At 41.1% G+C, this 143,848-nt stretch overlaps 9 protein-coding genes and 1 non-coding gene across 14 annotated transcripts; 4 read left to right on the top strand and 6 right to left on the bottom strand.

The window, feature by feature from the left end:
* Nucleotides 1–1,058: 1,058 nt before the first annotated feature.
* LOC131679110 (gustatory and odorant receptor 22-like) lies at nt 1,059–32,666 on the top strand. The gene is made up of 8 exons (XM_058959671.1): nt 1,059–1,618; nt 7,966–8,121; nt 8,564–9,032; nt 31,401–31,546; nt 31,812–32,008; nt 32,088–32,249; nt 32,313–32,467; nt 32,528–32,666. The coding sequence occupies exons 1-7, from the start codon at nt 1,495–1,497 to the stop codon at nt 32,439–32,441; spliced, it is 1,383 nt and encodes a 460-aa protein (XP_058815654.1). The 5' UTR covers nt 1,059–1,494; the 3' UTR covers nt 32,442–32,467; nt 32,528–32,666.
* On the bottom strand, nt 32,518–34,562 carry LOC131679111 (small ribosomal subunit protein uS17). Its single transcript, XM_058959673.1, has 4 exons — nt 34,493–34,562; nt 33,955–34,071; nt 33,546–33,751; nt 32,518–32,720 (listed from the first exon to the last, which is right to left on the bottom strand). Exons 1-4 carry the CDS (start codon nt 34,502–34,504, stop codon nt 32,597–32,599), a joined length of 459 nt encoding a protein of 152 aa, XP_058815656.1. The 5' UTR covers nt 34,505–34,562; the 3' UTR covers nt 32,518–32,596.
* A 17,135-nt stretch (nt 34,563–51,697) lies between these two features.
* On the bottom strand, nt 51,698–52,635 carry LOC131679113 (proteasome subunit beta type-2-like). Its single transcript, XM_058959676.1, has 3 exons — nt 52,432–52,635; nt 52,146–52,371; nt 51,698–52,084 (listed from the first exon to the last, which is right to left on the bottom strand). The coding sequence occupies exons 1-3, from the start codon at nt 52,520–52,522 to the stop codon at nt 51,784–51,786; spliced, it is 618 nt and encodes a 205-aa protein (XP_058815659.1). The 5' UTR covers nt 52,523–52,635; the 3' UTR covers nt 51,698–51,783.
* Nucleotides 52,636–58,227: 5,592 nt separating this feature from the next.
* Nucleotides 58,228–87,664, top strand: LOC131679114 (myotubularin-related protein 14-like). Of its 2 annotated transcripts, XM_058959677.1 has the most exons (7): nt 58,228–58,514; nt 63,908–64,391; nt 64,453–65,176; nt 65,244–65,561; nt 65,638–65,742; nt 86,484–86,879; nt 86,957–87,664. In XM_058959677.1, exons 1-7 carry the CDS (start codon nt 58,431–58,433, stop codon nt 87,111–87,113), a joined length of 2,268 nt encoding a protein of 755 aa, XP_058815660.1. In that variant the 5' UTR covers nt 58,228–58,430; the 3' UTR covers nt 87,114–87,664. The 2 variants fall into 2 exon arrangements, with proteins under 2 accessions (XP_058815660.1, XP_058815661.1); XM_058959678.1 differs by lacking the exon at nt 65,638–65,742.
* A 48-nt stretch (nt 87,665–87,712) lies between these two features.
* LOC131679115 (CDK5RAP3-like protein) lies at nt 87,713–90,043 on the bottom strand. Its single transcript, XM_058959679.1, has 4 exons — nt 89,810–90,043; nt 89,569–89,743; nt 88,408–89,506; nt 87,713–87,994 (listed from the first exon to the last, which is right to left on the bottom strand). Exons 1-4 carry the CDS (start codon nt 89,813–89,815, stop codon nt 87,757–87,759), a joined length of 1,518 nt encoding a protein of 505 aa, XP_058815662.1. The 5' UTR covers nt 89,816–90,043; the 3' UTR covers nt 87,713–87,756.
* An 11,104-nt stretch (nt 90,044–101,147) lies between these two features.
* LOC131679116 (cyclin-dependent kinase 8-like) lies at nt 101,148–103,348 on the bottom strand. The gene is made up of 8 exons (XM_058959681.1): nt 102,928–103,348; nt 102,613–102,864; nt 102,365–102,554; nt 102,092–102,305; nt 101,762–102,035; nt 101,662–101,700; nt 101,556–101,600; nt 101,148–101,486 (listed from the first exon to the last, which is right to left on the bottom strand). The coding sequence occupies exons 1-8, from the start codon at nt 103,147–103,149 to the stop codon at nt 101,211–101,213; spliced, it is 1,512 nt and encodes a 503-aa protein (XP_058815664.1). The 5' UTR covers nt 103,150–103,348; the 3' UTR covers nt 101,148–101,210.
* A 5,606-nt stretch (nt 103,349–108,954) lies between these two features.
* LOC131679121 (uncharacterized) lies at nt 108,955–110,907 on the top strand. 2 transcript variants are annotated; one of them, XM_058959707.1, is made up of 3 exons: nt 108,955–108,995; nt 109,064–109,115; nt 109,173–110,907. In XM_058959707.1, the coding sequence occupies exon 3, from the start codon at nt 109,187–109,189 to the stop codon at nt 110,753–110,755; it is 1,569 nt and encodes a 522-aa protein (XP_058815690.1). In that variant the 5' UTR covers nt 108,955–108,995; nt 109,064–109,115; nt 109,173–109,186; the 3' UTR covers nt 110,756–110,907. The 2 variants fall into 2 exon arrangements, with proteins under 2 accessions (XP_058815690.1, XP_058815691.1); XM_058959708.1 differs by lacking the exon at nt 108,955–108,995 and having other exon boundaries at nt 109,002–109,115; nt 109,185–110,907.
* Nucleotides 110,908–113,676: 2,769 nt separating this feature from the next.
* Nucleotides 113,677–115,146, top strand: LOC131679127 (gamma-secretase subunit Aph-1-like). 3 transcript variants are annotated; one of them, XM_058959718.1, is made up of 4 exons: nt 113,773–113,981; nt 114,096–114,183; nt 114,238–114,509; nt 114,566–115,146. In XM_058959718.1, the coding sequence occupies exons 3-4, from the start codon at nt 114,288–114,290 to the stop codon at nt 115,061–115,063; spliced, it is 720 nt and encodes a 239-aa protein (XP_058815701.1). In that variant the 5' UTR covers nt 113,773–113,981; nt 114,096–114,183; nt 114,238–114,287; the 3' UTR covers nt 115,064–115,146. The 3 variants fall into 3 exon arrangements, with proteins under 3 accessions (XP_058815702.1, XP_058815701.1, XP_058815700.1); XM_058959719.1 differs by lacking the exons at nt 113,773–113,981; nt 114,096–114,183 and adding an exon at nt 113,677–113,742; XM_058959717.1 differs by lacking the exon at nt 113,773–113,981 and having other exon boundaries at nt 114,024–114,183.
* Nucleotides 115,147–115,781: 635 nt separating this feature from the next.
* On the bottom strand, nt 115,782–117,916 carry LOC131679126 (tRNA N(3)-methylcytidine methyltransferase METTL6-like). The gene is made up of 5 exons (XM_058959716.1): nt 116,878–117,916; nt 116,606–116,650; nt 116,359–116,409; nt 116,121–116,169; nt 115,782–115,912 (listed from the first exon to the last, which is right to left on the bottom strand). Exon 1 carries the CDS (start codon nt 117,755–117,757, stop codon nt 116,885–116,887), a length of 873 nt encoding a protein of 290 aa, XP_058815699.1. The 5' UTR covers nt 117,758–117,916; the 3' UTR covers nt 115,782–115,912; nt 116,121–116,169; nt 116,359–116,409; nt 116,606–116,650; nt 116,878–116,884.
* On the bottom strand, nt 116,224–116,324 carry LOC131686482 (small nucleolar RNA snR60/Z15/Z230/Z193/J17). Its single transcript, XR_009305135.1, has one exon. It is a non-coding gene; the product is annotated as a small nucleolar RNA snR60/Z15/Z230/Z193/J17 (small nucleolar RNA).
* Nucleotides 117,917–143,848: the final 25,932 nt, after the last annotated feature.

A 143,848-nucleotide genomic window follows, 5' to 3' on the forward strand; every position in this document is an offset into this window, starting at 1 on the left:
ATAGTGGAGTAAGACATTTTTAATGTCAAAAATTCCATTTTGACACATCGTCGGACTCTTCTGCGTATTTAAAATGTCCAAAATTATTGATTTTCAACTGCCAACAACTTTCCCTTCAGTATAATACACTTTCCCGAAAAGTTGAAAAAAAAATTCTCTTTGACGCATCGTCGGACTCCGCTGTGCATAGAAAATGTCCAAAACTATTGATTTTCAGCTGCCAACAACATGCTTTTCAATAGGTATTTATTTCTAAACAACTGAAAGTTAACCGCATCAACTTCAACTCCAATAAACGGGAAAGTAACGCAAAATGTATCGCGATAACCGATGAACCGACGATGACGATGAATACGACGATACAATTATCGACGATGACGATGAAGGCGACGATACATTATCGTTAACGGAGTTTTCGATAACGATACATTATCGTTAACGAGTAACGCTGATAAATTATCGCGAAAAATGTATCGTATTAACAACCCTGGTCTTGAGTAACAGGTTGATATCGTCGACGGACATAAAAAGCATCTAACTCATAGATACCATGCGACCGTACCTGAAGTGGCTAAAATCAAGTTTGAACAAACTCTAATTCGTATTATCATTGTGGACTTGGAATGTGCAAACATGACCCAAAACCTATATACGAAAATGACATAATTACAGCATTACATTAAGATAATCCATAACAAATCCAACAGCGTGCTGCTCCCAACCATTATCCACTCATGAATCATGATATGGCATCATTTTCCATTAATTCAATTTATGACACGACCAACTAACCTACTGACCATCAGCCTGAAGAGTATAATTTAGCGCCAGTAATGCCCCTAACGAACCGCAGCGCATATTTCACCCCTTAATCCACCATTTGTCATTCATCCATCAATAAAAGACAGAACGAGCGAATTAATTTTGAACCAAGAACAAACAAAAAACCAACTTCTCTCATAAATCTTTAATTACAGTTTCAATGGCCTTGTTCTCCTAGCAGCTCTAGTATAAAAGTATGCCCATGACGGTAGCGTTTTTGCTAAGTTTCCTATCCACGCTCTGTGTCGCATCAGAAATTATACTACAACCTACATAGCAAACATTACGACTACGATTGAACAAACGATAGTGGGTGCACTGAGTCTACTATATAGTTATGTTCTAACGAATGCGAACCTATTGCTAGTCCTACTGCACAATACTGTACCGGTTGCACCAGATCGAACAAATAAACAAACTCAGCGGCAAATTATATCAATATCCAATAAGCAACCCGATGCCAGTGCAGATACGGAGGAAGCGCGAAAAGTACATTAAAATCATAAATACTGGGTGCTGAAATCGAGAGATAAACTCTTCTGCATAGGAAAAGGGCAGCAAAGACCAACCGACGGACCAACCGACAAGAAATATTGGATATTGTCTAACCCGTGGATAGTGTAAATTAATCACAAACTCTCAACAAAATATCAGATCATATCGCACACCGAAATGATTCACAGCCAGATGGAAGCTTCCCCCTATCGGATGCGGGAGCAGATTTTCAACCCGAATCAGCGCCAACAGCTGGAAGATAATCGCCGAATTAAAGAACAGCTGGAACAGTTGCAGAAAGGTATATAAATTAATTACTTCTGGTCTGAGCTTGTTGGCGTATAATTTGCTAATTAGTAGAAATGCGTTTCGAAGTGAACGCATGGTGATTTATATAGCGATTGTATTATGAGAACTTCAGAGTTTTGCAACATTTACTGTAGCAGCAGGCAATCGCTCAATTAAAATCAAACAGCCACTAACATATTCTTTTTAGGTTTTCGTAAATAATTATTGTTCCAATAAAATTTGGAATATTCAAATATTCATTTTTAAGACTTCATTCCAAATATAATAGTAGGTTCTTACCAACAATGTTGGCTACAGGTATTGCATTTATCACTCATATGAATAAATGCATCCGGATAATTTGCTACTGCGACAATAACAACTCACATTTTCACACGAAAAGTTATTGGCAGTCGCACAACTTCTCCGGATAAATACAACGTGTTACTTTTCCGGATAAATAAAACCGCCGGAGAATGAGCGAATGACTTTATCACGGTATCCTTTTTGCGCTCGCTGCCTTGTTGTCGCTATTCCAAAACACGAAACAAAACAGGTCGATCGTACTTCTTTGCCGCCTTTCTTTGAAATAAAAAGTATATTTCGACGCTTTTATCGATTTCCACGAAATTAAAATATTTCCTTTTCCGGTGAGAAGGAAAAAATCAAAAAAAAATTTATCCGGAAAATTATTCTCACGCTATTTGTGGAATCGGAGAATTTCGCGAAAAGTTGGACATCGGATAAGCTTCTTCTCGCGTGAGTGAGAGAGAATTACAATGCCTGGTTGGCTATCAAAAAAACTTGTTTTAATCCAATTAGTGGTGCAATTATGTCTTTCTAATTGATACAAGATACAATTACCCCCCCCCCCCCCTTTGGACTGATTGGATTGATGGATTTACAAACAGCTTAATGTATCAATTAATAATAATTTAATTTCGTAAATCTCCATTTAATGTGTCAACTAGGAAAATAGCCGTCCAAATTATATTGTAGATAATTGTAACTTTTCATATCGATCTCTAACAAAAGGTTGCTTTAAGATCTTGATTGCAACACTTCTCGATAGTGGGGCATCGAGGAAGCCAGGAGGGCCTATTTGGCAATTTATATGTTACTTTTTCCTACTCTCACTCGCCCAATCCAAAGATCAGCCTTTAGTTTGTGTTTGTAGTATTTCTATGGTGTTTGTAGTACTAATATATATTTTTCATGTACTGTATGTTTTTGCCTTTCCCGTCTTTCATTTCAATTATTTTTTGCCGTTCTGTTCTTAATTGTCACAATACCTAGTGTCTTTCACTAATATATTTTAGTATACGCGTCGCACGTCTATGTAACTTTAACTGAATGTATGTCCAACTATTGTGTTGTTTCTTTCATTGCTGTTTCTTTCTCGGCGTCACTCAAAAGTCCCATGGGATTATGCAAACGAACAAACGGTTTTAGAAACGCATTAGTACACGCGAATTTACAAACGTGCTAGCAAACGAGACATACAAACGCCTACGCGACAGAAAGAACGCGTACAGTAACATACATGCGCTCGAACGTTTCGCGATAAAACAAATCCGGTCGTGAACGTGATCAATCACACACGAAACCCTCCCGACGGTTAAGTCAACGCGTTAGCACTTACGAATTTATAAACGCGGTCTCAAGCGCCAAAGTACAAACGCCCGCTCCCACGAAATCATGAATCGTACTCGCCCGGGAGCTCTCACTCTAAAATACGAAACTTATATACACTAGATAACAAGTTTTAGGGCGCCATAAATGGAATTTTCCAGTGAGAACGGGGACCTCACTTTCTCAGAACCCCAACCCGTGCGAATATTCAAAAGCGCACCCGAATATGCAAACAATTACACGATTTTATAAACGAAACATGCGAAGTTATTCGCACGCAAGCATCCGCGGCATAAAAACATTCATGCGATCGAGCACGTTAACCTTAAATCACTTGTATCCTTCGCGATAATACAAATATGGTCATGCATGTGAACATGCAATTGCGATCATCCGCACACACCTACACCCGCGATCTCGCATACATAAAACACTCCGGTGATCAAGTCAATATGTTAGTGCTCACGAATTCATCAACACTATCTCAAATGCGATTATATCATCACCCGTCCCCACGTGATAAAGAATAGTTCTCGTCTGGAAGATTTCAATCTTGTCTGAAAAAACTCATATACAGTAGAAATCTCAGAGTGCCATGGCCGGATAGTGATATGGGGAAACCAGAGGGGGAACAACTTGACAGCTCCTATACAAATCGTTGAATCGTTTTTTTGGGTCTGTGGGTCTAAAATGGCGGATTAATCTTTATTCAAGAGCAATATCTAAAAAAAGCGTAATGTAATCCTTAACTTGTTTGTATTTATATTAAATTATTAAGCTGTTTTGAAATGATCATCTTGATTACCTCTTCTGAATGTAAATAAAGAAAACAAGTTCGTGAAAGGCGTCACGAAATTATTAAGCCTTAGCTGAATTTCAAGGGCATAGGTTGTTGAGGAATAGGGCGTAGTGAGGGGGGGGGGGGGCACCATAAAGAAATTCGAACTCAAATAACTGAAATATTGTCGAGTTTGAATATTTAGATGAATTATTTTAAAACATTTGTACAATGTTCTATGCATAATAGTAACGAAGAAAGGAACTATGCTATATCCCTCTGCCTTGACTTAGAGCAATTAGGCAATCCACTACGACGTTTGTTTGACAATTCAGCGAGGGGTTTTGTCAACAAGCTTAATCCTGCGAACAGAAAAATTCCGCCCGACTACCATACTTCGTTAGCCCGATGTTGGATCGAATCGACGATTTTGTCGGACGTCGCATCCATCCGAGTTACGTCAGAAGAAATAATCAGCTGATCAGAAATGTCTCATGGATTGCCAAATAGAAGTAAAGTTAGAGACTGAATCAACTGATGTCGAGTTGATATGTCAGAGGTTTGCATTGACTATGTTTCAGTTTATTACGCACCATAATTTGATAGGATGCTCTTTTCGATGCTGTTCGATCGTCTGAAGCAAAAATTGCTGTTGAACTGGGACTCTGATAGATTGTACAAATGTTTTAAAATAATTCATCTAAACATTCAAACTCGACAATATTTCAGTTATTTGATTTCGAATTTATATATTCCCCCCCCCCCTCACTACGCCCTATTCCTCAACTACCTATGCCCTTGAAATTCAGCTAAGGCTTTTGAATAATTTATCCAAACATACCAATGTGGTAAATCTAAAATATATGATGTATACTTCTATCTAATTGTCGACGTACTGCAAGAAGAATCATAGTCTGCAGAATTGAAAATGCAAAAAAGTAGGGTTTTCCATACTAATTCCCATACAAATTTCAAACGCAATGCGCTACGCCGGGTCAAAACCAATCGATCCCAAATTTTGCACAGTTGTTTGGCTCCCCAAATGGAACCAAAAAAGTGCTGTGCCGAGAAAACGACCATTTGCCCCACCCTAATATGCAAGCACACAGTTATGCAAACGAATTTATACAAGCGAAGTTACATACATGCTACACAGATGCCCACTCAATCAAGCTCGTTAACATACAAACACTCGAACTCACAAATATAAAAACGCCCTGTGATAAGGTGAACTTTTTAACACCTAAAAATTTATAAACGTGAACTCAAGTATGACCATTCCAAAAAAATGGTCATTTACACGAGACAACAGGTTTCAGGGTGACATGTCCGGGAACTCGAGTGATATGAGAGAACTCACTCTCTTCTAGTATCTGAACCTCGATTTGAACAGTTCACTAAAAATTAAGTATGAGATTAACTGTCCGTGCGATTATTTAAGAACATACGCTAATGTGCGAATGGTAACCCAATTATAAAATCAAATTTATACACACAAAGTTACATACACACTAGCACACACGACAAACACGTTAACATACAAACGCTTGAGCCTTTCGCAATCATCCACTCACACCTACGCCCACGATCTCGCAAACATGAAAACCCTGGTGATTAAGTGAACGTTTTAGCACTTCAAACTTTTAAACGTATTCTCAAGAGAGGACCTACCAACGCCCATGTTCGTACGATCATGAATAGGTTATGTGAAGGTCCTTACCTTCGGTCCTAGCGACCTAGATGCCTTTAGTTGAGCCAAACAAAATGACGCTCATATCCACATGATAACATGATGCTATTTAAATCAATCATGATATCGCATTGGCGAAGCTGACAAACTCGGTATTCATGGACAACTTCTGCGCTGGTTTCGTTCCTACCTCGATGGAAGGCAGCTCTCGAAATCAACATTAAGGACTGTCTATCTGCACCATTCTTCGCTGCATCCGGCATCCCACAAGGTAGCCATCTCAGTGCAGTAATATTCCTGCTCTACTTTAATGACGTCAATACCACATTACAAGGACCACGCCTTTCTTTCGCAAACGACATGAAAATGTTGCGACAAATACGGGATAAAACTGATGCCGAGCTTCTTCAGAGAGAACTGGAGAGCTTTAGTACGTGGTGTGATCTAAACAGAATGGTTTTAAACCCGAGTAAATGCTCAGTTTAACTACCATTTCTTCGACTCGAGCAGTTCAAGACACTCTCACATCAAGGATCTCGGAGTCATTATGGATTCGGCACTAACGTTCAAACCACATACTTCAAACGTCGTAGATAACGCATCAAGACAGCTTGGGTTCATCTTCAGAATAGCGAAAAACTTCAGGGACGTATACTGTCTTAAATCGCTTTATTGTGCTCTAGTTCTGCTGTTTGGAATCCGTACTACCAGAACAGGATTGACAGAATCGAGGCTGTCCAACGCAGGTTCATACCCTTCGCCTTTCGACATCTCACATGGCGAAACAGATTCGAACTGCCGAGCTATGAAAACCGTTGCCAGTTAATACATCTCGATACACTCAGCATTCGGAGGGACTGCTCTCGAGCCCTGTTCGTCTCGGACTTACTCTCTGCCAGAGTGGATTGCCCTACAATCCTCCCACGTCTGGATCTTCAAGCCCGCGTCCGAGCTCTACGTAATAACTCTCTTCTGCGAGTTCCGTTCAGGAGAACCAACTATGGTTGCCAGAGCGCTGCTACCGGACTCCAGCGAATTTTTAACAGTGTGGCGACGGCCTTGGACTTCAACCGGACGCGGAATTCGATAAAAGCGGATAATCTTATATATTATTTTAGGGCGCATAATTTGCTTTAAAACACCAATTACTAAACTTTTTCGTTGCTGTCATATGAAATAGCATGCTTTGTAGTATAGATCACCAGAAAATGGCAAATACGATTTTTTTTAAATTTTGCTATATGTACTCAAAAAATAGTTTACTTTTAGAAAAAAGAATATATAACTTTCCAACGAGAGAAGCCAGAGGTTCGGTATACTAAGACAAATTGTTCTCCTTCAAAATATCTGAAAGTATTTCTCAAGTGATCTTAATGAAAAATCATAACTGCAAAAGTTATACAAAGAAAACCATTTTTTAAGAAACACCCTAATTTTGTTTGGTAAATTTATTGTAAAATGAAAAGTACACGACGTAGAGTTTTAGTGTCTTCGACAAAGTTTTTTAAAATTTTATTTTCTTCAATTTTTTGGAAGACAGCGAAACTCTATCTCGAACCATTAAAAGTAAATTTTTTGATTTAAAAAAATTGTGCTGCTCTGCCCATTATTTAAAATAATAGAAAAGTATTGTAAAGTGCAATATTTTATCATGAAAACGAAACTATTTTTTATATTGTCCACCGTGAAAGTAATTTAAACATATTACAAAGGCTCAATTTATGAAAAACCAATTTTTTAATATAACCTTTTCAGTTTTCATTTTTTCCAACCAATCCTTCTGATGGTTTTCGGAGCTTTTGAAGACTTCTATTATTCAAAAGATATAATCACATAATATATCAAAAATAGATTTTTAAAAAAATATCGTACTCGCCATTTTTTTTGCTCAATTATAACTCTAATCAATCTAATCTTATTTATAGTTGAAAAAGAATTATCTTTTGTTATTCCATAAAAACCCATTTTTGGCGAAAAAATGCTCATAACTTTTCAACGAAAATAGTTAGATATGTAGTGCCATGAAACAAATTATTCGCCATAAAACAATCTTAAAATTGTCGAAATTCTTAATAGAAGCTTCTCGGCCGCCCTGTCAATAAGGGTCTGCCGTACAGGTAAAACTTAGTACCCAAGTAGTGGAGAAATCATTACTTAGACCATATAGGCGGCATTACGGACCATTATGCCTCGATAGTTATTATTTTGATAAACTAGTAAAATGTGACACAAAATGAACACACATCGTTTCTTTTTTCAGATAATGTCTCACCGAGTCAATTGTACAGGCGCCAACAAAAGATTCAAATGGATGTTAACTTGCTCGATGAACATGACTCCTTCTATAAGACAACCAAGAGTCTTTTAGTGCTGTTCCAGATCATGGGCGTTATGCCGATTATGAGAAGCCCGGAAGGTAAGTTAGTTCCAGTAGAGGAATTACTCTAAACTTGGACTAAAATTAAGCCGTACCCCAATAATCCTAATCTAGTGAAACATATATCGTTTTCGCTTGAGGCAGAAACTAACTCAGTTTCGGGCTTAACTGCTGTCAAACCGTTTGTTTGAAGCCAGTTTCGAACCTAGGTTATGTGCCACTGAACTGAACACCTGGTTGTGTTCTAACCTGAAATATATTTCGGGTTCGCTAACACCCCCACTGTTTTGCGAGAACCCAACTCAGTTTCGTTAAAAACGTTTGTTTGAAGCAACTAACCTGGGTTAGTTTCTAGGTTCTCAATCGAAAACGACATTACTGCACTGTCCTGGTAGAAGTCGGATTCAAACCAAAGTTAGAGTATATTTATCGTTGGTTAGTTTAAATTGAATATAATAACGTAAAACGTGTTCCTTTGCAGGAGTCAACATGCCTCGCACTACTTTCACCTGGTGCTCGAAAGCCTTCATCTGGGCGTATATTATCTATGCCTGCGAAACGGTCATGGTTGTCCTGGTGGCACAAGAACGCGTGAAAAAGTTCATCTCGAACAGTGACAAACGCTTCGATGAGGTGATCTACAACGTCATATTCATGAGTATTATGGTTCCCCATTTTCTACTACCGGTGGCATCCTGGCGCAATGGATCCGAGGTGGCCAAGTTCAAAAACATGTGGACAGACTACCAGTACAAGTACCTGGTGGTGACCGGGAAGCCCATCGTTTTTCCGAAGCTGTATCCGATCACTTGGGCGCTGTGTGTGGTTTCATGGTCACTTAGTATTGGGATTATGTTGTCGCAGTATTACCTGCAGTCGGATTTTCAGTTTAGTCACACTTTCGCCTATTACCACATCCTTGCGATGCTGAATGGATTCTGTAGTCTGTGGTAAGTGCGAATTCGTTCTATTTTATATAATTATAAGTTATTATCCATTCGTTTTCGAGCGCTTAGTACAGACAGAAGCCTTTTATTGCCAGTCCGTGCAGTCTATAGCGAAAAAGAATAAAGTTAATCCGCGTTCAAGGTTATCTTGCGCACTTTCCGCCTCGTCGAGGTTTCAGTATTTTTTCCCTTCTTTTGTGTTTCTGTTTCTGAGTACCGTTAGCCGGTCAGTGACCAATGAAGCAGTGTTCTTCTAGTAAGCCGTCTGGAAACCGTTACATACACAAGTTAAGTATTAGTTTACCTTTCCCCTTCTTGGTTCTCTTACTAACGTGCACTGGGCAATTGGCCCATGCGAAAATGACTTCCCCTGACGGCGGTTCATCTCAAGGTGAGATGGACGTCGAAACGAAATCGGCTCCCCGGCTCAAAGTATATCCAAGCTCGGCCACCGGGCCCTTCGTGATCTTCTTCCGGACCAAAGACAAAAAGTGTTTGAATCTGTTGCAGATTTCTCGAGTTCTGACGGATCGGTATTCGGCCGAGACAGAATTATCGAAAATTCGCCCTGATAAGCTTCGGGTGGATGTTATCAGTTTAAATCAGGCAAATGATATTGCTGACTACAGGCCCTTTACGAAGGAGTACAGGATGTATATTTCAGCTAACAGGGTTGAAGTCAGTGGAGTCGTTTCCGAGTCAAGTCTGAGTGGCGAGGACCTGCTAAAATATAGGACTGGCTGTTTCAAAAACCCCACGCTTAAGCCAGTAAAGATACTGGAGTGCAAAGGTTTGCATTCAGCATCAGTCGAAGCTGACGGGAAGAAAATATACGTCACCTCAGACTCTTATCGGGCGACCTTCGCCGGTTCTGCTCCACCCAACTACCTCCTATTTGACAAGGTTCGTCTACCTGTTCGCCTCTCTGCGCCGCTGATCATGAACTGTACAAATTTCAAACAATTGGGACACACAGCCTCCCATTGTAGCAATCAGTGGCGTAGCAATCAGTGAGAACTAAGCCCAACCCCCCCCCCCTCGCCCCCCCAAATATTTTGAAGGAATTTGATAAAATTGAATATGTTCAACAAAAATATGCCTAATATTTTAAATGGAATTCACAAAGTTTCATTTGCAAAAGTTATCGTGTGAGAATATTTCCTTGTAGTGAAAATTGGCGACAGACCTCGACACCTACCGCTCGGCTCGTTGTGGGGGCTAGGTCTACCGCCGAGGACTACATTGAGTAGAACGCGGCGAAGCGAGGAGCTCAATGACTCCTGGTAACGTGACAAAACTAAACTGGGATCTTATTGGGACATCGGTACCGAGAGAAATTCCGCCACATTCTGTAGTCCTTTACTGGCGGCGAACATACACTGGAGAGTGTGCGAGAAATATCCCCGTAGCGACCACAGGGCGATTCGCTACCGCATCGGCCAATGGAACCCTGCTGTAGCACGGAGAAGGACGACTGGTAAGCTAAAGCGGAAGACGAAAGTCTTTAACAAAAACCTCTTTTTTGAGTCACTTCGGCGAATAGCGGAATCAAATAAGTTGATGCGGCTGATCTAACAAGAAGGATTGTGACGGCTTGTGACGTTACAATGCCACGAAAACTGGAGCAATGCAGTAGACAGCGTGCAGCTTACTGGTTAAATGAGTAGCTCAGTACGGTATACCCCAGTCAAACCATTCGGAATCCTGAATGGAGTCAGTATGGATTACAAATCAAATGCAACAACCGATTCTGAAACCGATTGAGTCGGAATCGGTTGTTGCATTTGATTTGGAATCCATAATGACTCCACTCAGAAATTCGAAACGGTTCCGGAATGAGTTTAACTGGGACGCTGCTTGTCTTAGAGCCAGAAGGCGGGCTCAGAGAGCAAGATCGGAGAGTGAGAGAGGAGAGCAAGCTCATTCGTAACCGAACGCTCTTTCGATACAGTCGAGTTTGTTGTTGTAACATTACCTTGAGTTAGGCGATATCGGTGAAGGTGTTTATCCCAGCAAGGGCTGGAGTATAAACATTATAAACGTTAAATTGTGTCAGGTAGTGCAGTGTAGTGCGTTTCTGAACAGTTTTCTTACCTGAAAGACGGCTTTGTTTAGACGAGATACACCAGTTCACTACTGTGTGAAGGTCACGCGGGTGACGGATAAAAGAAACGAAGGATCAATTCACCTACCAGCTCGTCAGGAACCAACTGGTGAAGTGTTTCGTTTTTTACATTTCTTATAAAAGAAATGTATAGAATTCGCTCAAACTTTCAAAATTTTTTCCGAGGCCCGGAGGGCCGAGTCTTATATACCAATCGACTCAACTTGACGATTTGGGACAATGTCTGTGTGTGTGTGTGTGTGTGTGTATGTAACGGACAAATTCTCATTCGTTTTTCTCAGCAATGGCTGAACCGATCTTATCCAAACCAATTTTAAATGAAAGAACTAAAAAACAGTATGAACGCTATTAATTTGTTTTTGATTCTGATGTTTAGTTTCCAAGATATGAATGTTTGAATGCGTAAAAATGGCGTTTTTTGCAGTTTTTTTAAATTATCTGCCGAAATTGATAATATAGATTAACAATTTATATGTTTTAGACAGCTAAAACGAATACCTTTCGAACAAGCTATAGATTGTTGAAATCGGACTATTATCAAAAGAGATATTTAACACTAAATGCGGACGACAGATTTTTATCATTTCCCATTGCCAGAAATATGACCAAAAACATGTAATCTATTATTAACGCCAAAACGGCTTATTTTAGGTCAATAGTATCTTCGGAGAATTTAATGGAGGTAATATGCCCTTTCTTTTGGTATGGTGCTGTTGCTGATTAATCCCCCTATGAGTGAGATATTTTCACAAATTTTTTTGGAAGTGATAATATCGAAATGATGCCTTCAGCAAATTTGTAGCTCTTACTTTTGCGAATAACTTTACTGAAGACTTCAAATACCTATTTTGAATACTTTAAAAGTTATGGCTTGTTGTTTGTTGATTACTCTTTGTCGCCTATTTATTGTTCAATATAGTAATAATCCATTGAAATAAGCCAAACATTATTTCGATAAAACGAATTTTGTATTTCATTTTTCTATCTACAACCGCTAGAAATAATCACCGAACACTTCTAAGTTGTCTGGAAGGAACTTGATAACTTATCAGTGTAAAAATGTTCATTTGTGCGACCCTTCTGACTGCAATTTTTCTAACTTATAACCATCGGATCGATCTGAAACATATCGAAAAAAGAAAAGCGAAATAAATAACCCCAAGCAACGGCATAGCCAAGAGAAGGTTTTGGAGTTTAACACCATACAACACCCCCCCCCCCCCCCACCCGATCAGAATGAAATAACAAGATTATAGCAGAACACATTGTAACATATTGTGTTATAAATTAGGTCTCGTTAGTAGTTAAAATAACAGAAATTTATAACAAGTTACAATGCGAGTTATAGTTTTGAAATATTTCTGTTATGTGTTTCTGATCGGGCACCACACCCAAAAAAAAATATTGGATTGAAGTTGAAAATTTATTGATGCAGACTGATTTAATTCAATAATACAATAACAATTATCTGATCCGTAGATTGAACATGATGAGGACTTTTGATAAATCATGAGGACTTTTGATAAATTGTCGGAATGGGGTCCTGATATGTAACTGATCTATTGGTCTTGATTTCACAGTTGTCTAATAGCATCAATATCAAATTCCTGCCTGAAAATATTCCAATCGAAAATTCCAGAGTTCTGTAATCAATCATAATCCTCAGATTTATTTTCAAATTGAGCTCGTTTTTGTAGAAATGTACTATAATAAGGGTCTTTATTTAATAGGAAGCGAAGTTAAAATTGATTTAAGGTTGCACAGAGAATGCGCAAAATTTGCAAACGAAAAAAGCAGTTTTTTCCACACCGTATGTCAGATCTTCATAAAAATCAATCAGCAGTACTGTAACAACATTCTACATACGCTGAGTGATTTTTATGAAGATCTGACATACGGTGTGGAAAAAAACTGCTTTTTTCGTTTGCGAATTTTGCGCATTCTCTGTGCAACCTTAATGTTTATGCAACATAGAACTGCTCACCAAAAAAATGCATAACTTTCAACATTTGCTAAAAATGTTTTTGCCTTTCTCATTCACTCTAAAATTCATCAATCTAATCCCGACCCGGAGAGCCGCGTGTCATATGCCAATCGACTGAGTTCGTCGAGATCGGAAAATGTCTGTGTGTATGTATGTGTGTGTATGTGTGCATGTGGAATAAAAAATGTTACCTCTGTTTCTCAGAGATGGCTGAACCGATTTGCACAAAGTTAGTCTCAAATGAAAGGTAAAACCTTCCCATCGGCTGCTATTGATTTTTTTATTGATTGGACTTCCAGTTCCGGAGTTACGAGTTGAAGAGTGCAATCACACAGCAAATTCCCATATAAACTGAAATGAAAAATTTTCAAAATCAAATTTGTATTTTTGATGCCAAATGACTTTAAGATGTTTGACAAAAATTGACTTCTTTGGACTTTGGTACATTTTTGCCTTTCTCGTATAGAAAGGTTATGCAATCACTCCAAAAATCGTCAATCATACCGGCCCGGAGGGAGTATGCAGTGAGGGGTTGTTACTGTAAAATTAAAACTAGTTTAAAATTTCTTAACAAGTTGAAAATTTTCGGCAGGACCTGGACCTCCCGGATCTTTCTCCATGATCCGCCGCTGGTTTCAAGCGATGTTTCAATATCACATAGTATCTCAAGATCGTGGCTGCCGATCCATTGTATGTATGTGCAAATCGTACTGAACATGTAATATTCATTTCCACCATTGCATTGAACATAACCAGCCATGGAATCGTAGCCTGGACAAATGAGACAAGCACAATTGCACCACTAGGTGGATTAAAACAGGTTTTTATTTTGGGAATGCGTCGAGTTGAGACGAAAACGTAATATGATTAATAACGAGGATTACACTTTCCGAATGTAGAGAGAAATTTATGAAAAATGACGATTTCCATTCGATTCTAGCATGTTCTGATCGATTTTGATGAGCATTTGATTTTTGTTGTATGACCAATTATATGTATAGGTCAAATGTTTAAGAACAGTAATTTAAGGTCAAGATAGCATCATTTTGAAACCGCAAATTTCGGAGGTTTAGTATCTTCGATGAGTTTTACAAACGTTAAACAGCGCATCATTTGATAAAATAATTTTGACGGTATATCGTTCAAGAAGTATTTATGGTGAATTTTCTCAGGTTAATATTCATGACTACAATAAAGTCTCAGCAAATTCGCTAACGACACGAACTCTGTTACTATTTTCTGAAAAATTAATTCTGTCTAATTTTAAAACTTCAAAAATTACGGTTTCGGAATTATGCCGTTTGGATAGTATTATCGATTTTCACCAAACCGAATTTCTGGCTACGCCGCTGATTTCAAGTAAGTAGAAACAAAGTCGTTCTACACTCGTTCAAAAGAAACTTCTTCGAATGATGAATATCTATTATAACACATTGAAACCCCGATTTTATCAGCCAAATATGGACATATGTTTTCCTTATCATGAAGATATGCGAAATATGCGAAAATAAAAAGTTCATCATAATCAGAAATAGTTATCAAACTACATCAAGGGACGAGAAGAATATTTTAACAGCTTCAGTTTATTATAAAGAGAAAAAAATTGCCCGATTTAGTCAATGTCCCCATTTTGTCAGCCTAAAATACATCAAGAGACTGATAAAAATGGGTCTTTTCTTTATTGCATGTTTTATTCGCTGTGTTTCACATTAATAGGTACATTTCTTTCTGGAGATTTTTTTATTGCATCGAACTACAACAATTTTTAGGTAGTTTTCAAGGGGTTATTTTTTAGACTTCTTCCAAAATTTGGCGAACCTATTCCAATTCGTATACAAATTAATTGGTATACTTAAGGGATTATATGTTGCAGATAGAGAAAATACTGAAATTTTCAGCTTTTTCCCTACACAATATTACGAAAGCTTATTAAACAATTTTTCCTAATAAGTTTGTGAAAATTATAAACTATTTGAAATTTTTTAATAGTTTTATTTTTTATTTAACCGTGATTTTTTAATAAATAGTGACCATCGCTTCACAACGTAGCTTATTTTTCATGGGTTGCGGTGAACACGATCTCTCGAATTGCTGAACTGAAAATTATGGAATAGAAATTAATTTTTAGTATTCTTTACAGACCCGCTAGTGCCCTAAGAAAATTTCGCTAGATTTTCAGAGCACGGTGCAACCAGAGCATTAACGCAAGTGACGGAAGGTTATCGAAAAGTTTCGTGAAAATGGAAATCCCAGTAATGATGATGATTTTCCCAAACGGTTCGTTTTCGTGAGGTTTTTATTTGTTCTTTGGCATTAGGATTAATAATTCATAATAATTCAAATCAAGGATACTACTGGGAAGTTACCTTTAGAAAAAGTCGATGTCGAAGTAAAATTTGAAACTATGCACGCATGCACTTCAGAGATAGCGTGATATCAGGAGCTGCGATTTCATTTCAACGCTTTTTTGTGAAAAGGGCGATACTTACAAATGTAACCATAGGGCTTTTTTCATACATGCGAATGAAGGCTTTGAAACGCAATAAATTAACCTAAAAAATTTGATTCTACGATATTGCTTTCTTAAACTACAGCAAAAAATACAACGGGCGAAACTGTATTTTTGTTTGTTTATTTAAAGTTTCGCCCTCCACGCTCCATGCAAACAAACAGAGCGATACTTTTTTTTGCTAGCAGTTTAGAGGCGAAACTGTGTTTTCGTATTTTTTAGGATTATCAGCTGTAAATAGTAACAATGATCGCTATTGAAAAAACTCGGACGAAATCGGTGGTGTAAAACGGTAGTTATTGTAAAAAAAAACTTCAATGCTGATAGGTGGGACCGAAAAAGTAAACAATCGCCAAAGGGGCGATACTATCATTTTGTCAATTTCAATAGCAAAAACAAATTTTAATTTAATGATTTCAAATACTTTATGAAGTTCTGGGTTTCGATCACTGAATCATGCAATCTAGGATGTAAAAAACACAATAGTTCTTAAATAGGAAATAAAACCAAGTCTGGAAATATTCACTGTTGATTTTCTTTGAATGGTATCACTGCTAGTATCGCCCTTTTCAAGAAAAAGCGTTGATTTCTTAGTTCTCAGTCGCGTTGGAAATTTGAGTAAAGTATAAACTTCAAATCGATTCAAAAAAAAAATTTTTTTGGCTCAGTACAATATATAACCCCTTTAGGAAAATTCAGTTTTCCTACCACAATATAGATATTTTATTAACAGAGCATTAACAATAATTCGTTGGTACGTCTATTTTATGGGCCATTTTTTCGCTTTTCAATTGATTTGGTTTGAGATTTCTAGCATTGATGTTGTCCTATGCTGATTTGAGCGATTCCTGCCACTATCCCATGTAGTATGTGTTATCAAAAACATCCCGAAGCCTCAAGTTCTAAATGTTCTCAAACGATATAATATCCGAAGAGTGATAAGAGTTATAAGAAATGTCTCATCACACTGTTAGGTGGATTAAAAACGTTTTTACTTTTCTTATCGATATATTTTTTTATTTTTTATTCTTTTTATCGTATTTTTTTAAATAAGTTAAATAGTGCGGTCGAGCGTGTTGCTCCCGCAACAAAATGGAACAAACAGAAGGATCATTCTCCGAAGACGAATCTTATGCGGAAGAAGAACGTGTATCTAATTCGGAGACAGATGATGTTATAGGCGATCCACTTCCCCCACTTTCCCCCAATGTCTCACAGCCACCCCCCGGGTCAAGGTTTACCAGGATGGATCCGCTGGTCCTTGGGTGGTATACTTTCGGCCCAAAAATAAACCGTTAAACAGCATAACTGTTGCACAGGAGCTGACAAAACGTTACTCGGCCGTAACCGAGATTAAAAAGGTTCAGTCAGATAAACTGCGCGTAGTCGTTACTGACTTGAAACAGACCAATGGTATCGTTAGCAATAGCCTCTTTACGCTGGAGTGTCGCGTCTACATTCCTTCTCGTGATGTGGAGATCGACGGTGTGGTAGGTTATGCAGGTCTAACTGTCGATGATCTGATGAATAATGGGGTTGGCTTCTTTAAGGACCCTAACCTTCAATCAGTTAAGATTTTGAAGTGCAAGCAATTACATTCAAAGTCCATCGAAGATGGGAATTACTATCCATCAGACTCGTTTCGCGTAACCTTCGCCGATTCTGCACTTCCGAGCTACGCTGAAGTGGGAGGAGCTCGTCTACCTGTGCATGAACTTTTGACATGACCAACGTACAAACTTCCCACGGATAAACTGAAGCGATCCGCCAAAGATTGCTCCAGACGCTCTTACGCAGAAATGCTTAAAAGAGCTGTTCCACTTGTCTCCGAAAACCCATTCGTTCTCTTGCCAACTGACGATAACGCCTCTAAGGGACCATCCACAAATGACATAGCATTATATGGGGGAGGGGGGAGTTTTGTATTTTGTGATGATGTGTGACGACAGGGGGGGTAGGGGGTCATGTCATGCCACGTAGCTTTTTTAAAGGGGAATAGGGGTTGACCTGATGTCACGACAATCTTACCCGTTTCATCTAACTAACATCGTTTTTGATTTTTTTTAAATTTTTTACGGGGACAACGAGGGGGGTGAGGGTTATCGTCAAGCTACGTAATTATCAGGGGGGGTATATGGCATTTTGTGACGAAATGCTACGATGGGGGAGGGGGTGTTAAAAATCACTCAAAATATGCTACGTCATTTATGGATCATCCCTAACGACCCTTGCGAGGGACATTTTAGATACAACCAGTAGTTCCCAGCACTCCCCGGGGCGCCAAAAATCCCAAGTGCTCCCATTTTACAGTCAGAAACTCAACCTAAAACGGGATTCCTTAAATTCTCTGACATTGTGGACTGGATATTCACAGCTTTTAACATTACCGATGCTCTGAAACGCTTACTGGTTGCTATTCTACCAACAGTAAGAACATTTTTAAAACCGTTGACTGAACAATGGCCCTTCCTTGCAGCGATCGTATCCTTCGATGGCTAACTTATTAAACGGAATCATGGATCTGATCACTGTTTTACAGTGGAACTGCAGAAGTATTATCCCCAAAATTGATTCACTAAAACACTTGCTAGATTACAATAATTGTGATGCCTTTTCCCTATGTGAAACATGGCTCACTTCTAATATAAACCTCAACTTTCACGATTTTAACATTGTCCACTTGGATCGAGAAGACTCATATGGAGGGGTACTTTTAGGGATCAAAAAGTACTACTCCGTCAATCGAATCAATTTCCCATTGAAGTTGTCGCTTGTCAAACAACAATACAAAGGCAAAGATCTTTGCATTGCTTCTATTTACATTCCTCCTAGGGCCATGATGGGATATCGAAGACTCTCCAACGTGATTGAACAGCTTCCCTCGCCCCGCCTGCTTCTTGGAGACTATAACTCTCACGGGGGGGGGGATGTCTGTACGACGATAATCGATCCTCAACAATTCAAGACCTTTGTGACAACTTCAATATGACAATTCTGAACACAGGGGAAATGACACGGATTCCTAGACCACCAGCGCAAGCAAGTGTACTGGACATATCTCTATGCTCGACATCACTATGGTTAGATTGCAAGTGGAAGGTAATATCTGATCCCCACGGTAGTGACCACCTGCTGATTGTAATTTCAATCACCACTCGTTCAAGACCTTCAAGACCTGTACGCGATATTAGAAAAGCGAATGAAAAATTTAATGAAAGCTAAGAAACACAGTTAGTAGCGCCGGTTTGTCGACGGGTTAACAAGAGAAACATCAATGAGCACTGTTTGGGGCACGGCCCGACGTATACGAAACCGAAACAGTACTAACGAGAGCGTGGAATATTCAAACCGTTGGATATTCGATTTCGCCAAGAAGGTTTGTCCGGATTCCGCCCCGGCACAGAAAATTTACCGCGCCGCGTCGCCTTACAATACCGCGAACGAAACACCGTTTTCGATGGTGGAGTTCTCACTTGCTCTCTTATCATGTAACAATAAAGCTCCAGGGCCAGACAGAATCAAATTCAACTTGTTGAAGAATCTACCAGACTCTGCCAAGAGACGCTTGTTGAATTTAATTAATAAGTTTCTTGAGGCTAACATTGTCATGGTAACACATGATTGGAGACAAGTGAGTATCATCGCCATCCAAAAACCAGGAATACCAGCCTCCGATCACAACTCGTATCGACCGATTGCAATGCTATCCTGTATCCGGAAGTTATTCGAGAAAATGATCTTGTTTCGCCTCGACAATTGGGTCGAAGCAAATGGCTTACTGTCAGATACACAATTTGGCTTCCGCAAAGGCAAAGGGACGAACGATTGCCTTGCGTTGCTCTCAACAGAAATTCGAATGGCATATGCTAACAAAGAGCAGATGGCATCAGTATTCTTGGATATTACGGAGGCTTTCGATTCAGTTTCTATCAACATTCTTTATGAGAAGTTGCACCAGCATGGTCTTTCACCAACTAGAGAGAATCCAGTATCGCTGTTTGCGTATTGCCTTGGGTTGCGTGCACTCGACCCATACGATGAGTTTAGAAGTGCTGGCGGGCGTCCTTCCACTAAAAAATCGATTTTGGGACCTCTTGTATTGATTGCTCATTCGATGCGATATTTTGAACCCATTGGTGGTTGCAAATTGCAAAAGGCTTGTCGAGCTTAATTCTCAAACCCGATTCATGTCCTTGTACTTCGATTACATGACACAGAACATCAATTCATCTTCGTATAATGTTAACCATGCTCATCTCTTAGATACATCTGCTTCAACTGTATTTTTCGACACATCCATGAAGGAAGAGATTTGTGGAATCCCGGATCACATTCGCCCACAAGTGGTCCCAAATATTTTCTATAATAAATACCATCAAGTCGACTGCGGCAAAATGTTCTACACTGACGGATCAATTCTCGACGGGTCCACAGAAGGTCAATTTTACAAAATTTTACAATATGTATCCCACTTCCTACCCTTTTCCTTTACTAACATAAGAGGGAAGAAAGCCGCCCCTAAATACGGCTTATCGGCCTCGTTAAGCTACCGCATTTGGGCCTAAATAAACTTAGTTACATAAAAAAGGAGCGCAAGCGACGTTTTGAGAAGCTAGGGACGCTTTAAAACGGGAGATCAAGCAACAAGCCAGTTTGCCATAAGTAGCTGTGCTGAGAAGTAGACGCCAATCCCTGAGGGACGCGTACTGAGTCGTCATGACGAAGATGAGGGCCCGTCGGCACTAAATGAAATATGCCCGTGTAAGCTAAAGATAACCGTTGAGTGTCTCTTCCCGAAGCACAATCCAACTACCTGGTCACCGACACCGTGCAGCGATGAAGAAGGAGCAAACACAGCCGAGTAGCAAGCGACTAACGAGCTCAAAGAAGCGTCGAGACGACTAGAATCAAAGAAAGTCCTCGGTCTGGATAGAATAACAAACGTGGCGCTGAAAGCTGCGTTCCTGGCATTTCCAGACATGTTCAGGTAGGTAGGAAGGTACAGATGCTGGTGTTGCTGCCAAAGTCAGGGAAGTCACCAAACGATCCAGCCTCAAATAGGCCAATGCCGCAGCGCTGGACAGAAGAATGAACCAGATCCTGAAGAGCTACTTCCAGAGTAGCGTACTGTTGTACGAGACGAACGAAGGGCAGAAGTCAATGCTAGTCGCAGCGGGTGTTCCTCAGGTCTCCTTTCTCGATCCAACTCTTTGGAACGGAATGTACGATGGGCTCTTAACACTGCGGCTGCCCAGGAAAGTGAAAATCGTGCGTTTCGCGGACGACGGCGGTGATTAGTGAGACACTTGGAGAAGTGGAGGTGTTGGTGACGGAGACAATAAACGCGATCAAGAGCTGAATGAACTACAAAGCGGTTCAGCGGATACAGATTACCGTCGAAAGGCACGTGATTGCATCGAAGCAATTGGGAGTGATAATCGAAGGCCAGTTGAGCTTTAACTACCATGTTCATTACACCTGCGAAAAGTTGGTCTGTTATCTAGTATTTCGTCATCGATACTGCGTTATGGGGTTCCAACCTGGGAGCCGTTTGAAGCGACCGAGGTTTGAAGCGACGTGCAGGGAGCTACTTAAAACGGGAGTACCGGACATCAACCCGATAATGTAGCCTACAGAATGACAAGCGATGTAAAGACGTGAAACGCATTCAATAGAGTTATGATGTAGATCATGACCGTCTTACAGCGGAAACGGCGCGATGAACATCGAGCAACGGTTTCGGGAGAGCAATCACCGCAAGGGAACATGCCGCAGGAATAAGCCAGATCCACCGCCGAGCGAGCACTAGTCAAGTAGACTGCAACTGAGCACCGAGCATGGGTCGTCGAAACGTCAACGAACCGGACGCCACGCTCCATCCGAAATCGCCAGACCAACCATGACACCCCACGGTTATTCCGATAGAAATATAGCGAAAACCAAAGAAGAATCGGTATTGTTCTTCTTGAAACGGCGATGGCATATGACTGTCCAATGGATTGACGGAAGGCGGACTTGATGTATGTTTTGTCAACAACTATGATGTAACACGATTTGGTGAGACTTTTCTTCTCATTCCGATTTTGGTGCTTTTTGATGTAGTCTGATTGTTATCGGGTAAGGCGCTCGTGTCATAAGTCACCCGTTGTATGTTCGAGTCTTAATCAAAAAGGATTTTAGAAATGCCCTTACTCATGTCTTGTACATTACGAATAGATTGCGATGTCTGTCGAAGCAGAAAGTTAAGCTTAACAACAGAATGTAGTATCAAGACTGTGTGTTGCTTTTAAAGCTGCAGTTCAGAAGCTCTGATGAAGATCACAAGCCGTTATCGAAATACGCGTATCTGCCGATACAAGTAAAGTGAAATAATGGAATTAAAAAATAAAAACCCTCTCAATGAGTAACTAATTATTCATCTTTAGTATTCCGAACTAATTGAAGTGGGAATTAATTTTAAGCCCCCTACAAAACAAAATTTTGGCAAAGGACATTATTATTATTATTATTTCCTGATTCTACATCATATTATCACATCTGTTCCACAATATTCCGCCACGTCACTCGGTCAGTAGCTGCTTATCTCCAACCTCTCAGGCAGGCATGCACAAGAACGGTGCTGCTCCGTGTTCTATTGCTGTGCACTGGCTCATAATGTGTCAGAGTTAAAGTCATTGAGCTAGTGCTTGTGCTGGTTTCCGATGAACTAGAGTTAGCAAACAGCACGAGCACCGGGGAACGAGAGCTCTCGCTAGCACGGTGATAGCTAGCACGTTGCACCGAGCTATAGCTCAGCTATACCAAAGTAGAATAAAAAACAACGCGTCTGTGTGAGTAATGATGCCTGCATCGTTTTTTCAGCAACCTGTCTCACATTCACCAACGCATATTTCTTGCTTTGTCCTATTCTTTCGTGCCATAGCTTACACTACTGAACCGTTCTAACTCATCCGACAAGCTTACCGTGCCAGCTCATTGAGTTAACTCGTGCTAGCTCACTGAGCTAGCTCACCAAGCTTGCTCGTGCCAGCTTACCGTGCTAGCTCATGGTGCTAGCTTATCGTGCTAACTCTTTGTGCTAGCTCTTCGAATCCTACAGCTCGAGCACGAAGGTTACCTAGCACGAGCGGCGTCAGTGCTTATTGCTTTTGGTTCGTTCAAAGCGGCCGCTCAACTCGTGCTAGGTCTTGTGCTGTGCTTCATGCATCCCTGCTCTCAGATGCCCGATACTCGCCAGGTTCTGCTCCATTTGGTCCAGTCACCGGGAACGCTGCGCTCCACTCCGTCTTGTACCTGCCGGGTTGGAGGTGAAAACTAACTTGGTGGGGTTGTTGTCCGGCATCCTCACAACATGCCCCGCTCACCGTACCCTTCCAGCTTGAGCTACTTGCCGGATACTTGACTCACCATAGAGTCGCGCAAGTTCGTGGCTCATCTTTCTTCTCCACACGCCATCCTCCTGCACACCACCGAAGATCGTTCTCAGCACCCTTCTTTCGAAGACCTCGAGTGCTTGCAGATCCTCCTCGAGCATTGTCCGCGTTTTGTGCCCGTAGATAACCACCGGTCTAATCAGTGTGTTGTACATGGCGCATTTCGTGCGGTGGTGAAGCTTCCTGGATCTCAAAGTGTTGTGGAGCCCATAGTAAGCACGACTTCAAGAGAAAATACGCCTTCTGATCTCCCGCCTGGTGTCCGCAGTCACCAATGAGCCTAGATAGACAAACTCGTCAACCACCTCGAACTCGTCGCCGTCGATCGTAATACTACTGCCCAAGCGTTCCCTATCGCGATCGGTTCCGCCAGCCAGCATGTACTTCATCTTAGACACATTTATCTTCAGTCCTACTCGTGCTGCTTCGCGCTTCAGTCGGGTATACAGATCTGCTACCATCTCCTTGTTTCTACCGATTATGTCCACGTCGTCGGCGAAGCACACGAACTGTCCGGACCTCGCGAAAATCGTGCCCGCATGTTGAACCCCGCTCTTCGCATTACACCTTCCAGCTCTATATTGAACAGCAGGCAGGACAACCCATCGCCTTGTCTTAGTCCCCTGTGTGTTTCAAACGGACCCGAGAGGCCGCCCGAAATTTTGACACAACATTTTACACCATCCATCGTAGCTTTAATCAGTCTTGTCAGCTTCCCAGGGAAGCCGTTCTCGTCCATCGTTTTCCATAGCTCAACACGGTTCACCGTGTCATATGCGGTTTTAAAGTCGATGAACAAGTTATGTGTCGGGACCTGGTATTCACAGCATTTTTGGAGGATTTGCCGTATAGTAAAGATTTGGTCGTTTGTTGATCTGCCGTTGATGAAACCGACCTGATAACTCCCGACAAATCCATTTACCAGCGGTGATAGGCGCCGGAACAAAATCTAGGATAGCACTTTGTAAGCGACATTTGTCACCGTGATCGCTCTGTAGTTTTCACAGTCCAATTTGTCGCCTTTCTTGTATATCGGGGTGATGACCCTTTCCTTCCACTCCTCTGGTAGCTGTTCCCTGTCCCAGATTCATTCGATTATTCAGTGCATGCATTCCGCCAGTTTCTCCGGACCCACCTTGAAGAGTTCCGCTCCTAGATTATCCTTACCAGTTGCCTTGTTGTTCTTGAGCTGTTGAATAGCCTCGTTAACCTCATTCATAGTGGGCGCCGGTACATCCCCGTCAGCTGCGACACTGACATAATCGTCCTCCTCGAACGCCCGATTGTCCGACTGCGCATCATTCAGATGTTCATTGTAGTACTGCCTCCACCTTTCGACCACCTCACGTTCGTCCTTCATGATGCCACCTTCCTTGTCTCTACATATTGCGGTCCGCGGCACAAAACCGTTGCGAGAGTCATTCAGCTTCTTGAAGAACGCCCGCGTTTCCCGAGAGCGATACAGCAGCTCCATCTCCTACCTCTCAGACTCTTCCAGGCGGCTCTTTTTGTCCTGAAAAAGACGAGTCTTCGCTTCCGTCGATATGACTCCACGTTCTGACGAATGGCTTGAAGCAACATCGCTGCGCGTGCTGCATTCTTCTCGTCCAACATCACTCGCCATCGAACCAATCGTTCCGTCGACTCCTCTTGTACTGACGCGTTCTCTTTGCTGTCCGACTATCAACTGCCCGTTCTAGCTCCGATCGTTCCCGTTCACAAACATATATACATCGCTGCATCTCATCACTATATGCAACCAGAGTATGTATACATTCGTATAGGTATCACCCCAGTGAACAAGATACCTAAACCTATTATAGGTGTCACTCCAGTACATCCCTCCTCAAATATGGAAATAATGTCTAGATCATCTTAGTGTTTTGATATCATTTATTGACAGATTACTTACGAATTAGTTTACGAATTGTCCTTTCAATGTTGAAAGCATTATTGATACAAGAGGAAGTCTTCGTACTTTTCCGGAGCATTCCTTTTCCTTTGAGGGCGATTCATGTCTTCCGGTGGCACCTCATTTAACCTTGCTTGTTCATGTTCAAGGTTATGCTCGTTGTCGTCAGGTGACAGTGTGTTATCATTGATTGACTCTTTTGGTGGCGACTGCGTATCAGCTTGGCTTGTCGTGTTGGATGAGAGTTGTTTAACATGAGCTCGATTTCTCGTATACTTCCCAGTTTCCTTAGATCTGACCCCAAGTTCGCTTCCGTGCACGCTGATAACTTCAAATTCTTCTGGTCGGAAGTTAGGTTGAGTTGAACCCAGTTTCAAGTTCCGGATCAAAACAGTGTCGCCAGCGAAGAGGTTATTATCTTTGGCTGTTTTCGTTTGCATATTGCTTCTTGCGTTGCTTACCGAAAGCGTCACGTTCTTCTAATCCTTCAAAAAATATTCTATTCGGTTCCTGGATCGTAGGAAGTAAACTTATTAGCTCGCGATTGAACATCATCTTAGCTGGAGACAGGCCCGTAGTTTTCTGAGGTGTCGAGTGATAGAATAACAAATACTCGTAAATATCTCTCTTCCAGTCGGTGTTTTGTGCCACGCTGATTTTGATCCTTTTCTTCAAGTTACGATTTTGTCTCTCGACAGCGCCATTGCGTTCAGGCCAATAAGGAGTAGTTAAGTTCAGATGTATGTTGTAGGAATCACAAAACCTTTTGAGCTCTATGGCTAGGAAGTTGGATGCTTCATTGGTTCTACCATGGTATATCTGGTTGTATAGCAGACTACTACGAGTAACGAGTATTCATTAGGTAGGCCTTCAATGAAATCCATTGCCAAGTCCTGCCATGGCAGAGTTGGTAGTCTTCGTGCCATAGGGCATGGTGGGTCAGGCTTCGCCATCATCGTGCATTCCTTACAGGCCTTCAAGCACTTTTCCACTGCGTTATCCAAACCTACAAAAATAGTACCTACCCTGAGTGAAAATGTGGAAACAACATTGTTAATCAGATTCTTACCACAATCTCGATCTTAGGTGTGCTTTCATCGCAGTTGCACCTTGATGACCTAAATGTGCTATCTCTGTAACTCTTTGTTGAAGAGCCGTGGGAATCACAATTCGGTCTCCACGTAGAATCAAGTTTCCATATTGTGTTAGTTGCTCTTTAATACCAAGAGTCTTGAATTGGATGGGAATGTTTGTCCAATCGTCTGTTGTCAAAGCGTCATGAATTTTCTGCAGATCAGAATCTTCTGTACTAGCACTTTCCAATTCTAGCTTGCTAATCCTACACGGTTGCATGTAGGGTGCTATTCAGCTAATAACATCTGTCTCATACCCTCTAGTAATCATCTCAATGAGCAGAGTCTTGAAAAAGCATCCGCAACGTTTTGATCACCTGGCTCGTAGCGCGTCTCAAAATCAAAATTGTGTAGTCTTAGCATCCACCTTTCCATTCTGGCAGACGGTCTCGATCGTACTCGGTCAAATAAGTAAACAAGTGGTTTACAGTCCGTGATGAGGGTAAAGCGTAATCCGTAAAGATAGATGTATAATTTTTCCATCGCCCATATAATTCCGAGGCACTCTTTCTCAGTTTGACAGTATTTGGTTTCACAGGGTGTTAAGCTTCGGGATATACACATGACAGGACGGATCTCGCCTTGCTCATCCTGGGCCAGAACAGCGCCCAATCCGTTAGGACCGGCGTCGGTTATCAAATACGTCTTATCTCGGGGGTCATAGTATTTGAGCGTCTTTTGGTTGGATACTACCATCTTTAAATCAGCAAATTCTTTTTGGTGGCTTTCTTTCCAATCAAATGGCGTCCCCTTATGTAGTAACTGTCTCATATTATACGTACGCTGGGATAGATTTTCGATGAATTTGCCAAAAAACTGCAGTACCCAAAAATGAACGAAGTTCACTAACTGTTTGTGGAGCACGCATGTCCATAAATGCTTTGATATTAGTTTCAGTGAGGCTGACTCCTTTTTTAGATATCATGAATCCCAAAAACTGAACGCTCGAAGCTCTTAAAACTAACTTTTTCACGTTGATTTTTAGGTTGTAAGTTCTGAGTCATTCCATGACTAATGCCAAAATACGGTCATGTTCTTCCACGGAATCAGCAAATATCAATATATCATCTAAATATATTATAATTCCCTTGATCTTTCCAATTAGAGTTGTGATAGTCTTTTGGAATAACTCAGGAGCGCTTTTTATTCCAAAAACGAGGCGCGTAAAGCGATATAGTCCGCTTCGTGAAACGAATGTTGTTATATCTCGGATTTCGTTTTCAAGCTCTAGGTGGTAGAAAGCGGATTCCAAATCAAGTGATGACAACATCTCGGCCTTGTGGATAGACGACAGAGCTTCTTCTATGTTCGGCATTGGATAATTCTCAGTCAATACTGCCTTATTGGCCGCTCGAAGATCGACACAAAGACGCAGTTTCGCATCGCTTTTCCGAACAGGAACCAACGGAGAGACCCAGCTTGTTGGATGTTCAACTTTTTCAATAATATTCTGTGATAACATCTCTTGTATCTGTTGCTCGACTTCTGTTTCCATAGCGATGGCTAGACGACGGATTGCTTGGCATACCGGTGTGAAAGCTGAATCGATGTGAATTCTTAACTGAATTCCCGGCACTTTCGGGAACGGCAATGTAGGTTTTTGTTCAGGCTTTGTAATTGCGTTAACTTCATAACCAATTCTTAAGACGCCAAGAGCAAATGCCGTCGATTTCGATAAGATATTGGTTTGTCCATCCGGTGAGACGAGGACGTAGCTCCAAACTCCATTTTCATCTCCCGGTATTTTTATTTCGGTTTCAAATGCCTTGCTGAAGTAAATACCCGACAAACAATTTAGCTGAATAATGGCTAGAACAGCTACTGTTCAACTTATTTCCCCCTAATAAAGGCTTGTTCAGCTTTCGTTGTTTGTTGGGTAGTATCTGATGATCCGTATTCTTGATATTTCTCGCTTTCCTCAATTGCTCTACGTTCATTGATAATTTTAGCACGTGCTTGTTTTAATTCTCCGTATGTCCTTTGTGTAATTATATTCGGCGGTGAGCCGGAATCGACCAACATTTGTATCTCCACGCCACCAACTTCGAATGCCAAAGTATCGCTTTTCTCTCCAGCATTCACGCAGTACAACCCTTTTCTACCTGTTACTTTTTGTTTCTTCTGAGGAAACAAATTGTTCTTTTCGTCCCATTTGCGCTTCTTTGGGCAGCATATTTTCAAATGATCGAGTTCGCCACAAGTATGGCATTTTACACCAGACGCTGGGCATTTGTTCTTATCGCGCGCAATATGGCCGACCCGATTATATTTGAAGCATCTTACACCTGACTTATTGGTCGGTTGCACACGTTGTATGACTTCTGATTGAGCCGGGTGGACAGTTTTCAAGTATGTCTTACACTGAGCTTGTAAGTCTTCCATTGCTTTTCCGAGTTGCAGAATTTCCTCAAAAGTCTTCTCCTCAGACAACAGTTTCTTACGGAAGTCGTGTGAGAGGCATCCTTCGACTATCTGGTCAATTGTAGCGTCATTTACGTCAGCGAACTCACATCTGTTAGCCTGCTCTCGTATGCGATTAACGAAATTATCAAAAGATTCGCTCTCCTCTTGTTTGATGTTGCGTAACAGATGGCGTTCGTATCGCTTGTTTGTTTTTGGCGCATAGTACATGTCAAGTGAAAGGATGATCGACGCATAGGTGTCAATGCGCTGTACTTCCACACCAGCATCATTTTGTTCTGTTACCATTACTTCATAGTGTACTATTTTCTCATATTGATCTTGCAGTTCGATTCCTCCTAGAACCAATAAAAGATCACATTTCTCTTCTTCATCGATAATCTTGCTCAATTTCAAATAACGTTCAAGAGCGCGCTTCCATTTGAGCCAATCGCTCCGAGGGTCACGACCCGGTTTAAACTGTGGAACTACCGTTGAATTTAAAAATAAAAAGAAAATCTTAGTTTCCGCACTACCAATTTATTTTTATCATTTAAATATAAAAAATAATGTTTCTTGCTTTCATATTCATCGACGTGTGCAACCCACACAAAACTTCACTTACATGTGCTTCCTACATGTACATGTGCTGCCCACACAATAGCCGACCAATATGTGCTACCCACATGCTTTGTGTGCTACCCACACATTCGCCAAAACGTTGTTTTCATATTAATGTACAATACATCAGAATGAGCTAGCCACATGAGTCACGTATCAACACAGAAACACCAGAACAAGAGAGACGACTCTTTCGATTATTCCCAGCATAGTAAAAATCGATCATCCAATTGACTGCTTCTTACTGCGGCAAACTTTATATGCATGACCGATGTCACCTTAGCGCTTAGTATGTTTACAGAACAGGTATGTAGTAGGAAAGTTGTTAGTCGTGATTATAAAGGCAAACCAGAATAACGAAAAACAAATCTATATCATCTCTTCTCCCTCCGAATGAAAACGTAACCTTGCAAATGGGAGACGAAAACGTGCAAAATCAAGTTGGTGCACTGCCCGCTGCATCTGTGCCTTCATTTCTTTCACATTCACACCGAATTCTTTTCCTCTGTAGCAGAGTTTTTAACCTAAAACGTGTGTTTCGTTGGGATAGTCCCCTGGCTTCCCCTTGCTTTATTTCCCTTACGTGAATTCGGTTTTTCTCGAGGTTTGGCACCGTTTTTTTCACTTTACTCACCAATTTTTATTCTCGTCGCCATTGTACTGACGCGTTCTCGTTGCTGTCCGACTATCAACTGCCCGTTCTAGCTCCGATCGTTCCCGTTCACACACACCTATACATCGCTGCGTCTCATCACTATATGCAACCAGAGTATGTATACCAAGGTGCTTAGAGTTATAAATAAAAATAAAAAAAAAATAAAAACTCCTTGATGTATACATTCGTATACTACCCATAAACACATAAGAGTCCCATGTGGATTTTTGTCGAAAATGAGTTATCCGTTGGATTGTATTCTGTATCACCACTGAATCACACTGCACAAATAAGATTACCGGGTTTGATCAGAAAATATCAAAAAAAAAAAATACCAAAACATGGTTGTCCCATCCATTTGGCTCAATGGATGGGACAATCTTGAACAGCGTTTTTCTCGGCTTGCTGTTTTTCAACATGGGACTCTTATGCTGTTATGGGCAGTATAGGTATCACCCCAGTGAACAAGATACCTAAACCTATTATAGGTGTCACTCCAGTACACCTCTGTACGTATCCCAGGACGCTCTCTACAGTGCTGCTGGCAAAGGACATGCGATCCGCATCAATCTAACAACTAATTGACACCGTGTGATCCTCATCACCGTCATATCTTTGAGCCACAATCTGCTAGGACCGGCGTAATATTCCCTCACCCACTGTTTGATTTGTTAATTTTTGGAGTCATTCTGAGAGCGCCGTTAGAGGAGCTCTAATAGCGCTTATATTAGAATTTATGAAGCAAAAAAATAATATACCATATCGCAAACAAACTTCCTATTCTAATAATCAATCGAAGCTATAGTTACCTACCAATTCTTAGGCGAAACGCTAATAATGTGTCCATCAACAACGCGTCAAACAACCTTTAAGCCGAATTTACACCTATCCGATCCGTTTCAGTACCGGTTCAGTTCCGTGCACGGACGCCAATATTCTTTCATACAAATCAAATGCAAGCGTTCACACTTGTCCGGCACGGCATCGTCCCGGACAAGTGTGAATGCTTGAATTTGGAACTGAACCGGCACTGAAACGGATCGGATAGGTGTAAATTCGGCTTTATTGACCCCCTTCGATACAAATTTGGTCTTACCACAGATAACAGACGTTTAGGCTAGAACAAAATTTCTTCAAAAACCTGTGTAAACTTTCAAATTGATAAACGTTGAAAATCCGTGTTTCACTATTGCCATCTGCGCAACTGTTTACTACACGTGTTTGACAGCTGCACTTTAACTGCATTGTATCGATCACTGCGCCATCTACAAACGTTTGCCAAACGTGTTTCAGACATCTGATTTATTGGGAATTTCAGTAGCGGGTATTTACACACGATTCAAATCGAGCCTAAACGTCTGTTATCTGTGGTCTTACCAAAACATAACGCGGATGACGTCATGAAGACTGTTGAATAGGTGTTGACAATAACTTAGCGCAACATCTGACGTTACTCCAAATGTGTTTATTCACGTCTAAGAATACCAAAATGTGAATAAGATTAATATTTTTATAATCCCATCCTTCGCTGAAAAAAAAACAACATTGTTGCATAGAACACCGCCAACGACTTTAACCAATTGCATTCTATTTCTGCAGGTTTGTCAACTGCACTGCATTCGGAACAGCAAGTAAAGCTTTCGCCAAAGCACTTTCCGAGCTTCTGTCCAGTGAACGGCCAGCTGCTAAATTAACTGAGTACAGGCACCTATGGGTGGACCTCAGCCACATGATGCAACAGCTAGGTAGGTGCCTGTTATTGTAATTGTATGTATTAACTAGATGTTTATTGGGTCACGTCATTCGTCATTATGCTTTATAGCGGTAAACCCTCATCATTGTTCATTCCATTTGACTGTCGATTTATTGTCGTCTGCTTACATCGAAATGAAAATGTCGCCGATCTTTTACTATCCGTAGGGCCTTGAATTAAATCTGCACGGTTTAATTTTTATATGATACCTTTTTCTACAATCCCGCCCTGCCGATAATATTCACGGAACTGTAAAGGGAAAGCATACTCAAACATGTACGGAATCTATTGTTTGGTGATTTTCTTCACCACAATTATCGCCACCTATGGAGCGTTGAGCGAAATCATCGAGCACGGAGCCACCTATAAGGAGTTCGGTTTATTCGTCATTGTTTTCTACTGCATGAGTCTGCTGTTCATCATCTGCAACGAGGCCCATCATGCCTCCAAAAGGGTAAGCAGCCTTCGTTGGTTTATGACTTTGCAGCTCATACGAATTTGTTACTTTTTATTACTGCACCGGTAACTCGAAGGTTGGCTTGCACTTCCAAGAACGTCTGCTGAATGTAAATCTCACGGCGGTGGACAAAGCAACGCAAAAGGAAGTGGAAATGTTCCTAGTTGCTATCGATAAGAATCCCCCGACGATGAATCTGGACGGATATGCCAACATAAATCGAGGATTAATTACTGCGGTAATGCTTGTACCGGTGATCAATAATTGTTTGATTAAATAAACTTTCAAATTTTATTTTCAGAACATTTCTTTTATGGCAACCTACTTGGTTGTACTGATGCAATTCAAATTGACTCTGCTGAGACAAAGCGCTAAGAAAGCACTTGTTTCGGCTCTAAAAGCCAACTTAACTCGGACCGAAACCAATTGAACGAGAACTTAGTTTACAGGAGAGCCGTAACTGATAATCCTCAATGGGTTTTCTTGTTAATAAAAAAAAACATTACTGCTTTCCAGATTTTAATGTATTTTCCATGGAAACTTGTTTCTCCCTTTCTCCTCATTTACACATTTTATTCTAAGCCTTTAGAACTTATTGAACTTCTTCTTGGCACCAGCCAGTTTGCTCACCTTTAGCACATTGAAGCGCACGGTCTTCGACAACGGCCTACACTCGCCAACGGTTACAATGTCTCCGGCCTCAACGTCCCTGTAGAAAGAAGAGGAAATTTCACGGGTTAGTATGATAGCGTAATGTACAATTATGATATGCTCTTAGCTTTTTTTGGTTACTAAAATGTTATTTCACATTTGCAATAAATTAATTAAATCCAATTAATCGCTGTACTCTCATTTCAAATCAAATCAATCTGGAATCAGAACAAAAAAATTTGAACTACAGAAGGGATTTATGGCATATTCGTTTTTGACAGTGCACTACACCGGTGTAGTCGGTGCTACACTCATTCAAACTTGGGTGTAATCAGTCTATCTCTTTCTTTGCACTACACCGGTGTAGCACCAAGAAAAACGAAAACGCCATTAAAAAACTTTATGCAGATAGACATCTTAATTTAAGGTTCGACCAAACTTCGTGGAACATATGGGATTTTCGATTGATTGACACCGATGTAGTGGAGTGCACTGGTTTTGCACTTTCTAGCAGAAGTGTCAATGGAGCATATCGAGTTTTCTGCACTTCTGCTAGAAAGTACAAAAACGGTGCAGTTTCAGCGCACTACACTACACCGGTGTCAATCAATCGAAAATCGTAATATTAATCATTCTCCTGATTTTCAAAATCATCCCCCGCTCTATTTTTTGCGTAAATAACAATGATTTGTGGCAGCTACTTGCATCGAAGCGCCAATTGGCTTCAAACGAAACCATGGAAACGTTTCGAGAATAGTTATGCTGTCTGAAAAATTTACTCTCGCAAGATTAAATAGCATCATTCTGTGGGTTTTCTGAATGACACAGAGTGTACACTTGCGTTTCTAGGGTTTGATGAAAACCAGCTGCAAAAATCACTCACCTAAAGCACGGCGACAGATGCACGCTAAGATTTCGGTGGCGTTTCTCGAACCGATCATACTTCCGAATAAAGTGCAGATAGTCACGCCGGATCACGATCGTTCGCTGCATTTTCATCTTGCGCACCACTCCGGTTAGAATACGGCCGCGGATCGAGATGTGACCGGTGAAGGGGCATTTCTTGTCAATGTAGGTTCCAGCGATAGCCTAAAACAATACGGACGCTATTAGAATTATTTACTCTGATCCAGCAATACTTCATTAAAACAATTTCCAAAATGGCTCAGAATAGAAATTGGGTTTAGCGAAGGGTATCCTCATGTGGTAATCGGAAGACCATCGTGAGAGGGTATCATCATTGAATAATCAAAATGAAAAACTGAACGCAGAAGATGCATGTTTTTGCTTACCTCTTTTGGAGTTTTAAATCCGAGACCAATGCTGCGATGCAAACGGAAACCCTTCTTTTTGTTAACCTGTTTACGGTTCAGGTTAACACCGATTTGCTTCTGGAACGCACGCTCGTTCTATCAATGGGAAAAAACGAAAAACAATTTTGATTATGACGGGCTTAGTTCAATTACAATAAACAAATCTTTCAGGAGTGAAACTTCCGGTTGCCTTCCTTGTGCGGATCAGTAGCGATATTTGGGTTAAAATCTGACATTCTTCACATTTGTTTCAGTAGACCGTCATGAAATTTTCATCATTCTAGGCAAGTTACGAAATTTCACTCCGCAGGTTTGTTTTGAGCCGACAATATTCGAATTTGTATACACGTGTGAAACGATCACTTTTTCCCGGGAACTAGTTACATTACGTAAAATCCTTCACTGAGCCAAACTGCTGGACACCTTTAGGTAAAGATTCATTATAAAAAGTAATCATTTCGACGCGAACATACAATAGAATCGATGATTTCCAGATACACGAACAACGAAACAGTACCTGATCAGCCATCTTGACGTTGGGAAAGAAAGCAGGAAACGAGAAAACGCGAACTTTGACAGTGAAGTGATGATGACAGAACGCCGGATTGGGTGAGGTGCGTTCGCTGAAGACATCAAACAAACGCAAACTTGCGAATAGTGTTGCCGATTTCCACGAAAAATAATTCAGCAACAAGTATTAGAAGATCATCCAATATCAGCAAAAACATAATGAAAATAAGCAATTTACCATATCTATCAAACACTAACGGCCAATTTCTTCACTTGGATGAAAACTGGTTTTCGTTGAAAATTGGTTTTTGGCTAAGGGACCATTCATAAATTACGTAACGCAAAAATTGCCCAAAATTGACTCCCCCCTCCCCCCATGTAACAAATTGTCACAAATTTCTTCATCCCCCCCCTCCCCTGTTACGTAACAAATTCCTAGAAAAAAATTTTTTTCTTCGGTGAAAGCATGTTACGTAACGATCTAGCCAACTCCCCCTCCCCCCTATGTCACAACATGTCACAACTTGTTGTACCCCCTCCCCCCCCTAAAAGCGTTACGTAATTTATGAATGGTCCCTAACTGCTCACCAGCAACCAGAAAACTGGTCAGCATTGCATACACAAAAATTGTTTAATAAAATTAAAAGATTACCTTATTATTTCAAATAACATATTTTCATTCCATTTTCCTATAATTATTTTTTGAAATTAAAATAAAATTTTTGAAATTTGAAATGTTTTTGTTGAAAAGTTTTTGTTTTTGTTTTAAAGTGTTACCCCACTCACTGAAAAAACTAAATACGTTAACCCCTTCATGATCATGTTGTTTGTGGACAACAACGTTTTTAAACAGCTATAACTTTTGAATGAGGCAAAATTTACGCACATAAACAAGTAAGGTTTATAAATGTGGCCCTTGCCTTTCATTTGAGTATTAACAGTTACAAGGATCAGCTCTAGAACTGAAGTTATTGCAATTAGGTTTTACACCAACCGACATAACCCCACAAAATGAGCCGGATGAACTTCGTTTGACAATTCTCGGTGGTTTGTTTACATAGAAGTTACGTGAATTTGAATGTGATAGATGAGCACCCGTTGCACTCGAACTCACGCAACTGACGAAGTAAACAAACCACCGAGAATTGTCAAACGTGAACTTCATTCACCATGAGTTCATTCGTGTCGTCATCTTGTAGAACTCAGTCTGATTGGATTCCGATGGAGCAGTGCTGCCAGGGACAGTTTACGTTGACGACGAAAAATGAATGTTTCATAATAACATTTATTCATCATTGCACTGTCGTGCCGTCTGGCGGTTGACATGCAGCGTTAGATCGCGAAATAAGTACGATTCACACCATACATCAGGCTTCCGTCATCGGCACGGAACGTCAAAATTAGTTACATGCAGTTAAATGGAAGCATTCACACACAACATCAACGGCACGGAACGTTTTGACGTACGACACGTGTGAACGGGCACAAGAGAAAAGCATTAAGGACGATTCAGACGATACATCAGCTTCCGTCAACGTCAACGGAACGTCACCGTGATAAGTGATCGTCCTTTAATCACTCGAGATTCACGTTTTGACAGTTTCAGTGCTCGATGAAATCAAAAGAAAAAGTTTCCTGCAGCCTAACTACATCAGGAACAGTTCAAAACAAAAACATAAATTTTGTTGCCAAAATTAAAATTCGAACATAGAGTACTTGACAATCTGTAACAGTATTATGCTGATTTCGTTTTTAAATCAGAGTTGCTCTAGGTTCGCTCGGAGCTGTCACTTTTGTATGGAAACTGTAAACATTAGAGCGAACCTAGGGCGACTCGATTCTAAAACCGAAAATAGCATTAGTGTGTTCAACGATTTGTTTTCCACCAACTGTCATAATTTCTGATAGGTGGAGGAAAACAAATCGAAAATAACTTTTCGCTCAGATTATTTACACGGTGGATCCAGACCAAGACGGATACAGGCGTGCACATTTTTTTCTGTGTGTGAGTGCGGTTGTCATTTTTCTTTGATGAAGCCGAAAAAAGAGGATATGAAGAAGAAAAACACTAACAAATGACGTAGTGGGCCTTTCGGTTGCCATAAGCTTTGTTTTGGTTCGGCCACAGTACATTTAATCGGTTTTTTTAAGGTAAAAAATGTCCCTAAGTGTTCTAATCGGTAGATCGGAGGTGAAGCCCGGCCTTTTCTCACTTTTCATTGTGCGCCAAAGAATCCGGATGCCCGTTCGGATGTTTATGTTTACTTCTAGGACAAGACAGGACAACTAGTCAGCGATTTCTGGAGCCAGCGTGGAGCCAAGATGACGTCTTCGAATTTGACTAATGGGATACTGTTTTCGCAGTGTTGCAATCATGATCAGTGCAAGTTGCCTAATAAAATAATTTGAATTCGTCAATTCTGTATACAGTATATACAGTGTATACTGTATACAATGAACATTCAATAGATAAATATGTCGTATTCACGTGGAATTTGTTTGAATTTTATTTGAAACACCATAAAATGAAACACCATAATATTATGAAATGCTTTTTATGTATTTTCATGTGAAATTCAAAGAGAAATCATTTCTTTTTCTTTTTAACATGAGAACGCATACGAAAGTGATGTTTAATTGCATATGGTTTTATTGTGTCGATTATTTTCAGTGTAAAATTTTAAAAGTATGCAGAGTAGCCAGTTACATCTAATTAATCGGAAATCGAGCAAAATTGGATTGAGATTGGAGATTAATTTTGTTGTCTTCGATTTTTTTAGCGATGCTCGATTTGTTAGAAAATCGTTTAAATTTTCTAAAATTGCCAGAAATATATGAATTCATGCAAAACTGAACGAAATATAACAATAATTATTATATTAGGAATTATTCTTCTGGGCCGCTTTAAACGTTCAATATTTTTGACAATACTAGAGAGTATTGACAAAAGTATTGTACGTGTAGTGGAAGTATTGACGATGTGAATTTCAAATGGGATTGACGTATTGAAGCAATATCGTCAATACTTTGTATTGACAAAAATATTGAACGTGTAAAGCGGCCCATATGTTGCATCTTCGATATGTGAAAAATATACTCAAGAAAGAATTTACTGGAATTAGACTTCGTTCGTCTCCTAAGGCCTATCAAACAGATTTTCATGTGATGCTGACAACATATCGACATAGATCTTTCATTAGGGCTTAAATCGAAAATGTAAACAAACTGCGTTTTCGCTATTATGACATTATGCAACAAAAATACAGCGCAAATTCGTTAGTTCGGTGTTCGCTAGTTGGGGCATGCCCCAACGAAAAGACACTCTTATGTCAAAACTGAAAGTCAAAAACTGATTGACGTTTGAATGTCATTGATTTCAAGGGGTTCATTGATTGATTTCTGTGGCGATCCAGAAAAACTAGGAGTGGGTAATGTCCGGGACATAACCGCGGTGTTGACGTAGGACTAAACTTGGGCATATCATATGACATTCATGGATAATTTGAGCCAATGCACTTTTTGAATGAATGTTTACTGGAAATTTTATGTCGAATGAGATTGCCACATTCACTGATTTTCTAGGACTTGCAAAAACCTTCGGGTTTGTAGATTAATTTGATAAACATTTGCTTATATGAATCACTGGTACATGTACAGAAGAATTGAACATGCCATAATAACTCAATCCAAGTTATTAGGGCATGTTCAGGAGCGTTATATTTTTTCAAAGTAGAACTGAAACATTCACATCCCCAGCAGAGCGTTTTGTTTTATTATTTCGAACAGTTGTGTTTCAAAATTTAAAACTGTTATACGACGCCGTTCTATTTGTTGCTGATTATAAAACACGTTTAGAACTGTGTTTTAAATACATGCAAAGTTTTCAGCACAGACACTTAGACCCGATAGACTGGGGGAAAATAAATTTGAATGCAGTAACGCTGAAGGCATGGCGAGACATGAATTTTAAACTGAATAGAACACCCGCTAAAACTGCTGCTGGGGACAGAAAGTTTCAGTTTTAGAATTTTCAGTTTTATGTTATAGAACTGTAAAAATTTTAAATCTAAAACTGAAACACTCCTGAACATGCTCTTAAATGGAACTTTTTAATTCAATTCTTTCTCCATTATGTTTTCATCCTAAAAGGAACGGTTTTCAGATAACTATTTTTGGTGATACCAGACGAGAATCCTTTCTAACGATTCGAACCTTGCCCGAATTCGTTTCTGCTGCGTACATACACGAACATTCCCCTTTCACAGCTCACATCGAATGAGCATTGTATATCGCAATGCGATCTCTTTTATAAACTTCTTAGTGCAGATGGAAGTCCATCCTTTTGTGCGACAAATGGAAATATTTTCATCATTCTTTTTGCGGCTTTCGCTTAGTAGCAGGGTTGCCACATTCACTAATGTTCTTGAAAGATTTGCAAAAACCACCAATCAAAGCAGGCTAATTAATGCTTTTACAAAATCTATCAAAATTTACGGTAAAGTCTACGGAATCTACTACACAATTGTTTTGATTATTTCCCAACGAATCGCGCAAAAATCTGTTTGTTCCGTACAGCACAGCGCAAATAATTGACGTTGGAAAACAAATCGGCAACTTCAGCTGCCAAACACTTAGAAACGATCGAAGCATTTTTCCGTCAATGTCACTTTTCTGGCTCAAATTTTTGTAGGTATTTTCTTGCTTCCGTCTAATTGGTCAGTTTATTAGTTTTATCGTACATTTTTCGGATATTATTATAGAAAATAACTAACCCGATAAGAGGGAAGTTATTTTCCAAAGCACGAAATGGAAATTTCAATTGTAATTCTTCTGAGAACGATTTTGTGGTCCTAATTAGAACCGTTTGTTGTGAATATTATTTCGCCGTTTCCCGCTCGGCATGATGATTATTCGCTTGGTATGGATAGCGCACAAATTGGTATCTTCCAACAAACTAACCAGGCAGGCCTCGCTGGCTTCTTAGAGGGCCATTACGGCTGAGCTCCGGAAGAGTAGATCGGTTTTGAAATGCTGTGCAATCTCACAGACCAGGCACTGGAAGAGCAGCTTGCGAATTAGTAACTCTGTCCACTTCTGAGAGCGATGAATTTCACGCAGGGCGACGACAGTTCTTGGTTGGCAGCGATAAGGCAGTAGCTATGATTTGGTTGGTGGTCAAAATGCAGCTTCTCGTTGAGCAGCACACGTACGTGTTTTCCGCTCTGTGGCTTAGACACGTCTGGCTTTAAGAAAAACTGTGACACCCATATTTATAGGTTCTAGCATTAATGTTGATTCGCATTAAAAGTAGTTTTTGAACTTTTTAAACAAGTTTTACATAGCAAACAAGGTATCAATAGCAAGCGTTGAACGTTTTCCTTTCGATTTATGAAACAATATTAGTAATTCCTTTAGTAGGAGAAAAGTTATTAAGGTTCAAAGTGTACGTAACGCATCCGTTTTGAAAATTTTGAAATGACACCCAGTATAGTAAAGAAAGACGTAAGTCCTACGTCAAAAATCATACTTCGAAATTCAATGACTTTAGTGAAATAAATGTGTTAAATATTTCGCTTCTTCCATTCAACATCAATTAGTTTGAAGGTCATCTCTGATGTATTCAATAACATTATCCAATCTTTTTTAGCTAGTAACAACGTAGTATGTTTGTGCTTTATCGGCTTTTTCCCGACGGTGTATTCATTTCCTGTTTTATGTGAAGGAATTTATCAAAAAATAATTGATGACAAAAAGAATACTAATGACAAACTTTGTCACAAAAAAAACAACTTTAAACTGGAAGGAAACAGCCAACTTTTGTGAATTGTAAAATATTTCTGTTTGTTTTTTATGAAACAAAACAAAAAATCAGCGTTTCCCTTGGGTAATTTTTGTCAGCTGTCAGTTGCCCCAATTAACGGATACGATTCGCTTGTTGGGGCGCAGTCGTGACCCAACTAACGAATTTGCGCTGTACTACAAGATTGAGGTGAAAATTAGTTAAAATGGTTTTTAATTCGATTTATAATTAAAGAAAACAAAACGGCGAAACATGTATTTTCTTCGAGTTTTCGACTTAGGCCCATCTTATGAAATGGAATATAAAAGCTAAACTTACATTTTTAGACAGACGGTTATTACGCAGAAAAAAAATGTTGGTAAAAATAAGAGTTTTACATTCAACCTAATAGTTGGCGTTAGTTGTTTTTTGCTAAGAGCGGAACACTCTTACTTTTACCAATATTTTTTTTCTGTGTGTATTCACAAAATTATTCTTTAAACGGCGGTTCTATTATATAAATGATAAGCAATATCTACTATGATCATGTCTACTCGATAGTTGTTGCACATAAACATTCAAATATTTCGATATTTCAATATTAATTCGTCAAAAGGGCGAAAGTGTTTTTTGTAAACAAACTTGTTTCGCTCATTAGCCTGCTGCAGAGAAGAATTTCATGAAAAATATGCGTTAATGTAAATTTTTACCCTTCGTAGAAGTAATTTCAATTATTTTCTGCTTTGAAATTATAGTAAATTAAGAGAAACCATCAAAATAAAAGTTTGTTTACAAATATTATTCGCCCTTTTGCAAATTTAATATGGATTTTCATAAAATTTGAAGAAAAGATGTACGCGCCCTTTCATTTACATTGGGTTTCTATACGCCCATTTGCTGAGCCCTATTGTTGGAAATTGCCAACGGGGGAAAAAGTGGGTTTTCCGAAATAATAACGCAGTAATAAAACGACCGAACTGTTGGGTTTTCTGTTGCAGCGCGTTATTATTTTCCTGCAATTAAATACATGTAGGACAATTTGAAATTTGTCACAATAGCTAGTTTCGTTCATCATTACGGCCAAAGTTGTTTGAACTACTTACGTTTAGTGCCCTGTTTGTGAATAATCTGAATCCGAAATCTGAAAACGTGTGAATAGGCTGACTGATCTGCAATGGCGTGTGTTCTCTGCGAAACACGATCTGGCTGTGTAATTTAGGTTAGAACTGCTTGTAATTGTGTGCACTGGCTTACAGGTTAGAACTGCTTGTAATTGTGTGCACTGGCTTACAATACTTAATTGCTACGGAAAATAATCGTATATAGGGTGATGAGCCTATTTTGGCACCATTAGGGAGAGGGTCGCACTATTTTTGAACAACTTAAAAAGAAGCCATATTATCTATAACCTTTCTCGGAATAAAGTATCAGTGTACTGTTTCTTAAACATCTATATAATGCTTATTTAGCAGAATTGCCTCAATTTTCAGCATAAATGAAAATAAATGTTCTATTCTGTGCATCTATTCCCACCTCAACGGTCCAATTATCGCCTCATGGGTGTGCCAATTTCCACCTCATCGAAAAACAATCCAGTTGAAACGCAATGCCTCATATTCCAATTGCGTCGATTCTAACTAAATATCCAGATCATGGACGCCAACGTGTGATTTGTAAAACGAATCATTCTGCTTTTTTCAGCCGATCAAAACAAACGTAAACATCACGCACATCAATGAAACTCATCAGCTGTTAGTAGAAGAGCGCCCAGAATTGCGCACGCAGAAAAAAACCATTCGAAGGTTAGCAACTAGAATGACAAGCTTCACATCACACATTGCTTTCTCCCGATTCGAATTGTATGTGCAGATGAAAATAAAATATCTGCAATCAACAATTTGTTGAATAACTTGAAGTAATTGATTACTTATACCTGAAATTGCATTACATTATATTAACAAGTTCATATTTTGGTTTGGCCGCACTGGTGATTCTTTTCTGTATGATGGATACAAAATGTTGGTTTTGATTGTGGTAGTGTATCAGCAAAACATGCCAATAATAGGAACCCCCGTATTTAGTTTTATCCTATTATAACACTAGGCCTATTCTAGTGTTTGACGAGTGATTTTAAAGTGAAATTATCGTAAAAAGGTTCTCCAGCTAAATTAAAGGTATGTATCAGTGCAATGTTTAGTATATTTGTGCTGGAATAACGAGATATGAGGCGGTAAATGCTGGCTCGTAAGTGTTTATTTTGCTAAGCGCCGTTGCATCCAGTTTCGGTTCACTAAGTGAGTGAGGCGGATTAGTAGATATTTGAATAAGGTGATTTTGTTTTAATTAAAAGTTGGATTTAGAGGATAGTTCTAAATACATATGTGCACATAAAATAAAGAATAAAACTTGAGCTTATTTTTTCTCACCTGTTTTAGCCAAATCGATAGTGTCATTATCTCATATGCTTGGTTCGAAACCAAGGGGTACGAAATAGGGTCACAATAGGCTCTACTGCCATAATAGGCACATCACCCTAATTCATTGTATCATTTCAGCTTAACGTTACCATATTTACCGTAATTAATTCCATATAATCTTATATTATCTTGCTTCACACCCTATCGTAATCTTACTCACGGATTTTTGTACCTCCTGACTCATCAGCTTTATGACAATGACAAACTGTCAACCTAGGCTACGCACGATCTGCAGGGTTGCGCAACAGTCGGGGCTTGCATACAGTAGAGGCGTGCTAACGTGGACAAGTAACAGTAAAGGCACGCTAATGTGACTCTGGACACGTAACAGTCCCCCCAGGTACGCTGCCTTCGGGTCGGCTTACACGTCTCCGCGCCGTACGTCTAGCACGGCCAACTTGGCCACCGGACGCTCATAAATGCCGGTTGGGGTCCTCACTGTTGCTGATCTGGGTTGACCATCTCTTCCCGGCTGAACGTTAATTACTCTACCTTTCGGCCAACAATTCCTTGGTGACTTCGGGTCCACGATAACTATCACATCGTCAATCTCGATCGGTTTCGTCTGAATGAACCACTTGGTGCGGCGGGTTATCTCTGGTAGATAGTCGGTAATCCACCGATTCCAAAATCTGTTGGCTTGAACCTGGGATAACAGCCAGCTTTGGCGGAGTACGGTCCCGGTATCGTCTATGGTGCAAAGAGGTTTTACTCCGTTGGACGAACCAAGCAAAAAGTGGTTGGGGGTTAGGGCGGGCGCTGAATCATCGTCTATGGGAACATGTGTCAAAGGTCGAGAATTGATTGTGCTTTCGACTTCTGCCAACAGGTTCCGAAGTACCTCGTCCGTTAACTTCCGATTCTGAAGGGTCATCATCAAATTTTTCTTGACACTGCCGATCAAGCGCTCCCAGCTCCCGCCCATGTGTGGTGAAGAGGGCGGCAAGAATACCCAACTAGTTTCCGCATCCGTGAATTCCTTCATCAGTTCACATTCGTCAACATCCTGCTCTGCTTCCTTGACTATACGCCTTGCACCAATGAAGTTGGTACCACGATCACTGTAGAAGGTTCTAGGTTGACCCCTGCGTGAGATGAAATTCCGCAGTGCCATAATGCACGAATCTGTATTGAGAGAGCTCACAACTTCGATGTGAATCGCACGGATTGTAAGGCAAGTGGCGAGCATCCCCCAACGCTTCTCCACTCTTCGCCCGACAACGATCTCGTACGGGCCGAAAAAGTCGACGCAAACATGCGTGAAGGGGCGTGTGAAGGCATTCAGCCGTGCTGGTGGCAGGTCAGCCATGATTGGCACTCGTGGAGCTGTTCGATCGTTCTTACAGCGCTGACAGTCTCCTCACTCTGGCATAGGTCATTCGAAGCCTAGGAACACTATATTTCTGGCGAACTTCGTTGATAACGGTCTCGTGATTGGTACTTTTGGTGGTAATGTGCAATAATCAATCTGGTGGTATGGTGGTCACGGGAAAGTATAATTGGGTGTTTTGCGTCTTCGGTTGCATATTCACAGGCGGCAATGCGGCCACGTATCCTCAGTATCGCGTGCTGGTCCAACCACGGTGATTTTTGGTGAATAGGACTTGTTTTAGGAATCGGCATTGAAAACTGGTCCGGTTTCAGCCGCGTTTCTCTAAGCAGAGCTATTTCATCAGGAAAGGATTCCTGCTGCGCTTGGCGAATTACAAAAGAAGTAGCGAACAATATTTCGGTATTAGAAAGGGGTCCAGTTGCGATTGACTTTTTCTGCATCTTTAGTTTGCAGTTGTTTGCAAACCGGTGAACTAGAGCGACAACCTTGACTAATCGGTTCCAGGTAGAGAAGTCTTTAATTTGTACCACTGGCACTGTTCCGACGAAGTGTGTCAGCACACTCGGGCGTAGTTCTAGGTCCGTAATTTTCGGACTTTTGACAATATTCGGCCAACATTTTTCCGTCAGATACAGAAACTTGGGACTGTTGAACCATCTTGCTTGAGCTGTCAGATCGGGAACACCTTTCCATTTTGTTCCGTCGTCTGCTACGTTCAAGTCCGTAGGGACGTATCTCCATTCACTCATCTGTTTCCAGGATCTCGCTGACTCGAAATGAAACAAACTGCGAATAACGGCGATGATCTGATTTGATCCAACAAAGCACATCCTGTGAATCTGACCAAAAGATTTTTCGTGAGATCCGGAGCGCAAGGGTTTCGAAAACTGAGCGAGCGAGTCGAGCTCGCGCTGCCTGGAGCTCTAGTTTAGGAGTTGAAAGATATTTTAATGGTGCTACCCTGGTCTTTGCAGCGACTAATTTGCATTCGACAACGCCGTCTTTGCCTTGGAAACGTAAGTAACAGGCTGCTGCGATTCCGTTATCTCCTGCGTCTACGAAGGTGTGGAGCTGGACATCATCATTTCTAGAAGGAATTCGGCTCAGATAGCACCTAGGAAGGCTGATTCGTTCAACTTGTGGAAGTACTCGTAGCCACGTGTGCCATTTCTTGAGAAGTACATCATCGATTTGGTCATCCCAGTCGATTCCGGAGCGCCAGACCTCTTGAAGCAGAACTTTCAGGTACATGAGAAAATGGGCGATCAATCCAAGCGGATCGTATATGGACATGAGAACGCGTAGCATTTGTCTTTTTGTTGGACGAAGTTCACCTTCCAACAGCGCTCGACCGTAGCGACTCCATCCAACTTTGTAGGTAAAAGTATCCGAATCAGTACACCACCACATACCAAGCACTTTTTCTGTAGATAGCTCTGGTGACAGATCTAGGTTCTTTTCTTCCGTTTGTTTCTCTTCTAAAGCATGCACGACCTGTTTAGAGTTACTAATCCAATTGCGGATCTCGAATCCTCCCTCAGCATGTACTCGATTCACTTGCTGTGCGAGCTGAATCGCCTCCTGTTCTGTGCAAACACTAACTAGCACATCGTCGACGTAGTGGCGCTTCTGGATCACCTCAACTGCAACTGGATACTCTGCCCTAAAACGCTCGGCGTTCAGGTTCTTTATGAACTGGGCACTGCTAGGAGAGCAACAAGCTCCAAACGTCATCACCTGAAGAACGTACACAACGATTTTCCCATCCTCGTGGTACCAAAGGAAACGCTGGCATTGTTGGTCGTCGTCTCGCATGCGTACTTGCAGGAACATTTCACGCACGTCTGCCGTGAGTGCGATCCTTCCTTTACGAAATTGGATCAATATGTTGAACAGATCACTAAGCTGATCGGGACCTTTCAACAAGAATGAATTGAGTGAGACGCCGTATGATGCTGCAGCCGCATCCCAAACCATTCGAATTTTTCCGGGTTTGTTTATATTTGTGACCGGGAATATAGGCAAATACCATACCCGAGGAAAAGATTTTTTCAGCTCTACATCTGAGAGTATCCTGGCATATCCTTTTGTAACGAGATCGATAATCTTCTGATTGAGAGCTTCGGCGAGTTGGGGATTCTTGTCCATTCGTCTTTTAAGGTATTGCAGCCGGCGCAGAGCCGTGGGATAGCTATCTGGTAGACGAGCATTCTCGTAGCGCCACAGCAGGCCCGTTTCGTATCGGTCTCCCTTGAAAACTGTGCGGGTTTCAAGCAGGAACTTAGCTCGCTCTTCTTCCATTGAGAGGAGAGTCTTCTTTGGCTGTGGAACTCCCAAACTTTCTAATGTAAAGTATTCCTTCATCGCTTTGTGTAGCTCCTCGTCTGTCGATGATTCACGGGCGCACACGTGGAAAACTGAATGCACCATGTTTGCGGTGTTTTCTTGGTTACCTCCTCCGCAGACTGTCCACCCCAGACGGGTTTTAACAGCTATTGGTTGGTGTAGTGCACCTTCACGACTCTTTTGTACCAAGCTCAGGTGTTGGTCCTTTATGCCAATCATGATCCTTGGTCGAATTTTATAATATGAAGTGATTGGCAGACCCTTAAGATGCGGATACAGTGAAACAAGTTCGTCTACGTTGAGTGTTTGTGGCGGGAGAAGTAGCCCCTTTACGGTACGTACACCTTGTAGACTGTACTTTTTTGAACGATTGTGTTTCGCTGAAACTTCCAGCCCGACGCTCCTTGAGCAATCTTCACTGCGTTTTTCTCCGCCCGTCCAATGTAAGCACAATGGCGTTATTTCTCCTTCGAGTTGCAATTCATCTGCCAGTTCATTGTCGAGTAGTGTGAGTTCCGATCCGTCATCCAAGAAGGCGAACGTTTGAATAGAACCATGCTTTCCATGAAGTACGATCGGTAAGTAGCGAAATAGAACCTGGCTAGATGTAACTTGATGACTGTGACATCCATGCTCCGATGAACTAGGTTTCTGTTCCGGTGAAACATGATGCGGAGTCGGCGGAGTTTTGTTCATGTTACTAGCAGAAGCATCTGAAGGGACGCTCTTCTGGTCCTTATGCAGTGTTTCGTGGTGTTTGAGCTCGCAACCATTTCTTCCGCATAACTTGGCTTGACATACTCCTTTGTGTTGGCGTAGACATCTGCGACATAACCCTAGATCTCGAACGGTCGCCCAACGCGAATCACGAGAGAACTCTAAGAAGCGATTGCATTTAGCGATTGATTTGCAACTCCCTTTGCATACCAGGCAGCTCTCGGATACCATCTTCGCGTTCGATGGCACTGCTGAACGATATTCTACAGAGTGTCCTTCGGAATGTGTGTTGAGGTACAGATTCCCTTTCTTGGTTGCGCGTGACTCATTTCGAACGTATTTGGGTTCAGAACCGAAGCTTGGAAAGGTGACAGCACTAGCAGCTTCTGCCAGCGAGTACAACCAACTGCTGAAGGATGATAGATTAACCATCGGAAGTGACTGTCTGTATTGTGCCCAGTTAAGCTTTATTGATGACGGCAGCTTGCTGACGAGTTGGTGAAGAAACGTTACATTGTAAAAGTATTCTTCGAGCCCACACGCATCCACTGTCGCACAAAAGTTCTCTACGCTAACGGCGAAATCTACAAGAGTTTCCAATTTGTCCTCTTTCAACGCAGGAAGGGAGTTAATCTTTGACATCATCGAATTCACGATCACCTCCGGTTGCCCGAACAACATCTTTAGCGTAGACATAATTCCGTTGACATTGGACGGATGCATTAGTCTACATCTAACCGCCTCATAGGCACGGTCTTTTAGACTTCGTTGCAGACGAACGATGTTTTCTTCGTTAGTAAATCCACACATGGCAGTCGTACTGTTAAAGGAGGAGAGAAAAAGTGGCCATTCTTCGGGATTTCCAGAGAACAGTGGCAGGTCTTTCGATATGGCTCGACGAGCGACTAATTGCTTCCGGGAAATTGAAAATGGATCAAGTTCGTCTTGTTCATGGTCGTAGACATCACTGAACTGCAGAGGGGTTGAATTCAATTGATTCCTTTGCGGCATCGATTGTGGATCCCTTTTACCTGAGTAAGCATGGTTTGGATTGAATCGTGGAAATTGACGATCTGGTATCGGTAAGGCAGTCTGTGTTACAAAAGCTGGTGATGGTTGAGAAGATCGAGGGAAGAAACTCTCCTGAGTTGGATTCACGCCTGGTACTGGTAATAGAGCTTTCGAGTTTACATGCGAACGTGGGTGTCGTGCAATCGAAACTTTGCGTGGGGGTCCTATGATCGGAACCGATGTCAAACCATTTGGGATCGAACCATGATCTAGCTTGAAAGTCAAATTCGATGCATCCTCCCGGTCAATAGAATACGATGACAATGATCTCGGTTCTGGAAATGGTTCCGGAGGATTCGGTTCTGACAACGACGAGTGGTGGCTGTCGATCCGCGAGTTCGGTAGACTTCTTTGTTGTATCTTGCTAGAATGCCTGTCCGGATTGAATTGTTCTTCAACTTCCGGATCTGACGGGTACTCATGCTCACTTGGAATTGCCAACCAGTTCTTTACCTTATCTTCCGAAACACTGCTAACTGAACTGTTGTCATTCATCGCTTTCTCTAGCAATTGATACTTCTGTTCCAAGAATGCCTTTTCCTTTCTTATTTCTTCCGCTGCAATTACTCGTTGCTGTTCTGCTTCACGTCGCTCGATATTTCGAAAATCTTCCAGTTTCTGTAGCTGCAATCTTGCCAAGGCTTGAGATGAACGACTAGATGCAACTGATGGAGCTTTCGATGCATTTTTCTCCGGGGGGTTGTTCTTGGATACCACCCATTGTAACGATGTTACGGATGCAAATGGGTTCTCCTTGCTCTGGTAGCTCGATTTAACTGTTCCGGATGATTGAACTGGTAATAGGGTGTCAACTGATTTGACGTTATATAAAAGATGCTGCTTTGGAGAAGTCGTTGAAAGACACGTTTTTATAGTCGGCTCGGACAATTGCTTTGTAGAATTACCATCTCTGTGAAGAGGGACGCTGTCAGTTGAATTTGTATCCTGGATTCCTTTTGCTGCTTCGCATTTGGCACAACTCCATGGGTAATTCTCGATCTCCTGCGTAACACCAACATATTCAAAATGATGCCATTTCAAGCAATCATCACACCTCACCATACTATCCGTATCTTCCCCACGGCACACTTGACACGTTCGACCTGGATTGGACTCTTCGGGATCTTCCGTGACCGCCGCTTGCACACCACCGATTGTATCTTTCGGACCGACCACTTTCACGGATTTGCCGGACCGTTTTGACCGTAAGGTTTTACTTGGCATGACCGATTATTCTGACTGATCGTATATAAACGAAAATAATAATATGTTGGAAATTGCCAACGGGGGAAAAAAGTGGGTTTTCCGAAATAATAACGCAGTAATAAAACGACCGAACTGTTGGGTTTTCTGTTGCAGCGCGTTATTATTTTCCTGCAATTAAATACATGTAGGACAATTTGAACTTTGTCACAATAGCTAGTTTCGTTCATCATTACGGCCAAAGTTGTTTGAACTACTTACGTTTAGTGCCCTGTTTGTGAATAATCTGAATCCGAAATCTGAAAACGTGTGAATAGGCTGACTGATCTGCAATGGCGTGTGTTCTCTGCGAAACACGATCTGGCTGTGTAATTTAGGTTAGAACTGCTTGTAATTGTGTGCACTGGCTTACAGGTTAGAACTGCTTGTAATTGTGTGCACTGGCTTACAATACTTAATTGCTACGGAAAATAATCGTATATAATTCATTGTATCATTTCAGCTTAACGTTACCATATTTACCGTAATTAATTCCATATAATCTTATATTATCTTGCTTCACACCCTATCGTAATCTTACTCACGGATTTTTGTACCTCCTGACTCATCAGCTTTATGACAATGACAAACTGTCAACCTAGGCTACGCACGATCTGCAGGGTTGCGCAACAGTCGGGGCTTGCATACAGTAGAGGCGTGCTAACGTGGACAAGTAACAGTAAAGGCACGCTAATGTGACTCTGGACACGTATCACCTATTGAAAAGTATACTGTCAAGCTCGCCCATTTACCCAGCCGTACCCAGCAAGACAGAGTCAGTTTAGCCCTTCTGAAAATATGTACACGGTTTAGCCCTTTCGCAAATGGTGGTTGCTGAAGGGCGAAATCACGACTGGGATGCAAATTGGGCGTAAGCATTATTTTAGTTTCTACCCACTAAAAGCACATAGGAATTAAATTCTTTGTTATATTGTCATAAGGTTTAACCAAAGATGCTTCCGGAAAAACATGGCCATAAAGTAATTTATACCTACAATAAAAACTACATTTAGAAAAGCATCGCCGAATATTGAAACTGATTTTTCTCCATTTGAGTACATTGCGACTTAGGCCCTAATGAAAGATCTGTGTCGATATGGTTAAAAACTTGCGTGTTTTTTGTAAACGGCCAATAAGCATACTGTCAAATTTCACTTTGAGAGAATATTCTGGACAAACCGTAACTCGCCAAGAGTGGACGTTGGAATTTTATAAACGAGAAGTTTTCTCTTTCGTTTACTGCTGTCACTAATAATCGGCGATTGATGGTTTGGCCAGAATTTCCTCTCAAAGTGAATTTTGACAGTATGCTTATAGGCCCTTTACAAAAAACACGCGTGAAAAGCTAACAAAATCGGGAGTAGAAAAAAATCTGGGGCTAATAAAATCGGGTCTTCACTGTATGTACTACACCCAGAAAACGATATGTATATTGAATTTAAAAATGATCCACGTTGAATTCAACCAAACATAATTGGAGTCAGGGATATAAGTACTGATCACTTGTGATGCATTTTTCAAAATCAACGAAATTGAACGCATTTTCTTTACATCAAAATGAAAATTTATAGAATATATTTCGCTCTGCGTGTCAAAGGTCAAAACCCTGGAAGAGACTAACTCTACAACCAACAAAACATCTAACGAAGTGGGTCAGCGTAAGAGGTTTGTTGAACAGACTATTTTATGAGAGTTGATGCAAAAATGAAAATATGCATTTTTCAAATTCGTTGTGCGTCCTTAGAATGATATGCCCCTAGACTCAGGGCCTAATAGCAATCAACTTTGACACAAACCTATTTGTTATTGGCTTCGAACATTTTAAATTAAGTTAGAATTTTTGTGTTTCGAAGGTGTCTAGTTGGACGATGTATCTAAACTATTACCCAAATTACCACTTGTAAGGCACATAAAAAATCCATGGCCGAGCACAAACGCCGGAAGACAATGTTGTTCCAGAGAACTCGGAAGAGGTCATCAGCTTTGAGATATATCACACATTCGTTAGCTGTAATAAAAGGTTCGCGAACGATACGCGATCGTTAGCCTAATATCGAGTAACCTGTAAATCTAAAATGCATTCGGTCATGATTCGGAACACCCCATTTTTTCGACCACTATGCTACGATGAGAATAAATCGATGAACTTTCCATAATTTTTCTCCTGCAAGAAGCTACTGCAATATCACAAACAGTAAGTTAACGGAGGTATAGCGTAAAAGAAACTTCTACCTCATTATTCAAATGATGCAGTGACTGTAGGTTTTTTTTAAACGAATCGTTTTTCATGTATTCAATGTTAGAGAAAATCAAATCACCTAAAGCTAACAACTTCAAGCCGCAATCGGTTGCTTCAAGCTGTCAGCTGAGATGTCCGCCAGCTCCTTGATTCCATCCTTATCAATTACGGAAACTTTGAAATTCGGAAGATTGATAATGAGCCGCTTCTGAATTTCAGTTACTCCCTTCTTTAGAATTTCATACGCCTCGTCCTGTGTTATCTTTGCGTGATGGTACCTATCTAGAATACTCGATACGAACAGACCTCCATAACCATGAGCCGCATATTTCACCGGTAGCGAGTTGGCCAAATAATCGATGTAGTGCAACTGGGCACCATCAGCTTCATCATATCTATAACAAATAATGAGCACGTAGATTTATAAAATACAACAAACCGTTTGCTCAGTCTTACCCGCCAACGAGCACATTGACCTGATACGGAGTGCGAGACCGCAGGTAATCGGCTAGATTCTTCCTGGTGAAATGAGCTGCCGATTTTGGTCCCAATTCGTAACCATTGCGCATCTTGTACAGCAATATATTTTTGCTAATGTATTCCGTGAATTGCACTCGGTCTCCCGCCTCGCCAATCGTGGCCATCATCAGGTTGTCGGAGATCTTGTATATTTTAGTTTCATCTGAAGAGAACCACAGAGTCATAAATTAAGGTTATGGCGAAATGGTCCGTCACTGTTTACCATCCTTCAGGACCATAATCGAATGGGCATGAGAACTATCGGCGGCTAGCATCACAAAGTCCGGACCACGAATTCCCATTAACGTTTCCATAGTGTATGACGAAAAAAAGAAGGTTTTCACTTGAGAACAACGAAATTAAACTACGCTCAGAAACCGCTGTTGGGCGATACGGCGATGACAAACAAAATTCTAGCTGTCGTCTTTTGTCTGTTTCGAATAGAGCTGTGCCGTCGTAAGGATTTGACGTTTTGAACTGTGTAGACATTTTTGTTTGATGATCTTCAGCAGCGATGATGGGGATTGGAACTTGCCAATCACTGATTTTGGTGTACAGTGGTGATTCGCTGGTTGGACACTTTTTAACTAGACCGCTAGTTGAACCATTGTCCAAATTAAAAGCATCTGAACGTCAAAATCTCGTGTCAAATTTACTTTGACAATCTGACAATATTTAGAGATGTGAACAGATGCATTTACACTGCCAACATCTGCATTGGAGAGTATTTGATATTTGTCCAGAGATGCCAGATACTTTTTCAAAATGTCTGCAATAATAATTTTAAAAATCTGGAAAGCACCAAAAATGTCAGAAAAAACTCTCGACAAACATATGATTACGGCTTAAAAGCCAACTGTAAAAATTCTCTTTGAAAGGAAATTCCGGACAAACCGTTACTGCTCGAGTACAGTACACAGCAGCAAACGATAAATAATACTTTTCTCTTTTATCTACTGCTAACACCTGTAATTTGCGAGTTGTGGTTTGTCTGGAATTTCCATTCAAAGCGAATTTTGACAGTTGGCTTTTAAACCGTAATCATAGGTTTGTCGAGAACTCTTTTTTACCAAAAATGACTTAATAATGATGCTTTATATTAAATGAAAATGGTGCATTTCTCGAGAAACATATGATTACGGCCTAAAAGCCAACTGTCAAAATACACTTTGAATGGAAATTCCGGACAAACCGTTACTAATCGAACACAGTTCACAACAGTTTATAAAAGAGAAAACTTTTCTCTTTTGTTTACTACTAACATCTGTGATTGGCGCGTAACGGTTTGTCCGGAATTTCCATTCAAAGTGAATTTTGACAGTTGGCTTTTAGGCCGTAATCATATGTTTGTCGAGATTTATAGCCCAAGATAATAGAGAGAAATAGTTTATGGAGGAAAACCTGAAGTAAATAAAGCTGTAATTTGAAACTAGTATAACCAAAAGCCTTCATTCTCAAAAATCTGTAAATATCTGCAACCAAACTAAAAAATCTGCAAATATCTGCGTCTTCAAAAAAATCTGCAGCTAAAATTAAAAGTCTGCGAATTTCCAGACATGTCTGCAAATCTGGCATCTCTGTATTTGTCAGTCGGTTCAACTAGCGAATCAAATTCATTAGTTGGACAAGGCTGTGGACCAACCAGCGAATCACGACTGTAGTAAACAAAAGAGAAAATTTTTGGGCCCTATTCTCACAGTCACGTCACCTAGTGACTAGAAGAAAATTTCCTTCTAGTCACCAAGTGACGTGACTGTGAGAATAGGGCCCTTTATCACATCATGAGCGTGGCCCGTCTGAAAGCGGGAGCTCGTAAACTGACCGGAGGACGGTCTCAAGGTTTTCCACGGGTCGTCTTCTCTGGACGCCACTCCACCACTAGTACTACTAGAACGGACTCACCTATTAAGCTACTGTTGAATGATGCTGATGTCGATGCACGCGGGGGCAACGAGACGATCAGATGAACTGCTCTCGCCTCGGCCGAATCTGACCAGCTGTTACTGGTTGACGGTTGCTTCGATTACCGGCCGAAAATGATGGTTCGGACCAGCATGCCCCAACCACACACACTTATGTCAAAACTGAAAGTCAAAATCTGATTGACGTTTGAAAGTCATCGATTTCAAGGGGCTTTTTGGTTAATTTCTGTGGCGATCTAGAAAAAAGCATACTTTGAAATTCAATGGAACTTAATTTTTTGAATTCATTTTTCGGAATGTTTTTAGTGAAATAAATGGATATTGCGCTTCTTCCATTCAGCATCAATTAGGTTGTGCCGCAGAGAAGTTAGTTTGTTAACTTTTGAAGATCATCCATCTCTGATGTATTCAATCACATTATCCAATGATTTTTTAGCTAGTGGCAACATAGTATCAAATACAAATAATTTGTATTTGGTAGTATGCTTGCGCTTTATCAGCTTTTTTTCTCCGACGGCGTACCCTAATAAACATCGTATGATTAGAGAGCCTAACGACCTGTTCAGGGTATCATCCAAACAATATGTGGAATCGTTGCAACTTTATGGGTTAAAGTTCGTGTATAATTTATTTTTATTAGGGTATCCATTTCCTGTTTTATGTGAAGGAACATATCAAAAAAAAAATTAATGGCAAAAAGAACACTTTGTAACAAAAATCAACTTTAAACTGGGAGGAAACAGCCTACTTTCGTGAACCGTGAAATAATTCAGTTTGTTTTTTGTTGAAAGAAAACAGCTCAGCTTTTCACTCGGGTAATTTTGGCCAGCTATCAGTTGCTCCAATTAACGGATACGATTCGCTAGTTGGGGCGCAGTCGTGACCCAACTAAAGAATTTGCGCTGTAGAAATTTATAACTTACTGAAATATCAGCCACGTCACGTGTTTTACCTAAACTGGTTTTCACGCGAGAAACAAATCACGGCACTTCCACTCTACTGAACGGTTTGGAACGAAGTTAATAGAGCCTAATTTCCTCAGATTAAGAAAGGGAATCTCAAAGTACCCGGAAGTACGTCATTTTCTGAGAATTCGTCGGGATTACTCGGGATCTCAGATCATTCAACCATCTAGTTCGTTCCGGTGTAAGCAAGCGGTCTAGCTTTCCCTTTTCCCTTAACTTTGCTGCAAGGATTCTTCTTGGAATTAGCATTCCTGCAATCTCACTCGGGCTTGAAAGAAACGAGTGTGATCAATGGATACTGAAACGGTTATCTTATCGAATACAGAACACATTGCCTAAATTTTTGCGGATGGAAGAATTAGCTTAGATTGAAGTATTTGAAAAGTGGATTATATGCATAGTATCATTCTATAGAGCATATTCAGGAGTGTTCCAGTTATAGATTCATAATTTTAACAGTTCTATGATATAAAACTGAGAATTTTAAAACTAGAACTTGCTGTCCCCAGCAGCAGTTTTAGCGGATGTTCTATTCAGTTTAGAATTCATGTCTCGTCATTCCTTCAGCGTTACTGCATTCAAATTTATTTTTCCCCAGTCTATCGGATCTAAGTGTCTCTGCTGAAAACTTTGCATGTATTTAAAATACAGTTCTTAGGGCACGTTCAGGAGTGTTTGCAGGGCGTTTTGTTTTATAATTTCGACAATTTTGCTTTAAATTTTACAACTGTTATACGACGTCGTTCTATTTGTTGCTGGTTTGAATACATGCAAAGTTTTCAGCACAGTCCCGATAGTCTGGGAAAAAATAAATTAGAATGCAGTAACGCTGAAGGCATGGCGAGGCATGAATTTTAAACTTAAGGGCATGTTCAGGAGCGTTTTATTTTGTATAGGAGTTTCAAAGTAGAACTGGAACTGAAACAGTCACATCCCCAGCGTTTTGTTTTATTATTTCGAACAGTTTTGTTTCACAATTTAAAACTGTTATACGACTCCGTTCTATTTGTTGCTGATTTTAAAACACGTTTAGAACTGTGTTTTAAATACATGCAAAGTTTTCAGCACAGACACTTACACCCGATAGGCTGGGGGGAAATATATTTGAATGCAGTAACGCTGAATGAATGGCGAGACATGAATTTTAAACTGAATAGAACATCCGGTAAAGCTGCTGCTGGGGTCAGCAAGTTCTAGTTTTAAAATTTGCAGTTCTATATTATAGAACTGTCAAAATTGTGAATCTAGAGCTGAAACAGTCCTGAACATGCTTTAAACGTGTTTTAAAATCAGCAACAAATAGCATGGCGTCGTATAACAGTTTTAAATTTTAAAGTAAAACTGTTCGAAATTTTAAAACCCGACGCACTGCTGGGTATGTGTATGTTTCAGTTCCAGTTCTACTTTGAACTCCTATATAAAATAAAACGCTACCCTTAGGAATGCACAACCACAGAGAACAGACGTCCATCTTCAGCATTCAATTTGTGTAAAATCTCTAACGGTTTCGAAGGTAGTTTGGATATCTAAACAAGGTGCGCTACTGTCGTCATGTTTTTTTGTGGCTGAGTGCGACAGAATTGACAGCGGTTATTCCTCTACCCAGTCAAACTAGTCCGGAACCGGTTCGGACTTCCAGCATGAATTCCAGCTCAAATGCGTCAACCGATAGAGTCGGAATCGGTTTGTTTTCTTTGAGCTAGATTCCATGCTGAATCCATCCAGGATTTCGAACCGGTTCCAGAATCGATTTGACGGATAGTTGGGATAGGTTGGTGTGGCGGCGCTAGTGTTTTTCGTATATTAATTCAAATGTTTACACACGTTTTTTGAATATTTTTGTTCGATCATGGATGTCTGTTCTCTGTGGCACAACTATTAGGGAATGTTCAGGCAACGAGGAAGGAGTGTTTCAAATCTAGATTTAAAGTTTTGACAGTTCTTTTATATAAAACTAAAAATTTTGCAATTAGATCTTGCTGTCCCCAGCAGCAGTTTTAGCTGGTGTTCCATTCAGTTTAAAATTCATGTCTCGCCATGCCTTCAGCGTTACTGGGTTCAAATTTATTTTTCTCCAGTCTATTGGGTCTACGTGTCTGTTCTGAGTACTCACTATGTATTTAAAACACAGTTCTGTTGTTCCACTGTGAAGAAAAAGCCCAATTTTTTTTTTCTTGCGACACGATATGGAGGACATCTTGGTAAATATTAGCTGATCATTGTACAGCCACCCCCGGTTTGTGCAATCGTATATGCTATGCTATACTGTATCATTATATTGGACAGAAAAAATTATTGTTACTTGATTTTATTGTAAATCTACAGCGAGAACTGTGATGAACAGTAATAACCGTAATACCACAGATAACAGACATCTATGATCGAACAAAAATATTTAAAAAAACGTGTGTAAACATTTGAATTATTATACGATAAACACTAGCGCCGCCACACCAACCTATTCCAACTATCCGTCAAATTCATTCCGGAACCGGTTCGAAATCCTGAATGGATTCAGTATTGAAACTTGCTCAAAGAAAACAACCGATTCCGACTCTATCGGTTGATGCATTTGAGCTGGAATTCATGCTGGAAGTCCGAATAGGTTCCGGACTAGTTTGACTGGGTAGAGAAATAACCGCTGTCAATTCTGTCGAACTCAGCCACAAAAAACATGATGACAGTAGCGCACCTGGTTTGGATATCCCAAACTACCTTCGAAACCGTAAGAGATTTTACACAAGTTGAATGCTGAAGATGGACGTCTGTTCTCTGTGGTAATACCTATTGTTTCAAGATTGTCCATTGAGTTCTTGTCGCCCGGTCTCACGAACACTTCTGCAGCTTCCTGGTTGAAAACAATCCCATTTGATTTTGCCGTCTTTGTTTATTATTTTCCACCAGCTAGTGATGTAATGTTTGTGTCATGTGCCGTGTACGTACATGAGCCGTAGAAAAGTCTATAGGGCAAATGCTATTGTAAATTTCTATCCGGGAAACTATTTTTGCGTTGAACAAATTTTTCGGTGTATTACGATTTAAATTAGTAGCTGTCAAAAAGTCTCCAAAATCAGGATGAATGATACATTAGTATTGGTAATAGCAAACTCCCGCAGTTACGCAGCAGATTATTGTACTGTAGTAGTAAGTTTACGTTTGTTTTCCTCGTACGGCTCGTGGATCATTGTGGCATTTTTGTGCGTCGTCAAGAAAAACGATTTTCATAGTCCTCTGGTGTAATAAATCCGGCCGTCAAGATTTTCCCCGAAAGGCATTTTGTTTCGCGCTCGCGACATGCGATAAGTGTCCGTCAATGTGGTACCACCGCGATCAAAATGAGCGAAATACTGCAGCAGGACATCCAGCAGCTGCTGGAGTACTTTGCCAAAAATCTATACCGTGCGAAAGAGTGTGAAGTGGTACGTATCGCCATCATTAGCGGCAATGACCCTGGTTTGATTTTGTGCCAAATTGGATCATACTGCATCGCGATTCTTGATGGAACCGGTCCGATAATGATTCCCGTTGAGCTAGTGAACCATGGGAAGCGAATGTTAGGACAGCCAGCGCGACCGAGGGTGCTGGAAGGCGATTTGTTGGCGTGGAAACTCAACAATATTGCATTGCAGCCCGTCAATGTCATGTGTTGTAACGTGGTTTTTTCAGTGCAAAAAGCAACCCTAACCTATTCACCTACTTTCGAGAGGGGTTTATTGCGTGGCCTCAGTAATGCTCGAAGCAGCATTGTTTCCCCGAAGTCCTGGTGACTGGTTGAATGCTTCTAAAGTGTAAAATAATACGAGCTCTTCTAGAGTCCGAAGGGACGAAAATGAAAAATCTGTATAGCGTTCTTTGTCGTATTTCTTGCCCTCTTTGTGTAGTGTTTACATCGACGATTCTTGCATGTTTTCGTTTCGATTAAGTTGATTTTTTTCTTGTCCGCGATTGTTGTTGATCCCAAACTGTAAGGTTATTTTTAGAATATTGTGTACACCCATCATTCTGTTTTCACTTTGCGCTGTTTTGTGGGTTTACAAAAAAGTTATTTATGAGGTTGAAATATGACAATATTTTAATCGTAATAGAAATACTTTAATATACAGTACTGGTCAATATTATAACAGTTTTCTCTTTTTTATATAAGTCACAAAATTATCAGCTTGCATACGATAGATTTTGCTAGTAGACTAATAGGCATATGAATTGTAGAAGCATGATTCACCCATTGCAGTTCCTGCTTTATGGCCATTTCATTACTGTCGTTTTTCATTGAAATTTCGAGGCACTGGGTTTCGTTTTCTAGCAGAAGATCAGAGCTTTTGAAGCGCATTACCAATATATTTTATCTAACTTTACCATTTTTCATATGGTCACATGAATATGAACAATTTTGTCAAGGAAATTGTTAATTTTTGCATTGTGGGCGCAGGTATAGTTTATTCGAGTTTGCTTCCCAAATTCACTTTGAAGATTGAGCAATTTCATGCCATACCGGGTGTTGATTCCTGGACAATTTGGAAATTTTATTTGACATGAGCAAACCTGGAATTTTCCCGACTGAAACGAGAAACAGCAAAAGTAGAATAGGTGGTGAACACGTCTAAAACAAAGTACATGCTGATAGGAGGGACCGAACAGGAAATATCCCGCCCTGGAAGCAGTGGTTTTATCGACAGGGATGTACTCGAAGTAGTGGAGGAATTAATATACCTCAGATCTTTGCTAACGGCTGATAATACTAACAGTTGAGTAATCTGAAGACGCATCATCAATGGAAGTCGTGCCTACTATGGGGTCCAAAAGAAACTGCGATCAAAAAAAATTCACCCGCGCACTAAATATACCATGTACAGAACGCTGATAAGACCGGTGGCATAGGGACCAGGCAGATCACTCTAAGAATGTATAACAAATTTGCATCAAATTAGAAAAAATGCATTTAATTTCCATTTTTGCATCAGCTTGGCACTCCCTCGCAGAAAAGTTTGTTTAACAAACGTCCTACGCTGATCCACTTTGTTCGACGTTTTGTTAAATGTAGCGCTAGTTTTACTGTAGGGTTTTGACGTCTTACACGCAACGCAAACCACATTGCAGGCAACGCAAAAACATTGCACGCAACGCAAAATACATTATGAATTTCTATTTTGATGGAAATAAATGCATTGATGCGCTGATTTTTAAAAATGCATCACAAGTGATCTGCCCCTAGGGTGGTCCTCAATGGACCCGAAAACTGGACCATGTGTTTCGAGCGCCGTGTGTGACGTGCAGGAGAACGGTGTGTGGAAGCGAAGGATGAACCACGAGCTCGCCAGACTCTACGGCGAAGCAAGTATCCAGAAGGTGGGCAGGGCACGTTGCGAGAATGGCGGACAACAACCCAGCTAAATGTTTTGCTCAAATACGGCAGAAACAAGACGACGAGGAGCATAGCGGACTAGGGGGGCTGACCAGGTGCAGCAAGATCTGGAAGGTATCAGACGCAACCGTGGGTGGAGAGAGTCAGCCGCGAACCGAGTGTTGTAGAGAAGAATCGTTGATCAGATTATATCAAATTAATTGATGTAACATCATATAAATAATAATAAATAGGCGATCGTTGATTTGAGTTGTGTTCATCAGGATTAAAGTTGGGTGACAATAGAGTTGTATGCAGATTAGGCGTCGTAGAAAATTGACGAGTTGTTGTCTTTGTCTTCTATCTCCACTAACTGAGTTAAATGTTCGGTGTCCTCAAGTGAGACGTATCAATCAAAATACGCTGTGTTACAAACGTTACGTTCCGAGCCCCCGCTCGACCGGAATGACATTTGCTGCGCTCTCTTTGTTTACTTGGCTGATCAGCTGTTCTTTAGAAAGCCGATGAACAGCTGATCAGCCAAGTAAACAAAGTGCGCACCAAATGTCATTCCGGTCGAGCAGGGGCTCGGAAAGTACCGCTATGTAACGCAGCGTGTACTGATTCATTGTTGACTCCCAGGAATTCGAACAATACGATTTTGACTAAAACCGACTACAAGCTTTCTCTGTTTCAGTCGTAGCGCAAGTTCGGAACGCTTGAAGAGATTAAACCTCATTGACGGTAAAACGATATTCAAGGGGGAACCCACTATTTAGAGCCCATGGCTTGACATCTTTCTGACCACTAAAGTGCCTCTTTCTTTGACATTGCGGCCGCCGAACATTACCATTACGGTAGAGGATATCGAGCGGTCACTCTATTTCGAGAGTCTTATTGGCAGTTGAGAACACTACCACATGCGATCCATCGTCTTGTAGTCCAAGAAACCGCAAGATCCCTTCAATGATGCTTTTGATGTTTTTATTTTTTTGCTTAGGAACTTTATTTATTGCAAGTCGCCAGCTGTTCAGATTTTCGGAGCAGGTAGCTGCAAGTTTAACCCTGGATTTGATTATCTCGATCTTCGTTTCAATGTCGTTTATTATCTTACCCTGCTTAGTGCGTTTTGAAATAGATCGGTCTTCGTCCGCCAAATTGTTTCGGACTCTGTCTATTTGCGTTTTACTCTTACAGCGATCGCTCACAAGTTGTTTCTGTAGTTCGCTAATTTGATAGGTCAAATCGTCGATCTTCTTCAGCAGCTCACAATCGACCTATTTGGGCAGACATGCCGCTGCTACCGTCGGTCTGGGAATGAGGCAACCACGATTGTATACTATTCCCCCGAAAATCATTCCCCAGAAAGCCATTCCCCAGAATTCCACTCCCCAGAATATCATCCCCCAGAATATACTATTCTCCAGAAAGTCATTTCCCAGAATGTACCATTCCCCAGAATTCCGTACCCTAGAATGCACCATCTCCCAGAAAGTCATTCCTCGGAAAAGATTAATTTTTTTAGTGATTTGATCTTTTCAAACGTACTAGTCGTTCCAACTTCCATCGAACGATATTCTTCGATTCGGTCACATTTGAAATGATTTGCATTGTGTTGAAACCGAAAGTTAGGATGACATTATTTATTCCGAATTAAAATAAAGAATGGCTGACTTTCCCCAAAAACCATTCCACAGAAACTAAAATACCATAGTGTTTTCCCCAGAAAGAACTATTCTCCAGAAAACCATATCCAGAATGAGCATTGGTTCATAAGTTCATTACACAGTTATAACGATTTCCCACACATTTTTTTGAGGTGGGAAATTTTTTTGATGAAAATCAAAACATTTTTTCAGTACGTTGGCTTTGGCCATATTGCTCCCCTCGAAGAGTGCACTGGTAGCAGCATTAGACAATTGCAATATTTTTACTTTTCTTTTAATAATATAAACATACATATAGGACAAATCGCAACATTCAGCACAGGTGTGTTTCACAGTGCCATTTCGCAACAACCATAGAAAGCGGTAGCCTCTCCTTCTTAGAATCCAAAAGAATGAAACAGTGTTATGTAAGTAAGGTTATGTGGCGAAACCAAAACTTTGTACATTACCAAAGTCAAGGAACTGATGCATGATGTTAAGCTGAAGGATAAGCCGTCGGAAGAAGCTCCTCGCAAAAATATCGTTGCACCCATTCGGCCGGTTCCAACCACTCATTTACAAATTAGTTAACCCTTAGGCCCAGGAACAATTGGTATATCCACCCTATCCACCGTATACTTGCGCATGTGTCAGTGGCGCCATATTTATTATGTCTGTAACTCTGTGGTATAAGTACCATTTGGTGTAAGGTATGAAAATACTTTCGAATGTATTTAGTGCAACCTGTTGGACTAAATACATTCGATTGGATCGTACATTTGCGTACGAAACATTCCCAATACAAAAGAAAGATAAATGCTCTAAAAACCCACGAAACCATTTGTCAAAATATGTATTCATTTCGATTTTGATATGGATTCAACCAAAACTCCAAAAAAGGAATCAACATATATGTTTGAATAAACCGGGCAGACGCAAAGATCACAAGTTTGCGTGCAAGTTACTTGGCGTACAAATGCAAAGAACTGCTCATGTTTGAAAGAAGGAACCAAGTCCTATGTTCGAGTAAACCGGTTATACGGGAGGATAACATGTATGCTTGCGGAGGCCGCTGCTTTCGACGGCACATCCTCAGCAGCTTAACACAGCATAAGTTCCTTGAATTAGGTATGCGCAAACCATTGGCTTAACCACAAATAATTACTAAAAACATTAACTTTTCTGGGGAATGGGGCATTCTGGGGAATGACTTTCTGGGGAATTGAGCATTCTGGATAATGGTTTTCTAGGGATTGGTACATTCTGGGAAATGTCTTTCTGGGGAATGGTACATTCTGGGGAAGGGAATTCTGGGGAATGGCTTTCTGGGAAATGGCTTTCGGGGGAATGGTATACAACCGGCAACCACGCATATCTCGCAAAGATATCAATAGTTGCCAACCTCCACCGCCGCTGATTCACCGATCCGGACACAGGACACCACTTCGTGATCCGAGGCATTCAGACACAACTGAAAACACAAAATAGTTTGAGGTTAGGTTCCATCCGGGGTAGCTTTGTCTCTTTCAAAATAGGTGAAAATCAGTAGAATCCAGAAAATAACTATTTGGAAATGTGCTTTAGAGCTCCGGATCACTTCACAGAGAACTGTAGACCCGGGACACTGGTTGGAATGGAACGAATTCAAACCAGAACCCAGGGTTAATTTATATGTTTCTAAACATCTGTCCACGATCAGTATAAGCGTTCCCAATTCCGAGATAATCTATCATTCCGTCGAGACCGAATAAGTAACAACTAAACGGACGGTCTAGATTTTAGAAACGCTTTTCCCATGTTAACTCCAACCTTCTGTTCCCTCCAGGGTGACGAAATCGTGCAACGATGCAGCGTGCTGATGCGCATGGATTACACCGTGACCGAACTAACGAATCCAAATGGCGAACTCTCGGCTCACTATCCGGCCAAGCTGCTCATCCCCGAACAGGAAACGAAAGCGAACGTATCGCTTTCCACAGTCTCTCCGGCCACCATCACCGAACGCCGTCCCAGAAGCAATGCATCCCCCCAGTCAATCGGATCGGATGCAGTTACCGACTCGGCACGTAATGCTGCGAACCGTGATCAGGTGATCGTGGACGGACGGATTGATGCCCAACGGCTTCGCTATTTGATTTTGCGTGCCCGGCTGGCGCGATGCCGTGCCCGTTTTCCACTACCGGTAATACTGTACAAGGGAAAGTACATCTGCCGATCGGCAACGCTGTCTGGGGGGCCTGAGATCTACGGTCGGTCCGGACTGGAATACTTTGCCTACGCAGCCGAAGCGACGCTTCCAGAGCCAGGAGGTGAGTACAAAGCGTAAGTTTGTTTCTAAAGAAAATTCATAATATTGTACTTATTCCTTAGACGAAGCTTACGAAGCACAGGAGGATTCGTCGTCCGATGAATCGGATTCCAAAGATTGGCCACTGTTTGGTCGACTACGCCGGAAAGATATACGTTTGCTGAAGGCTCTCAACGTGGGGACCATTATCGACTTTATGGTAGAGAACAAGAAGGTCAAATTCTGGCTGAACGTCACATCGTCCGAGAAGGTGGACAAGGAGAATCGGTATAGTTTTTTCAAGATTCTCGCACTGCCATATCCAGGTTGCGAGTTCTTCCGTGAGTACCGCGATAACGATTGCCGTGGTGAAGGACTGATCTTCGACTGGAATCAGTCGTACGTTGATGCCGGTATCCGAGTGCCGGACGATGCAGTGACAGCCGAATTAAACATCGACTGGCATAACTACAAGCAGTGGGATCTTGTGAAGCTCACCCAGAACTACCTCCGGTTGCTTTTAAAGTACTTGCAGGAAAATAATTCCGGACTATTGGTCCACTGCATAAGCGGGTGGGATCGGACACCGTTGTTTGTCTCGCTGCTGCGAATTTCCCTCTGGGCAGATGGTGCAGTTCACCAGTCGCTGAGTGCGTCCCAAATGCTTTATTTCACGATCGCATACGACTGGCTGTTGTTCGGTCACAATTTACCTGATCGATTGAATAAGGGCGAGGTGATATTCTACTTCTGCTTCTACATACTCAAGTACATAGTCGATGACGAGTTTAGCGTGTTAACTCATAGGTAAGTTTTAATCGGTACTGCTCATTGACGGTATGGCCATTTTGATGGGTTGTCTTTGTATCCGTAGAACCCGTAGCCATCATAGTAGCGGAAGTAGTAGTATAGGCGTAATTAGAACTGATAGCGAAAGTATGCTCGATGGGTTGTTATTTGACGGAGAAAGTCGCGGATCTAGCATATCACTCAACTCGACGTGCAGCTTCACTAGTGGGCGAAGTTCTTCCATTCACGATACTCAGACATGTGTCAGCACTGGTATCGGGCTAACAAACGATGGTGCAAGCAATAGCATAGCAATAACCGGTAGGAATAATGGTGCTAACAGGAACAGCGGTACGTCCGGTGGTGCAAGCAACGGAGATGAGGGTATCAACTCGTTCAATGGGTAAGTCGGCACTAGCATTTACCGATCATTGTGTGAGTAGGTAATCAAATTTCGTACGGTTGTATTATTCATGCAGCAACAATGGCTTTTCATCACACAGTAACGATAGCAGTAGCAGTATTGGATGCATGTCTCATGATAGTTCGAATCATAATATCCAATGGTCGCCGAAAGCTAAACGGTGAGTAGCTAACTTATGCTGCTTGTGCTTGGAAACAGTTCTTTCTTGATTGTGCAAAAACCTTCACCAAAGTGAAAATTCTAAACTTTTCTGGGATTGAATTTTTTAATGGTTCCATCGCATTATGTTTTGTTTCCTTCGATGGTCGAGCAGTTTGATTCGGTTCTTGACCTTTCAACGACGTACCAGTATTGTTCTTCGGGATTGTTGAGACTTGTTTAGGTAGAACAGAGGCTCCTTGTGGGGTACATACTCCATCCTTTTTACTTCGTCTTGATTAAAGGATTACTAGGTTCTCATTTACAATCGTTGCACCCAGCTTACATTTTTTCACCACCTGGGCACAAGATTGAAACAAGATTGTCTCATTTATCCTTGAATTTCAAATGTCCAAGGGTTTCTCAGTCCGGTCGAAATCGTTCATATGGAACTCTCATCAGAAATGGGGTGACATTGCAGCTCTCAAAATGTTTTTTTGTAGTTTTGTTAGCATAACGATCTTTGAATTTATTTTTCAAGCATTGACACCTTTTTCTTGACCGGGTGCTCATGCAGTTGTGCGCTGAACAGGGATACTAGGTATATTTTTCAAATGTCCTCACATTTCATAAAAAAATGTCTTCAACGGCCAGGATTCTGAATCGGTTATTAATTTTGCCGTGGTGGTTTTGCCGTGGGCGTGTCGGGGAGCTTAATCTACAAATTTTTATGCTTAGCAATTGGTAGATTAAGGATCTAGGATTGCGGTAGACCCCGCTTTCTTGTAGCCCAACGGCGCGTGCATCTGGTAGCGGATAGATGCTAAGGGATACCCTGACGTCTGGCCTGAATTCTTATTTACATATTCAAATAGTGCTAGAATGATGCAGTATCCCATAGGTGAAGGTATTTACATTAAAATTAGGCTAGTTGGAAGTCACTCAGTACTTCGCCTTAGTTTTGCGTGATCAGGAATATGTCAATAATATTTTAACGTTCCTAGTTGTTTTGAAGAACCTTCAGCCACGTGGACCAAACCGACAATTAATGTGGATAATTTCCCAATATAAGCAAAGACAAACCTGGGCAGTTTTTCAGCTGGATGTGTGTGCGGATGAGGGGCTCTCTATGATTGATTTCTCTTCTGTGAATAATTTAGTCATGTTCACGTTGCTCCGCAAATCTATGAGTTTGGTATTAGTTAACATTATCATAATTCAATACACACGAACGCTATAATACAGCAATAAAAATCTGAAGAGAGTGTGTTCCCATCTGAACAGGCGTCTATTTGGAGATTCTGTCACGTTCGCCCGAATGACATTCGCCCGAAAGCCATTTACCCGAAGGACATTTGCCCGAATGTCACATAAACTCGAATGTCATTCACCCGAATGCCACGAACGCCCGAAAGACATTCGCCCGAATGCAACATAAACCCGAATGCCATTCGCCCGAATTCCATATACCCGAAAAACATCGAAATGTCAATCGAAAAATTTTTATTTATTAAGATGAAATACAAATTTTATTACATTTGATGATATGAAGAAATTAACACTAAAGCTATACCAGTCAAATAGTTAATCCAATCACCTGGTTTGTGTGATTTAACTAGGGTTTCCAGTTTTAAGTCCTTTTGTGAGTTCTTTATAGACTTTTTAGCTGTTGGCACCGCTTGTAGTGTACGTAAAACATACGTACTAGGGTTTTTCTCTTCAAGCTGCAACTGCTTCAACACACCATAGAATTTCCACGGTTTAACAAACCGTTCCATTTATTGTGCTAGTCTTCCACATTATTGGTGGTTCTTGGAAACTTTGTCGATACATTTTCGAAAACTGACCACGGAGCGGGGGGGCAAAGAAGGGTTATCGAGAAACTTTTTGGTTAGTTTCCTTCCTACCAAAAATACAATTTTTACTAATGTAATCCAAAAAATCGTCGAGAGCCTTTGGACAACTTTTCCTCAATTCTTCGAGTGCCATTGGAATACCTCGATGGGGCAAGAAAGCCAATGCAACAACTTGTTTGTAAATTAGTTGTATTTGGTGATCTTTCGAATATTTTGTCTGACGACCAAGTTGTTTTATTTTTCTGAAAAAACTTGAACTGTCTCGAAATCCAATATTACGTAGAGAGCTATTTGGTATATAGATTCAAGAAATTGCTCTTGTTTTGAAAAAAGGAATCAACCCTTATGTTTGAGTATACCGGGCAAACGAGTGGATCAACAGTTTCTTTGCAGACTTATTTGGCATGCAGATCCAAGGATTTGTCATGTTTGAAAGAAGCAATCAACCCCTAATAGCGGGAAAAGAGCTGCTCATGTTTAAAAGAAGGAATCAATCCATAAGTGTGAGTAAACCGGGCAAACGAGTGGATCACCGGTTTGATTGCGAGGGCTATTTGGTAGACAAACTCAAAGAACTGCTCATATTTAAAGAAGGAATCTACCGCTATATTTCAGTAAACCAAGCATACCTATAGATCACAGGTTTGCCGAGTAGGGACCTCCGCTTCGGTTCCACGACCTCGGTAATTGTGGCAAAGCCGCATCACACTAGCTTCGCCACGTAACATTTTTGAGCTACTATTTACTAACGGTGTTGTGCCAAATGGACTCCCACCATGCAAGATATAATTACTAATTTAATTGATTCAATTCGTTAACGGAACATCTTAACCCATTCATGCCCATGTTGTTTGTGGACAACAACGTTTTTAAACAGCTATAACTTTTGATTGAGGCAAGATTTGTTCACAAAACCAAGTAAGGCTAATAAACCTTGCCTTTCATTTTAGTACTAACAATTACCAGGATCAGCTCTAGAACTGAAGTTATTGCAATTTGTCTGTTGGATTCCAATGGAGCAGTGCTGCCAGGGCCAGTTTACGTTGACAACGAAAAAAGATTTTTTCATATATCTTCGTTATTATTCAATATTATTGAAAACTGATAAAACTTATCAAATTAGAGTGTCTTTGGCTACGTTTTCCACGTAAGTGGACTATTGTAAATATTCTAGGAGAATTGCATTGAGCATTGAAAGGTAAAAATTGAGCAGCTTCTAGCACTGTGAGGGAAGCACCAATCTATATGAAAAAAGGCTTTTCACGTTTCGTGACCCCACCGTTTTCAAGAAAAAATAGTTTTGAAATCCTACGTGCACTATAAAAAAGTTGGGCATGAAAGGGTTAATTTATATTTACCTCGATCGGTCGTGTTTCCGAAAGATTTCTTATTATTTTGTCCGGTTTATCACAAGATTTCACCGCTCGAGCTGACAACTACGTCCTATATGCATCAGTTTGCACCTGAAGAGCAGTTGTGGCGTTGGCAACAGAACCTCAGTGACGTCGGATAGTACACCTAAAAGCGATGTCGCATAGCCACATTGGTCAGTGTACGGTTGACTAATGTGGATACGCCACATCGCTTTCTGGTGCACTGTCCGACTTCGCTGCCGCTCAGTCGGCTTTAAACTAGCTATAGCCCCTATGTTTGAGTAAACCGGGCAAACAAGAGGATCACAGGTTTGCTTATAACTCCGGCGACGGGTGGATCAACGCCTCGTCCAACGGAACCTAAGCGGCTTTGCGCCGCTTCGGATCCTTGGCCTCGGATATGCGGCCAAGCCGCATCACACTAGCTCCGCTGTATAAGCTCACTTGTTATTGTTCAGTTTATCAAACTTTAGTTAAAGATTTCACATTTCCCGCTCGGATTTGGTTTATTTAGGTTAAAATACATCCTTTTGGCAAAAAAAACCGCATTAAAGTCGGACTTCTATCACAAAAGTCACTAAACTAGACAATTACCGATTTTATATTATGCTTGAGTGAATGTGGTATTCGGGTTAATGACATTCGGGCGAGTGGTCCATTCGGGTTAATGACATTCGGGTAAATGGTCCATTCTGGTATATGGTTTTCGGGCGAACGTCATTCGGGTAAATGTCTTTCGGGTGAATGTCATTCGGGCGAATGTGATAGAACCCTATTTGGAAGGTCATCCGCTAATAAGAGATTTTTCTTCCAGCGATATATAAATAGTGGGTCACTTTTTCACAGGTCTTTAAAAGAAAAAAAAACAAAGAAAAGACAAACGGAAATAGAAACTGAAATAAAATGGAGCAAATGATGTACGATGGAGGTGTGGTGCTGGTGCGTATTATGCCAGGCGATGGAGATTGTTTATTTTCGGCGCTGGCAAACCAGTTATTCCATAGCGATATCGGAAGTGAAGAGTACGTGGCAGCAATAGTCCGGCTGAGAGCATTGGTAGTGGAACATATTAAAGCCAACCGAGAAAATTTCCTTCTATGTCTGATGGAGAGAGTCTCCGATGTAGGAGTTTATGCAGGCATCAACGTAACCGAGAAAATTGAAGGTTTTTTGCGACGTTTAACACATCTCAGAGAATGGGGGGTGAGGAAACCATAGCGGCAGTAGCAGGGATTTACAACTGTAGAGTGGACGTGTATAACGAAAATGGCACGGTAATAAAATTTAACTAGAAGAGTAACGAACAGAACAGTAAGAATAGCGTACCGCGTAGGTGGAAGAGGATCAAGACACGCTGAGAGAAATCATTATGACTCAGTGGTGCAACGTTTGAATCTCAGAACACAGAATAACTTGAACGAAACGGAAGAATACGTACCCCCTATACCTATGCTGGCGGAATGGCAGAACCGGAATACGATCAATCTCAAATAAACACACGATCAATCTTTCCATCATTGGAAGTCGCAGGCAGTACCAAAGAGTGGGATCGCTTTATACTAGTGAGCTGGAATATTAGAGGATGTTCCGATCGAGAAAAACACCTGTTTCTACGCTAGATGATTTCTTTGCGAAAGCGGAATACACGATTGTGGCGTTACAGGAGACGAGGCTAGCAAACTGCACGGTGGACACGGCAAACTATCATTGGTTAAATGTAAACGAATTTGAAGAGCGGGATCGTATGGGCGGAGGAACAGCGATATTGATTCACAAGGCCATATTCAAGGGAGATTGCTTCAAGAGGATAAGTGCCAATGCCTGCGCATACAAATGCGATATCTTTTTTAAACCATTTTTGATCATATCGGCGTATATCCGTAGCACAGAAGTAGGAACGAACGGAGAATTCGACGCACTGTACCACTTCATAATCAAGTTACCAGACAACATAAGGGAGAGAGTAATGATTTTGGGCGACCCTAATGCACGATTGGGTCGTAGTGGAGGATGATCGGCAGTGGATCGGTAAAAACTTACACCACGATATGTCCAATGACAATGGCATTAAGCTGAAGAATCTGCTCCACGGGCTAAAACTAAAAGATTATGTCACTTTGAGCAACTCACGTTCAGCTAACTTCACCTGGTCGAATAGAAGATCCCATTCGCAAATCGATCATATCTTGATGCACAAAATGGACGATTTCAACTTCCCTGAAGTGAAATGCTTCTTCCATCCTCAGATTGAGAGCGATCATAAAGTGGTAGTGCGCTACTTATAAAGAGCAAAAAACAAACTAACGACTTTAAAACGAAAAACATCACAAGAAAACAGAACGAATAAAAGAGTGCGATTGGAAATTGGTTCGTTAAGGGATGAGGAAAGTCACAAAAAATATCAAAACGAACTAGATAAACAATTAACGGATATTCAAACTGGGGCACAGACAGTAGAGACAAAATGGTGCGGAATGGAGAATGCGATAAAAACGACGGCGGAGGCTACCATTAGAAAGGCTGGTTTGCCCCAAACGCCAAGGAGAGCCGCAGCCTCTAAGCGTTACTTTTTGGCAAGACAACAGTTATTGGCAAACAGGAGCGATGGAGAAAGGAAGAAAGAACGGAAACGGGCATGGAAAGCTAAAGAAGAGGCGGAAAATCAACATTTTCGGGAGAAAGTCGAAAATTTCTTAAAACTAACTGAAAATGATAACTCTCTGGATCGAATGACAATGACATTCCGTTTTATCAAAAGTCACAGGAGGAGAAAGGATACACGGTGGAGAAAGTACCTAAACATTCAGCAGTGGAATGCAAAAATTGGAAATCGTTCGAATGATCCCCGGATGAGAGCGGATCGGATCCAACAAGAGAGGAGATTGAATACATTGTAAGGAAAACGAAAAACAACACTGCGCCGGGTCTAGATGGTATAGCTGTAGAACTACTAAAGTACGGGTCAGACGCCTTGATGGATGAGCTAGCTGCCTTGTTACGACAGGTATTCCGGTCTAATGTGGTTCCTAGTGGATGGATTTCAACGGTTCAAGTCCCAATAGCCAAAAAACAAAACCCACAATCTACGGACGATTACAGATGCATAACGCTCTGTTCAGTTGCCTATAAAATCTACACTAGAATGCTGCTAAACCGACTCGATCAACAAATCCTGCCAATGTTATCCTACCAAATGGCGTTCCAAAGCAGAAGAGGCGCATGCGATCAAATCTTCACGCTACGCAGGATATTAGACGAAAGATGGAGGAAGGGCAAACATTCAATACTGGTATCGATTGACCTAAAACAGGCGTTTGATAGAGTGGTCGTTTCAAAACTATCGGCGATTCTGATAGACATGGGAGTGTCACCGGGATTAGTTAATCGTATCAATACTGCGTGCATTGCGGAAAGAACATCACTCCAATGGTTTGGTGAAAGAACCCCAGTAATTAACAAGGCTAAGGGAGTTAAGCAAGGATGTCCACTGAGCCCGATATTGTTTATTTTACTGCTATACCGCGTGCTAATAACGGTGCGGGAACTGACGCCGGAAATCAACCTGGAACACTATGGACGCATCATTATATCGTGCATTCTGGCCTATGCGGATGATCTACTGTTCGTATGCGACACGGATGAAGACGTTGAAAGGATAATTGGTCTATTAATTTCACTGCTGGCCTCGGTAGGTCTAGAAATAAACACGAGTAAAACCTGCGTCCTCTACAGAGATCCCTACGACATTAATAATGTCGAACCAGACTCCATGAGGAAATTCGGGCCATTCGAGTTGAAAGTAGTGCATTCGTGACGAGCAGCTTGACACGGAAGGAAACAACAGCGGAAAGGATAAAAAAGGCCAACAAGACTTTTCACGCACTATGTGGCTTCTTGAGGAGGTACAAGCTAAAATGGGAGGTCGTTAAAAGGCTTTACAACTCCTGTATATCTCCAGTTGCTCGATACTCCGTGGAAGTTTCCACGCTGCTCAAAAGTAACAGGAACGCCCTTCGCGATATAGAAAATTCCATGCTGGAAATTCTGCTGTCACTAAGCTCAGACGGAGAGCAAATCAGCTTTCACCTGGCGTACAATGATCAGAGAAGATATTGAAAGGAGTCGCATAAATGCAGAGCAGTGGCAGGATTGGGCGCTTGATAAGGAAAAGTTGAAAAGAGAAGCGAAGAATTTGCTAAATGGTCGAATCGGATTATGTAGTGAGCAGTGCTTCGGAGGAGGACAGTGAAATAGATATGCTACCATCAGAGTTTGAAGGATTTGATGAGGAAACCGTTCATACCGTCCGCATGGACCAGCTCAGCCATTACGCAAACTATCCACCTGACCCGTACCAGGACTAACTTAACTATAATTGTTCCACCTGGTTTCGAAGAAAAAAAAACCCTGGGAATGATCATATACTCTCTAAACAAGATTGTCTCATTTATCCTTAAACTTCAAATGTCCAAGGGTTTCTCAGTCCGGTCGAAATCCTTCATATGGAACTCATCAGAAATAGGGTGACATTGCAGCTCTCAAAATGTTTTTTTTGTAGTTTTGTTAGCATAACAATCTTTGAACTTATTTTTCAAGCATTGACGCCTTTTTCTTGACCGGGTGCTCATGCAGTTGCACGCTGAACAGGGATACCAGATATATTTTTCAAATGTCCTCACATTTCATAAAAAATTGTCTTCAACGGACAGGATTCTGAATCGGTTATTAATTTTGAGCCAGAGTTCTGCCAAAAATCAGTCAGGCATCCGAACAAATTTGTCTTCAAAATGAAAAACATGTCTTCACAACATTTCAAATGTCTTCAAAATGAAGACAAATCTGACATCACTGGCGCTGACGGAGATGTATATAACTGCGTGCTACTGGTTCAATGAGAACTCGAAAGATGGTGTTGGAATCGTCAAAATGAATGTTAACAATTATTTGTGCAAGGAATTTAACTGTTACATTTGCACAAGTAAGGTAACGTGACTCCATAAGGATCTCGCCATGTTTCTCAATCAAATTCTCACTAGCAGAATTTGGAAACTCATATACCACAGACAATTTGATGGTATAGAGCCTACTTCGACTTCCATCGTCTATTTACTTCTCCTAATTTCATCCGGGAATCTAATATATGATAACCTGAAAACGCCATCTTTGATTTCAAATTGGCTTCAAACATCGATTTCCATCATCTACTTGCTTAGTATATTGCGAAAATCGTGAATTTTCGTCATCAACTAACTTTCTCCATTCAAATGGCACTCATATCGATGAAGATGTTCAGATTTCTGTGGTGATTGTAAGCCGTCCTTATCTACTTACCACCCTGTTGCAGGACTCATCAATCCGCGCACACCTCAACTCTCGATAAACATATGGTTACGTCGTCGTTGCCTAATTGTCGACAGTTCCTGAAGAACGCGACGACCAGCAGGTATACAAAACCAGAATTAGAAATATGGACAACAAAGGTTTTCGACCGGCAATAGAAAAACAACGCGACCGTTCTCCTGCGAATCGTGTTTATTAGTGCTCGTTTCCTACAGCGTATGTAAATGCAAGCACGCAACGTGCGTAATGATATTACAGAATCGGAGAAGCCTCTAAGACACAACCCTTCACCTGGTCCGAACTTCAGTCGCCAATCTTTCATTGCATTTAAGTATTGTCGCGCGCGTTTTGATGCACACCAATCCATATTATTATGTTCACTGAATTTTCTTCCAAGTAATCCGACACTAAATCCGCTAAATAGGCCGAGTATTGACAGCTAAGTATAATGACGCTCCAACGAGGCTTAGAAATAGTATCGGGCTTCATTAGACGACATGTACCCTGGGTCCATGGGGGCCTTGGAGGGACAACAATTCTCCATATTGAACTTACAAAGCAAAGTGTCGATGTAGGCTGATAACTTTAACGTGTAGTAACATCCCTTTCTCCCAATTTCATTGCCTAAGAAATGTCGTACGAAGCCTGGCGAAGTAACGTCGAATTTCTTCTAGGGGGTTATCATGAACTTTCGGCCCTATTCTGCGCGGCGTGTGTCGTGAGGCGACTAATCTCACCTCATTCTAAAGTTAGGTGAGTTTAGTCACGTCACGTTACGTGCTGCGCGGAATAAGGCCGTTTGTCTATGTCAGACTCACTTGTGCTGCTACTCATATCGTATATAGACACGGGGGTACAGTACTTGGCTTGAACTTTAACTCAAGTAGTACAGAGTGTAATGTTTTGTTCCAGTATCAGACAGATTGGCGCAAACCATAAATATTTTTGCAAAGTTTACATACCGTACCCCGTAACCACAAATCAGCAGGTTGCTGAATATACAGCTCTTCTTCGACAGTACCGTTGAGGTAGGCAGTTCGAATAACGTATTGCTTCAGGATCAGCTGCTCTTTCTCCTGCAACCGCCAGCAGTGCACGTAACGTAGCTTGTCGTGTAACTGGCGAATTCACTTCCGCAAAAACCACGCCGAAATACTGTGAATATACTTGAGTGACAATACGAGCCTTATGCTTCACAATGCTGCCCGTCTCATCTCGCTTTATCTTGAACACCCGCTTTGCACCAATAGCTTTCTTACCCGGAAGTAGATCCCCCAGTTCCCACGTACTATTTGCCTTGTGTGCTCGAATCTCTTCCCGCCTAGCGCGTTTCCAACAGGCATCGCGAAAGTCACTCAATTCTTCGCAAAGCAGCACTTCTCCAACAATAGTCTTCATATCTATTTGGTAATATACCTCGCGTGTGTCGGCGGTTCAGTTCTTCAAAGTTTTCTTCGATTGAATCTTCTGCATCTTCTTACACTGAACGACGCTCCTCTTCCTGCGTCTCTTTATCATCACCATGCTGGATTCTTTTCATTAGCCGACACGGAACACGGCATTCCTCTCGCTGCTCTTCCGGAGGCGCACCCGACTCCTCACGTCTATCGGCACAATTCGTGAGTTCCAGGAATTCAGCATTTCGACTAACGTTTATGCGATTGGTCTGAACATCAAAAAAGCGGCAACCTTTGTGGCAACCTGAATGAATAACCCATAAATACAAGCTTTTTTGATTGAGGATCGAACTTTTTGCGTTTGGCGTATGGTATACGTACATACGCTTCACATCCGAAGATTCGAAAATCTGCCAAATCCGGCTAGTTACCTGTCCACATTACGAACGGCGTCCTATCAACTGCTCTGGATGGAAACCGATTCTGGATGAACGTGGCCGTGAGAATCGCTACTCCCCAATATATTATGGGAATATATTATGGCCATTTCTTGAATCGAATGCTTCAGGCGCTCCGCTACTCCATTCGACTATGCTGAGTAGGGAATTGAGAACTACTGCTGTATGCTTTCTGATCTGCAGAACTTCTACAGTCTCTCAACCACATATTCTCCTCGCAGTACACATGGCTTTCTGCCGAAAATATTTTTCGCCCTCCGAACATGTTCAATGATCGCTTCGTCCTTCGACTTTAGTTGGAAAACCCCGCAAAACCGACTGCGATCGTCGATTAGAGTGATAAAATACTTGTTTCCACTTGGCGTCGGATATTCGATGGGTCCGCAGAGTCTGTGTGTATGATGTCCAACGGTCGCTTCGACTTTCGCTCTAGAAGCGGTGGGAAGGGCTTTCGTACCCACTTACTCTTCAAGTAGCATTCACACGACCCGTTCTCCGCAGTATGTCAGCCAAACTTTGTGTCACGATTGCATTCATAACCCTAACACAGAGAACGGACGTCCATCGTCAGCATTCGACTTGTGTAAAATCTCTAACGATTTCGAAGGTAGTTGGGATATCCAAACCAGGTGCGCTACTGTCGTCATGTTTTTTTGTGGCTGAGTTCGACAGAATTGACAGCGGTTATTTCTCTACCCAGTCAAACTAGTCCGGAACCGGTTCGGACTTCCAGCATGAATTCCAGCTCAAATACATCAACCGATAGAGTCGGAATCGGTTGTTTTCTTTGAACAAGATTCCATACTGAATCCATTCAAGATTTCGAACCGGTTCCGGAATGGATTTGACAGATAGTTGGGATAGGTTGGTGTGGTGGCGCTAGTGTTTATCGTATATTAATTCAAATGTTTACACACGTTTTTTAAATATTTTTGTTCGATCATGGATGTCTGTTCTCTGTGACCCTAATGTCCCATGACCCATCCGCCGATGTCATGTGTGCGGGCAGATTACGCCATGATTTCTCAACCGACAAACACTGCTCCGCCAACACGCTCACCATTAGCATTCATACCCATAAACACTGCTTTCTGCTCTGATCGAGCTAGATTTAGTTCCGTCTGCAAGTGTAACGCCCACGATGACTCCACGTTTGAATTCGGTGAAAAATTCGTGATCATTCGTCATATGGCTCTCGAAATAGGCACCACAGATTACATCATCCGCTACCACCTGCTTCGATCGTTGGCCATCACTTTCTTCTCCTTGGACTTGTTTCACCTTTTGCTTAACAGCCTGGTTCGACCCCGATGATTTTTGATTTTCATTTACATTTTCACCACCCTTTTCCGACATTTATGGCAGTTTCTCTAAAATGACGCGGATTCGATTAATAGAAACGCTTTGTCATTTTTCCCTTTATCCGATACCATCAGCGCTTTCTCACTATGAATTGCTCGCTTCTGATACTCGTTATGCAATCGAGCTACTAGCCAGTTAAACTCATTCCGGAACCGGTTCGGATTTCGAATGGAGTCATTATGGATTCCAAATCCAATGCATCAGCCGATTCCGACTCAGAATCGGTTGTTGCATTTGATTTGGAATTCATACTGACTCCATTCAGGATTCCGAATCAAATTCCGAATGGTTTGACCGGGTACTAGATCCATCGTAAGCAGTTGTACGAGATTGGGAAACTACGCAACATCATCATTATTCGCAAAAGCTCACTGAGTGACGCCCCGCATTATCGAGGTGTTCTCACACTCACATTCTTCGAGATGCTTCTCAATATCGCAGCCTTCACGCAAATTTTTCGAGCGCAACTGCTGTAACAACATTGTCTGATTCCCGATGGTAGTTTTTTTACGATAGACTCTTAGATTTTCTCATATTTAATGAGCCGTTTTATACTTTTTCACAAAATGAAGCAGTACTGTCTTCAACAAACAGGGCGATCTTTGCTCGCGTCTTCACGTCACTTTTCCTTCACAGCTCATAAACATCATCAACCTCCTCCGGTTTTGGCTTCTCGATTGTGACCCACAAATCCGCGCGTTCTAGTAATGACCGCATGCGGAACTTCTAGGAGGCATAATTTCCCTTGCAGAGCTTCGCAAACAATGCTTTCCAGCCGTCGGCCATTTTGTGTTGTTACAACCACTCCGCTATTATTACTCCGGAAAGCTGAAAGACGAAACCTTCCGGTAAATCAGTTTTCTACTGAAAACTTATTTCCGCACTCCCATAACATGAAGAACGCGATGACCAGCAAATATACAAAGAAAATCGGAGTTCAAAATACGGACAACAAAGGTTTTCGACCGACAGTAGAAAAAAACAACGCGACCGCTCTGCTACGAATCGTGTTTATTAGCGTTCGTTTCTTACAGCGTCAGGGATGCCAGGTACTTTTGTGTCATATGCAGTTATTTTTTTAAAAATCTAAATATTTGCAAATATCTGCAAAAATGTAAATGGAGAAAATCGTAAATTTTCTGGTATACAGTGAGGGTCAGTTGGTATCTGGTGGTTTGGAGCGCGGGAAACCTTTTCAGCATCCGATCCGGGAGTGGCAGAGGGCTCATTGGAGGATGTTGAGCCCCCCGGCTCGACTGACGCCGTATGAAAGAGTGGCAACACTGCTCTAATAAGCGATAAAGATTTATATAGTTTATAATAAACCTTACTTTCTCTTTGTATCTCGGATCGTACACACGTGTTATATCTTCTGGCAAATATCACTGCTATTCTAACCTCCAATAGGTTATGGGCCTTTTATTTATTGTCAGGAAGAATTCTTTCGATAAATAGTATTCCGGTTCGCGAAAATAGTGAAAATGGACTTTTCGAAAGTTGGTGTTGTGCGTCTAAACAATCGCAACTATCGCGCGTGGGCGTTTAAAGTTCAGATGCTTTTGGTGAGGGAAGGATTGTGGCACCATGTTAGTCCGGGAGAGAGGCCAAACCCAGTCACCACAGTTTGGACGGATGGCGACGCGAAAGCGCGGGCATCGATTGCTCTGTTGGTGGAAGATAATCAGCACAATCTGATAATGGAAAAAACCACAGCAAAGGATACGTGGAATGCACTGAAAGCGCATCATCAGAAAGCAACGTTGACTGGAAAAGTTACGCTACTTAAGGAAATCTGCTGTGCAAATTACCGGGAAGGAGAAAACATGGTGGAATTCATTTACGGCATTGAGGAACTATACTCTCGACTGGAAGGTTCTGGTGAGAAGTTGTCTCGGTATATGCAGGTTGCCATGCTACTAAGAAGTCTTCCGAAAGAGTTTGACGCCCTCACGACGGCATTAGAAAGCCGTTCAGATGAGGAGCTGACAATGGAACTGGTAAAGTCTAAACTAGTCGATGAGAGTGAAAAACTTTACGGTGGAAAATCACCAGACGAGCGTGTGCTGAAAGTGGCAGGTAAACAAAAAGACGCTGGTTGTTTCTTTTGTGGCAAAATCGGGCACAAAAAGAAACAATGCAGGCAGTTCATGGCACAGAAGGGCTCCGGTGATAGAGAAGCTTACAAAAAGAAGAAGCCGAAGGAAAACGAAGATCAAAAATTGAAAAAAGTGCGCGAAAGCGAAAAGTCGTTTACGTTCACAGTGCGCGATAAAAACGATCAGTCGGAGCTCGTTCGTTCGTGGTTAATTGACACTGGTGCAACTTCGCATATGTCCAGTGACAAAAAAGCATTCGTTCACCTGAGAAATGGTTCGCGTTCGAGTGTTATTGTAGCTGACGGTTCGGAAAATCTCGTAGAAGGCATCGGAGAATGTTTGATTGAGTGTGTTGACGATAAAAAGCAATCAGTAAATCTTACGTTGTGCGATGTTCTCTACGTTCCAACATTAGAAGGGAACATCATTTCAAAAAGTAAATTGACGTCGAAAGGTGTTAGTGCCATGTTTAATAACATCGGGTGTGAATTGCTGTTCGAAAGTTCCGTGATTGCGATCGGTGATCGAATTGGTGACATGTACTGGTTAAGGAATGCTATTCATCGAGCCGCACAAGTGGAAACCCGTGAACATACGAGCAGCTGTCAGCACACTTGGCACCGTCGTTTAGGGCACAGGAATCTGGAAGTGTTGAACGAGATTCGCCGAAAGAAGCTTGCGTCTGGAATGGAAATCGCTGATTGTGGTATACGATTGACGTGTGAATGTTGCATAGAAGGAAAAATGAGTCGCCCATCGTTTCCCAAGGTGGCACAGAAAACGTCGAGCAAGGTACTAGACATGGAGCACGTGACACCGGGTGGATGTCGGTATTTTATGTCTATGATAGATGATCATAGTCGGTATGCGCACGTATATTTCTTAAAGGAAAAATCGAAGGTTCCCAGTAAGATACGAGAGTATGTGAAAATGGTCCGGAATCAATTTGGGAGAAAACCTTGTATCATTCGCTCCGATCAAGGAGGAGAATACTCCAGCAAGGCTCTTCGGCGATTCTACAGCGACGAAGGTATCAAGGCGGAATATACCGCAGGATATTCACCTCAGCAAAACGGTATTGCGGAGAGAAAAAACCGTACGCTGGGTGAAATGGGACGCTGTATGTTGTTCGATGCAGGTATGCACAAAAGGTATTGGGCGGAAGCAGTGAACACGGCCTGCTACCTTCAGAATCGTTTACCGTCTGCAGCTATAGATCGAACTCCGTACGAAATCTGGTTCGACCGAAAACCGGATTTGCACCACTTGAAAATTTTCGGTTGCAGCGGTTACGTGATGGTACCCTCGATCAAGCGCAAGAAATTCGACACAAAGGCAGTGAAAATGATATTTGTCGGCTATTCAGCAGAACATAAGGCTTACAGAATGCTGGATATGAAGAGCGGCGAAATCAAAATTAGCCGAGATGTTCGTTTTTTGGAGCTGGAAAACGGTTCCAAGAAACAGGAAGAAAAATCTAACCAGAAGCAAAACGTGATTGACTACAAGCAGCGCTCGAAGCCTGAGGAGGTAGATTGGCCGATCATGCAACATTTTACACATGAAAATTCCGAGGATGAGTTCTTGGGATTTGAAGATGCTGAAGAGGGTTTGACTGAAGTGCAACCGGAAAATGATGCGATGGCATTATGACGTTCTACAAGATCCACAGCAGGCGTGCCACCAATCAGGTTTGGAAGCGTGCCACCAATCAGACTCATCGAAGAAGCAAATGCGGTGATGTGTGGAGAAGCTGAGCCAAGAACGTTTATGGAAGCAATATCTGGATCAAAATCAGTTGAGTGGAAAAAGGCAATGGATGACGAGATGCAGTCCCACGCGGACAATGGCACATGGGAACTCGTTGAGGCACCTCTTGATCGTCGCATTATTGGATCGAAGTGGGTATTCAAATGCAAGACCGATGAAAATGGAAAATTGGTACGGTATAAGGCGCGTCTTGTAGCGCAGGGATTTTGCCAAAAATTTGGAAGCGAGTATGACCTGGTTTTTGCTCCTGTTGTAAAACAAATTACCTTCCGAGCGTTAATGTCAGTGGCAAGTAAGAGAGGTATCTTGACAAAGCACATCGATATTAAAACCGCATATCTATACGGCCAACTGCAGGAGGAGATATATATGCGTCAACCTCCTGGATACGGTAACGGGAACTCCAAAACGGTTTGTCTGTTAAAACGGAGCGTATATGGGTTGAAGCAAGCGGCTCGTGTGTGGAACAAGTGTTTTGACGACGTGTTGAAATCGATGGGCTTCAATCAATCAGTGGCTGATCCATGTTTATACATCTGTCGCAATGGACAAAAGTATATTTTCCTACTTGTGTATGTAGACGACGTTATTGTGATCTGTCACACTGAGGAGGAGTTTTCCGGTATTGTCAAAACCCTTATGGCAAAGTTTAAGCTAACCGATATGGGTAATCTAAAGTTTTTTCTTGGAGTGCAAGTGCGGTTTCACGATGGGCAGTATCGCATAAACCAGAAAGCATACGTGAATCTTCTTTTGAAACGGTACGGAATGATGGACGCTAAAACCTCGAGAATACCAATGGATCCGGGCTATATCCAACAAAAGGAGGAGGATGATAACAATAAATTGGTGTCTGCGGAGCAATATCAATCACTTGTTGGATCTTTGTTATATCTAGCCGTATGCAGCCGTCCTGATATCTCGATAGCTGCCTCTATTCTTGGACGCAGGGTGAAGGAACCTACTCAGCGAGACTGGAGTGAGGCTAAACGTGTGCTTCGCTACTTAAAGTATACGAATGATGTGGAGCTGTATCTCGGAAACGGTCGTGCGAGTCTTGAATGCTTTGTAGATGCAGATTGGGCCGGCGATGTCAGTGATCGAAAATCAACATCGGGATTTATCTTCAAGCTCGGTGGTGGCGTAATTGGCTGGGGATGCCATAAGCAAAAGTGCGTGGCGCTGTCCAGTACGGAAGCAGAATATATCGCGCTCGCAGAATGTCTCCAGGAAGTACAATGGATTCGGAAACTGCTGGCCGACATCGGTGAACCCGATAGTCTCCCTATTGTCGTATGGGAGGATAATCAGAGCTGCATGGCTCTGACAGAAGCTGATCGAACGGAAAGGAAATCGAAGCACATTGACACTAAATATAACTACATCAAAGACTTGGTACGCGATGGTATTGTGAAACTGTGCTATTGCCCAACCGATCGGATGGAAGCTGACTTGCTGACGAAGCCGCTGAATACAGTGAAGTTGGTCCAGCTGAGGAAGGCTCTTGACATGAGAGAATTCAACGTCGAGGAGGAGTGTTGAGCCCCCCGGCTCGACTGGCGCCGTATGAAAGAGTGCAACACTGCTCTAATAAGCGATAAAGATTTATATAGTTTATAATAAACCTTACTTTCTCTTTGTATCTCGGATCGTACACACGTGTTATATCTTCTGGCAAATATCACTGCTATTCTAACCTCCAATAGAGGATTGAGTCCTGGTATCCTGGCCGGGATGGCCGCTCCGGTGCGGGGGTGGTGGTTGTCCGGCTCTATGTTGTTGTGCAGGGTCTCTGTATAAATGGTATCGAAGAGGCCAGCACCCTTTATGAAATTTGGAACTATTTCCTCCCTTACTAGATTGTTGGACAGTGAGTCGCGAATGGAAGATGAGATGTCGTGCTTTATGCGGATGTCCTGGAGTTTCAAGAGTATATGTTTCTTTCTTCGGATCCTGCATGTGGTACACAGGCCGGGGGTGGTACATTAGATATTACATATGCGTGAGAAATTTTAGTATGCTCGGTCCCCAGCCTTGAGAGGACTTTCTGTTCTTTCCAGTCCTGTCGGTCGTCCCATTTGACGGGGAGTACCTTAATTTTCTGCTGGTGTCCCCGGGACGCCCATTAGTAACCGATGAAGTTGAGGGCCTCTGTGAAATGCCGGGTGATGTATGCGGCTGGCACTTCCTTGGCTCTCCGAAAGTGCGCTACCCGGGAGTCTACGTCAGCGCTCCCTTGGATCCAACAAAGTGTGGTGAGGGAATCGGTTTCGATATCTGTTGCCTGGATGATGGGGTATCGAGACTGGCCGATCTCGAGCACGCGAAGTACCGAGAGGGATCAGTGAATATTGTGGTTTCAGTTTCTTCTGGCTTTTGAGAGAGGGCCAGAGCGATGGCTGCGGCTTCAGCAGAAAATATCGAGCACTTTGGCGGGAGACGGAGAGATCAGCCTGTTCCACCGTCGCTGACTCCGACTTCTACTGAATCATCCTTTCTCGAACCGTCCGTATAAACGCGGGTGTGGTCCAAGAAGCGTTGCTGCACCGTGCTATTTCGAGAGTTCCTCCGGGCCGGAGGCTCTGAGACAGGGATATATCAATGTGGGGAGGTTGGGTGTTTCAAGGACAGGACCATATCCTGTGTAGCCAGGCGAGTGAGGGTAGGTCAGATCCTACGAATTCCGCGTGTACTTCTCGAGCTGTTTTCATCGTTGCAGATTCGTCACTTTCGTATGTCCGTTCAAGTACGCGCGCCGGAGAATCAGGGCTATTTTCCAGCGGAATGGTATGACGCCGGCCTCTACACAGGCGCTTTTCGCTGGTGTGCTGGGCAGTAACTTCGATGAAGATGGACCCGTGGTAGAGTGGGGCCAAGATGCGAATAATCCCTTCTGAGTTCCATAATATATCTGGCTGTGGACCAATGCTTTACCTATTTGGAGTGCAGTATTCCTATTGCACTTCGGGTGCTGGGATGTGGCAGTCTTTTGTGTAGGCGCATTCGGTCTTTTCCCTTTCGAAAGTTGAGGCAAGTGTTATGGTCTAGTATGACTCCAAAGATGGTCGGTTCGCTATTGGAGAATCGGTTATACGGATTGAGCGGTCAGTGACTCGATGGAATTGAAGTACCATACTCTAATTCAGCAAGGAAGGTCTAAAACGGAGAATTCCGGGAAAATCTCCTTAACACAAAGGGAACCAGGGAAAAGTATGGATTTCTCTCCTTTCTTATTTAGCGTGAGATAAAACTGAACTGCTTCGTATGAGGGTACTAGAACAAGTGACGGTGCGGCCGTCTTTTATTACCTTTCGCATTAGTCGCGTTACAATGCGTTATTCTTTTTGACTTGAGATCATACGCAAAGGGCGTATGCTACAGGAATGTAGAGCAAAGGTGAGTGTAGAAGCTTTTAGAGATGGAAAGCCGGAAGCCGACTGAGGTTGCACTCTTGAAGATGGCGTTGACTACGGTTTATAGCTTGATGCGGGTTCGGCCCTTGGTCCTTCCCGTCACAACCACTACTATGTCGTCGGCATAGACGAAGATGGATATACCCTTGGGGAGAGCGACAATTATACAGTTCATGCTGATGAGGAAAAGGGTGAGCGCCAGGGCGGATCTCTGGGGTACAGAGCTTTTCTCAGTGTAAGTTCCGGATTCGCTACCCGAACCACAATTGGCGGTTTTATAGGAAGCGTTGTATGTGGCCTCGGATTGCACAGCGGCCAAGCTGCCGAAGTATGTCCTCTCACCATACGATGTCATATGCCTTGTCAATATGAAGGGCGGCAAGATCAATGTGTAGGCCATCCCTTATGGCCTGGTCAAGGGTTTCGCCCAGGGATGCCAGATACGATCTGGCGCTCTTCTCTTTCCGTAAAGCGTGTTGCTAGCTGTCCAACAGGTGAGGTTGTTCGAGTATGGCGGTTAACCTTCTATTGACCATTTGTTTGAAGCCTTTACCAATGCAGGAAAGAAAACTGATGGGCCGGAGGTCTTTGGCCCTTGAACCCTTTTGGGTATAGGGCCGTTTACCACGACTCCTGGAAGGGCTCGCCATGCCGGATTCGATTGTAGCATTGAAGGAGGGTTCTTTTGCCGGGTGGTGGCAGGTTCCTAAGCAGCGGGTATCCAATGTTGTCAATTCCGGTAGGTTTTCCTCGCCACCGGCTGAGGACGTCGGTGACTTCTGATTCGGAGAAGGGCTGGTTCCACTCTGGCAAAGAGTCGGGGTAGAATGTTACGAGGCAGCCTTCAGTAGGTTTTTTTGCCCTGGAGCTCGAGGGGGAGCGAAGCGATTGTAAAGAGCAAGGAGAATTTTCGTCCAAGTTCGTGTTTTTGCGCCAACAATAACATCAACAAAACTGTTGTCGTACTTATAACTGTTCACGTATTCTTTTGCTGAAAGAATACCGTGCATAGTGGTTGTAAGAAGTGTGTTGCGTATATTGTCTTAGACAGGTTTTATATGGAAAATGTTCGCTCTACTACAGCTGATGATGTTATTAGGCGAGTTCAAATAGATGCTGGCGAGCGGTGGGCTATTGAAACTGTGTTCTAGATTACTCGCGCCAAACTTGACGTCTATTGTAAATTTAATAAGGTGAGAAAGAAAACCTCGATGGAACTAGCATCCGGAGGTTCGGGAACGCGTATCTACTATCCAGACATCGAATAGATAGCAACTCACCCCAAAAATGTACTCTGTCTTCGAAACCTGTTCTAGTATCCCAATTTATACATATTACTTCCCAGAATTCATCACCTACATAAAGAAGTCTACAAAAATCTGCAAAGAATTCAAATATCTGCAGTTATAGATAGTTCAAAAAAATCTTTTTTTCTATTATTTCCCTTTTTGCAAGGTATTTTAACAAGGTGCTCATCCTACTCCTTCAACCCTCTATTCCACTTGAGCACACGATGGTTTCTTTGCTGTACACTTTGATTGACACTTAACCAAATTATCAGTTTATACTAGGAAGCTGAAAAGAAATCAGCCAATTCCAGCATGATCTCTGTCGTCTGCTAATTGGTTAATCGCAAGTAATAATGATACTGACACTCAAACTAACCATGCATGTGTTGTGTCCCAATTTAATCCACAGAACTAGTCCAGTAACAGTGCCAAGTGCGGAGAGACTGTTGAGACAGCGACAGGAGTCCACCTCGTCACTTTCGGTTGGCAGCTGGCAGATGATCACATGTACCGGAAGTTACCGGAGTGCGGAATCAGTAAACGAGATGCAGTCCCATTTGCAGCCGAACCCGGCATTCGCCTGTCCCAATCACCTCCAACGTCAGCAGACACAGGGCCACCAGCAACCGCATAGTACTCATCCGCAATCACATCAGCAGCAGCAGCAGCAGCATCACCTAAATCCTGGCAGCGGCCCTCCGGGTGCTTCCACGCCGAACGCCAACCAACATCACAGTCAGGAGACCAGCTGCTGTACCGTCATCGACGGCGAGTACTTTCCCAATCGTGTTGATTTATATGCCCTGTGAGTCGTACGAACCCATTAGTTCCTATTTATTGTACAGACCATCTGCTAATGAATAGTTTTGTCCTAATTTTCAGACGACGCGAAAAACTGACACAGCTGAGGACGCTTTTCTACAACTGTTATTTCTCGACGATAGCATTCAAGTTCAATTCTGGGCCTGATTCAGCGCTTGGTAGTTTGTTGGGTAATTTCGCCGAGAAAGTAGGTTTGGCAAGTCGAACACCAGTTTAGAAGCGCAATAAGGGAACCCGACCGAAGGAGAATCGTTTCTATACACTACGACTGCGGACACGTCTTCCGTTAAATTTAATACGAAGAAACGGTATTTATCTCTCTTCTAGACCTGAGCTTTCCCAATGTTTGCTAGAAAAGTTGTTGCACTGTCGACACTGCGGAAAAAACGCCTAACGAGTGTTCATTTCATATTTTATTCATGTAACTATAATTGCGATTAATACACTAAAAGAAACTTGTTTGTAAAGAGATTCCCGAAATAGGTTTCTTTAACGCGAGAGGTTTATATTGATTGAATTACACGAAATTTCGCGACAAAAAATCGTTTTCGATTTTTAAGTTATTGACATTGTTGATATTTTATTATGTATTTTGAATAAGTCTAGTTCTGTCTTGTTTTATTCCAAATGCGCATATATTTACTCACATGATTTTTTGTCAATTTAAATCGCATAATTACATAGAAATGAATTTTGTATTTCCCTGATGAAAATTAGTCATTCAACTAGTTTCTCTCATCCAAAACAAAAAAACATGGCAAACAAACAATAAACAATCGATAAAATTCGCATTTAAGAAAAAAATATCACACTGCATTTTCTTATCAAGCGTCATATATTTTCACTCCCACCTTTAAACTTTACAAATTGGTCCCCATCAGGTTGACAACCCGGTTTTTGTAGCGTTTGGAAATATCTTTCTCTATGTGACCCTGTAAAATTCCGGTCTGCTCAATGATCTTGGTAAGGGTAGGCTTCAAATCAATACTCTGTTGACGAAAATTTATTGCCTTCTCATGCATCAGTTTTTCCGTATCCTTCATTTTGTCGATGGCCACCAGTTTTTGTTTCAGTTTAGAGCTAAGGATGTCCACGTATCTAGAAAGAAATTAATTAAATAAAGCCTACCAGTAAGAAGAACAGTAATTTAGAAGGTTGATAGTAATATCGATCAAACTGTAAGATACTACTTTATTTTACATATTCGAACTAGGAAATAGTAATTGGATTCGTTCCTAGCATTCAATTTCACTTTGAAACAGGTTCTTTTGGGATTATATTGTTGAACCCATTCCTCGTGTATGATGCCATACTGTAAAAACTTGCTTGAACACATTCGAACTAGTTCTCATTCTTAATTAGTATAGATCAAGCTATGTTTTAATGTAACATCACAATTTCTTCAATTGTAATGTCGTAATCGTAAAAAGTGAGAACCTTGCTTTTTATTTGTCACTCGCGGTGAATGGATTAAAAGAACCAATTTAGTATCAGAAAATTACCATACTCACTTCGGCGAATGTTTAATCTGGTGCAGATGCTGAATTTGCTTGCTGTCAATATTGCTGTAAACCACGTCGACCTGAGCCAACATCTGCGATAGACTCTTGGCATCGTGATCCGGAAAGTTATCCATCATAGTTAACGACAAAATGTGCACACTATCTGCGGTACTTAGCTCGTACATGCGCATCTTGAGAAATGATTCCAGCTCTAACAGTTCATTAATGAATCGTTCCCGATGGACTGGCGAATCGCATATACTGTACGCTTCGTCCCCTTTTGCCACTCCCCCGGCATTTCCCGCACTTTCGACAACTATACCGCTCTCTTCCAGTGATATGCTGAAATCAATGCCTTCTTCGTTAGGTTCGGATGCTGCTTCCTCCGGAGCTCCCCAATCAATTTCTCCAGCCTCCAGTTTGATCTCTCCCGTATCGACGTTGAAATCTATGTCAGCACTATCGCCAAAATCAATTTCTCCTCCATTGTCGCCGAAATCGATAGCGTTATCAGACACAGCAGCGGCTTCCTCTTCAATTACAAACTTTATTGGGGGCGGCTCAACGGAGAGCGGTGGTTCCGAATAGAGAAACTCGTATACCGTCGTGTTTCCCGCGGTGGCCACGTGTCGCAGAACCGACACACACTCTTCAGTTCCCAAGAAAGCAGTGTACAGTTCAATTGCTTTTTTCAATTCCGGAACCGTGGCGGCTATTTTGTTCAACATATCCGGCAATTCCTTAACCTTCGCCACGAGTTCTTGTCGAACATTCTCGCCGACAATACCGAGCTGTTTGCACAATGCTTTGTATTCACCGTGAACGGCTCGCTCTGATCGCTGCAGATCCACAATTTTCTTCTCTGAGTCAACACTCAACTGTTCAAAATGTTTGATCTGCTTTCGAATGCCTGGAATCTCGTAATTAATGTTTCTTACTAGTATTTGTGCGGCCTCAGCCAGATACAAGCTATCCTTTTCATAGAGCCGAATAATATCTTGCCAGTCCTTCATTCGCTGACTTCCATAACGTCCAAACACATTCCTAGAATCGGCTTCCGTCGTTTTCAGTATATCGATTATCTGCTGGCAGTGGAAGTAGTTTATGTCTGGTAAAGAGGAAAACCAAAAATTACTTCGGATATTCCGACCGTTTACGTTGGCAACCTACGAGCTCCCTTGAGCAGCTGAACAAGTCCATCGTGAGCTGGCATATCGGTGAGAGCATTGCTAATTTTACTACGAACTTCACGAACATATTGGTGCCAGTTCTTGTTTACAATTCGACGCGATACTAGCCAGTCTTGCAGCTTGCCGGCGTGGATATCGATAGGAATATCAGCTTCCTGGTAGAAAACACAGATATTGTTATTATTTTGTTTTAAATTTACTGTATAATACGGGTTACTTACGTTCATTTCAAGTTAAAAACTGAATCGTACTAGTACAGGAGAAAGGTAAATCAAAATAAACTGTCCACGTATCCGCTGTTTGCATTTCGATCATGAATCGACCAAAGGGCCGAAGTCGCAATGATATCGAATCGAGAAAAATAGCTTTGAAAATTCGGTTCAGAAAATTAAATCGTATTTTAACAGTGTTTGCATACTGCGCCTTCAAATGTATTGAAACACTTTGAAACACTTGGTTTTTGTTTAGGGTGATTCTGTTTACGGACCTTGTAAACAATGATGCTGTCAATTTCGCCTGTATACACTACCTTAGAAATGCAGAGGCGTAACCCGCCTGGCTTTTTGTTTACAGTCGAAAGTCGGATCCGCCGTTTTGTTTTTTATTGATTTTCATGAAGTGTGAAATATTTATAAATGAGTTTTTACATTTTTTATAAAGTATTTTTACTCCTCTTTCAGATATTAATCAAATCTCTGTTTGTGTACATTTGTTAATTTCGCCCATTTGTCGGTTCACGATCGATTTTGTGATTTGTCAGGCATACAGTACAACCCCAATAATTTACTATTTTACGCCTTTTTTTTTGAAAAGGGCCAATAAACAAAATGACTAAAACGAGTATATTGGATTTGAAATTTTTCTAATATATTTCAATCTGCTATTTGTAAACGAAAACGAATTTTGTCAAAAAAAATGCACACATTCGTTGTAGTTTGATCTATATTTTAATTTCTGGAGATTTTACTTGATTCGAGCGGACTTTTGTCCAAAAAAGATTATTGGCCCTTTTCTTTCACTGTATAACACATTAGAGCATGTTCAAGAGAGTTTCAGTTTTAGATTTATAATTTTGACAGTTCTATAATATAAAACTGAAAATTTTAAAACAGGAACTTTCTGTCCCCAGTAGCAGTTTTAGCGGGTGTTCTATTCAGTTAAAAATTCATGTCTCGCCATGCCTTCACCGTTACTGCATTCAAATGTATTTTTCCCCAGTCTATCGGTTCTAAGTGTCTCTGCTGAAAACTTTGCATGTATTTAAAACACAGTTCTAAACGTGCTTTAAAATCAGCAACAAAAAGAACGGCGTCGTATAACAGTTTTAAATTTTGAAACAAAACTGTTCGAAATAATAAAACAAAACGCTCTGCTAGGGATGTGAATGTTTCAGTTCCAGTTCTACTTTGAAACTCCTGTATAAAATAAAACGCTCCTGAACATGCCCTTAGCCGTTTACTTTTGGCCCTTTGCCACACTTCAAAATTTAATGCTAATGCTGTCACGCGCACACATACCTTCTATGTGTCAACTGTATAAACAATGTATGCGCACACATAAGTTGTATGTGCGTATTGTTATAGAATCGGGTTTTATGTGCCTTATAGTTATGAAATGTGAATGTAAGATTATTATGTCTTGTAAATACACACATTAGGTTTAGGGTAACCAACCTAACTTGGACCCCTACATATTTTGGACCCTGTTAATGTATTTGCCTCCTACACTGCCAAGTTTCTCTGTTTGGTTTGATGCAGCAATTACATTCCTTGGGTTGTCTATTAAGTTTCAATATCATTAGTTCATCTCTAATTGTTTAAAATTAAACAGAATCCATTTTTGAAAAATATCACCGAAAACGTTTCATGTTTCAACGATAGGCCAGAGGAACCGGTGGAAATGATACATTTTCAAATTGGATTTAAATGTACAATTGTAATATTTTTTATTGATTTAATTAGTTTGTCTGATTTGGTATTATGCGTGTTACGTGTTTGAAAAGGTTTCTTCGTAATGTTTTATCTAAAAAATCTTAAATAAATGGTGTTCACAATATGTCTTAAAAAATTTATATCAACTTATTTTGCACACCCCTCGATTTTCTTTCTTGACAGCTATTTGTTTATCGAGTTAGAATAATCAAAAAGTGAAAAATTTCGTAACGGTAGGTCGCCTGCTCTTTTTGGTCAAATTATTTAAAAATGTTCAAACCAATGGATGTAGAAAATCAAACGATTGAGGAACATTTCATTGAAGACCATAATATGACCAAAGAGGAGACTTCTGAAATCCATGTTGAAGAACATTTGTAGTTCGAATTTGTTGAATTCGACGAGCTATATGTTGACAAATCTAAGAGACATATCACAGCTAAATAATGATAATAAGAGTGTGCTTGCTGAATTTCCAGAATCGCCTGAAACACTCACACGAACAGGAACATCACGATTCAAGCGACGTAGTCCTGCTGTTTTAACATTGCGCCGAACAGTTGAATACCACAAGGCGAAAACTGAAGAAACAAAGAAAGTAAAGGAAGAGAAACAAAGAAAAACTGAGCTTAGAAAGAAAGAATACAAGAAGATTCCTGACGAACTTTGAACCTTGATTTATCATCCACTTGAGGATGTTATTCCATAATACTGCTATAGATGAATTGTTACACGAAATATATTATTGTTTACTCTATTGCATAACATTTAATGCTGCTATGTTAAGTCTGCAGTAACCTAATTGTACCGAGTTTTTCTATTTATCAAAATGATATAACTAAAAAAATACTTCATGCAGTCAGCCTTCCATATAAAGATTAACGTACCATTTTTGATTGGCAGTCACTGATTTGCTTATGTTCTTCTTTCATGCATTAAATATACTGCAAAGAGAACGAGTCAGTAGGTCAGTTTAGTAGAAAAAACTTCACTGTTTCCAAAATATATTCAGTCACATTCAGTGTGTCGAAAATATGCTTGGAACACTGTCCAAATTAGCGTGGAAGGGTCCGAAATGTTAAAAAGTCAAGCTGTGAAGAAATGTCATTTTCGAGTTTATGTCAATGTATAAAACATCCATTGACAGTTTTCTTTCAAGAACAGTAATTTTGGAGCAGACTCGTGCATGTATTACATTAAAAAAAGCATTAAGGCATTAAGGCAAGCAAATATTTTTTGACGTTCACGTAATTTCACTTCCTCTAGGGTTACCCTATGTGGAGAGTTTCAAAATCCCGTAATGTTTTCCGCGGTTGGGTTTACACTTCAGGAAAACTGTCATTTTTGTGTAGACTTATTTCCCGTCACGGGATTTCAAATCCCGAGCTCCATTTAAAGTATACGGGGACCCAAATCCCGTGACACGCTTTCCGAACTATAAACTAGCCTTCAGTCGGCGCTACTATATTCATATATAATTACATCAAATACAATGGTGATTCATGCATGCGAATCTGTATGCGATGGTGATTTTCAACGTGTTTTCATTTAAGGGGTTACAAAACTAGCATTAAAAAAAATCGATTTTCTATTTATTAGTCTAAAACGTGCTATTGGCGATTTGCGGCAAAGCCAAAATTAGTCATGCGACACCTATGATTCAGCTCATGAACTGGCAAAGTGATACAGTTTGCTTTTTTTCACCCGTAAGTGAGTCGTAGCTTACAACAAAATCTTCATTATCTTCTCGGAAAAAGCTTACCACTGCCAAAATTTGAATGAAACGAGTAAGAAATTTAGTTTTATTTGCAATTATTCTGCAATTACAGCCATTTGCAACTATTTCACTTATACATTTCTTCGAAATGTAATCGGGGTATTATTGTGCGTATTAAATAAAGTTTCAACTCGAAACCGAGACCCAATCAGTACCAATGTCAAACTACTTCATATTTTGAACTACGTAGGAGATTCAGTGAAGACTATCGGAGAGAAGGATCGGCTGTGCATGATACAAAGCTGACACTTTCCTATGAGCCGGATATTGGCTTAACTTAGGACGAACGGGAAATGCTGTTGCGGCGGCTACGGTGCTCAACAAATTACATTTCGAAACAGCGCGCATAAAGCTCTGCGAATAATATTAGAAACCACTATGTTTTACACTCTTTTCGCAAGATGTTTACTCATCATCTTATAAAATGATGGTTTTCCTTCATTTTCATAAACAATTATCAACAAATTGATCGGTAATTTGGTGGTTAAAAGTCATTTTTTACCAATGTTTACATAAAATATATGCACTATGACAGAACAGCATAAAATCAGCAACACTTTCCTTCCAGCGCTATCTGCGAGCGGTTTCAACGTAGAATCGCCAATAGGATGTTAAAAATAATATCCCAAAACATGGACTACAGTCCCCGTATAAATAAATACCATTCCAGAAATCTTCGGAACCATTTCCTAACAATTCATATAATACCATATTGGGAATAATACTGATACATTCCACCATTATAATTTAACTATTATACTACCATACTCATTTTAGTTACCATTTCCAATACATTCCGTGTATCCTATATTGGAGATTTGTATACTACATTGTATTTTTGCGCTAGAGTAATATTGCTCTGGTGGTCTTTGTTATCTGTTCACGCTGCTCTAAAAACCTGTAGCTTAACATGATAAAAAATCCTCCTCTTACAATATTACGGTTATAGCTCAGTTGGATAAAGCGACAGTCCAGTTAGTCTCAACCAAGCTCTCATCAGAAGATTGCGTGTAACAAAATGAAATTTCATCAATCGATAGAATTGAAATGTGAAAGGGAAGACATTTTTCCTGCGCCAATATTTTATACATCGCTAGATCTAAAATATGCATGCCACCATAATCTGTATAGTTCTTGAATGGTATGTTGTCAAAATGTATATGGAAAATCGCATATTTTGGTATGGTGACTGCTCTTAAGGTTGCACAGAGAATGCGCAAAATTCGCAAACGAAAAAAGCAGTTGTTTTCCACACCGTATGTCAGATCTTCATAAAAATCAATCAGCAGTACTGTAACAACATTCTACATACGCTGATTGATTTTTATGAAGATCTGACATACGGTGTGGAAAAAAACTGCTTTTTTTCGTTTGCGAATTTTGCGCATTCTCTGTGCAACCTTAACGACCCGTTGTTTGTATGGTCGAGCATGGAAAAGCGACATTGGTTATGTTCGATATTGTACCAGGCAATGGTTAATCTATTGTTGAACGAACCATATTGAAAATGGTTTTTCGACGTTTGATACAATGGTTGGCATATGGTACAGATTTATGCGGGTCGTGATTCGCTGGTTGGACACTTTTTAACTGGACGGCTGTTTAGTTGGACCTCCGCTAGTTGGACCACTGTCCAACTAAAAAGCATCTGAATGTCAAAATCTTATGTCAAATTTACTTGGACAATCAATCTGACAGTTATTAGAGATGTGAATAGATGCAATTACACTACTAACGTCTCCTTTGGAGAGTTTTTGACACCTGTCAGTCGGTCCAACTAACGAATCAAATTCGTTAGTTGGACAGAGCTGTGGCCCAACCAGCGAATCACGACTGTACGAAAACGATACATAAATGATCAAATTTTTAATTCTGTCGCAATGCGTCTTATGTATAACCCGTGTGTACTGCAAACTTTAACCGCGTTTTTCTCTAAACTTCTGAGCTGGCATTTTTACAGTATACTCAAAATTGATTTCTTCAGCGCCGCACGCAGGATTTTTTTATTGGTTAATTTATTTTTAATTGACATTTTTTTGTCCATTTTTATGATATTTTCGGCGTTTTTTCACTCAAAAATATCGAGAAAAAAAATTCTACGTACGTCGCTTGCTATTGACATATTTTTATTTATTAACAGTTTAAGGCCGAAGTGGCCTGTGCCGTATACAAAAGATTCCTCCATTCCACTCGGTCCATGGCCGCGCGTCGCCAGCCACGCAGTCTGCGAAGGGTCCGCAAATCGTCTTCCACCTGGTCGATCCATCGTGCTCGCTGCGCGCCACGTCTTCTTGTACCGGTCGGGTTGCAATTGAGAACCGTTTTCACCGGGCTATTGTCCGACATTCTGGCTACGTGCCCGGCCCACCGTAGTCGTCCGATTTTCGCGGTATGACAGATGGGCGGCTCCCCCAACAGCTGATGCAACTCATGGTTCATTCGCCGTCTCCATGTGCCGTCTTCCATCTGCACTCCACCGTAGATGGTACGCAGCACTTTCCGTTCGAAGACACCAAGTGCGCGTTGGTCCTCCACGAGCATGGTCCAGGTCTCGTGCCCGTAGAGAACTACCGGTCTAATCAGCGTCTTGTAGATGGTCAACTTCGTACGACGGCGAACTCTGTTCGACCGAAGTGTCTTGCGGAGGCCAAAGTAAGCACGATTTCCTGCCACGATGCGTCTACGAATCTCTCTGCTGGTATCATTGTCGGCGGTCACCTGTGAGCCCAAGTACACGAACTCTTCAACCACCTCGATTTCGTCGCGACCGATGCAAACTCGAGGCGGGCGGTTCTCATTCTCTTCTCGTGAACCTCTTCCTATCATGTACTTTGTCTTCGACGTGTTGATGGCAAGTCCGACGCGCTTGGCTTCTCTTTTCAGTCTGATGTAGGCTTCCTCCATCTTCTCAAAGTTTCGTGCAATAATATCAACGTCATCGGCGAAGCCAAGTAGCTGAACGGACTTTGTGAAAATCGTACCACTCGTGTCGATCCCTGCTCTTCTGATTACACCTTCCAGCGCGATGTTGAATAACAGACACGAGAGACCATCACCTTGCCGTAACCCTCTGCGTGATTCGAAGGGACTCGAGAGCGTCCCTGAGACACGTACTACGCACATCACCCGATCCATCGTCGCCTTCACTAATCGCGTCAGTTTGTCCGGGAATCCGTACTCGTGCATAATCTGCCATAGCTGATCTCGATCGATAGTGTCGTATGCGGCTTTGAAGTCGATGAACAAATGATGTGTGGGCACATTGTACTCGCGGCATTTCTGCAGTACTTGACGAAGAGCGAACACCTGGTCCGTGGTAGATCGTTCGCTCATGAAACCCGCCTGGTACTGCCCCACGAACTCTCTTGCAATTGGTGATAGTCGACGGCATAGTATTTGGGAGAGTACCTTGTAGGCGGCGTTCAGCAGGGTGATTGCACGGTAATTACAGCAATCCAGCTTGTCGCCCTTTTTGTAGATAGGACACACGACACCTTCCATCCACTCCTCCGGTAAAATCTCCTCCTCCCAAATCTTGGTAATCACCCAGTGCAGCGCTTTAGCCAGTGGCTCGCCACCGTGTTTTAGTAGCTCGCTTGGTATTTGGTCAACCCCAGCGGCTTTATTATTTTTGAGCCGGCTAATCTCCTCCTGGATTTCTTGGAGATCCGGAGCCGGTAGTGTAATGTCTTCCGCGCGTGCTCCCAGGTGCGTTACCGTGCCATCCTCGTCATCTGCTGCATCGCCGTTCAGGTGTTCTTCGTAGTGCTGCCGCCACCTCTGGATCACCTCACACTGGTCCGTGAGAAGATTCCCGTTTGTATCTCTGCACATGTCGGCCTGTGGTACGTGGCCCCTGCGCGAGCGGTTCAACTTCTCGTAGAATTTCCGTGTGTCTTTAGCGCGGTACAGCTGCTCCATCGCTTCGCGATCTCGGTCTTCCTGCTGGCGCTTTTTGGTCCGGAAAACCGAGTTCTGCCTGTTCCGTGCTTGTTTATATCGCGCCTCGTTCGCCCTCGTGCGGTGTTGCAGCATTCTCGCCCATGCTGCATTCTTCTCTTCGACTAACTGCTCGCATTCGCCGTCGTACCAGTCGCTTCTTCGGTCCGGGCCCACCGTACCTAGTGCAGTGGCTGCGGTGCTGCCTATGGCGGATCGGATATCTCTCCAGCCATCTTCAAGGGCAACTGCGCCTAGCTGCTCTTCCGTTGGTAGTGCCACTTCCAACTGCTGCGCGTATTCTTGAGCCACTCTGTCATTTTGTAGCCGCTCGATGTTTAGCCGCGGCGTTCGGCTTCGACGAGAGCTATGCACTGTCGAAAGTTTTGAGCGCAAGCATATTGCAACCAGGTAGTGGTCCGAGTCTATATTCGCACTGCGATAAGTGCGGACGTTTGTGATGTCCGAGAAGAATCTACCGTCGATTAGAACGTGGTCGATTTGATTTTTTGTTACTTGGTCCGGTGATCTCCAGGTGACTTTGTGGATATCTTTGCGAGGGAAGAAGGTGCTTCGGATTACCATTCCACGGGAGGCTGCGAAGTTCACACATCGTTGGCCGTTGTCATTTGATACGGAATGCAGGCTGTTAGGCCCGATCACCGGTCTGTACATTGCCTCCCTTCCTACCTGTGCGTTCATGTCGCCGATGACAATTTTCACGTCTCGCAGAGGGCAACCGTCGTATGTCTGCTCCAGCTGCATGTAGAACGCTTCTTTCTCGTCGTCGGGTCTCCCTTCGTGTGGGCAGTGCACGTTGATGATGCTGTAGTTGAAGAAACGGCCTTTGATCCTCAACTTGCACATCCTTGCGTTGATCGGCTGCCACCCGATCACACGTTGGCGCATCTTGCCCAGCACTATGAAGCCGGTTCCCAGCTCGTTGGTTGTACCACAGCTCTGGTAGAAGGTAGCCGCTCGATGCCCGCTTTTCCACACCTTCTGTCCCGTCCAGCAAAGTTCCTGCAGCGCCACGATATCGAAGTTGCGGGGGTGTAGCTCGTCGTAGATTATCCTGTCACATCCTGCGAAGCCGAGCGATCTGCAGTTCCATGTTCCGAGTTTCCAATCGTGATCCTTTATTCGTCGCCTGGGTCGTTGCCGATTGTTCTGGGTCGTATTCTCTTCTGTATTGTTCGTTGTGGGTTTTTTTAAGGGGCGGCTTATAGGGCCTACGCCAACCACCTGTCTCGCCGGTGGGTCATCGTGCCAGGACTGCTTAAGGTCCCACCTGGACACCAGGACAGGTTTACACCTTCCGAAGAAGGGTAACCCCCCCCCCCCCCCCCCCTTCCCTGTCAGCATACGACCAAAGTTCCCACCGGGGTTGGTTACCCGATCTTCACTAAGGTTACTCGTATCCCAGTCGACGCCACGGGGAGGCCAGGGCTAGGAGTTACTGGGCAGGAGGCTAAGGACCGCAAGTGGGGTCTATTTTATGCCTTCAGGTACAAGAGGCTTACGCACTGCCCAGTCATTGACGACCATGCTATTGACATAAGGAATCAGGAAAAATTTGTTTTTTTTTGGCTGTAGGTCAAAAATCACGGGAGATAGATTTCCGATTTGTGTGAGGGAAAATGCTGAACAGCCGCCATCTTGTGATGAAATTGCTCGAAAAACATATTTTGTGTGATTCAATACTTATGTTATAAATCCCATTTAACAGGATCTCGATTCACCTCTTTGTTGCGTCAAGTAAAATTAATGAAATATGCCTATTTTTCCTGCTCTACCCCTTAAATGTTTACACAGGTTTTCAGGGAAGTTTTTGTTCTAGCTTATTTGTCTGTTCTCTGTGACTGTTTTAAAGTCTTCTTTGGAGAGTTTTTGACATTTTTCAGTCGGCCTAATTAGCGAATCAAATTCGTTACACAGAAAACTTGCATTACCTAGCAGTACACTGAAAAAAATCCAAACGTTAATTCTATTTGCTTCAAACCGCTTAAAATTCATATGAAGAAGAAATGCTATTGTTATCTCGCGCACACATATCTTCTATGTGTCAACTGTATAAACTATGTATGAACACACATAAGTTATATGTGCATATTGTTATAGAATGGGGTTTTATGTGCCCAATAGTTATGAAATGTGAATGTAAGATTAATATTTCTTGTAAATACACACATTAGGTTTATGTGCCAGCAAATAGTGTCTATATGCCTCCGTTAATTGCAAAAATCTATGTGTAAAATCAATAGGCATAACGTTTACTTTTTTTTGAGTGTAGGTAATTCTAAATCTGTGCATCCTACTTCCTCCAACGAAAAACGAAAGAGAGGGAGTCCAAATTTACCCAAAAATAATGGGATATTCCCCAAAGCCGACTAAACTTCATCCCATTAATTTTGAGTAAAAAAATCATTCCCTCTCGCTTGTTTTCCGGCAGTGAAATGAGGACAGCAAATTAAAATTACCTACTGGTAGGTAATGGATTTTAAGTGTGTAGGTGAACAGAGGCTGTGACCCAACCAGCGAATCACGACTGTATACATTATTCGACGTTAAGGCTGGTTTACAGTTCAAGAAATGGGTCACAGGATTTCGCACGGGATTTGATCAGGGAAAATTTCCCGCCGAGACCTCTTCAAACTGTCAAACCAAAAACTCTGCTGCTTCTTAAAAATACAAACAGTATCAAACAGCGAATTGCAAACCTTATAAAAATACTGTTTTCCACGTCGGAAACAATTATTCCCAGGCGGATTTCTGTGTGAAGAGTTTTAAAATCCCATAATGTTTCGTGCGGTTGGGTTTACAGTTCAGGAAAAATTAATATTTAGTACAAGAAGATTTCCGACAAACTTTTGGTCCTTTGCTGAAACGTAGAATTATTTATTGGCCTTTTACTAAACTTATTTTTTACGTCTCAAAAAGAGTTATGGACACACTCAATGTGTTTAAAGCGTTAATTAAATTAGCTGGGTAGTTGAATGCATTGTCGTTTTTATATTTTGCATATTTCTTCGATGATTTGAGATTTTTTAAAAAGAAAATACTAGCGGCCAATTTATTCACTGGATGAAAACCGGTTTTCGCTGAAAACCAGTTTTCGGGTTGCTGGTTGTCAATAAGCCAAAAAACGTTTTTCAACGAAAACCGGTTTTCATCCAAGTGAACTACTGACTGTTCATTAAGATTCCTCCGTGGATAGGACTCGAGCATATGACGAGCGCCATAAGGGGCATATGACACCAGCACCTTACCCTCTGAACCACCCCACCTCCACACTTCTAGAGCCTACTACACTTTAATCGCATTCTTTTTGGACCAATGGTTGATATAACCAGGAATCAATATATTGGCTCAAATGGCACGTTCCCCGTACATAGTCCGGGATTTGTGCCTTTCAAATATTGCACCCGATCTGGGTTTAACGACCGGGTGTTCCGGCACTTCGTTGGATATACTACACACAAGTGACATCGTTATCAATATTCAGCGGATATTAGTTCCGATAACAGGTATCTTCTGCGATATATTACTAGTTTAAAACTGATCAAAAGTTGTGAAGCAGCAGACGGCTTTGTATAATTTGAGTTTTTCAAAAAACCTGACATAACCATCATTACACTCAGACCAAACAATGCGTATTTCTCGTGTATGTTCAGAGGCTTTAGTTCCAAGCTAGTCATATCAACACAGAGTCAACATACGAAGCGGGAATATATGTTTGACAGTAGCCTATCATTTTGGCATGGTTAAATTTGAAAAATTGTCATTACCGGTTATTGATTTGTCTCAAACCTTACTTGATTGACGCATTTACATTTACCTACATGAACCTGCTCAGGAAATTCACAATATTACATTTGATAAAAAGTTGTGACAGGTGCGGATTGTATTCAGAATGATAGTTTTGGTTGTATCCAATTAATAATTGCTATTGCTAAGAATTAACTTACCGTGCAATTAATACCTCTGCTGGAAACCGCCCTGCTGAGAATTGTTGAACATCATTTGCTGCTGCTGTTGTTGCTGTTGTTGTTGTTGCTGCTGCTGCTGAGCTGCCACAGCAGCTTGCTGTGCCTGCTGTTGGTAATCTTGCTGATTCATCCCACTGCCCGATTGACCGTTCGGACCCGACATTCGAACTCGCTTTGCTGCACTGTGGTCCATCGCAGCATTTTGTGCCTGCTGCTGCTGCTGCATCTGTTGCTGTTGTTGTTGCTGCTGCTGCTGTTGGTTCTGTTACCGCAAGTGATAAGAAAAAAGTTTAGTTCAAGTTTTTACCCGCAGTTAGATTTTCGTAATTACATTCGCTTGCTGTTGCTGCTGCTGATTTTGTTGCTGAGCTTGGTGCTGTATGTGAAAATACTAAATTAGTAACGTGCTGATTCATCTTCCTGATTAATATTCTTACATTGTTTTGTTGTTGTTGGTTCTGTTGCGTTTGCTGTTGCTATTGAAAAATGTGTATTCGGTTAAATAATAGGTGCATGTCCACTACCAAAACCACTCACGTTTGCCTGTTGCTGCTGACGCTTGTTTTCACCTTTGTCGTCTTGGTCTTCGTCGGTTAAGAATTCCCGTTTTGGATAAGGAATCGGGCACCCCGCAAACACATCTGCTGTTGGTAGCGGATCTTCTGAAAAATAAGGATCCTGCATCGCTTGTTCGGAAGTTATTCGCTTGTTGGGATCCATCAGAAGCAGCTTCTGAAGCAAATGGAATGCTTTGCTATCCGGTTTGATCTTATGACGTTCCATGTACTTGATCAAAGAGCAATTAGCGTAACTAGCAAGAAAAAATTGAATCAGATGTTTGATGAATTTAGAGACCTAGATTTTTACTTGGACCGCTTGAAGTCCTTTGTTAGTGTATGGTGTTCTGGCATTTTTCTTATATCCTCCCAGTCTTTGTCCTGTGGAAATCCCATTACGTTGAAGATTCGATCCAGTTGGTCATGATGATAAGGGTTACTGGTTTTGATATCCTCCTGACGACAATGAAATATCGGTTCCGATGTCAGTAGTTCGGCGAAAATACATCCAATAGCCCATATGTCTACAACGTTGAGAAAATAGTAGTAATATTTGGTTGATATGCAGTTGGATAAGACCCACCAATAGCCTTGGTATAATGACGAGCTCCCAGCAATAACTCTGGTGCGCGGTACCAAAAAGTCACAACGACCGGATCCAGATCTGCCAATGGTTTAAGAGGTGCGTTGAACAGTCTAGCGAAACCCATATCTGCAATCTTAACACGGCCTCGTTCATTTCCTTCACCCATTACAAGAATGTTAGCTGGTTTCTGAGAGAACCAATATTCAAGTTACTACCAATCGTTCATTTAAAGTAATATAACTCACCAAATCTCTATGTAAGACCCAGTTACTGTGAAGGTAGTGAATTCCATCTAAAATTTGATAGAGTAAGCTTTTCACCATACCCTTTGGGACCATAACCGGCTTCTTAGTGGCTTTAGCCGCACGGTGAAATTTAATGATGTGCCACAGGTCATGTTCAGCATAGTCGAACAGCAGCCAAACTTTTCGATCGGTGTGCGACAAAAATACACGTATGAGATTTATCACATTCGGATGTTTTAACTCTCGAAGTAACTTTAAGCAATAATAATCAAACATTAATATAAGTTGGGTAACTTTTCAAAATAAGATTCTTACCGCAATCTCCCTGCAAGCAGACATAGACAGACCCGTACCCTCTATTTGCTTTAGTGCATAATCTTTTGTATCATTGCTTTCTTTCCGGTGGGCTTTATAGACGTGCCCGTATGTACCGCGACCAACCTTGCAGCCCTCGTACTCGAAAAGATCTTCGACTTTCGCTCGTTCCTGCTGAGTCTTCATTTTGAATTCGTAATCCATCATAACAGCGCTGCTCATAGCACAGAATTAGAAATCAATGAAATTGATTGATTATTAAGTATTTTTAATACTAGTCTTTCACTTCACTACATAGACTGTTATATCCTTCTAACAACAGCTTGTAACACGTAGTTTTATTCACGCGAATAATGTATTATAGCTTTAGGTATTATTTTCCGTTCAAAACTAATCATGAAATCACAAAAACGTAAACAAAATTTGAAGAATACTTATTCAAAAGGCGTTAGTGACAGCGACAAACAAACTTACCCAGTAAAGTTCAGCCGGAAATGTGCCGGAATTCCGGGTGGTTCCAGCTAGTATTCCGGCTCCAGTGACAACCGATTCTAATTAGAATCGATTGTCTCACTGGAGCCGGAATATTAACTGAAACCAATCGGAATTCCAGCTCATTTCCGGCTGAACTTTACTGGGTAAGTGTAACATTTGAATTAGACAGAATAAAAATTGTAAAAATAAACAAAATTTGTTTTTGGTTTTAAATTTAATTTTGGTTTTAAATAGGATTCAGGTTTGATTCAATCAATACTGTTGGTTGAAATTACCAACTCGATCATGAACCGACCAAAGGGCCGAAGACGCAATGATATCGAATCGAGAAAAATAGGTTTGAAAATTCGTTTTAAAAAATTAAATAGTATTTTAACAGTGTTTTCATACTGCGCTTTCAAATGTATTGAAACACTTCAAAACAATACTAGTTTTCGGAAGCATTACGAAAATATTTTATATAATAACGTTTTCGTTGATAAAATTGAAAAAATATATTTCGCCGAGTGTTGTTATGAAATGTTGATTAGGCCATTTTTGAGTCGCCCTCTTACTTTGACCACTCACAATTTCGCCCTGCAGTGTCGCCAGAAAACAAAAACCAAATGTGGGTTTCGCCGTGCTCGCCGGAGGGGAAAATTTGTTATTCTTCCCGGGCGTATCAAGCAGTTGGTTTTTGTTTAGGGCGACTCTGTTTACGGGCTTTGTAAACAATGATGCTGTCAATTTCGCCCGTACACACTACCTTAGAAATGCAGAGGCGTAATCCGCCTGGCGGCTTGTTTACAGTTGAAAGTCGGTTCCGCCGTTTTGTTTTTTATTGATTTTCATGAAGTGTGAATCATTTTTAAATGAGTTTTTATATTTATTATGAAGTATTTTTACTCCTCTTTAAGATATTACTCAAATCTCCGTTTGTGTACATTTGTTATATAGGCCCATTTGTCGGTTTACGATCGAACTAATTCATTTGTTGGCTTTTCAGTAGTTTCAACAAATATTTCGTTTGAAACAACAAAATCATGATAAGCTTAACCGAACAAACAAGTTTGAAGAAACGAAAACAAATTGTTTGTATCAACCAAAGGAGAGAATAACTCAAACCTAACTTAAATATGGAATTCATACTGCCCTCTAAGAACGGTTGGTTTCAATGAAGGACGTTCGTTGGACCAATTTGGACAACGCCTAAATAACCGTTCAACAAACGTTCATCGTTGGACCCGTGTTGAACGATTTTGAAACAATTTTTTGGACGTCTCAGTGGGTGGAAGCTCGAAACGGTTTCGGACTGGTTAGACTTGTTCGTTGGAACCACCGTTCGCAGAATAATTTTTTGAGACTAATAACCATTCTGTCCAAAAATGTATGTTTCACATTTGTATTTCATTTGAAAAGAAGGACCTAAGTCGAATTGTCGAAGAAAAGTGCATGTTTATTGTCGTTTTGTTTCCTTTAATTATAAATCGAACTAAAACACATTCTAATTAATTTTTACTACACACTTAATTTAAATAACTGGGTACAGTAACATTTTGCTGGGTTTTTGAACAGCAAACCTTTCGGTAATCAATTCAGTAAAACAATTCGGTTACCGAACTCTCCGCAATCCGTTCTATCCAAACGTCAAAAAATACTGGTCAGTCAGTAGTTTGCTCTGAAAATGGCGATTTGACAGATGATTTGCTGTACCTGTTTTGTAAGTTTTTGACGAGGTTCGGTAATGTTGGTACAATTTTGCCGAACAATCAGTCAGTTTTTTTACTGGATAATGTTTATGTACCGAAAAAAAACAGAAGTGATGATAAATTCCGTGAAAAATATTGCGGGTTTCAGCAAATTATTCAAAAAATTACTGAAAATCGTTAAAAAATGAAAACTTTACCGCAATTTTTTTAATAATTTGCTGACAGCTCCGTAAAAATATCACTTTACTGTGGTAGTCGTCAAAAGAAATTACCGAACAACTTTTGGCTGGCTTAGTGTGTACTATCTTCTAAATCTTAAATAAAATAAATTACCACAGGAGAGTAGAATTAAGCCAAATTTATACCTTTCCGATCCGATTCAGTGACGGTTCAGTATCGTGCACGGACACCAATATTCTTTCATACGCATCACACTTGTCCGGCACAGTGCCATGCCAGAGAAGTGTGAATGCTCGCATTTAAGTGTGCACGCCAAGGGGCGAGTCGTTTAGAACAATGTGCCATACACACTGTATCACCTACGATAACACGATATAAGATTACGATTCACAGTAATACACGATCATTTCACTCGTTACCACAATGTGTGGCACACTTTTGACAACTCAAAAACTATCAACAAAGTGTAGTTGAATAATCATAGCAACCATTGCTTTTGTTTTACTGAACACCATGGCGCATTGTGGCACATTGCGGCACAAGCTACCACGCTGTTTGTGAGCACAATTCGATTTGTGCTGAGTGACTCACACCTTGATGCACGCAGAAAAATTTAGCATGTTTAAATAAAAAATATGTGTTATTGAGTACAATCATTTATTATCATATCGCTTTAGCTTGAGCTTATGAGGCCACTCCTGGCTGCTACTCCGTTATCGATCTGCACTAGCTGAAGTTGCACAGGAATCAGTAGATAATTATGCTTGGAAGTAGCTAAACATCTTTCAATGTGCAACTCCTGGTAATCCTAAAGCATTTATTGATCAATACCGGCGCCGGACAGGTCCGAACGTAGATCGCGGAAGGAAATGTAGTCCGATACTTACCTTTGCTAAAAACCGTACAATCTTCTGCGCACTCCACAAGTATCACGGGAGGAGGATATTTGTTAGGTGTAGAAGTTGAATTCTACTACTTCATAACCGACATTAGAGTGGTGACTCCACTATCTGAGCTAGATATCGATCTATCAACTCATGGACCGGGGACCTTCCCTTCCGAAGGAAGACGTGACCACAGATTTACCGAGACATCCATGATCGAACAAATATTGTGAGAAAACTTATGTGAACATTTGGGTCAATATACATTAAAACACTAGTGCCGCCACACCAACATATCCCAAAATACTGTGTGGATTCAGTATGGAATCTGACTCAAAGGAAACAACCGATTCCTTTTCAATCGGTTGATGCATTCGAGCTGGAATTCATACTGAATCCACTCAGAAGTCCGAAACGGTTCCGGTATGGTTTGACTGATGCCGTTTTTGCTTGAAGCGAAACTGAGTCAGTTTCTAACCCCAACTGCTGTCAAAATGTATGAACTGACAGCGGTTGGGGTTAGAGCCTGACTCAGTTTTGAGTTCAAGCAAAAACGCCGAGTAGAGGTATAACCGCTATCAATTGAGTCGAACTCAGCCACTAAAAACATGACGACAGTAGCGCACCTGGTGGAGATATCCCAACTACCTTCGAAACCGTTAGGAATTTTTACATAAGTTGAATGCTGAAGATGCACTTCTGTTCTCTGTGACAGATTGTTTCGCCTTAGAAAAATCTCAACGAATTCGGCTGGGATTGCACCCAGACCAAGTGGAATAAGTGGTGGCCACGCTTCCCACTGAGACGTCCAAAAAATTGTTTCAAAATCGTTCAACACGGGTCCAACGATGAAAGTTTGTTGAACGGTTATTTGGACTTTGCCCAAATTGGTCCAACGAACGTCCTTCATTGGACTATTTTGAAACCAACCGTCCTTAGAGGGTTAACACTCAACCACCGGCGCCGCATTCCAATCATTTATTGTTTATCGCTTCAACCATCGCTGGTTTGAAAATATTTTTTTATTAGAGCAACAACAAACTTTTGCTTTCAATGAAAACATTTTTAAGGAATAGGGATCTTTAATTTGGAAAAATTGTGCCAGTTTTTCATATGTATTGGTAGCGGGTGTCCTTACGAGTACACTCATATCATTCTTAAACCTTAATTATTCTTTTATGATTTTTAAATTTAAAAAAAACCAAATTAAACTCGACCAGCAAACTGACAGTTGTCCTACTAAATGACGTATCTGCAAATATCTCGTTCGCCTCATTGTTAACCGGGACAGCACCCCACACAGCATGATCTGGTACTTTGTCAATCCGCTAGCAACCTGCCATCCCAAGTTTCATCTGCAAACTATGGTAGATCTGATAAGGCAACCTATAGGGTCGTGCAAGTCGCATGGGTTTGGATGTGTTATTGTCCTAAAAGGAAACAAACTAAAAAATGTTTTTTTCAATAGTTTCGGGCCAAAAAATTGAAAAAGGACTGAGATATTAACTCACGGTACTAATCTGCATCAGAATATGCCTTAACCCGCACACCCCTAAAGATCCCTATTATAATTTTCTTTTAATTTTAATGAAATAATTAATTATAAACGGAACGATAATTTTTTATTGAAACAAATAAATTTGATTGAATTTTATAAATAATACAGTCGTGATTCGCTGGTTGGGCAACAGCCTTGTCCGACTAACGAATTTGATTCGCTAGTTGGACCCTGAGTGCATATAAGGAGAGTGACGAAACTGTCAAAATTGGAACAATGATTATTTGTCAGTGTCATTCCAAACGAGTCAAATCCATGTATTTTGAGAGGTCGTTTGTTCGTTTGGAATATTACTGACAGATAATCATGACAGTTGCCTTCACTCTCCTTACATACACTCTGGTTGGACCGACTGACAAATGTCAACAACTCTCCAAAGAAGATATGGGCAGTGTAAATGCATCTGTTCACATCTCTATATATTGTCAGATTAATTGTCAAAGTAAATTTGACATGAGATTTTGACGTTCAGATGTTTTTTAGTTGGGCAATGGTCCAACTAGCGGAGGTCCAACTAAAAAGCGGTCCAGTTAAAAAGTGTCCAACCAGCGAATCACGACTGTATTTAGCAATTATTCCGGCTGATTTTAAACAGTATTCTGGCTCCAGTGGCACAACCGAATACCGATTCTAATTTGAATCGGTTGTGTCACTGCAGCCCGAATGCGAATTAGAACCCGGTCAAACCATTCAGAATCCTGAATGGAGTCAGTATGGATTCCAGCTCAAATGCAACAACCGATTCCGAAACCGATTGAGTCGGAATCGTTTGTTGCATTTGAGTTGGAATCCATCCCTCTAAGAACGGTTGGTTTCAAAATCGTCCAATGAAGGACGTTCGTTGGACCAATTTGGACAACGTCCAAATAACCGTTCAATGAACGTCCATCATTGGACCCGTGTTGAACGATTTTGAAACAATTTTTTGGACGTCTCAGTGGGATCCCTCTAAGAACGGTTGGTTTCAAAATCGTCCAATGAAGGACGTTCGTTGGACCAATTTGGACAACGTCCAAATAACCGTTCAATGAACGTCCATCATTGGACCCGTGTTGAACGATTTTGAAACAATTTTTTGGACGTCTCAGTGGGATTCTAACTCCATTCAGAAATCCGAACCGGTTCCGGAATGGGTTTAACTGGGAACGAGCTAGTATTCCGGCTCCTTTTCCAGCTGAACTTAACTGGGTTACATTCAGAGCAAAAACATAACTGCATTACCGACGTTAAATCGCCAAAAATTGCTGTTTATTATTTTTTTAGGTAAACAAAACATTAAAAATTAAAAACATTAAACATTTCTCAATACCGTTTTAATAAAAATATATCAGATCCTTTACAGAATTTGTGCAATAATCATGATCCATTCTCCTTAGGACGGTGGTAAGGGCATTAGAATTTGTTTGCCGAAATATTGAAGGTAATTATAATTCACTTCAGTCTATTCGCAAGGTATGTCTTCCGGCAAAAATATCTGGCAGGCTGCGGCCACCGGCGATCCTGTCGCTCTGCAACAGTGCCTTCAGCGTAAGTCTAACAAAAACAAGACGATTAAAGTAGGCACCTTCCGGGATAATCACAATTGGACTTTGCTGCATCATGCAGTGGCCAGCAGAAGCGAAGAGTGTGTAGAGCTGTTGATATCGCGAACAGATATTGACGTGACGGCACGTTGCTATGAGGGCCGAACTGCGTTGTTTCTAGCTTGTCTGAAAGATGTACCGACCGAAATTGTGGAGCTGCTTCTTGCCAAGAATTCAGCGCTCGTCAACGTAGCTAACAACGAGAACGTGACGCCCCTGCATGTGGCTGTGGAACGTTGTAATGTACCTCTAGTGGAACTGTTAGTGGCCAACGGAGCGAATGTAAATGCTACGGATTTCGCCGGCGAAACACCATTGCATTCGGCTGTAGAATTTGGTAGTGTAGAAATTTTGATTTATCTACTTTACATAGCTCGAGCGGATGCCTCTGTCCGCTCAGAGAACGATGTCGACACATTGAGTTTGTTGGCTGCTCGAGGGAACTACGACATGAAAACCAAAGTGGCTTGTTTCAAGATACTTTTCAATCACGTTAACATCAAACAGCAGTACCAACAGAAATATTTACTAGAAGATATTTATGCAATAGCGCTTCTTAGCTATCGGTCTACATCGCTAATTCCATATTTCGTTGAAACTGCGTTATTGTGGGAGAAGAACCCCAGTAAGTGCCGGCTAGCTAGGGAGTTACTTGAAGGACCAAATGATCAGTATTTGACAAGCAGATTTAGTGATCGGGTTAATCGCAATCTGTACCACTTTCTTGCCCTACTGCTTGCAGATGACGAGGGCATTCGACGACTGCAGGATGATTTCATGAATTACGAAGTCATATACAGCCACTCATTAATACAGAACGAGCTGGTAGCTTTGAGCGTAGCTGCGATTCGTGAGAATGACAACGAGAAAAAACTACGCATGCTGCTGGAATATCTCGACTTTGTAAAACATCTTGCGTACTTCTTCTCGGATCACTTAGCCGAGACCATGGATATGATAAAAAATGCCCTAATAATTGATGAAACGGATCAGAATGAAATTATGAGCACGACTGAACTTATGCGATACAAAACGATCGCGAATAAAATAATCGACATCACGTCGATTGAAGCGGATTCCGTTCTACTAAGGATGACGTCATCCTCGACTGATTTAGATTCGCAGTGGAAGTTCTTCGAGCCAATCATCAGTTTCTGTACTGATGTGTTTATGAACGAACGGTGGCTCACGCCTGCTAATCTGGAGAAAACCATGTACTCGAAGCTTCTCCTCAAATACGGAACACTGGCGATAGTGCAAAATTGCGAAGGATTCAAGTTTGAACAATTTTCTCTCCTTAGACAGTCCAGGGACACGGTGCGAAAAGCGGTATGGCACTCAATTGATGAAGATGAACGAAAAAGAGATCTTATTTTCGTGCGACGACTGGAGGATTTGGAAATTCCAAGGAATTTAATCCGTTATTTGAGATACACGTAGATTAGAGTACTTCCTATACTGGCTAGCATGGCAAATCAGCCCCATGTGGATAGGAAATCCTATAGAACATAGGATAATTATTATAAGCAGTGTAGGGCATACTATTATATAGTTTTAAAGTAAGAAATAATGCACATGTATTAAATGATTATTTAGAAGTCTATTTCTTTTTTTTATTGTTTTCAATATTTTCGTTACAGTTGAGAGGGGCCCTATTCTCACAGTCACGTCACTTGGTGACTAGAAGGAAATTTTCCTCTAGTCACTAGGTGACGTGACTGTGAGAATAGGGCCCCTGGAAATTCCAACCAGCGACAATCCAAAGAGAATAGTGAAAGAGACGCAGAGTGAAAATCAGTCAAAACGGCAACACTCCCTTTACGATGATTTCAACAGTAGAATTTGGCAACCGTTTCCAAAGGCAGCACTTTAAATGACTCCTATTATATCTTGAAAACAAACCTTTTGTCGATCGTTGGATTTGTTTATCAAACGATGTGCATTTCGAAACAAAGAGATGAAATAATTCTAAAACTTGTTTTTACTCATACATAGACTCTAGAATGCACCTTACAATCACGATTGCACTAAATTCTGACGAAAATTCAAATTTTTTTTGATAGATTTACAATACTTATCTCCTCCAACTCAGGCATGAGTAATGTTTATTTACATTGCACGATTGGTCTGCTCAATAAGGTATTTTTGGCTTCACACTATTCGTCTCTTTTCCTATTCTCTTTGCGACAATCGTTTTTTCTCGTGTTCATCTAAGACAAGACGTGACAAAAGGGGGGGGCCGTTTTTGTTCCAATTTTATGTCAGAATGTTCCAGCTCCTGATTGGTTGATTCTGACGTTTTGCACCGTACGCAATGTTACTACAGGGATATCGAAATTATGTTTTGCAGTGTTGCTATATTTATAGGAAAAGATTTTCATTACTTTTGACAAATAAAATTATTATCGTTAAAAAAGTAAAAATGACTAAATTGAACTGAATTTGCGCGGCAAAGTGAAACAAGTATTTATCATGCATTTACCGCATACGTGGTTGATCAACTTTAACAAAAATAAGACAGAAATCACACTGTAATCTAAAATTATTCAGAAAATGGCTTCGTCAAACCTTACTAAACAACCATGACATGGAAAAAACGTGTCCTTCATCAATATAGTGAATTCAAGATACAAAATTTTGTCGGCATAAAATAAATTAACAAGACTATATTTTCATTAATAAAAACAGCAACACTGTTCGGAAGATTTCGGCAGGGTGAAAATGTGCGAAAAGATGAATGCCGAAGGAAAAATAAGAAGCCGATTGTCACGTCTTGTCTTAGGTGTTCATTGCCAATCCATCATGCATGCACACGCCTGAAGTATTGCGCCTTAAAGTTGTACGCACACGAGGCAACAGGAAACACGCCACAAAAATATTCACTATGGATTATGTTCTACCTATTCCAACGAGCAACAGCGTTGGAATAGGTAGAACATAATCCATAGTGAATATTTTTGTGGCGTGTTTCCTGTCGCCTCGTGTGCGAACAGCTTAAAGACGCTGAATCCCTCTGCAGAGGATAAAGAATCCAAAGAAATTCGCTACGAATCCTTCTGGAACGAGGGCCATTGACAGGTCTCGTGCTCGATTGGAATAACACTGACAGATAAACGGTAAACAAACGATTGACGTGTCGAGTCTTTATCCGCCACGGAAACGAAAAACTACCTAAAATTGAGTTCCTTTGACTCAATCTCGTGGTATCGTGGGGGAACTTAAAATTAGGTAAACCGTGTTGAAGGTAGTTTCCATTTAACCACGATAAAAATTACAACTCATTGATAGGTTTTTTATACTCAAATTTAAGTTGAATTTACCTAATGTTGAGTATACCCCAAACAACTCAAAAGTACGTTCCTCCACGGAAGACCTCGACTGAGTCGAATCTCTCGTTTTATTTTTGACAACACTAATAAGTGCGAAAGCGACGCACAACTCAAAAGTAAGTTAAAAGAACTTATTCTGCAGGTTGTTTTATTTAACCGTGTAAACAAACGATTGACGTGTCGAGTCTTTATCCGGAGGGCCAGTGAGCAAATTTTCTGGCAGACACCGCTCTGCTAGATTTCTGTAAGTCTTGGTTTGGCAGCCCTGTCAGATTTCTGCGCATATTCTGTCGGGTTAGTTGAGCTAGGGCGAACTCGGTTTCGCTCGCGTTTTCTGGCACATTTTGACAGGAACCGAGCTAAACCCTGGCATAACTCGGACATAAACTGTGCAAAGATTCTGGTAATTCCTACCTGGTAGAATTTAGCACAAATCGAGCAAAACATCTGACAAAGATGTGGCAGGAAGCGTGCAGAGATCTTGGCCGTACATTTCTGCCTCGATTCTGGATAAAAGTGAGCAGCATCCGTTGGTTTAACCGCTTCTGTCAGAAACGGTTGTTGCATTTGAGCGAATTCGTTGCCAGAATTCTCGCACAAATCGCGCAAAATGCTCGCAGAAACGCTGCCAGCATCAATTTCGCTTTGCTCAACTTTTGCTAACTTTCTGCTTGCCACGCTGATCGGGAATTCGTCTGGCAACGAATTCGCTCAAATGCAACAACCGTTTCTGACAGAAGCGGTTAAACCAACCGATGCTGCTTACTTTTATCCAGAATCAAGCCAGAAATGTATACAGCCAAGATCTCTGCACGCTTCCTGCCACATCTTTGTCAGATGTTTTGCTCGATTCGTGCTAAATTCTACCAGGTAGGAATTGCCAGGATTTTTGCACAGTTTATGTCCGGGTTATGCCAGGGTTTTGCTCGATTCCTGTCAAAATTTGCCAGAAAACGCGAGCGAAACCCAAGATGGGAGAAAGGTGGGAACATTTGACACTTTTGAGTGTATTAGTTTAATACTTGCAAAATTAGGTATGGCGGCCGGGGCCCTTGAAGTGAACGAACGAGCATCCTGATTGTTTGCGCACGATGAAAAGTGAGAAAAAGCCGAGCTTCACCTCGGATCTGCCTATTAGAACACTTAGGGACACTTTTTACTTCGAACAAACCGATTAAATTAACTATAACCGAACCGAAAGAAAACTTATGGCAACAGAAAGGCCCACTACGTCATTTGTTTGTGCATTTCTTCTTCATATCCTCTTGTTTTTTCGGCTTAATCAAAGAAAAATGACAACCGCACTCACACACAGAAAACCTGTAACCATCTTCACGGTAAAAACTTTACCCATTTTATGTATTCAAATTGCCCATTTTCGGAAGTTATTCGAGCTGTCAAAAAATGGGTGTTGTTTTGTTTCTAACATTGAGTACTTTTTATCCATTTAGGCGAGTGGCGTTGGCTGTCAACAAAGATTATTATGACTGAAAACCTCTTAGCTAAAAACGATAGTATTAAAAATTAAATTTAACATTGGTTTGTAATTTTTACGCATTATTTGCTCACTAATACGCGGTAATATATTTCTAGATACTTGAAAAACGACATACAGTTTCTGTTAGGTCAAACACATTCCAGCAATGACGGTGGTAGAATTTTTCGGCTGCTCGTTCCTGGCTTTTGGACCTCCGTTGGCAATGTTTTCGCTGACAATTGCCCACGACCCAATCAGGATAATCATACTGATAGCAGCTTCCTTCTGTTGGCTTGTCTCGCTGCTGCTATCATCCACCGTATGGTTCGCTGTCTACACGTTGCGGGACAAGCTAGTGTTCGGTCTAATATGTTCCGTATTCATTCAGGTTGGTATACTTTGAAGCAGACATATAGAGATTATAACTAAATGAGTAAATTGCAGGAAGCCTTTCGATATCTCATGTATAGGCTGCTGCGCAAGACGGAACGTGGTTTGCAGGAGGTAACTGAAATCGCTCGAATATCAGACTACAAGCACATCTTGTCATACGTCGCTGGACTAGGTTTCGGCATTATCAGTGGAGCATTTTCGCTGGTCAACATTCTGGCTGATTCAGTAGGTCCAGCTACGGTTGGGTTGACGTCAGGGTCGAACATTTTCATTGTGATTAGTGCAGCACAATCTCTCTGCATGATCTTGTTGCACACCTTTTGGGGTGTGATTTTCTTCAATGCTTGCGATTTGAAAAACTACTATCATATCGCTTACGTCGTGGTCAGCCATCTGTTTGTGTCCGGTATCACGCTACTCAACAGCCAGGAACTGTATGCCGTTTCGCTGATCGCTTCCTACATTGTGATGATGATCACTTGTGTAATTGCTTTCCGAGTGGTGGGTGGGAATGTTGCTTCATTTAGGAAGTTTGTCACTTGCAAGTAAGCAACGGTCGTCTTATTTATTTGAACTCTTAATGTATTACCTATAATGATATACCCAAATAAACAAGTTATTTTGAAGCTTAATTGCATCTATTAGAAAGCTATATTTCCATAGCCAGTATTTGCGTACAGATAGGTCATTTTGAATCCATTAATGTAGGATGGAATACAACATTACGAATAGAACTTTTGAACGAAGGTTTATTCGAATATCGCGTTTCATATTACTTTCTATAATAGAGAATTGCATGAAACTCTAGCCCAAATGTTTGAGCAGTCGAAAATAGTAAAACTTCAATTAGGTATATTCGATGGGATTCATCGATGTAAGTCGATCGAAAAGAAAAACAGCGTAATAATTGGATAAAATGGCCTCATTTTGAGTACTAAGGTTGTAGGTAGCTGACATTCTTAAACAGTTAAAAGTGGTTTTAAGAAGCATAATGCTTTTCTCTTTGGTTGATCATTGATTACGAGAATATTTCGTTTTTTGCTGATCTGAAGAGTAAAATAGGAATATTTCGGAAATTTCTCTTGCCGCAATAGATGAATTTAAGACCCGCGAGAATCAAACTGACACATTTTTTCAGTGAATTAAAGTGAGTGCGAGAAACCGAGTGCTCTTTCTGTATTTCATAAAGGATTATTTTTACTCAGACGCTAATTGGAATCGAATTTTATTACTGAGGGTTATTTCGGAATGTCTGAAATATAGTTAAAACGAATAATTGATCGTAAATATGATATAATTACGATTAAGTAAAAGATTCTTGCTGTGTTAGCGTCTGTAGCATGTATCAAAAGGGACCGCCGTTTTCTTTCCTTTCCGGTGCTCCGAAAATGCAATATCCTATAGACAAGAAAAACAGTATTAAAGCGTATGCTTCTAAATTGATTAAACTGGTTTTTCTAATAACAAAACGTCAGATAGGGGTGAAAGACCAATTTCTGTGCATCCTAAGATGCAAGTTTGTTGTTATCATTCAAATGTTTGTCAAATGAACTATGCGTCATCAGAAAGAGGAAAAAATGTAGGGGTACTTAAAAATTAAACTTACCATACGATCGATTCGCAAAGATTTCGCTATAGATGAGGCAATAGGTATCCTAGAAAAAAACGTGGTTAATATGACGAGAATAATTTTATGGTTATTGGATTACGGTCTATTCTCAGCTAGGGGTGAAAGACCAATTTCAAGATAGTATAAATTAGTTATCATTCTGCATAAGTCAAATGAACTATGCATCATCATTGATAGATTGTTTTACAAATCGGCAGCACACGCCAATAATTACCTTTTTGGATTTCAATTGAGATTCCATCCATCCGACATTCTCGTCAGTAATCTACAAAAAAAAAAAGACATTTGTCGATTAATACTTTAAAAAGGTGGATGAAATCAGTCGAATTTCCGTGACATTATCAGAATCCTTTTGGTTTAAAGTTTTGAAATGGGTGTAATCGATCAGCGATTATCAGATTCATTTTTTCATCATAGTCTACCTAAATTTAATAAATTGGGTGGTTACATGAGATGCTTACCAAGGTCTTCTCGCATATAAATATGACTCAGCAGTGCAGTAACATCTGTAAAGATACACACTTGGATTAGAATTTTGAATATTTCTTTTTTTTGCAACTGATATTGCTTTTTATAGAATAGTTCAGCTGGCCGTTCTTATAAACTTAATCACAATTATCAGTTTAGAAAAAAGAACAATCATCATTTTAGAGCCGAGTATATGTAGGCTACCATATTGATCAGAAAACCAAAATGTTATCCCCATAATTGAACAGTTAAGACTTGAACCAACCTTGATATCATCCCGATGGTTTCCGGAACTTTCCTTGTACAAAAATCCTAGGTACATCAATGTTCTCCTTGGGATTGACTGTCCTTCGGTAGATGTAACTGTTCGTGACCACTTCGAAACCAGCCTTTCGGAACAAGCCACCCACTTCATCTTCGGCAAAGTAGTAACTCCTAGTTCCGTCCTGTCGCATGTAGAAATTTTCGGCTATTTTGTGTCCTGGCTTGAATCTTAACTGAGCCATATCGTATAAACCGTAATCCCGAAACAGTACCATCCCGCCAGGTTTCATCAACCGAAAAATGTTCCCAACAACCGCGTCAAATTTATCCGGGTGGATCGCCGATAGGACGAAAATGAGCGTCGCTATATTCAAGCTGCTTTCGCCAAGCATTTCGAATACTTGATCCGTGGTAATGTCGCATGGGAAAGCCATCATGTACTGTTCATCATACAGGTTATGTTGCTTTACCAGCTCAATTGCACGTGGCGAGAGGTCACAAGCGTAGACAAAATAATCTCGATGACCTTCTTCGATTAGCGGAAAAACGAGATTACCTACACCACAGCCGATTTCTAGCAACGTTTTCGCGCTTCCGGTGGAAATACCACTCCCATCGGAAAGTAGCTCTTCAAACTCACGTGTTGTCCAGTGACGATCTTTGAAAAATCTAGTCTCGTTCCGCTTGTAGAAAAGGTCCCAGTGTTTGCGTGCATCCAATTCTAGTTTGCGGGCATGGAAATCCGAAACCATCCGCTTATTTTGCTCTTCCAAGTGAGCTTTTTCATCATCGGTAAGGACTTTAGCAGCGCTTGTTGCAACATCGCCGAGATTGAAGGACCCATGCTTGGGTTTGGCATGCGGATCTTCGTTTGCTGACATTGTCCGTTTACCAACACGTGGGTCAATATGACCTCCGATATGGTAACATCACCTAACCATTTTGTATAATTTTCGCGAAAACTCACTGAAAACAGGACTAAAGCTAAAAATTGTTCCAACTTCAACGATGGTTCAAAACGAAATGGACGATTTCTGAAAGTGCTTTCACCAGAATGTCAAAAGCTTCACATTCGTTTACAGCTAGGATAGGATCCGCCAGCTCTGTCTTCTGTTTTTGAACCAATTCTGAACCAGCTCGTGATTGGACGAAAGTGACATAGGCAAACCTTCGGCTTGGAAACTAAAAGTACCAAAGGGCTGCTTGGAAGTGTTGTCATATTGTGATATCAAACATAAAACGACGATTGTTAAGGTTCCCCCACACTGACGCGATTTTGTCGCAGCGATTGCGAAAATTTCGCGAAGCGACTTGTCGCTAGCAACTCTGCTCATGGCGACAGATGTGCGCTCCCATACTGACGCGAACTTTTCGCGTCGGCTGTTGCGAAATTGCAGCGATTTTTGAACAATCGCTGCGTGCGAGCATTGTGTCACAGTCGCTGGGTGTTCGCCAGATATTCAAGATGGCGCAGACTAATCAACTATTGTCATTTGGCGCATCTCAACTTTACATAAGTTGACCAGAATTCCGAAAAAAATGAATATAGTTATACGAAAAAAATCGCCTAAATTTCAAAACCAAACTGATGGACGCTTCTATACCACTACCAAGTCCAACAAAACTATTTGAAAACGAAGATTACATACCGTGTGAAAGCCAGGTAAATCGAATAAATACTGGAGCGGTAAAATTGAATTGAAAGTAGGGTGGTTAGAGCTATTTAGGGTAAGGTGGGGCAAATCCGACCTAGTAAATGGTTTTGGCTGTAAAATGCACATTTTACATCGGATCAAGTCGTTTTATATACCAAATTAAAGGTTAGACTTCTGGGCAACTTTCTGTATATAGCATTTTATTTATTTTTTCCCTTTTTTATTTCGACTATGTTAGTCACATTTTCTTTTTTACGTTTTAACGACATTCAATTAGCTAGAGATTACTGGGTAGGGAAAGTTATGAAACTTAGAGCCATAGTACTCAAGTGAGAGCAAGGATGTGAAGTAAACAGATCGGAAAACTAGAAGTGGCAGGGTCATTAGAACAGGCTTAATATCGTGCGGGCTTAATTTTTGCCTTCTGATAATGAGGGTCGAGCTTAGGCAGAATAACTACGAATCACCCGAGTTCACTATCATGTGTCCTTGATAAAGGTAGACGTATCTATCTTTACCGTGACAACCGGCAAAAATTAAGCCACGCAAGATCACCACTGAAAACCTGTCGACGATTAGCATCAATCTGAATGATGATTGCTGCTGTTCATCTCTGTATGCCTTTTGAATGCCGGGATAGATTTTTATTAGACTATTGTCACTGTTCTTACAGTCGTGGCGGGTTTGCTACATTGTGTAAGGAAATGGCTGTGTCTACAGCGGCTACCCACCGCTGCCGATGGATTCCCATCAGTTTCTTTTTCTTTTTTCCCTTTTTTATTTCGACTATGTTAGTCACATTTTCTTTTTACGTTTTAACGACATTCAATTAGCTAGAGATTACTGGGTAGGGAAAGTTATGAAACTTAGAGCCATAGTACTCAAGTGAGAGCAAGGATGTGAAGTAAACAGATCGGAAAACTAGAAGTGGCAGGGTCATTAGAACCCATTCCCTACCCAGTAATCTCTAGCTAATTGAATGTCGTTAAAACGTAAAAAAGAAAATGTGACTAACATAGTCGAAATAAAAAAGGGAAAAAAGAAAAAGAAACTGATGGGAATCCATCGGCAGCGGTGGGTAGCCGCTGTAGACACAGCCATTTCCTTACACAATGTAGCAAACCCGCCACGACTGTAAGAACAGTGACAATAGTCTAATAAAAATCTATCCCGGCATTCAAAAGGCATACAGAGATGAACAGCAGCAATCATCATTCAGATTGATGCTAATCGTCGACAGGTTTTCAGTGGTGATCTTGCGTGGCTTAATTTTTGCCGGTTGTCACGGTAAAGATAGATAGTCTACCTTTATCAAGGACACATGATAGTGAACTCGGGTGATTCGTAGTTATTCTGCCTAAGCTCGACCCTCATTATCAGAAGGCAAAAATTAAGCCCGCACGATATTAGACCTGTTCTAATGGCCCTGCCACTTCTAGTTTTCCGATCTGTTTACTTCACATCCTTGCTCTCACTTGAGTACTATGGCTCTAGGTTTCATAACTTTCCCTACCCAGTAATCTCTAGCTAATTGAATGTCGTTAAAACGTAAAAAAGCATTTTATTTAGATCTTCGGAATATCTTGAGATACAAGCGTTTTACAAAAATGTTCATTTTTGCTGCTTTCAAAAATGGTGGGGTAAATCCGACCCCCTATGTTTTTGGTTGATTTAGTGCGGATATTACTCAAATTTTATGGTTTTTCAATGATAGATAAATGAATGTTGTGTTATTGAATTGTAACATGAAGAAAATGGAGTTCAATATTAATGTTGGAATGCTAAAATCACGAGCAGTAGCACGTAATGATATTCCCATTTGCATCGGAGCAATTGCTTGACGAATACTATAATCATCACGTTTTTGTGTCTTTCGTTTGTTACTATGAACCATTTTGCATAAAAATAATAAATAATAACAATAAAAATATATTTCAATTTGATAAATAAAAATTTTCTTAGCAAAAAAGCGGTCGGATTTACCCCAATATTTTGAGGTCGGATTTGCCCCACCGTGTCATTTTTCTTTACGATGCAATTAAAAAATATATGAAAAAGGTTGAACTAAATTCATCTAAGTACTTTGTAGGACTTAAATCAAAGATTTTAAATCCACTTACATTTATTATGTAATCACTTTAAGAATCAGAAATATCCTGTAGTCAATGATGCACAAAAGTCAAATAAAAAATTGTAAAAACACACTTTTTGTTGTATGAGCATCTTAATGTAGACTAATAAAATACTGTCATACCACCATTATGATTATTTTCGATGCACTACACGACAACATTGATATTAGTTCGCGTAGTGCTTCTGATTTTCGGTAACAGAGGGTGGTCGGGTTTACCCAACGGTCGGATTTGCCCCACCTTACCCTACTATAATCCAGTGCTTCAAGTCCTTCGAGAATAAAAAATATTCCAAAGCGGACTCATCTTTCCAAAGAGCTGATCGAAAAATAGTTCGACGAACCCAACAATTCCGCCGTAGAAGAATTAGTGAAAGCATTGGAAAAAAGAAACGTCGGTAATAATACGGATGATGAGAAAGGCCTCCCGGAAAAGGACGATCATTTCTTGTTCAACGAAGATGTTTTAGCATTTTGTTTGAGGGAAGAAATTAACGCCAATGAACGGTTGAACATGTTATGCCAAAGATTCCATAACAATCTGAAAAATAAGAATATAAAATTCATACCGCAAATCGAGCGGGAGAATGAAGTTCCCCACAACATAAAGATAATCGATGAAATCTTGGGTACGGACTCGATCGGAATTCCCATGCGATCAGATGATAATCATGTTTCTTCAACTGGACGAATAAATAGCAACCTCTCGTCGAGCAAGTTCTGTATGTTGGTTAACGGTATAACCCAATAGAGCAAGTGCACATCAAATCAAAATATACTCACACTAGCTTTGTTCCAGTACAAGGAAATCACTCCGGAGTAAACAGGAGCAAAAAATTCTTGCTCCTTTTTACTCCGGTTTGCTACCAGAAGAAGAAAAAAAAGAAGAAGAGAGTAAAGGAACGATTTTCTCCGGAGTACTTCCAGTTTCTCCTGGAACAGACCTACTGATAGCTGCTCAATTTCTCACGAGTATATGTACATGTATCTGTCCGCCTAGATTGAGAGAACATTCGAAATCAAAACCCCACTGCTTCTGGTCGGATATACGCGCAGCAACGACGAATCATCTGAATACACCTCTATCGAAGACTGCATATCAAGAAGACTGCTAACTCTGTCCAGAATCTGGAGACAGTAACAGCAACGCCACTTGCGGGTAAAGGTGGTACTTCCCATAGTGATGCACACACACATATACACTTTTACATTAAGCTTCCTACCTTCAGACAATAGAGGTGCTGTAACCTCTGTCGCTTCTCGTTTGTATGGGGGAAGGAAAGAGATATCAGTCTTCTTAATATGTAGTCTTCGCCTCTATGCTAACCGGATCTAATTTATTGATTTATTGATTTATTGATTTTCCATCTGACCTACATGGTCTACATGAAATATGGAATGAGGAAAAGCCCATTTGCAGTTAGTGTGACACCCTCCAAATGGGCGTAAAAACCTCATTATCTTTTCACACATACACATTAAACAATATTGCACGTTAAATTACATTACATTACTTAATTAATAATACATCTAACAAATCAAAATCTAATGCACTAAGTCAACCGCTTAAGCCTATTTCTAAAAATATCACATGAAACAGAGAAGTCAAAAAATTCATACACACTATTAAAAATACTACACATCGCCCTTACGGGTTCGTTCTGTCCATAATTAGTACTTTGATAGTCGAGTCTTAGAAAATCCCACGATCTTAAGCTTCTAGGGGGTGCGTTTACATTTATCTGTGAAAGTATATTTGGGGCATCTATTTCACCTGTTAGAACTTTTCCTACAAACACTGCTCTGGAGATATTTCGTCTTTTTGAAAGGGTGTCCATATCAAGCAAACGACAACGATCAATGTAAGGTGGCAGCTCTATCGGGTTGCGCCATGGCAGAGATTTAAGAGCAAATCGGAGAAATCTAGCTTGTATAGATTCAATCCTGTTAATCCAGATACTCGCATACGGACACCAGATGATAGCTGAAGCTTCCAGGACAGAGCGAACGAGAGAGAAATACAGTGCTCTCAGGCAATATGGATCAGTAAACTCTTTGGCTATTCTGATGATAAAACCAAGGTTGCTGTTGGCTTTCGCAATGATGTGGGAATAGTGATCTCTGAACGTCAATTTAGAATCCAGCAGTATTCCAAGGTCCCTGACAACTGACACTCTTTCAAGTGTTTTCCCTGAGATAGTATAACACCACAAGATTGGATTTTTTTTACGCGTGAAAGAAATTACTGAGCATTTAGATACACTGAGAGTCAACCGGTTTCGAGCACACCAGTTGCAAAACTCATCTAGTTGTCGCTGTAGTTCGATGCAGTCCAATTCAGATCGTACAATGAGGAACAGTTTAAGGTCATCTGCATAGATAAGTTTGCATCCTGGTGGAAGGATATAACAAACGTCATTGAAGAATAAGGAGAACAGCAAGGGTCCGAGATTACTACCCTGGGGTACACCTGATAAATTTATGAAGTTGTGTGATTCGATATTTCCTAGTTTGACAGAGAGGGTACGGCCAACAAGGTATGACTCCAGCCACTTAGTGAAGTTGAGTGAGGCACCCAGCCTTTCTATTTTCGCCAGTAGAAGCGAGTGATCAACACGATCAAACGCTGCTTTAAGGTCAGTATAAATAGTATCTACTTGTGCTCCGCCTTCCATACTTTTAATACAATGTGAAGTGAACTGTGCTAAGTTCGTTGATGTTGATCTACCTGGGAAGAACCCATGTTGATCCGTCGATATATATGTTTTGGCTTCCCGGAACAACACATTGCTTACTAAAATTTCGAACAGCTTAGAGCCCGCACAGAGAGAGGTTATGCCTCGATAATTTGCTATGTCCTGCTTATCACCTTTTTTAAAGACAGGAAACATAACTGACTTTTTCCAACACAGAGGAAACGTCCCTTGCGACAACGATTGATTAAAGATCAGTTTTAGAGGAGCAGAAAGGGCTCTAGCGCATCTTTTTAAAATAATAGCAGGAATCCCATCTGGACCAGCCGATGTCGAGGATTTCAATTTTTCAATGGCAGCAACAATATCTTCTTCGGAAAAACGGATGCTACCTAGATTCATCACGTCACTGGGAACATCGCGTAGTCCGATTTCAACCTGTACTGGAGTAGTCGGAACTGTTTCAAATGCACTCGAAAAATGTTTTGCAAACATGTTACAAATGCCACGAGTCGTATTAGAACTTTCATTAGCTAAAGTCATACTGGAAGGAAGTCCGCTCTCCTTGCGCTTCCCGTTAACAAAAGACCAGAAACGTTTGGGGTTTCGCTCAAGGTTAGATTGCATTTGTAGCACGTGCCGAGAATAGAGGAAGCGGTTATAAGCTTTGTAACTGTTGCTGGCGTAAATGAATTCACGTTTTGTATTGGGATTCCGTCGATTGGTATAGTGACGAAGCGCGGCTGCTCTCAGTCGTTTAAGTTCTCGAAGTCGTCGATTGGACCAAAGTGGTTTCTGTCTAGGACGCGGTGCTGGGACATATATTTCAAACAGTTGTATCAGTATCGACGAAAATATTTCTACTGCGTCATTTACATCGGTTGCACTGTTAAGCGAGGTAATCCAGTCAATAGTTTGCAGTGAGTTGTTGAGTCCAAGAAAATCAGTTTTTGAAAAGTTATATTTGAAATCTTCCAGCATCTCATCAAAAATAACCTGTCGTGGACAGGTCTGCTCAACTAAGAGGGGCGGATGATGGGAATCTATATTAACGAGTGGTTCATCTGCTTGGTACACATGACAGTTCATGTATGCGTCTGCGTTTATGAATAGAAGATCCAACGTGCGATTTCGTCCGTTCTTAATCGTACACATTTGCAGCATGTTCAGTAGAGACATCCCGTCTAGTAAAGCACTGCTGGATCTCGAAAGGGATGAGTCAGAGGGGTCGGCATAGGCGTAGCCGAAGGAAGTGCTTTTCCAGACAAGACCAGGCTGGTTGTAATCTCCGAATAACAAGTGAGAGGTTTGGGGTTCTAGCGAATTGGCGATGTCGAGTGCAGATTGAATGTGATTTTGAATAACGTTTATGTTATCTGCGGAGTCCGGAGGAAGATATACGACGCCCACACATGTGTTAGTACCCTGGCTATTAATGTTTACCCAGAGTTGTTCTAGACCTCTATTGTCATAACTCTTTTGTTTAGATGCTAACCGATTGGAAACAGCTATAAGTACACCACCACCCTTTTTTTACCAGCAGCGATCGGGTCACGGTCGTTACGATATACCGAATATCTAGGTCCGAATAGCTGCAGCGAGTTGATTTCGTCGTTCAGCCATGTTTCTGTCAGGATAATGACATCATGTTCTGCGTCGGATACAGCTACGAACAGCTCATCGATCTTTGTGCGTAGTCCTCTCACGTTCTGATAGTACATTTTGAGTTGACTTTTACATGGAGAAACAGTCTTGAGGTCATCATTATACGGATTGCGGATGGCTAGATGAATATCAGCTACGGAGCCGGAAGTAGGTTGTTCAACGGTAGACTGGAACCGAAAATTATTTTGAGGGGGTGCAGTATCGTAGGTAACTTCGAGAGGACATATACCCTCTTTGGCTTTACCTGGAGAAACAGTCTTGTGGTCATCATTGTACGGATTGCGGATGGCTAGATGAATATCAGCTACAGAGCCGGAAGTAGGTTGTTCAACGGTAGACTGGAACCGAAAATTATTTTGAGGAGGTGCAGTATCGTAGGTAACTTCGGGAGGACATATACCCTCTTTGGCTTTACCTGGAGAAACAGTCTTGCGGTCATCATTATACGGATTGCGGATGGCTAGATGAATATCAGCTACGGAGCCGGAAGTAGGTTGTTCAACGGTAGACTGGAACCGAAAATTATTTTGAGGGGGTGCAGTATCGTAGATAACTTCGGGAGGACATATACCCTCTTTGGCTTTACCTGGAGAAACAGTCTTGCGGTCATCATTATATGGATTGCGGATGGCTAGACGAATATCAGCTACGGAGCCGGAAGTAGGTTGTTCAACGGTAGACTGGAACCAGAAATTATTTTGAGGGGGTGCAGTATCGTAGGTAACTTCGGGAGGACATATACCCTCTTTGGCTTTACCTGGAGAAACAGTCTTGTGGTCATCATTATACGGATTGCGGATGGCTAGATGAATATCAGCTGCGGAGCCGGAAGTAGGTTGTTCAACGGTAGACTGGAACCGAAAATTATTTTGAGGGGGTGCAGTATCGTAGGTAACTTCGGGAGGACATATACCATCTTTGGCTTTACCTGGAGAAACTGTCGTGCAGTCATCATCATTTGGATTGCGGATGGCTAGCTTCATTGGTTGCTATGTCGAGTAGTCAATTCTAAGTTTGGCTTTCTTCAAGCGTTTTTGGTACAGCGGGCATTCAGAGCTCCAAGAGGGATGAATAAAATCAAGCTTGTCGGCATCAAGTTCCTGCTCTGAGTTAAATAGTTGGCAGTTAACACATCTTTCGAAATCAGAGCTGCACTCGTTTATTGGATGTTCTTCTGCGCACTTTGGACAGCATACTAAATTTTTACATGTCGCTGCTTTGTGGCCATATTCAGAGCAGCGGTAACAGCGCATTACATCAACAACCTCGAAGATTCGGCAGCGATCCCAGCCAATATTGACCCGTTGCGCTTTCATCAGACAGTAGAACGTCGAGGGGTCAGATTCAAACACTACCACTCTTGTGTTTTCAGTTCGTTTGGACTTCTGTACGCGAATAACTTTCAAATCAGCCGTTTCAGGCAAATTGTTTTGTTGTTTCATTTTGGCGATTATTTCGTTTTCTGGGATTTCGTCACTTAATCCTATTATCTTGAATCTTGGCTTCAGAGGTTTCAGGTTTTCAATCTCATATACCTCGGAGAACTTATTTTTAGCATCGTGAGCCATTTTCAGTGCAAGCTCGTTCGAACCACACCGTATAGTAGCTTCTCCATTTTCACGGTAGTACACTTCTTTGACATCGAAGACAATTGGATCCAACTTCTCACGAATGTCTTTCCTTGTTATTTCCGCTAGTTGAACAACTTTCGGTTTGAACAGAACAGTTTGCTCCATTTTCAAGACTGCACTGTTTTTCGCAACATGCGAAACTGGCCTAAGTGACTGTAACTTTGACGTGTTCACAGGCGTTTCGCACGCAGCCGTTAATTCACCACTTGATTCGTTTCTGGAAGTTTTTTTAGTAGTCATTTTGCGTCGTTTTCCGGACCTCAGAATGCTGCAATCGTCATTATCATCTTCCAAAACGGCAGGATGCGCCTTGCGTTTTTCCAGCCTTGTTGGAGCTAAGTTAGAACGGGTTACGCTGGCATAAGTGGCAACGGCTGCAGTGTTCTTTACAACTTTATTGCCGGTCTCGGTATCATCGACACACATCTGATCCGTACCCGCTCGCCGAACTAGGTCACGCAGCACTGATACTTCTGCGGAAACAACATCTTCAACGGTAGATTTAAGGCGCGGCAAAATTCGTTTTTCAAAAGCGCTGTACTGCTCTGAAACAATATTCCGTATTTTCAAATCACCATCGCAGACAGCCTTAGTGATTTCTTCGACCTTTTGCAAAAGCACACTACACATTTTCTGCACATCGTTGAGACGTGTCTCCTTCTTCCTGCACTCTAAACACACATATTGCAGCGATTCGTTCTCCCGCAGAGCGGTTGCGGCTGCTGTATTCACACCCGAGCACCGTACGTGTAATATTTGCTCGCACCCGCCAGAGCAGTGAATACCATCGGGTTCACTAGCAATACGCTGTGCGCACACACTGCAAGCTATTGAAGTCATTTTTCTTCGCCCGTGAGCGGGCCACCACACAGTAAAGGCGCACTTGCTTGCTATTTTTTGCCGCTGCTAACAGAGCGAGCAAAACTAATTTATGCCAACAAACTTTAGTTTCGACAGGCAGCCTATCATGCACTATACCAAACGAAAGCACTTCACAAGGTCTACGTACTAATGCACTTTAATTCACTGTACCTCCACTATTTCACGGTTAAAAAGGGAATCAAATGCGAGCAAAAAAAAAGCCAAACTTTACTTATCATCTTCCACACAGTCAGATCTGTCGTATATGCGAGAGTTAACTTACATCTCCTTCCCTCTAAGAACGGTTGGTTTCAAAATCGTCCAATGAAGGACGTTCGTTGGACCAATTTGGACATCGTCCAAATAACCGTTCAACGAACGTCCATCGTTGGATCCGTGTTGAACGATTTTGAAACAATTTTTTGGACGTCTCAGTGGGTTGTTTATAATCCTGGTACCGAATGTGGAGACTCCCAAGTTCGGCACCAACGGGCTGGAGTGTGTGGTGTTGCAGCAGACTGGTGCGTATTTATCTGTGAGGAGAGGAGTACCGCAGCGAGTTTCCCAGGAGGGGATGCTACCGCTAGCAATGTTGATCAGTGGCAAAAGGGTCTGCGTTACAAGGCTGCTTGGTTCGATCAACGTTCCCTTTGTGATCGATGAAAACGTGAAGCTAATGATATATAGGCGATATGTTTCGCCAATTCCTATTCACTACAACATGGACGCATGTTCACAAATTGGCGGAATTCGGTCCACTAACCGAGTAATTTTTAATCGGTTCCAAAGATAGACAATATTTATGAAGCCAAGCTTCGCCGAAGGATTAAGGTGTTTTATTACCTTGTTTTACATCTTTTTGGAGTACGATGTGTATCTTATCTTAGGACAAAGTCTCCTAACAGGCGATAGTACTTTTGTCATTATACGAGAGAACAACGATTTCTACTTTGTAGATCCAACCAGTGGTAAAAAATACTCCAGCTCCGATACGTACTGTCCTTTAAGTAGAATTTACTACTTTGTCAATGAGGACAACGTCTAGGGAAATATTCAAAAAGAGAACCGGGTGTTCCTGACGCAGCTAGATGTGAACAAATCAGCCTACTGAAGACCGCTATTCAATCGATCTCATGAAGCTCCCACCGGTTGTATTCACGATGGAATTTACTTGTACAAAAATGCACTGAATGTACGAGATTTGTAAAAAACTATTGAAAAAAAGATTGTTAAGAAGATTGCAATTTGGAGAACGCACCGTAAAATTACATGGAACCGGTTAGTTTATGAAGCTATCAATTGTGTATTCTCGGATGGTATGCTATAGCAAAAAACGCAATAACTATATTCTAGTTTCAGCCATATAAGTAACCAACTTGCATACGCCCTTCCCAACTTTCAGTCGGACACTAGTCTGGAAACTAATACGAATGGCAATCTGGAACTGTTCAGTCAACTGTTATCCTTTCCTCAATAGTATATACAATATAAAGTATGCTACAATTTAAACTTTAAATTTGCCTTTCTCGAAATCAATATATTGTCACTTAGCCCGGTCTGACGTAACTCCGACCAGTTCGCTCTCAGCAAGACTTATTCATTACCAGCCATCGAAGTTCAGTCTTTGGTCGTGGTTGCCGAACGAACCATCGCAGATCCGGATCGCAAGAATCTGGGGGATTTGTGTAATCCTCTATTTTCTCCACAGTTATTTCCACCAAACCTTACGACACTGTTGCTATAATTTGTATTTTTCGTAATTTTGCAGTTTTATTACGTACGAAAATCTGTTAATTTACACTGTACATCAGGTCAAGGAAAAGCATTTTTGATTAAAGTTAACAATTAACATAAGGAGCGAATAATTATTTATAATCTTTTGCGCAGCGAATGCCTGCTCAGCTTTATACTCGTCGAAAGCCTCTGCGAGGACAACCCGCTTGATCTCGCTACATCTTACGACGTAAGATAGCTCATTTAGAATTTTATCCATGGTATTGCTCAATTGGGGGCTTCTGCAGATCATTGTTCTCGACAGTTTCACCGGGTGTCCGACGGTTCCATACAAATAGCTACATTGGACCCACAGTACGATGTACGGGTGATTGGTAGTTAGTTTGCACCGCTTCTCCTTCTATCGCTGTATTGTAGCACAATCTGTATCTGCTTCGTAAGCGGAACCACTCCCAGGGGCAATGGTACTCACCCAGCCCAGGTAGTACTTTAATATCGCCGTTAGTAGTGCGCTGATGAAAAAATGTGTATCCTTAATGTCGGCCAGCAATAGCAGGTAACAAAGATCGTTCATAAAATTATTATCAATTTTAAGCGCAGCCCGATTAGAACATGTACTGCTTTGAGTTCCAAGAGTGCACGCACCACTGCTTAGCGTTAGCCACATGGGACTTACCAGTTTGGGTACAGTAAAAAAATCCACTGGGCACTGCTGCGTTATGCCGGCAGCCAGCATTATCTGTAGCAATAAATTAACACAACTGTTTGAACAGGTAAGTGAAGGGTTTCTATCAAGCCTACCTGGAGTAACTGCGGCTACCTGTAGGTTGCGTTTTCCGCCGCCATTCTTAAACGACACAGCATTGATTCAAATATACTCATGTGTTCCGAGCTGAATGCTTCAATTTCCTGCAGCATGTCATCGTTTAGTTGAACGCACAGCACAATTCCTAGACGTGCCTTTTTGTGCAAAGGTCTCCCGCGATAATTGGTTGCAGTGGAAAGAACTTCCCCGCTAAACGCTTTTTGTCTAGTCAGTACTATGGTTTCACTATTCCGTCGATTTTTACCACTGGCTCAATCAATACTGGTATCTAAACTAAGTCTTCGAAATCACTAGAAATTGATGCTAGACTGTTTTGGTGCGATGGCGTGGTTGACTTGATGAAAACGCCCAAGGTTCCGTTCCACCATACCCTGAGTCAAGGCCACTTTTGGTTGAAAGTCTCGGATCTGCCAGATGCTCCAAATGCACAAACTCGATTGGCAGTGGTGGCCTTTGTCTGTGGTTGTACGAAGTATCATATTACGTCAAAGTGGACGAAGTAACAGTAAACGACCGTAGTGACGTTGTACCTATAGAGCTACGATCACTTTCCGACGTATGTCGGCCGTTGTATAGTGCATTCTGACCGATACTTGGCAGTTAATAGCCCAAGTAGGTGGAAGTGGATACTTTTTTACTGCTGTTGCTGCTACTGTTGGCTACTGAAACACGTAAGCATACTTAATGGTTTTTCGAGTTTTTAATCAATGTACCTTCAAACTGCTGTCCTGGAAGACTATAGGTGCAGAACCAAAAATCATTTCGGCCATCGACGTGGTATCGCTTTTGGTATAGCTGTTGTGCTGATATAAAATTTTGCGATGATAAAATTTCCCACGCTGTTAGATCGCTTTGTGGCTTTGTATTGCGGTACTGCAAGTGGACGTTGTTGCTGCATTGGATTCGCCGGAAATTTTCTCGACCGCACTGGAATCAAACAGTAGTTTACGACCTCGAATGTCACATTCGCGGATAAGAACACGAACCTGGTCAGCGGTGAAAGTTGATTCATCTGAGGTATATTTCTGTGTTGTTGAACTAGCACTGCGCTTCTTGGTATACTATAGTTGAAAACAGATTGTTGAATAATGCAATATTTATAGTCAACTGATTTACTATCCTCTCTTCTTGTTTGTTTTCTTACTGTGTCTAGACTGTGTCGAGCAAACGACCTGCTTCACGCAAAGATGTTTTAAATATAAAGACACGCGGACAAATACACTATTCTCACTGAATGGCTGATAAAACAATCGAAAAATATTTTTTTTTATTTTAGGACAACATACGTCGTATTACCATGAGTTTAAAATTGAGGTTGTCCCATCTAGCTACTATAGTTTGCAAATGTCACTTTGTGTCGCTTGTAATGCGAAATTCGCGCCGGTGTGGGCGCACATGCGAATCGCACTGTCGCAGGAAGCGCGACGAAATCGCTAAGCGAAATTTTCGCAGTCGCTGCGACATAATCGCGTTAGTGTGGGGGAACCTTTAACCGTGTTGATTTTTTTTGTTTTCTCGAGATACCGCTTTCTTTCTATAACATCCGTCTGTAATTATGAAGTGCAGGCATTATTTGGCAGACGAAATCAAACATATTATCCAGAACTGAAATTCCCGAGAGATCCGGTAGCGCGGTTATCGTGGATTCTGTTCTGTGTGCGGAGTAATGCGGAAATGCCTCTTTTCGAAATCAACAGGCTGTGTAGCGTAAGTATGAAAATATTTTGAACATCATGTAAAAATTGTCTTTGTTCCAGTACCGAGTAAATTGGAAGTACTGAGCAAACAGGGAGAAAGTTATCCCGGAAGTCGCTTCTTGTTCTTCCTTTGGTATTATCGATACAGTTGAATTGTACAGTTTTCAACTGAATCGATCATCGGTGTAAATAGGAGAGTGTATTTTCTACTGCTGTTTTCTCCGAAACAATCACATGTAAAAACCTATACATTCCTCCAAAACAAAAATTAAACCTTGCAGAAAAGTAGTTTTAGAATATTTAAAATAAATCCGAACAGAGAAAATTATTCTTGTGACAGAGGTTGCTTGACTCAGAAAGCAACTTACAAAAATGAAGAGGCGTGAAGATATTTTTCGCAATGTCCAACAACGAATATATATTATTTTGTTTTGCTGTATTCCGATGGAAAAAAACGTTATGATCGTTTAAATGCGACTAAATCTTTGATTTTTCCATGAAATTGGTACATAATATAGAATATTTTAATCAGATGAAATATACGACCGAAACAAAACAAATATTTTGGCAACATTGGTCGAGTGGGGGTATGTCGTTTTCAACAGGGATTAGTAAAATATAAGAAGAAGCCAGCTGGCGGATCCTATCCTAGGTTTACAGTGGTACGAAATCTGTGCCGTCATTGATGCGGAAGTTAAATTCACAAGGGGCGCACTATTGAATAATTTGATATTGTGCGTCCCATTGGAAACGCGCCTTACATACGCGACGAATTCGCGTTCTACACTGAGCCAATAAATCACATACAATTTAAGTGAAGAAGCACGTATATATTAAAAATGACCAATCACATTAGATTCATATGCAGCAAATAAAATTCATAACTACACTGATGAATTTCAAATAAGAAACCAATTACTTCCAAGTATACAATACATACATTCTATTTGATTGTCACATACTTCAATAGTTATATGCAACGGATGTAAGTATTATGTGGATATACAATGTGAAAAAACAAGCAGATCCAATATGGCATCACGTATCAACAACACACAGCAAGGTGATTAATAAAGGAAATTCTCGAACAGTTTGATGAAGGTAATTTAATTTAAATGTAAACTCAAACTATTATATACATTACAGCACAATTAAAACGAAGTTACTTTTCAGGATGCAGAACTGGAAAAATCACGAGCATTTCTGGAACATCGTAAACTGCGAAAACCAGCGGGTGTGCGAACCACGGAAACATAAAAACTCTCCATACTACGGCGAATAAAAGATGCAACGATTATATTTCGCAATGACAATACTACTAATTGTAATCAGATGAAGTAAATATAAAATGCATTTCAAATTAATTCAATTTGAATATTTATTCTCCGACCTCTGCTTATGCACATTAGAAAAGCATTTGAATATTATTTTGCATGCAACTAAAAATCACGTGAAATTCACATAAACATTATTTGGATTTAAATTTAAAAGTATGCGATATTCCGATGCAAAGTAACTGAAATTCACTTAACATTTACATGCAGTCACCAATCGTTTTAATCAGATCAAAACCACAATATTCTATGTGTGAAACATGTAACATTTACGTGAAAAATGTTATGGAAAATAATTATATGTTTTTGCATGTGATATCTAAGTGATAATTTTTTTGAGTGTAAATCTAAAGCTAGTTTAGGGCATGTTCAGGAGTGTTTTATTTTGTATAGGAGTTTCAAAATAGAACTGGAACTGAAACATTCACATCCCCAGCAGAGCGTTTTGTTTTATAATTTCGAACAGTTGTTTTAAAATTTAAAACTGTTATACGACGCCGTTCTATTTGTTCCTGATTTTAAAACACGTTTAGAACTGTGTTTTGAATACTTGCAAAGTTTTCAGCACAGACACGTAGACCCGATAGACTGGGGAGAAATAAATTTGAATGCAGTAACGCTGATGGCATGGCGAGACAAGAATTTAAAACTGAATGGAACATTCGCCAAAACTGCTGCTGGGGACTGCAAGTTCTAGTTTTAAAATTTTCAGTTTTATATTATAGAACTGTCAAAATTATGAATCTAGAACTGAAACACTCCTGAACATGCTCTTACAGTGCGGAAAACGTGTTACGGTATTTGAGTTCCTGTATATTTTAAATGGAGCTCGGGATTTCAAATTCCATGACGGGAAATGAGTCCACACAAAAATGACAGTTTCCTGAACTGTAAACCCAACCGCAGGAAACATCACGGGAATTTAAAACTCTTCACACAGAAATCCGGCTGGGAACAATTCAACACAAATTGTTTCCGACGTTGAAAATAGTATTTTATAAGGTCTGCAATTCGCTGTTTGATGACTAATGTACAAAAGTTTTGATCAATTCGCTTCAGGCAAAGTTCCAAAAAAAAATCGCAAAAAATTTTCACGCTGAAACCCTTAAGCCCCCATTAATTGCTCCCCAGTGACGTAAACGTCAAATAGAATGTCAGGGCAGCATGATAGGTAGAATTTGGCAAAAAAGAATAATTGTACTTGAGCAAAAAACCGATTTGTGCGTTTAGAGCAATATCGTGCAATAATTATTAGGGTAATAATAATAAAATGTTCAAACCAATGGATGTCGAAAATCAAACGATTGAGGAACATTTCATTGAAGACCATAATATGACCAAAGAGGAGACTTCTGAAATCCATGTTGAAGAACATTTGTAGTTCGAATTTGTTGAATCCGACGAGCTATATGTTGACAAATCTAAGAGACGTATCACAGCTTAATAATGATGATAAGAGTGTGCTTGCTGAATTCCTAGAATCGCCTGAAACACTCACACGAACAGGAACATCACGATTCAAGCGACGTAGTCCTGCCATTTTAAAATTGCGCCGAACAGTTGAATACCACAAGGCGAAAAGGAAAACAAGGAAAGTAAAGGAAGAGAAACAAAGAAAAACTGAGCTTAGAAAGAATAACAAGAAGCCACCTCGTAAACAACAGAATTAAAAATTAATATTTAGTACAAGAAGATTCCTGACAAACTTTGAACCTTGCTTTATTATCCACTTGAGGATATTACTCCATAATACTGCTATAGATAATTTGTTACACGAAATATATTATTGTTAACTCTATTGCATAACATTTAATACTGCTTTGGTAAGTCTGCAGTAACCTAATTGTACCGAAAGTTTTTCTATTTCTAAAAATGATAGAACTAAAAAAATACTTCATGCAGTCAGCCTTCCATATAAAGATTAATGTACCATTTTTGATTGGCAGTCACTGAATTGCTTATGTTCTTCTTTCATGCATTGTATATACTGCAAGGAGAACGAGTCAGTTGGTCAGTTTAGTAGAAAAAACTTCACTGTTTCCAAAATATATTGTCACATTCAGTGTGTCCAAAATATGCTTGGAACACTGTCCAAATTAGTGTCGAAGGGTCCGAAATGTGAAAAATTCATGCTGTGAAGAAATGTCATTTTCGAGTTTATGTCAATGTATAAAACATCCATTGACAGTTTTCTTTCAAGAACAGTAATTTTGGAGCAGACTCGTGCATGTATTGAACGAATTACGAATTCGTCGTTACTATTGGGGATATGGTAGAACTATTGTTATACTCATTGAATAAAATCTAAGTTTATATTGTAGGAACATTATAAAAGCAACACGTCAAATGGTTACTATATCCCACAACACAGGTTTATTGTTTGAATTATGTCAAATAGTTTTTAGCTATGCGGGGTTGCTAAAATAAATGATCATAATTCTATGCACATAATTTTTGTTACGGCAAAAGCAAAAATTGATGAATTAATTAGGCAAAATAATGGTACAATCTAAGGTACTACTGTACTACTTGATGATAACTTGTCTCTGTTGGACATAAAATTAACAACTCAAATTAATCAAATATATTTGAACAAGTTCACATCCTGTATGGCAGTTTCAACCATATGCGATATGGTATGTTTTTATTCTCCTATGGTCATGGTCATTCATTATGCCACTCATAATTATCGGTACTAGCTACCCAACAAACATTTCGTGGTTTTATAAACGTTTTAACAGTTGCTTTATTCAGCTCTAGCTGAACATTGGAAGTATACGTGTAATCATATATCGTTTATTCCACCCTTAAACATCCGGGATTTGGAGAATTTATTCAGCTTGTCTGATTAAGACACATGAAAGAACAATTCTTCAGCACGTATGCAGCCTGAAGAAAACAACAGTTCAGCTTTATCAATAAACCTTTTCGTTACCGCTATTCAGCTGAGAGAATTATCATAGGAAAATTGTTAAAAAAGACATTTATTTCAAGTTACACACGCCATCAATCTCTTTGGAAGCCATATTCTTTTATTAGCAACCAGCAACCTGTTGAATACTAAGCACTTACCTTACTGTCTGCGCCAATCTTGCATACATCGAATGCTTAAGATTTCACCGATGTACCGACAAGTCTAGGCTGCTGAATAGAGTCTGTACAAAGGCTACAGTAGCCTTCTATAGATTTGAGTGAACCTAGTTGGCTTGGGTTCGAATCCCAACCTACGATAATTTTTTTGTTTAATTTTTTTTTAATTAACTTTTAGAACATTCGGGAATTTTAAATTAGATAATTTATTTCAAAAATGATGATTATAGTCGTTTTTGTTTCCAAGGTGAGGATTTATGGTTGTCACAAAACATTTAGATAAGTAAAAATGGGTGTTATATGAAAGTGGTGGTAACTGAATGATGGATTGAAGTCATTTATAATTCTAAGGTGGCAATCTCCTCAATTTATATACCACTCCCTGCCAAATGATTTTCTTTGCATTGTGATTTTTTTTGGTAAGCGGAAGTCGCTGTTCGAATTTAATAGTTTATTTATTTATATCAATTAAGTTCGCCAGCGTGAATAATCATTTCATTGTACCTTTGTTTGCAAGTCGATGGATAGAAAAAAATCATGGTAACAATGCTGGTGTCAAAAATTTATAGCAACGTTGGAAAAAAAAAAGTTTCTCTTGTGTTCAATATGAGAATATTCATGTTTCACAAGTAAACAGACCGTTTCGAATTAAAACGTAAATTTACATAAACGAGGGCGCATGTGATTTGGTAAGCTTGTACATTGAAAAACTGTAAATCGTGTATTTCCCGTGGTGAAAACTCAGTAGATATAAAAAACTAAATAAACTTTCTTTATTTCTTTATTCATTTATTGATCTATTGCTCCTTAACTGTAATATATGCAAAACATCTCAATTTAAATATACCGAAATAATAAAAAAAATCCTTCACTTAATAATAAAAAAATATTGTGTGTGTATTGGGACTCGAACCCAGGTCGGTTGCCATTCCTCGTGATTTGCTAATCGCGCCAATTTTTGTAGTAGTTACAATTACCTTTGTTAAACACATAATTCAGCTAAAAGTCAAAGGTGGTATAACGGTAAATGTAAAGGTAGAAACAACCTTTTGAAGACATGTAGTGCAGCTTAATGATTAAAGGTAATAGTATTGGTAACAGCATCGTTTATTCAACTCGCAATTCAGTCTAATTAAGATGGTTGAATAAAAGCTTTAATATTGTCGCTATTACATTTATTAGCAGTATAGTTCAGCCTAGTTGGAACTGGCGAATACTGGATTTTAAATAGGCTGAATAAACTGTTAATGTTTAAATAGTTCAGCGAAAGTTTTATTCAGCTTACACAACCTCAGCTCAGCTCCTAATGTTTGTTGGGTATGCGGAAAATACCAACATTGTAAGGTTCTTTATTTTTGTCATCTTTTTGACAGCGTCGATAAAGTAGTTTCTGCACGCTTCTGCAAAATTGATCATTTTATCATTTTAAATTTGTTTTCACACTATTAGTCCTATTGTTGCATTATAGTAACCTATGGTGGACATGGCCAGTATAATAGCAAAAACATACTATAACTATTTCCAATATTGTTCGTCAAAATCCTACCGTTGATTTATACGTTTTTATTTGTATAGTATTTCGCTAGAAAACTATATTTGAACTATACGAGAAATAGTAGAAACTCGGAACTGAGCGACTATTTGTGGTATTGTACATGTATAGTCCACGAAAAAAAAAATGTTCGAAAAAAAATCGTTGTTTTTGTATTGTAACATAACCTAACGCCATATTTCCTAAATTGTAATCCGGCTGAAAACAATACCCCAAATCATTCGTAACCCAACTTTGTACCGGGAAACAAGTGCTTTTTGTTCTCTCCGGTGTGGTTTAGTTTTTTCGGTGGTACGAAGGTGCTTGCTGTGGCAGAGGCTGCAGTAAAGCATTACTAATAAACAGTCCCGCGAGTGATAATTGTTACCTGCGATATCAGTTAAAGTAGTGCAGTGAAGTGCGTTACTAAACATTTTTCTTGCCTGAAAGACGGCTTTGTTTAGACGAGCTATATCAGCTCTAATGTGTGAAGGTCACGCGGGTGACGAATAAAACAAACGAAGGATCAATTCACCTACCAGCTCGTCAGGAACCAACTGGTGAAGTGTTTCGTTTTTTACTTTTCTTATCGATTTTTTTCTTTTTATTGCTTTTGATTTTTTATTTTGATTTAAGTTAAACAGTGCGGTCGAGCGTGTTGCTCCCGCAACAAAATGGAACAAACAGAAGGATCACCCTCCGAAGAGGAATATTATGAAGAAGAAGAACGTATATCTGATACTGAGACAGATAATGTTATGGTCGATCCACTTCCCCCACTTTCCCCCAATATCTCACAGCCCCCCCCGAGTCAAGGTTTACCAGGATGGATCCGCTGGTCCTTGGGTGGTATACTTTCGGCCCAAAAATAAACCGTTAAACAGCATAACTGTTGCACGGGAGCTGACAAAACGTTACTCGGCCGTAACCGAGATTAAAAAGGTTCAGTCAGACAAACTGCGCGTAGTCGTTACTGACTTGAAACAGGCCAATGATATCGTTAGAAATAGCCTCTTTACGCTGGAGTATCGCGTCTACATCCCTTCTCGTGATGTGGAGATCGACGGTGTGGTAAGTGATGCGGGTCTAACTGTCGATGATCTGATGAATGATGGGGCTGGCCGCTTTAAGGACCCTAACCTTCAATCAGTTAAGATTTTGGAGTGCAAGCAATTGCACTCAAAGTCCATCGAAGATGGTAATTACTATCCATCAGACTCGTTTCGCGTAACCTTCGCCGGATCTGCACTTCCGAGCTACGTTGAAGTGGGAGGAGCTCGTCTACCTGTACGCCTGTTTGTACCGCGGGTCATGAATTGTTCCAATTGCAAGCAGCTAGGTCACACGGCCACCTACTGTAGCAACAAGCAACGGTGCGGTAAATGTGGGGAACGCCATGCGGATGATACTTGCAGTAGCCCTGCTGAGAAGTGTGTTTACTGTGGGGAGAATCCGCATGCACTTTTGACATGCCCAACGTACAAACTTCGCGCGGATAAACTGAAGCGATCCGCCAAAGATCGCTCCAGACGCTCTTACGCAGAAATGCTTAAAAGAGCTGTTCCACTTATCTCCGAAAACCCATTCGCTCTCTTGCCAACTGACGATAACGCCTCTAACGACCCTTGCGAGGGGCATTCTTTGGCTCCGCTTGGAAACTCTAGGAAAAGACCTAATCAAAACTCACCTGAACTTCCTCGTAAGGGTCCTAGGTTGTCCCAAACAAGGGTACAAAATAAAAATAATTCATCAACTGGAAGGGCTGGTACAAATCCGAAGATAATACCTCCTGGTTTTGGGAAATTGAGATACAACCAGGAGTTCCCAGCACTCCCCGGGGCACCAAAAATCCCAAGTGCTCCAATTTTACAGTCAGAAACTCAACCTAAAACGGGATTCCTTAAATTTTCTGACATTGTGGACTGGATATTCACAGCTTTCAACATTACCGATCCTATGAAAAGCTTGCTGGTTGCTATTCTACCAACAGTAAGAACATTTTTAAAACAGTTGACTGAACAATGGCCCCTCCTTACAGCGATCGTATCCTTCGATGGCTAACTTATTAGACGGAATCAGGGATCTGATCACTGTTTTACAGTGGAACTGCAGAAGTATTATCCCCAAAATTGATTCATTAAAACACTTGCTAAATTACAATCATTGTGATGCATTTTCCCTATGTGAAACATGGCTAACTTCTAATATAAACCTCAACTTCCACGATTTTAACATTATCCGCTTGGATCGAGAAGACTCATATGGGGGGGTACTTTTAGGGATCAAAAAGTGCTACTCCTTCAATCGAATCAACCTCCCTTCGACGCCAGGCATTGAAGTTGTCGCTTGTCAAACAACAATCAAAGGCAAAGATCTTTGCATTGCTTCTATTTACATTCCTCCTAGGGCCATGATGGGATATCGAAGATTCTCCAACGTGATTGAACACCTTCCCTCGCCCCGCCTGCTTCTTGGAGACTTTAACTCTCACGGTACGGGGTGGGGCTGTCTATACGACGATAATCGATCTTCGACAATTCAAGACCTTTGTGACAACTTCAATATGACAATTCTGAACACAGGGGAAATGACACGAATTCCTAGACCACCTGCGCAAGCAAGTGCACTGGACATATCTTTATGCTCGACATCACTACGGTTAGATTGCAAGTGGAAGGTAATATCTGATCCCCACGGTAGTGACCACTTACCAATTGTAATTGCAATCACCACTGGTTCAAGACCATCGACACCAATCAATGTTCCCTATGACCTCACACGAAACATTGATTGGAAGAGCTACGCTGCTGAGATATCCAAAACTATCGATTCAACACAGATACTTCCCCCGGAGGAAGAATATAAGTTTTTGTCCAACTCGATTCTCGATAGCGCGATTCAAACTCAGACGAAACGAGTACCCGACGTGAACACCCAAAAACGTTCTCCCAACCCATGGTGGGACAAAGAGTGCTCAGACGTGTACGCGGAGAAAGCTGCCGCGTATAAAACTTTCCGGAACGACGGGTTAGTTGCTAGTTATCGAGTGTACGCGATATTAGAAAAGCGAATGAAAAATTTAATGAAAGCTAAGAAACGCAGTTACTGGCGCCGGTTTGTCGACGGGTTAACAAGAGAAACATCGATGAGCACTCTTTGGGGCACGGCCCGACGTATGCGAAACCGAAACAGTACTAACGAGAGCGTGGAATATTCAAACCGTTGGATATTCGATTTCGCCAAGAAGGTTTGTCCGGATTCCGCCCCGGCACAGAAAATCTACCGCGCCGCGTCGCCTTACAATACCGCGAACGAAACACCGTTTACGATGGTGGAGTTCTCACTTGCTCTCTTATCATGTAACAATAAAGCCCCGGGGCCAGATAGAATTAAATTCAACTTATTGAAGAATCTGCCAGACTCTGCCAAAAGACGCTTGTTGAATTTATTTAATAGGTTTCTTGAGGGTAACATTGTCCCACATGACTGGAGACAGGTGAGGGTCATCGCCATCCAAAAACCAGGAAAACCAGCCTCCGACCACAATTCGTATCGTCCGATCGCAATGCTGTCCTGTATCCGGAAGTTGTTCGAGAAAATGATCCTGTTTCGGCTCGACAATTGGGTCGAAACAAATGGCTTACTGTCAGATACACAATTTGGCTTCCGCAAAGGCAAAGGGACGAACGATTGCCTTGCGTTGCTCTCAACAGAAATTCAAATGGCATATGCTAACAAAGAGCAGATGGCATCAGTATTCTTGGATATTAAGGGGGCTTTCGATTCAGTTTCGATCAACATTCTTTATGAGAAGTTGCACCAGCATGGTCTTTCGCCAATTTTAAATAACTTTTTGCTAAACCTGTTGTCTGAAAAACAAATGCATTTCTCGCATGGCGATTTATCGACATCACGATTTAGCTACATGGGCCTTCCCCAGGGCTCATGTCTAAGCCCTCTCCTCTACAATTTTTACGTGAATGACATTGACGAATGTCTTGTCAATTCCTGCACGCTAAGGCAGCTTGCAGATGACGGTGTGGTCTCTATTACAGGTCCTAAAGCCGTCGACTTGCAAGGACCACTGCAAGATACCTTGGACAATTTGTCTGCATGGGCTCTCCAACTGGGTATCGAGTTCTCCACGGAGAAAACTGAGCTAGTCGTATTTTCTAGAAAGCGTGAACCAGCGCAACTACAGCTTCAATTAATGGATCAAACTATTGCTCAGGCTTCAACATTCAAATATCTCGGGGTATGGTTCGACTCTAAAGGTACCTGGGGATGTCACATTAGGTATCTGAAACAGAAGTGCCAACAAAGGATCAACTTTTTCCGTACAATAACTGGAACATGGTGGGGTGCCCATCCAGGAGACCTAATCAGGTTGTACCAAACAACGATATTATCAGTGTTGGAGTACGGATGTTTCTGCTTTCGCTCCGCTGCGAACATACACTTCATCAAACTGGAGCGAATCCAGTATCGTTGCTTGCGTATTGCCTTGGGTTGCATGCACTCGACCCATACGATGAGTCTCGAAGTGCTGGCGGGCGTTCTTCCGCTGAAAAATCGATTCTGGGACCTCTCATATCGATTGCTCATTCGATGCGATATTCTGAACCCATTGGTGATTGCAAATTGCGAAAGGCTTGTCGAGCTTAATTCTCAGACCCGATTCATGTCCTTGTACTTCGATTACATGGCACAGAACATCAATTCATCTACATATAACGTCAACCGTGCTCATCTCTTAGATACTTCTGATCCAACTGTATTTTTCGATACATCCATGAAGGAAGAGATTTGTGGAATTCCGGATCATATTCGCCCACAAGTGGTCCCAAATATTTTCTATAACAAATACCATCAAGTCGACTGCGCCAAAATGTTCTACACTGACGGATCAATTCTCGACGGGTCCACAGGCTTCGGTATCTTCAACGAAAATCTTGCTGCCTCATTCAAACTCAATGATCCTGCTTCAATTTACGTCGCAGAATTAGCTGCCATTCAGTATACTCTCGGGATCATTGACACCCTGCCCTCAGACCATTACTTCATCGTTTCGGATAGTCTCAGCTCCATTGAGGCCATCCGTGCGGCGAAGCCTGGAAAGCACTCACCGTATTTCCTGGGGAAAATACGGGAATATCTGAGTGCTTTATCTGAAAAATCTTACCAGATTACCTTGGTTTGGGTCCCGTCACATTGTTCTATTGCGGGCAATGAGAAGGCGGACTCTTTAGCCAAGGTGGGCGCATTAGAAGGCGACACTTACGAAAGACCAATTTGCTTCAACGAATTTTTCAGTATCTCTCGTCAGAGGACGCTCGATAGTTGGCAAACCTCATGGAGCAATGGGCATCTGGGACGGTGGCTACATTCCATTATCCCGAAGGTATCAACGAATGCTTGGTTTAAGGGGTTGGATGTGAACCGGGACTTTATTCGTACGATGTCAAGGATCATGTCCAACCATTACTCGTTTGACGCGCATCTCCGTCGTATAGGGCTTGCTGAAAATAATCATTGTGTTTGTGAGAATGGCTATCACGACATCGAGCATGTTGTTTGGCTGTGCGCAGAGTACTGTGTTGCCAGGTCCCAACTAATAGATTCCCTTCGGGCCCGAGGTAGATCACCCTATGTGCCAGTCCGGGACGTCCTGGCAAGCCGTGACCACCCCTATATTTTTCTTATCTATATCTTTTTGAAAACCATTGATGTCCAAGTTTAATACATTTTACCCTCTCTCATTCACAGTAGAATCTCACCAACCTATCCCTGTATCTACAATATGGCATTGCTTCACGAGTCTTCGGTGCACACTCTTCTTGATAACCGTCTATCCAGAACATCATGACATACCGCACATGCAGATGATATAGAGTGCCAATAATTATCCGAAATATCGACCCTCCCCTCGCCCCTGCGATTACAGGCTGGAAACTACAACACTACAACAAAGTGTGCATATCCGCCACAATGATCAATCAGCAAACGACGATGTCAATTACACAATATGTATCCCACTTCCTACCTTTGTCCTTTACTTACATAAGAGGGGAGCAAGCCGCCCCTAAATACGGCTTTCCCTTCCCCCACTAACATGTGACATGTA

Source organism: Topomyia yanbarensis, chromosome 2, assembly GCF_030247195.1.
Source record: "Topomyia yanbarensis strain Yona2022 chromosome 2, ASM3024719v1, whole genome shotgun sequence".
NCBI lineage: Eukaryota > Metazoa > Arthropoda > Insecta > Diptera > Culicidae > Topomyia > Topomyia yanbarensis.

What these genes read in the sequence shown, in the direction of transcription:
- LOC131679110 (XM_058959671.1), top strand. Translation starts at nt 1,495, where the DNA reads ATGATTCACAGCCAGATGGAAGCTTCCCCCTATCGGATGCGGGAGCAG. An exon ending in AATGGATTCTGTAGTCTGTG is followed by an intron (nt 9,033 to 31,400) that starts GTAAGTGCGAAT and finishes CTATTTCTGCAG; the next exon opens with GTTTGTCAACTGCACTGCAT. An exon ending in CCCATCATGCCTCCAAAAGG is followed by an intron (nt 32,009 to 32,087) that starts GTAAGCAGCCTT and finishes GGTAACTCGAAG; the next exon opens with GTTGGCTTGCACTTCCAAGA.
- LOC131679111 (XM_058959673.1), bottom strand. An exon ending in GATTTAAAACTCCAAAAGAG is followed by an intron (nt 33,752 to 33,954) that starts GTAAGCAAAAAC and finishes GTATTGTTTTAG; the next exon opens with GCTATCGCTGGAACCTACAT. An exon ending in CATCTGTCGCCGTGCTTTAG is followed by an intron (nt 32,721 to 33,545) that starts GTGAGTGATTTT and finishes TTCTTTCTACAG; the next exon opens with GGACGTTGAGGCCGGAGACA.
- LOC131679113 (XM_058959676.1), bottom strand. Translation starts at nt 52,522, where the DNA reads ATGGAAACGTTAATGGGAATTCGTGGTCCGGACTTTGTGATGCTAGCC. An exon ending in GATTATGGTCCTGAAGGATG is followed by an intron (nt 52,372 to 52,431) that starts GTAAACAGTGAC and finishes GGTTCTCTTCAG; the next exon opens with ATGAAACTAAAATATACAAG. An exon ending in GTCAATGTGCTCGTTGGCGG is followed by an intron (nt 52,085 to 52,145) that starts GTAAGACTGAGC and finishes TATTTGTTATAG; the next exon opens with ATATGATGAAGCTGATGGTG.
- LOC131679114 (XM_058959677.1), top strand. Translation starts at nt 58,431, where the DNA reads ATGAGCGAAATACTGCAGCAGGACATCCAGCAGCTGCTGGAGTACTTT. An exon ending in GTGCGAAAGAGTGTGAAGTG is followed by an intron (nt 58,515 to 63,907) that starts GTACGTATCGCC and finishes TGTTCCCTCCAG; the next exon opens with GGTGACGAAATCGTGCAACG. An exon ending in GACGCTTCCAGAGCCAGGAG is followed by an intron (nt 64,392 to 64,452) that starts GTGAGTACAAAG and finishes CTTATTCCTTAG; the next exon opens with ACGAAGCTTACGAAGCACAG.
- LOC131679115 (XM_058959679.1), bottom strand. An exon ending in TCAGCTGCTCAAGGGAGCTC is followed by an intron (nt 89,507 to 89,568) that starts GTAGGTTGCCAA and finishes CCTCTTTACCAG; the next exon opens with ACATAAACTACTTCCACTGC. An exon ending in CAGATTAAACATTCGCCGAA is followed by an intron (nt 87,995 to 88,407) that starts GTGAGTATGGTA and finishes ATTTCTTTCTAG; the next exon opens with ATACGTGGACATCCTTAGCT.
- LOC131679116 (XM_058959681.1), bottom strand. Translation starts at nt 103,149, where the DNA reads ATGAGCAGCGCTGTTATGATGGATTACGAATTCAAAATGAAGACTCAG. An exon ending in GGGTCTTACATAGAGATTTG is followed by an intron (nt 102,555 to 102,612) that starts GTGAGTTATATT and finishes TGGTTCTCTCAG; the next exon opens with AAACCAGCTAACATTCTTGT. An exon ending in GTCAGCAGCAACAGGCAAAC is followed by an intron (nt 101,701 to 101,761) that starts GTGAGTGGTTTT and finishes ATTTTTCAATAG; the next exon opens with CAACAGCAAACGCAACAGAA.
- LOC131679121 (XM_058959707.1), top strand. Translation starts at nt 109,187, where the DNA reads ATGTCTTCCGGCAAAAATATCTGGCAGGCTGCGGCCACCGGCGATCCT.
- LOC131679127 (XM_058959719.1), top strand. Translation starts at nt 114,288, where the DNA reads ATGACGGTGGTAGAATTTTTCGGCTGCTCGTTCCTGGCTTTTGGACCT. An exon ending in TATGTTCCGTATTCATTCAG is followed by an intron (nt 114,510 to 114,565) that starts GTTGGTATACTT and finishes AGTAAATTGCAG; the next exon opens with GAAGCCTTTCGATATCTCAT.
- LOC131679126 (XM_058959716.1), bottom strand. Translation starts at nt 117,757, where the DNA reads ATGTCAGCAAACGAAGATCCGCATGCCAAACCCAAGCATGGGTCCTTC.